Genomic DNA, 114,866 nt, shown 5'->3' with positions numbered 1-114,866 from the left:
ATTTCACGTGTGTTTGCAAACCATATCTCAGTTTCTGGGAAGTCCGTCCACCCAGGACCCCTTCTCTGATATTCACTGAGTTGTTTCTTTTTAAGGACACCTTCCCCCACTGAGACTCCAGGGTTGCAATTACAGATCTGAGCCATGCACACAGGCCTTCACTCCTGCTCCACTGGGCTGGTGGGTGTGGTTAAATTATGATGTTTTATTCTAGGGGAGTAAGAAACATCTGCTTCTTGATGGGAGCCATGTGTTATTACAAGACACTACGTCAGGCATTTTAACACGATATATTCCTCGCAATTACACTCACCACACAGAATACCGATGCAGAATTCCCACTAATGTTCTCATCACACACCAACTCAAGGATCTTCCTCTGCACCTCCGTGGGATTGATCAGTGCAATTATTCTGTAAAGGTCTTTGTCAGTGGATTCAAAATAACCAGAAACAGTAATTATTATTATTTAGGATTCAAGTGTTAATTTTCCAGCTGAGATGCAGCCTCAGCCACACACAGCTACAGGTGTAGATAAAAATGAAAACAAAGTTGTCTGCACACAGCATATCTTCGTATCTCTGGAAGGGGTCCTGGGGACACTGTTTCACGGCTCTACAAGAACAAGCTGCCTATGCAAGTGTTGAAGATGCTGCTGCAGGGGTCTCTGAGGACCCAGGATGACCCTCAGGCTTGGCAAGTACATCCTGTGCTCACCCTAACTGCTCTTCCTCCTCCTCCGTCAGATAAGATCTTCTCTGAAGATAAGCAAGCAAACCCGAAGTGCTGCCTAAGCAGGAGGAGGCTGCTACTGCCTCCAGGGCACAAAGCCCCAGCAAGCTGAGCAGGGCTGGAAAGCAAGTGTGAGCAGCAGCTGGGGTTGAATTGCAGAGCCATGCCCATGAGGGGCCCCGGGGCCCCGGCCCAGACTCTAGGATGCTCTGACTGCCTCCGCTCTCACTCCCCTCCTCCCGCTCCCTCTGCTTCCTTGCCTTGCCTTTCACAGCTGTGAACACATCCCACCTAGAAGTCCACCTGCAAGGCAGACCCAACCTAAGATGCACAGAGCAGCCTAGGAGGCAAAGAATCATCCGGTCCAAAACATCCATGCGGCAGAACCTGTGGGAGGCCCTGCGATAGACTGACCAGGGAAAGAGACGGGAAGCAAAGACAGGAAAAGAAGACAGGAGTCATGAGGGACAGGGACATCCCTGCCAACTCCACCCAAAAAAAAAAAAAAATAGAATTACTTTGATGGAATACACCAACCACTTAACACGGAATGGGAAAACTAGAAAGATTCAAATTATCAGAAGTGACTCAAGAAGAAATAAAAACCCTGAACAGCCTATAGTAAGTGAACAAATTTAACTGTGACTAAAAATCTATCCACAGAGGAAAGCTCAGGCCCAGATGGTGGTTAGGCCTCTCAAGCCTCTAAAGAAAATATAACACCAGTCCTTACACAACTCTTTCAGGAAAAGGATCACGTGACGCTTCTGAGCTCATCCTATGCAGCAAGTGTCACCCTGATACCCAAGTTCCAGTGGCGTGAAACGGTATTGTAAGTTATGGCCAACTGCAAGATAATGCAAGCTTGGTTTAACATCTGAAAAGCAATCAATCTGTAGAGAATATGGGGAAAGAATAATAAAACTCAACATCTGTTTGTGATTTTTAAAAATCTTTCAACAATCAAAGACTGGGAAGAAGGGAGTGTTCTCAGTCTGCAAATGGTGGTGGACCAAACCCACAGCTGCTACGGGAAACGGCAGTGAAAGGCTGAAGGCTTCCCCTTTAGATGATAAAACAAGAAGTCTGTTCCTATCCTCCCGTTCAGCACTGTGCTGGAAGTTCTAGGCCTCTAGAAGGAAAAAAGGGAAAAAAGAAAATGGATCTCAGAGCCACAGATACCGAAAGAAAATTGTTAATAATCAACCCGATCTACTAACAAACAGACAAACAAAAAACCCTAAGAAATTCACAATAGAAAAAGTCTATTGAACAAGATAAACAATGAGATGACAGGACACAGAACCCATTACATTTTGTATAAGCAATCTAAATATCCAATGACGAAAACAAGTCCATTAAAAACAGCCCCAATTCACCAAAGGCCTGGGAGAGCTGGCTCCACCCCTCCATCTGAGAGGAGCGGCCCCAGCATCCGGGACTGACCAACTCAGCTGCCACCCAGGCACACATCCAGGGCTTGGAGTAGGCACACCCCAACACCTACCCCATCTAAGACCTGCTAGAGTGTGTGAAGGGACTGGTCCTGTGGAACCATAGCAGCAGGATCTCCATGACTCGGGGCAACAGCAGGATATTAGAGAGGAATGATGATGAAGGTCCAGTATAGATGGTGTACCAAAGCCAGAGGCCTTGAACCTGACCAACAACTCATCACACAATGAACATTTGCAAGTAAAGCTGTTTGGGCAAGAGGGTGTAGTGCACGATACACAGAAGCTCCCGGAGCCACTGAGATGAACGAAGAGGTGATGGAGAGGTGGGAAAGATGAAGGAGTGAAGTGTTTTTCTTTTTTTATTATTATTGTTTGTTTTTATCTTATTTTTATTTTTAGCTTTCCTTCGGGGGTACACTATAGGAGAGAGGGCAGTATAGAGGGACTGAGAAATGAGTATGATTGGGGTGCATGATGTGAAGTTCCCAAAGAATCAATCAATCAACAAACAAACAAACAAACAAACAAACAAATAAATAAATAAATAAATACAAAAATATCCCCCCAAAGAATAGAGTGCCCTGGCATGTTCGGCAAATGCCTTTAATCTCAGCACTCAGGAATCAGAAGCAAGCAAATCTCTGTGAGATTTGAGGTCAGCTTCATCTGCACCCTGAGTTCCAGTCCACTCAGCTACATGATGAGATCCAGCCTAAAAAATAATTTAAAATTAAAAAGCTTTTTATTAAATGTAACAAAAACATGCAACACTTATTCTCTGAAAATTGTGAAAACAGGGAGCTGGGCCTGTAGCTGCTTCACATGCCAAACATAGATCTAAATAAATGAAGATACAATCTACACCCACAAATGAAAAGACTTAATAGTGTTTATATGTCAATTCTCCCCAGATTGCTACAGTTTCAATGCAATCACTACCAAAATGCCTACATGCTTTTGTGGAAATCAGTAAGCCAAGCTGTTCATTTATGTGGATAGGAAAAGGTCTGGGACAGTCAGAACACTATGAGAAAGAAAGAATTGAGAGAACGCACACTACTGACTCTAAACTCATTAGAAAGCTCTGGTGTCACGAGCATGTGGCATTGCTATAAGAACAGACCTCAGGATCTTAGAACAGAACTCAGAGTGGTGGGTACTGGTCTAGCTGGTGCAGTGTGGTGTTGGAGAGCCACTGCACCAAGGTGTCCTTGGAGAGGACCCTCTCCATCCTGAAGTTTACCCTTGTATCTGCCCTTCACTGTTGGTCTAGGATGCCAGCCCATTCGGTTTTGAATTATGCTACAACGGTCCATCTTGAGACCTACTGTTTATAAACTCTCCCCAGTGAATGAAAACTCAGAAAGACTGAAATGAGAAGGTAAGGTGTATATAAGTCATAAGTGAATTTATTCAGTGAGACTCTGACTCAACCTTGAAAATTGTTCATTATAAAAAAGTTTCAGACCCATACAAAAGAAAAGAAATGACATTCCTACCCGTCCTTCAGCAGCCGCCAGTGCAAACTCACCTGGTTTCAGCTGCCCAACTGTCCTCTGATCTGTCCAAACCTCGCATAGCATCTCACTCCACCTGTAAGAGCTCTGGCAAGCACCTCTTAGTGACAAGGCTTCTTAAATCAAGGTTTAAGCACTGTTAAGCTCCTGCTGGGTTTCTTCATCTACACAGACACCTTCCAAGGGCTGCATGGGTTGCCTATACTCAGCCCAGGAAGCCAGAGGTCTCCAACAGGGCCTCTGCAGACCCACGTGAAAGGAGAAAGCAAGTGGGCTTTGTACCACAGTCAAAAAACTGTACTCGTCCCAGCCGGAAAGCACACGGTATCATACGCGGTGGTGGGTGACCTTTGGCAGCTTACCTGCCAGAAGAAATAGGTTAGGGATAAGCCATGTTAGGACCTGATCGCTTACTTGCCGTGTGTTTCTGGGGTCAGTGACAGAGCTGGAGAAGCTGAAAGCTGCCCACCCACTTCCTTCTAGCCCCACAGGGCTCTTCCTGGAAACCCCGTTCCACACCTGGCAGAGTGAAGTACTAAGTGGAAGTCTGTGGGCTGCAAGTGTGAATCAGAGCCACTCTGAAATTTCTTAATGCCTGACTTATAATAACAATAGGAAATTAAACCCAAGCTGAGTGGAAATAGCCAGAGTGCAACATTTTGATCCATATCCCCCCATCTCTTATAGTACTAACATACACACACACACACACACACATACATAGCGATGATTCTGTCGTGAAATCAAACCCCTCACCGAAGTATGACACTAGAATCCCAGCCATGAAAAAATACAACTTAGAGGGTCCAGAGGAGCGTGGGTGAGTTGTGAAACCTGCCCTGTCCGTTGTGATGACTCAGGAGTTGCAGAAATGACTAGAAAGCAATGTGCTCTGCCCTGTGCTCGCATCAACCCTGCACAGCACACCAGCTGCTCTCATGGTGACAGACCCCCAACTGTTGTGGCATCCCTCCTGACTCCGCCTTCCCCACAGAGCAGAAGGGAGCCATCCCATCTTCCCCAGATTCGCACAGCGTATACTACCGCATCCTTTAAAAACAAAGAAAATCAGAAAATGTGGTGGATTCCTTTTAGCAAAAATTCATGTTTGCAAGATTCCTCTGTTTCCCAAGAGCCACTTCCCTTGACAGTTCAGTGCACAACCCACAGGAGAGTGTCAGGACACAGTGGACCATGGGCGAATGGAAAGGTCTAGAAGGCCTGTGCTGCATCTCGGAGCACAGCTGTCCTGAGGTTAATCCATTGACTGACAACACCTGAGACATAGCCTGCTCGTGTGCATGGACACTTACCCCACGAAGCTCTCGCCTCTCTCTGAAGCCCAAGCCAAAAGTATCTCTTCCTCCAGACTTCCTTCCACTAGCAGGACCCTTCCCTAGGTCCTCCATCTTCTTCCAACTCATTCCTCAAAATGGTCCTTCAGAGGCTAGGACCATGTCTCAGAATGAGATCAAAAGGGAGGAGAAAAAAACAAAGGCAGAAGAGAAGATGGGGAGAGGGGGAACGTTAGTGTCCCCTTGAATCTTTGCAACCCAGTTCCAAACAGAGCGGGAAGATGAGAGGGAATGTCTGCTCCCAACAAGAAAGCATCCTAGACGCTCTGAAGGTCCTGGCCCAGCAGAAAATGTAAACTCCAGCTCAGGATTCGGTTTTCCATGTCAGCATCAGGTCTGAAGGAGTAAAGCGGTGTCTTCAAAACTCCCAACCAAGAAAACCCTTATGAACTGAGTGTCAAGGAGGAAAGTGTGAGAATAGGTGGAAGACAAGCTGCCAGAAAGAACATGCTCTCCTGGAACCACCCAGAAGGCCGCAGAGCACAGCCTGTCCGGAAAGGATGCAAGAACGCTCCCATTTGGCCCATGGCTCTTGCCAGCAGCAAATGCTACCAAGTTTCCACAATAACATCAACCAAAATGCACTCGTAAAGGGCTCCTGGGGATCAGTACTGATGGACACAGACAGGGAACAGACTGGGACCGCAGAAACACCAACTCTTCAGAATGTAAGACGCATGACTTTAAAAACCAAATGTGAATGATTACAGGAAACAGATAAAATCACCAAAACCGGAAATAAAAAGGAGTACAAATGAAGAAGCATATTTTTTAAATATCTAAAAGGAAGTTTTATAAATGAAAATTTTAATTGTTGAATTGAAATCTCAAAATATGGGACAACATGCTGATAGACACAGACTAGTAAACCAGTGTGTGGACCTGGAGAAACCGCACAGAGTGCTTATATTGAAGTCAGGAGAGGAAGAACAGTCCATGAGACTCGGAGGGATGAATTAGAGATTCTGCAGTGTTAACATCTTACTCAGAGCTCCAGAAAGACCACAAGGGAAGGAGAGCTGTCGGTCGGTTCATGCTTGAAGGCTTTCAGGCACAGATGGAATTAATGAACCCACAATATATTCCACTCTGAGAAGATGGAAAAAGAGCCACCCTCGGACACATCACAAATAGAAATGAAGAAGAGGTATTAGAGAAATGGGCCAGCATTTAAGAGCATGGGCTGCTCTTCCAGAGGACCCAGGTTCTATTCCCATCACCTACACGGTGCAGCTCACAACGGTCTGTAACTCTAGTACTAGAAAACCCCAAGTCCTCTTGTAGCATGGCACGCAGGGCGCACAGACATACATGTAGGCAAAACATCCATAAACGTAAAATTAAAATTAAAGTAAAGAAAAATAAATTAAGTGTTGAAAGATTGATGATGAAGAGACTATACCAAAACTTGTGGGATGTCACAGCATGATTCTAAGAAGGACGTTTATTGCACTGTAGTTTCCCTAAACAAAAACAAACTACAATTAAGAACTCAACATTTAATTGGAAATGTAGAAAAGACTAATGATGAAGCCAAGGAAGTTGAAAAACTCCAAGGAAACACATTCTCAAAATATCTTAGAAAGAAGTCAGAGTATATCTTCAGGAGAAATTGACCAGTACATTAAAACTTTCACACAAATATCAAGACCAGGAAGGGCATATAAAACATGGTGTTGTGGTAAATATATGTAAGAAAGTTTGCCATTAGAATGTCAATGGTCCTCTCAGAGGTATTAATTACATTCACAATGTTGTATAATCCTCACCATAGGTTTCCAAAAACTTTGCATTATCCCAAACAAAACCCTGTATCCACTAAGCAATGATTTTTAATCCTTCTTCTCAATCCCTAGTAAACCATGAATTTTCCTGGTCTATGTATTTCCTGCTGGTGGGATTACATTTATCCTTGCTTCTAATTTCATTTCACACAATGTATTTGTCTTAGTTACGGTTTCTATTGCTGTGGAGAGAAACCATGACCACAACTACTCTTAGAAAGGAAAAACATTTAATTGGGGTGGCTTACATTTTCAGAGGTTTAGTCCATTAGCATCATAGTGGGACATGGTGGCATGCAGGCAGACATGGCACTGGAGAAGTAGCTAAGTGCCCTACCTTTCCACTTGCAGGCAACAGGAAGTGGTCCGTCTCACTGGGCGTGGCTTGAACATATATAAGCCCTCAAAGCCCGCCTCCACAGTGACACACTTCCTCCAACAAGACCACATCTACTCCAACAAGGCTACACTTAATAGTGCCACTCCCTTTTGGGGGCATTTTTATTTGAACCATCACAGTATTCAAGGTTTGTTCATGTTGTAGACTGTCCCAGATCTTCATTTCTTTCTGGTGGTCGAATAATATACTAGTATATGCATGAAGAATAGGCCTATATATTCATTGATTGATGAACATTCAGATTACTCCATCTTCCGGCTGCTGTAACATGCTGCACTGCATGCTAGATGGCTGGCTGGAGGGTGAGTGACCTACAGACCACAGGTGACCAGGAAGCTCTGGACAGGAAGCTGACTTGACTGACATCACCTGTGGAAGCTTCAGATCCGGAGCTCCACACACCAACTCCACTGGTATCAACCTCTTCCAGACTGCAAGGGAACCGACCTGCAGATGGAATTGTCCATCCCCCAAAGTCCCCTTTTCCTAAAACCCCCAGGTACCCCATGCCACACAGGCAGTCTCCACTTCCGCAGTGAAACTGTGGCTTCTCTGAGGCCGGTCGGTTGTTCGGATTAAAGGAGCCACGCTGCTTCCGGAGATGCCTGGCTGCTTTCTTTTATTCCCAGGTCACCTCCATCAGTCCTGACCTAACAACGGCTGTATTTAAAGACGGAATATCACAGGTGTTGAAGAGGCAGTGGGAGAATCAGAATCTTTGTGTAAAGCTGGTAGAAACATAAAAGCGTGGGGCTCCTAAACTACAGTCGACAATTCCTCAAAACACTAAGCATGGTGTTTAAAGGCTTATTACATCAAACTTTCAAAACTTACTAAAAAACTTTCAAAACAGAACCAGAAGCAGAAAAGAAGGAAAATTCCCCTGAACTGTTCCAGGAGGTGAATGAAGTTCTGATGCCAAATTAAATCTGGATAAGCAAGAGAGGACTTTAGGAGTTATCTCACTCATAAACATGTGAGAAACCAGGTAAAATAGTATCCAGAATGGAGTGAGGTTATCTCAGGAATGCACAATTTTCTTTAGGTACAAATGGAATCACATATACACGTATATATTCAGGTATGCATATATGCATGTAAGCCCTTCTATCAACTTATGAAGGCTAATATCTGATAGATAATATTCCAAAATAGCCATAAGAATACTTTAGGAGATGAGAAATGGATTCACGCTGATTTGAATAAGAATGGGCCCCACCTGAGCAGATGTTTGAATGCTTGATCCTCAGTTGTTGGAACTTTTTGGTAAAGATTAAGAGATGTGACCTTGTTGGGGAAGGTGTGGCCTTGATGGAGAAGCTGTGGCCTTGTTGGAGAAGCTGTGGCCTTGTTGGAGAAGCTGTGGCCTTGTTGGAGAAGCTGTGGCCTTGTTGGAGAAGCTGTGTCTATGGGATATGAGCTTCAAGGTTTCAAAAGTTCACACCATTCCAGTTAGCTCTTTCTCCCTGCCTTGAGCTTGTAGAGCAGATGAAAGCTCTGAGCTACTGCTCCAGGGCTGTGCCTGTCTGCCTGCTGCCTTGTTCCACCATGGTAGTCAAGGATTAATGCTCTGAAACTGTAAGTGGGCCCCCAGTTAAATGTTTATATATAGCCTTGATCATGCTGTCTCTTCACAGCAATAGAAAAGTAGCTAAGATAGGATTCTAGTTTCTCTCACTTGATAAATAACATTGGCCAAATCCAATTAGCACACATCCTCCATAATAAGGGCAAGTTAACATTCTCCCTTTAACATCTGGAATGAGGTGGGGATTCCACCATGGCTAACCCTGACCACTTCTGCATAGAAAATGAACTGAGATGGCGGGCCACGGGGTGAGACTGGAAAGCAGTAGTAAGTGATTGTTTAAGTGATTGTTTGTAAATGATATGGCTTTTCACAGAAAACGCTGAAGACTCTATGGACACACTAGAAATAACAGATCTTTGTTCTCACAGTCAGTCCTAAGGACAGAACCGAGGCCTTGCTCGGCAAGCATTTTACCACTGAGTCTCACCCATGTAGATCTTAGTGTGGTGATGTTCAGGTCACACATCTTTACTGAAGTTTCATAAACCAGCAATGGTGACAATTTTAGAGTTCCTATTGCTGTGCTGAACACCGTGGCTCAAAGCAACTTTGGGAGGAAAAGGTTTATTTCAGCGTACAGTTCCACATCACAGTCCAGCATCAAAGGAAGTCAGGACAGGAACTCAAGGCAGGAAGCTGGAGACAGGAACTGAAACAGAAGATTTGTGAAGCAGTGTCCAGCACAAGTTGTAATGGAAACCCCAAGATCTTGGAGATGCCTGGAATGTATGTCATCTGCAGGGAAGCTCCAGACACTGAGCAAAACCAGCTCAATAGAGATCCCATGATGCTACAAGCAACAGGGCCAGAGTGACTATCCAAGACCCTTAGAGCCTAGGTGGTGCCACCACATGGTCCAGGTGCCAGACCTGGAGTTGCAGGGTTTAATGTTTGCCATATGGGATTTTGTTATGGTTTGATCTTGTCTTTCCGGTCTGTCCTCCAATTCTTCCTTTAAAAAAATACATTAGGAATAGGTGATGATTAATTTTAGTTGTCAACTAAACTGGATTCAGAATCACCATGGAAACACACCTCTGGGTGTATTTATGAGAGTGTTTTCACAAATGTTTAACTAAGCGTGAGAACCCAGACTGACTGTTGGTGGCACCATTTCATGGGCTGGGGTCCTGGACTGAGTAACATGAGAAGGTAAGCTGAGCACCTGCCTTTACCTCTCTGCCTCTGGACCCTAGAGGCCATGTGAAGAGCTGTCCAGCATTGCCACATCACACCTTTCCTGTCCTGATGAACTTGATTCCCAGTGTGTGACCTGGAATAGAACCTTTCTTGCTTAAGCGGCTTTTGGGTGGGTATTTTGTCATAGCAAAAGGAAAAATAACTAATACTGCCCACTTTCGAGGTAGATCATTCATCCGAAGCTAAACCTCTTTGGAAACTCCACCAAGACACACCCAGAGGTATGTCTATGAGGAGATTCCTAATCTTGTCAAGTTGACAATAAAGATTAATCATCACTGATCCACCCCTTGTCACCCTGACACCCGAGCACATCACTTTTTAACTTCTGACCCTAGGTTCTCCATAAAGTACACAGCCATTCATGCTACAAAAGGCATTTAATTCCATCTTCAAAAGTCCCCAAAATCTTCACAATTTCAAAACTGTCCAAAAGTTCAAGGTATCATCTCAGACTCAAGGCAATCTCTTAAACATGAACCTGTTTAGACTTTTAAAACTTACGTACTCTCTAGCATGCAATGGCACAGAATAAACACTGTTATTCCAAAAGAGAGAAAAGGAGGGAGGGCGAAGAAAGGCTAGCCCAGAGCGAGCCCAAACCCTACAAGGAAAACACGACATTTGCATCTCCATTGCCAGCATCTGGAACTCATAATAGAATCACTTACTGTCCAGTGACCTTTGGGTGGCCCACCTTGCAGCTTTACTTCCGATAGCACAGGCGGCCTCTCTTTCCAGCCAGCTTCATTCCATGCCTGTTGCTTTCCTGGGTGGACGTTTCATGCTCCAGGCATTTCTAACATTATGGGGTCTTCGCTCCAATTTAGGCTTCACTTTCTGCTTCCCACAATGGTCTCCCAAGGCCTCTCTGCGGGGACTCTGACCCTGTCAACATTGCCTGTCACCGGTGGCATTGTCAAACCTGGGTGCAAGTCTCCACGGTCCTCTTACTTTTGCATTTTGAATGCCTGCAATCCAGCACCATGTGGATGATCCTGGCAAGTTCTGTCGCCAGCTCAAGGTGTAGCCTGGCACCTTTCTACTGCCACTGTGATGCCCTCTGTGTACTTGTGACTGAAGCTGGGCAAACACTCCCCTACCCAGTTGTTTTGGAAACAAAACAGTCCTTCAGCAGCACTCCCAGTTCAGGCTCTCTTTGGTCAGATGAATTTGTGTTTGTACAAGTCAGAGCCTTCAGTGGGTGGGCTGATCAGAGCACCTTTCCTGTGGTCTCAGTACAGGGCCCAGGGTTTCCCCTTTAATGACACTAATGTCTTTAACAATTACAGCTGTTTTCTCCTGGCCTACTTTGTCTGCAACTTCCAACTCTCACGTACCTTTCCTTGTCAAACTGCCTATCTCTCATATGCTTTCAATCCTCATTCTGAACCGTAAGTGCAATGAATGGTAACCATTCTACAGCCTTAATGCCGTTCAGCTTCAGATTTTCCTCTGCCAAATGACTTAGTCTATTCCTTTTGAATTTGGCCTCATTCTGACTTTAGGACACAGGCAGAATGCAGCCAGATTTTTCCCCATAAAGTGTATAAATGGTCTCTCACTCAATTCCTAATAGAATCTTTGTCTCCTATGAAACTCTGGAGCAGTCTTTATTACTTTCTTTCCGACTGACATTCTGATCTCTACCTTCTCACCACTAAGCATTCTGGGAGCTTCTAGTCCACAGTCCCAAACTCTTTCAAATTCCTCCCACAAACCAGTTCCAGAGTCCTATAAACCATGCAGTCAGGCGGTCATAGCAACAGCCCCACTCCTTAATATCAACTTCCTGTCCTAGTTCATTTTCTTGTCACTGTAAGAAAATATCTGACAGAAGCAGCTTAAAGATTTATTTGGGCTCAGAATCTAGTGGAGGGATACAGTTCAGCACAGCAGAAAGGCTATGGAGTCCATCAATGACTGTACGCACACTCAAGAGCCTGAGAGCCCAGTGGCTGCTCAGTTCCTGGAGCTGGATGCCTCAGGCGTCCCAATCTAGTGCTGATGGCCTCTAGGATTCCTGGAACACTTCTGCCATTCAGTCCAGATTGAAGGTCAAAAACGCTGGGATCTGATGTCAGTGAAGTGTGGCTGCAGCAGCAGCACAGACACACACACCATCAAGAAGCAAAGTCAGGCAGACAAGAAGGCTACTTCTTTTGCCTCAGACCCTTTATATTTAGGCCATCTACAGGAAAGTGCCACCCACTCTGGGGGAGGGTCTCCTTCATTTAATCTTTCCCAGAAGTGCCCTCTTAGCTGACACCAGATCTCATCAAGTTGGCAATTAAGATTCGTCTCCACATGTTGTGACTAAAATCTAAGGCTATTTATTATTTGGGGGAAGAAACAAATTAAAAGAAATTTAAGAAAGAAGAAAAGTAATCCAGTACAATGGAAAGTGACATTCATTGTCTTACTTGTATTTTTGTAAATTGAGAAATGATCAAGGATCTAAATGGAATCAGGATTTCTTTATTCTATGTAATTAATTTCCTTTATCTATTTCCATACTTTCAAGCAATTCTAGTTTACATTATGAAATAAGAACAATTGCATTATTGGAGTATTTGATTCACAAAACTTATTACTAATTTTAGGGGCTAAAAGCTCAATGGTAGAGTAATCGATTAGCATGTACAGAGCCCTAGTTTCAATTCCAAGTACCACCAAAAAAATTCTTGCAATATCTATTTTACTATGCCAAAATTAACTAAAACCATGCTAAGTGGTTTTCTAAACAGTCCTCAAGTTTTTCTTTTTAAAAATTTAATTGTGGTTATTAAAAAAACATAGAACTTACCATACATATGGTAAATTACCAAACACTATAGTGCATAAACCTGCTTATTGAGGTACTATGGATTTCCAGAACTCTGTATCTACTATACCATGTCTACTTCCCTTCTAGCAACCATTAACTGGTCAACTTTTTCTTTAAAAAATTGATTACTTTAGGCACATCATAGGAGGATTTATGCAGTATGTGCCCTTTTGTGAGTGGTTTATTTCATTTAATACATCTTTAACATTCACCACTTTACAGTATGAGCCAGATCTTCATTATTTGTAAGGCTGAATAGCATCCCATAGACTGTATGTGCCTCCTTTTGTTTGTCATCCACGCAAGCATGGCTTCTTTGGTTGCTTCTGTTTGGCTATTATGGATAATGCTTCTATGAACCTAGACATGAAAAGTGTCTTTTCTAGATAGTGACTCTAATTCTCTTGGATAAATATCCTCCCTGACCCTTTTCTGAGACTGTTGGGGTGCACAGCAATCCCATAGTGATAACATTTTATACACCTGCTAACAGTAGAACAGGCTTTCAATTTATCATATTTTTACCAACTCTGATTTGTTTTTATGGTGGCAATCCTAATGGGTATGAGGTGATATTCCAATAAAGTATTAGTTTGCATTCCTCTAATTGAGGCTAGCAAGTATAGAGAAAAGTTTGGCTTGAGCTACACACACACACACACACACACACACACACACACACACACACACAACCTTTCTTAACAATACACTTAGAAGCCTAAGACTTCTCCTTCATTGAGCTGCATGCACACTCCTCTCCAAGCAAAAGCAATTGGGACAGTCTGTGGTGTCTTGAATGAGAAATGTACCCCATAGGCTCAGATATTTGAACACTTGGTTTCTGATTGTTGGCGTTGTTTGGAGACGTCATGGAACCCTTAGGATGTGGAGCCTTGCTGGAGGATACATGTTACCACAGGCAGGCTTTCAAAGTTGCCCCATTTCCAGCTCATTCTCTGCTTCCCATTTGAAGTCAAAGACATATTCTCTCAGTTTCCTGGTCTGGATACCTGCTGCCATATCTTTCCTCCCATTATGGAGTCTTTGTAACTGCAAGACAAGATAAGCTCTTTCTCCCATAAAATGCTTTGGGTCATTGTATTTTATCATGAAAACAAAAAATAACTAATATGCATTCTGACCCATAGCTCTCTCACTACCTTTAATAACTGCTGTGGAAAAAATCCTCTTGTACACTGTAAAGATTTGTCACTCGAATTGGTTTAATAAAACACCGATTGGCCAGTAGCCAGGCAGGAAGTATAGGTGGGGTGACCAAACTAAGAATGCTGGGAAGGAGTCGATGCAGCCAGACGCAGAGGGAGCAGGAGATGAATGTGCCATGATAATAAAGGTACCGTCACATGGCAGAGCATAAATAAGGAATATTGGTTAACTTAAAATGTAAGAGCTAGTTAGTAATGAGCCTGAGCTATTGGCTGAGTATTTACAATTAATATAAGCCTCAGAGTGGTTATTTGGGAGTAGGTGGTTGGGACAGGAAATGTCCATTTACAAATAACTCTCTTTCCTATTTGATTTTCTATTGCTATGAAGAGACACCATGAGTAAGGCAACTTATAGAAGAAAGAGTTTATTAGGCTCATAGTTTCTGAGGGTTGAGTCCATGGCCATCGTGGGGGAGCATGGCAGCAGGCAGACAAGTATGGCACTGGAGCAGGAGCTGAGAACTTACAGGTTGAGACAACAATCATGAGGCAGAGAGAGATGGAGCTCACTGGGAAATGGTGCTGGCTTTTGAAACCTCAAAGCTTATCTCCAGTGACACACTTCCCCCAACAAGGCCACACCTCCTAATCCTTCCCAAATAGTTCCATCAACTTTGGACCAAGTATTCAAATATATGAGCCTCTGGGGCCATTCTCATTCAAGATCCTACACTCTACTCCCTGGGTCCCATAAGCTTGTGGCCATATCATAGTACAAAATTCAAAGTCTCTATCATCTTTCAGTCTCAAGACTGTCTAAAAGTCCAAAGTTTCTTCTGAGATACAAGGCAATTCTTAGCGGTAACACCCTGTAAAATCAAAAAGCAAATTACATACATTCACCGTTCAAGGCACAGAATATATATTACCATTCCAAAATGGAGAGATTGGGGCATAGTGAGGAAATACTGGACCAAAGAAAGACTGAAACCCAGCAGGGCAGAATCCAAACCCTATAACTCCTATGCCTCATGTCAGAGGACCTAGATGGCTCCATCCTTCCAGCTCTGCTGACTGCAACACTTCTCTTGGGCTGGTTCCACTCCTTATGTGTAGCTCTCCTTGGCAGATATCCCATGGTGATGGCATTTCCAACATCTTGGGGTCTCCAACATAATTCAGGCTTCACTTTCACAGGTTCATTCAATGACCTCTCAGGGTCTCTAAGCAAGGCCTCCTCGGCCACATGCCTGGCCTCAGGAGCTTTCCTTAACTGCAAAGGAAGATTCTACAACCCCCTGCTATGGATGTCTTTCTGTATGCTGTGAATATGTGTGTCTCCCATTGGATAATAAGTACAGCTACATTGGCCTATGGCAGGGCAGGATGGAGTCAGGTGGGAAAATCCAAAAGAGACAGTGAGAGAAGAAGGGCAGAGTGAAAGAGATGCAAGCCTGCTTCCAAAGGAGCTACAAGATGCCAGCAGACCGGTAACGCTACGGCCACGTAGCAACATATAGATTAATAGGAATGGGTTAATTCAAGAGGAAAGAATTAGCTAGCGCCGGGCGGTGGTGGCGCACGCCTTTAATCCCAGCACTCGGGAGGCAGAGCCAGGCGGATCTCTGAGAGTTCGAGGCTGGCCTGGGCTACCAAGTGAGTTCCAGGAAAGGCGCAAAGCTACACAGAGAAACCCTGTCTCGAAAAACCAAAAAAAAAAAAAAAAAAAAAAAAGAATTAGCTAGCAAGTAGCTGAAGCCAGAGGCCATACAGTTTGTAATTAATATAAGCCCTGTGTAATTATTTTATAAGTGGCCATGGGACCATAGGTGGGAGAGATTTGTCCAGACATCAGGACCCGGTGGGACTGGAGAAATTTCTGGCTACAACCGTCTTTCTCCTTCACCCTTCATGACTCTAAAGGCAGAACCACCACACTCCCTCATCTTGAAACTAAGGGTAGTGGCTAATCCAGCCTAGACTGGTTTGGGGTCTGTGTAAGGCAAAGTATATATTCAAAATGAAAATTTTTGGGGAAAATCTTTTACTTACTATCTTATGCCTAGGTGCAACTAGGCATTAATTTGGATGCTGGGGATTTGAATTCAAGTCTTCATGTATGCATACTAAATGCTCTTACCTGTGAGCCATCTCCCTAGCCCTACTAAGCATTAATTTGATTAAAATCAACTGTGTCACAAGAAAGGGGATGCACAGTGTACAGAGACCTCCACAATTTGAGTCTGTCAGTCATAAGAGAAAAACCACCTATACTCTACCTCTAGTAACCAACTCCCCCTTTTAGACTCTATAAAAGAAAGGTCCAAATGGTGGCCCAGTATTCTTGAGCACTCACTCTAGTCTAAGTAGTCCACCGCTCCCTTACAGTGCATTTGCTCTATTCCTTTGTCTTGCCTTTGAATAAAACTTCTTTCTGCTTTCCTATTTGTGTGTGCTTTTGAATAAGATTCCAAGAACCTGGTAACAGTCAGGACAACTTCCTGTGATGTTATTAGTAATTGTGAGCATCTTTCCATTTATTATTATTTTGTTTTGTTTTTGTTTTTGTTTGTTTTTGAGACAGGCTCTATGTGTCTGTCTGGCCTTGAACTTGTAATCCTTCTGCATCCAGTTGGATTAAGGGATGTGCCACCAGACCTGGAAAATAATTAATCTTTTTCTTTCTTCCCCCTGGGATGCTGGGAATCAAAGGCAAGGCCTTTAAACATCCTAGTTAAGACGTCTACAACTCAGCTACATCCCCAGTCCATGTGATTTTTGGTCATTTTTAAAATATACACTACCTTTAAGAAAATGTCTACTCTGCCTCTTTTGTACCCAGTTCTGGAGAGCAAGCCTACCTGATCATTTTTAAATTGGGTTGTTTGATTGCCTTTGAGTTGCAGAAATTCTTTGCATATTCTGGATATTAGCCCCTAATCACATATACACCTTTCAAATATTTTCTCATTTTTTTCAAGCTATATTTTCATTGTTGTGTCCTCTGAGAGCAAACATTTTCAAGCTCAATGTCATTTTGTTTGTCTATTTTTACTTTTGTTGCCTGTGGATCTGTGTCATATCAAGAAATCAGTGCTAACTCCCATGTCATGAAGCTCTTCCTGTTCTAGAAATTTTGTGGTATTAGATCTGTGCTCAACCTAGTTCGAGATGATTCCCCCCTACCTTATAAAGATGCATGCTCACAGCCTTTCTGAAAGGCACAAGTTTGTGCATGAAACAAACTTTAACATAGGCATAAAAACATGCAGACGAAAGTCTGCGAGCCTGAGAACTCTGGCCTCGTTGAAGTGTTGTTCTTGCCCTGGCATACCTCTTATCTTTCCTCTTAACTGCCTCTTAGTTTTGACCTCACTAGCATTGACCCATATCTGTTCATCAGAAAACAGAGTCTGAACGAACCATATCTCAGCCAGGAAAACAGATGAGGTAATGCTCCAGCTTTTGAAAAACATACTAGGTAAAGAAAATCAGGCTGGGATTCAAGAGACATGGGACACAAAGATTAATTCATCACATATATAGTATGTGAGGTCTCAAACTCAGGACAAATGGCTGAGGTGCTGATTAGCATGTCAAAACTGACACTGGCTGCCAGGTCCTTCCAGCATCCCTCAGTCCCTACCTGTTACGAGGTCCTCCTGGCTGGCATTCCCAGCCCCCAGCTGCTCTTCTCTATGTCACTTGGCCATTTTGGCTATACTGGTCCTTTTTCTTGGCCTCTTGCCCTCTTGGCTGCTGCTCCTGGTTCCCCCTCTCTTCTTAGCCCCTCCCTCTCTCCTCATATGGCCTAGTTCAGTTGGGTGGTCATGTTCAGTCTGGATCCTTCCAGATGTCTCTGGCTATGCTTTCCCTCATATCTACAATAAACCTCCTCCACCATACCTAGGAGCAGTCATGTCCTTTTATTTCTTTTTTTCCATTACTAGTATTCATGTCTTTCTCTATAGACCCCAAATACAATTTAAAACACAGTAACTTTAGTGTAACTTATTTGGTGGCAGAATCTGACATAATTTGACATATAGTTTTCATTTCACTTACAAATTCTGTAGCATTTCATGAAGATGCTGTCTCTACTTGCAGATGATACATGCACACATCTATTTCTTAAAATCTGAAAAATTATGGACTCAGAAACCCATCTATCCCTAAGATTTTAGCTTAGAGGGTTGTAGTGTATGATAAACTTTCCTGGCTATGGCCTCACCTTCGGCAAACTAGTTACTTTCTTTCTAATGAGTAACAATTGTTACAATCTGTCGTGATTTGTCTCAAATTTGTACAAAGTAACTGTATAGTGGATTTGGGCTATAAGACAGAAGTCACATTCCCACCCACCCACGCCCCACACACCCCCACACACCTCAAGTCTCATAATCTGGTTACACTATTTCAATTTGTTTCCTTATACATTTCCTGCTGGACTAGTAAAAAGTAACTTGGAGAACCTTTTGCTTCTGCACACTCCAATCCTTACCTGGTGTCTTAGGGATGCTACTGCTATGAGGAAACATTGTGTCTATTTTGCTTAGACTTCCACATCATTGTCTGTCTTAGTTGGGCTTACTATTGTTACGATCAAAAAACAAGCAAGATCGTGAGGAAAAGAGTTTATTTGGCTTGCACTCCCACTTCATAGTTCATCATTGAAGGGAGTCAGGCAGGAACTCAAACAGGGCAGGAGCTTGGAGACAGGAGCTGATGCAGAGGCCATGGAGGGGTGTTGCTTACTGGCTTGCTCAGCCTGCTTTCTTATAGAACCCAGAACCACCAGCCCAGAGGTGGCCCCATTCACAATGAGCTGAGCCCACCCACATTAATCACTAACTACAAAAATGCCCTACAGACTTGCCTACTGCCCAATTATGGAGGCGTTTTCTCAAACTGAGGCTCCCTCCTCTGATGACTCTAGTGTCAAGTTGACACAAAACTAGCCAGTACACTATCATCAAAGGAAGGTCCAGGTAGGAACTCAATCAGGGCAGGAACTGATGCAGAGACAATGGAGGGGTGCTGCTTACTGACTTGCTCCCCATTGCTTGCTCAGCAAGTTTTCTTATACACTCCAGGACTACCTGTCCATGGAGGGACACCACCCACAATGGGCTGGGTCCTTCCACATCGATCACCAATTAGGAAAATTTCTCAATTGAAAAACCCCTCTGAGGTGTTATTGTGTTCCCCAAAATATTGTGCACCCTAATAAACTTATCAGGGTCAGAGACAGAACGGCCACAATATTAAACATAGACGATAGGCAGTGGTAGCATACGCCTTTAATCCTAGCATTCCAGAGGCAGAAATCCATGTGTTCAAGGATACAGCCAAGCATGGTGACTCACGCCTTTAATCCCAGGGAGTGAGGCAGAAAGCAGAAAGATATATAAGGCATGAGGACCAGAAACTAGAAGCATTTGGCCTGGTTAAGCATTTGGCTGGTTAAACTTTTAGGCTTTGAGCAACACAGTTCAGTTGAGATTCATTCTGGATGAGGACACAGAGGCTTCCAGTCTGAGGAAACAAGATCAGCTGAGAAGTTGGCCAGGTGAGGTTAGCTGTGGCTTGTTCTGCATCTGATCTACCAGCATTTATCACAATAACTGGCCTCAGGTTTGATTTTACTAATAAGACCCTTTAAGATTCCTGCTACACCTCTCTTCCCAAATAACTCTAATTTATATCTTCAGTGTAAAATGTCGGTAGAGGACCTATCAATGAACTGCCATCCCTTGAAAACCCATTCAATTAAAGCAAGCAGTTTTGAACAGTATTTTTTAATTCTCTTGGTTTTAGAAAAACAGACTCCCCAGACGCTATTCGCTGCACTTTAGGCAATTCGTTGGAACACAGCCCATAGAAACAAAGGCCTGTGGCCTGTTTGCATAAGATGCAGTAACAAGTGTAGGCATCTTTGGGACAAGCATGCTCACAGCCCGGGACACCCACTCAAGCTTTATGGGAATGCTATTTGATAGGATTCAGAAACTGTGACATAGAGATCCTCCGGGCTCCCACTTGTAGGCCTGATGAGTAATGAGCACACGGCAGCCCAGGAGGAGCGAGCAGGCGAAGTGGACACCCTAAACCAACCGCAGCTCCACTCTGAAAAAAAGCGCCAGCTGCTAGCGGCCACTGCATACGCTCCGCTCTCCAGACTACGGCAGAACCGGGTGAGTCCAGGTCCTCCGCCACTGAGCCAGCAGGAACTCAGTCTCGCTACTCCAGGACTCGCAGTGCACGACCCGAGAAGTGGGCTAGAAGTAGACTGCTGGTCCCGAAGTGTACAGGCAGCACTGCCTAAAGGGACCTGGAGTTTCTCCACCGCAAACCTCGCAGAGCACGACGGGAGTGCGCGGGGGGGGGGGGGGGGAGACAGGTTCGCGTTGCATGCTGGGGCCGGTAGTTCTCTCTCGACATCAGAACTACAGCGTACTATCAAGCACAGCTGTCCCCGCTGAAGGCTAGCAATAAAGTCTCCCGTAGTCGGAACCCGCAGTGTACGACGGGAGTTGGCACAAGACCCGCACTGCATGCCGGAACCGGTAGTCCCGATGCGTCAGGACTTGCAGTGTGTGACAGAAGTCTTGTGACAGCGATCCGCGTGGCATGTCTGCAGTCTCAACACCGCGAACCAGCGCCCGGCGGGTGTGAACCAGCGCCTCCCAGCTTCGCGTGGGCCGACTGTTTACCCGCGGCCCGAGAGCACGCAGTCACGCGGCTGCACGTCGCCGGCCCCGCCCTCGTGACGCAGCACGCCTCCCGGAAGTGAGTGCGCAGCGAGCGGCGGGTGAAGCCGGTGTCGGAGCGGGAACCGCAGTGTCGCCGCCGCCCGCGGTGGGCGCCGCGCCCTGAGCGCCTGTGTTTTCATTTCTCACCTCCGTTGTTCTGACCGTCCTTGTCGCTCGCTGGGCCGCGATGGAAGCGCCGCCCGCGGCCGGCGTTCCCACCGAGGGCGCTCCGGCGGCGGCCGGGGCAGAGGTGCGCTGCCCGGGCCCCACGCCGCTGCGCCTGCTCGAGTGGAAGGTGGCGGCAGGCGCGGCTGTGCGCATCGGCTCGGTGCTGGCAGTGTGCGAGGCCGCTGCTTCCGCGGAGCCCGCAGGGACAGCCCCGGCTCGCACCACCTCTGGGGGCTGCGTGAAATCCGCGCGGGCCGAGCGCAGGCTCAGGTCCGAGCGCGCCGGCGTGGTCCGTGAACTGTGTGCGCAGCCCGGCCAGGTGGTAGACCCTGGGTGAGTATGCGGGGACCCGGTTCCCAGGGCTCTCGGGATGTCGGGGGGTCCCTGGGCTATAGCTGCGTTCGTTCGGGCGTGCAGGGCGGCCCGAAGGTGCTGCGGGGTGAGAGTATAGGAAGAATGGTCGCCGTTTGTGATCTAATCAGACCCGAGATACTTTGAGTTTGAAAAGTTCTCGGTGACCCAAAGTTACCCCTTTGGGAAATGTTTTGCGTCTGTCCCTCTTCTATAATTGGTGGACTCCACCTTTGTGAGTGAAGGCAACTTGGGTGGCTGTGGCCGCAGGACTACTCAGGCAGGTTCCAGGCTCGTTATTGAAATAGAAGCTGTGGGGCGTGTGTGCTTCTTTAAACGCTTATAAAACTTGGTGAAACGCGGTTATAAAACCTGATGGTTCTGCATCATAGCCACGAAAAGGGTAGACAGAACCCAAGCTGCATCGGGCGCTGGGTACTTGGTCCTCAAGTCATGTGTGGATTCTAGCTGTCACACTTGTTTCCTGATTCTACAGGATCTTGAATTGGTTTGATCTGCCACTGTCTGGCTTTATGTCTGATTTTGCCAGTGTTGTGTGTTGAACCTGAGTTAACACGTGGGCATGTGTGTCACATGGCTGTGATTGTTTTGATTGTAAGGAACAGAAACTACTGGGAGAGGTGACTGTTCCTGCCTACAGTGGGTTGGGCTGGGAGCTTCCCTCTGAAAACATTCTTTTGGCTCCTTTTCTGGTGTCCTGTGCTCACCTCTTTGACTGGTACCAATCCTGCCTTTGTTGAGTATTTGCTGCCCACCATTCTCCATAAGGAAAATGCCCATTTTCCATTGGTCTTGTCACAGACAGAGAACCCTGCCTGGCTGTCTTCCTGGTCACTCCCCTTAGTGCATCTTTGCGGATGTTGCCTGGGCTCTTGGCCTGTGGACCTTGCCCTTACTCCTTCTGACTGGATGCTGAAGGGTGGGGTTGCACAGCCACCAGGAAGACATGCTTCTTTGGGGCTGACCCCCTAAGGGAGCTGTCTGCTTGGCTTCTTCTGGAAGGACAGGGCTGTGGGTTTGGTAGACACGGTTCTTACATCAGAGAAGCTGCTTTGTCAGCTTCACCTGGGCCCTCACTGGCAGTTTCTCCTGTGGTGATAACCTGCTTTTCAGTTGATTGGTAGAAAGTGCCCACAATGAATGTCTCATTTCCTTCTCGTCCCCTATGACCGAGGCCCAAACAGGTACCATAATTGTCCTATAACTGGCTAGTATACATACTCAGGCTCAAATCCACCAGTCTGGTGAATCAAACCTACTCAGTTCATTGACCCAAGGAGTCAGCGGAGTGGCTACTATAATGAATTCCCAGCTGGAGTGGCTACTATAATGAATTCCCAGCTGATATTTGCTTCTTCTCTTTGATGTTTGAGATCTTGGTGCTTAGAGCAGTGGCTTGAAGCAGGACTCTGAAACTGATGAGTTATGTCCCTTTTCAGATGAAGCATCTAAGTGTCCTTGAAGTGATTCTTGGAATCCTAGATCACTCGTGGCACCTGTACCACCAGTTCAGTGATGTCAGGTGAATTCCTACTTCTGGGAAAATCACTAGCAATATTACTTTGATTTAAAATGTTTCCTTCCCTATTCCTATATGTGCACTTGTGGACAACATTTTGTCAGCATTCTGGGGAGTATTGCAGTGAGACAGTATTTCTCACAGTATTTTCCCCATAGTGTTCCTGAATGCCTGCATGTACCTGGGTGACCAGTGTGAAAGGACCAGGAAGAAGCAGTTAACAAAGCCTTAGTGTAAAGCTCTCTTTATTCCCTGTGTCAATCCTAATAGTTTCTTTGAACTTTCATTCCCTGTGTTAATCCTAATAGTTTCTTTGAACTTTCATTCCCTGTGTCAATCCTAATAGTTTCTTTGGAATAAATTTCATGGCTGTGGGTTGCCTTTCCCAGTTGAATTCATGGGTGTTAGGCCTGGAGCAGGGGCTGATAGTTGTGCAGTACTTTTGGAGCTACTGCTCTTGGGGACACTAGTTAGGCCTCCCCCCAAATGTCTGTCATACTTTTGTGGATTAAGTCACTTTGTACAAAGACCACTCAGTAGAGAATTGTCTTCCTAAGGCATCAACCTGGCAGAAGCAGCATCCACTGAGAATCTGCAGAGGATGCTGTGGGTAGCAGTCAACAGAGCTCTCCATTTAGAGTCTGTACAGGCTTTTGTAGCACACAGATTTCAGCTGAGTGGGTCTTCATCACACAGTTTACTTGTACAGGTTGAGTGTCCTTAATTCTATAATCCAAAGTCTAAAGTATTCCAAGATCCAAAACTGGGGCATATTTGCTTTTGTGTTTTCCAGTGCTCAGCATGTGAGGCCTATGCAAACATACAAACTCCAAATGGCCCCCAAAACCGCAGCACTTCTGGTCTCTAGCATCTTTGAAGGCAGGATTCGCATATTAGGAAGTCTTTCTAAAGGACATGTGCATTTTCCTGTTTGAGAAAACAGAATAATAGATATTATTTGATACTGATATTTGAACGATACTTGCCATGACTCTTAGACCTTGGTCGGCAAAGCCCTGTCTGGCTCACAGCAGGTACCCTGAGCCAAAGCCCTCTGTTTTTAGAAGGATTTCTGTGTGTGGTTTTGGTGTAGTCTCATCCAGCAGCAGTTCATCACAGCACTGCTTCACCCCAGGGGGGACCCTGAAGGGGAGGGGGGGTCAGGAAGAAGAAGCAGCCATGCCTGATAGCCCTAGCTAGATGCTTGCTTCTTTCTGAGCACATTTCAGAATCACACTTGAGACTACTTTATAATGGGTTTATCAGAGCAGTACTGGAAGTTTGCTCATGACCTCAAGTTCTGGTCTTCCAGCAATACCATCCATTTCTTTCTCAGTGCTGGGATTACAGCTATGCACCACTGAGTCTGACTACATATTCTTAAAGTCACATGGGACAGCCAGCATTTACTGACATTTGCACTTAATCTTTGTAGGGTGATTATTGGATGGTGGCCCTTAGAGCCACCCCCACACACACACACACACACTTAAGCACGTCCACTTCTATAGAGTTAGGATTGGTGGATTCAGAACTGTTTTGAGGATACTCTTGCCCACCTTCAGCTTGCCTGTTGGCAGAGGAAGCATCTGTTCATGAACTTTTCTCCCCTCTACTTGAATCTCCCCACACCAGTGGAACCTGTGGCTCTAGCGATGACCTGCGCTGGTCCTCATTGGTGTCTCTTCTGAGGTCAGGCCACTCTTAAGCCCTTGTAGGCAGCATGAAGAGGTTCTAAGCCTGACATCTTTGTGGTTTTCCTGCCCATTACTGTCCTGATTCTCCCAGGCTTGGCTGACACCACACTTTTGAAGAATGAAGGAAGATTCCCCCACAGTCTGGGTGCTGTGGCACAGCTGCCCCCAGATGTGTGCACTTGGTGACAGCAGACCTCATTGACAAGTTGTTTGACACTAGCTTGTTTTTGTTGAGACGGAGAAGGTGGCTTGTGTACTTAATAAAGACTGACAAAAATGAGACCCCTGTGGTTGTGGTTGTCACTGTTTTTTTGGTCATTAGCAACATCCAGTCATGCCACATCTTGAGTTTGTTCCCAAAGAACTGTGTCTGGTTGAAGGTGAAATAATCACTAGGCTGTCATTTTGAGCTGTGCTAGGACTGTTTCCATAGCACTTCATCCTCTCGGATGAAAGAAGGAGCTCTGCCGAGCAGGGGAAGGGAGGAAGCTGAAGGTGTGCACTGCTTGATCGTCTGCCATGTGTACATGTTATCAGTGACTGACCCCTTAGTATGCTCCCTAGACCTTATCATGGTGCCAGAGCCCAGCAGAAAACAGGGAGAATGATAGATACTCTGTAGCAGTTTATAGGAAGAGTGATACTTTGTATCGGTTTGCCTTTTTGTAATGTTTACATGGGTTACAGTTACTGAGGTTGAAAACACTGGTCATTCACCATCTGTCAGAAACCTCTGAATTGGTTCGTCATAGTGCTCTGACCTTCTGGGGCACTTTTTTGTTTTTGTTTTTTCTAGACAGGGTTTCTCTGTGTAGCCTTGGCTGCCCTAGAACTTGTTCTGTAGACCAGGCTGGCCTGGAACTTACAGAGATCAGCCTGCCTCTGCCTCCTGAGTGCTGGGATTAAAGGCTGCAGGACTTTTTCAAGTTCCCACAGAGGTTTGAGCATGTAATCACTGGAGGAGTGGAATGGAGAGAGGTGATAAGAACCCTGCATCAAGGAGACTTCACTTTGCAGGAGAGTGAGACCATTACAGAAAAACCACAATCAAACAAAATGCAGAGTTGTGGAGCCCAGTCCCAATAGATACATCTACAGCACGACTCCAGTACCTAAGGCTCGGGAATCATTGTGGAAGAGGGTATGGGAGGATTGTAAGGGCAGGAGTTTGCTCTCAGCTTGTACCTCCTAGTAATGTCAGAAGCTACACCCATAAAGTCTTACCAACATGACTGCCTGACTATGGACTGAACATGGACAACATTAACATACTAACATGGCTGGTGAAGTCCTCAACTCTACACAGAGAGGTACAGGCAACTAAAGGATGCTGACAATGGGAGCAGTGATCTTCCCCACTACCAAATGGTCAGCCCTGGAAACATACATACAAGTAACATGCATACTAAGCCATTTATACTTACGTAATTAGGGATATGTATATAACATATATATAAAACAGTTTCTGAAAAAGCAAGGAAGGATACCTGGGAGGGTTTGGAAGGGAAAAACGATATATTACAATCTCAAAAAAATTAAAGAAATAAAATTTAAAAATATGTATCTATAAAACAAAATCAAAAAACTACAAACCAGTAGAGGCAGGGACTGTAGATTGCATTTGGGGACAGTCAGTGCCTGTGGGTTGCTGGGAGACGAGCATTTGCCTAGCCAGCCCTGGCTAAAATCAGGAGTTATTCCAGCTGCCTGGAGAATGAAAAAATATTAGAAAGCCTATGATAAAATAACTCAGGGTTGCTCCTAGGATTGGCTCCCTACTTCAGTGTTGGAAAGTTAGATGAGGAGAGGTACTCAAAATCACAGCAGATCCCAGGTGCCACTGAAGCTGTTGCCTACACAGTCTGCCTTTGGAAATAAGATTTCTTTTACACTTCCATACCCAGAATTTTTATGAATGAATATTCTTTGGCTAGTACTCATGACTCTCCCTGTTGGCGTCTGCTTTATCTAAAAAATTACTCAGAAGACATTCTTGGACATTCTGAAGCTAGGGAAATTGTTCCTTTAACTGAACCTGTTGAATACAGATGATCTGTACTTCAGATGGAGCTGTGTTATTTTGTGTTGTATTCCTGGTTTTGAAGGAACTCTTTGGGCCTTTTTGGTTCCTGAGTTTTGTGTGCAGGCCTTAAAGTAGCTTGACATAATCATTTAATAGAGGCCTCTGAGATAGGTGGGCTTTGAAGTGTATCTACTTAGGAACAGCACATTGGCTCTAGAATTGTATGTGCATTGTGAAATGTATCACTAGCCTTGCATCTTCATTTCATTTTAGAAGAGATTAAACAACAGGGTTCAGATGTTAAGAGCACGGACTGCTCCTCAGAGGATCTGGGTTTCATTTCCAGCACCCACATGGTAGCTCACAACCATCTGTGACTACAGTTCTAGGGAATCTGACACCTGCTGCCAGCACCAGGCACATATGTAGTACACAAATATACATGCAAGGAAAATATCCATACACATTAAGTAAATCTTTTTTTGAAAAACATTAAATGAAATCCTCATATTGATGTGGAGGAATAGATAAGTCAATTCCACATTTTTTAAATTATGCATAAATATTGATGTCATTGCCAAACATAACAAGTGATGCACATCCATTGTCTCAGGAAAAGTGCATGCATGTTAACTGAACTGGTAGGAATGTAAGTCTTGTGCCTGTAGGTTGGTAGGTGCACCCTGCAGCTTTGGAGCTTAACGCGCATCGATGGTTTTGTACAGCTACAAGCATTTCAACCCTTGGCTGATGAAATTCTGAGACAGGTTTGGCTGGAGGTCTGTTTTCCAACAGAGCTAATAGGGTGAGGACAAGTGTATGCAGCTTCCATGCTTTTGAGACTAACAGCTCTGGACCACAGAGGTGGTGTCTTTGTGTCATCCAAAGTCAGTAGCAATCTCTTGAATCTTAGCTGACCCTCAGTAGATTCCGTAGATGGTTTTGGGAAGTGTCCTTCTCCAAATGTCTTAGACTGTTTTTTATAACTGCTGCCAGAGCCCAACCTATCCAGTTGTTCCAGGCTTTGTCCTGACCCTGTGTCTCCTCAGCCCCAGAACAGCTCTGGCTGCAAGTTGGCGGATGAGTGTATATTCCCCATGTGGCACCTCCACCCCACCAAATGGTTATAGAATCGGAAGTGTGTTCTTTCAGCTTTTTTTTTTTAAAGCTTTTTGCCCCCTCCTCCCCCTTTTTGGGCTATTGCGGTATCTTTTGTTTTAAAATTTTGGCTGTTGTGTTTTGATATGATTATCCCCCACCATAAAGGATTGAAGGCTTGGTCACCCAGCTGGTGGTGCTTGGATCATGAAGGTGCTAACCTTCAATGGATTAGCACCATATTGAGTGGGCTGTTAGGAGGAGTGGGACCTATTGGAGGAAGTGGGTCCTTGGGAGTGTGCCTTTGAAGAGTCTCTCTTACCACTGGCCCTTCCTGTCTTTATTGCTCTGCTCTAGAGCCCCCAGAGGTAAGCAGCTCTACAGCACTATGCCCTGTTACCCTGCTGGGGCCAAGTAACTCTGTCCTCGCTCAGTTGATAGGCTCAGGTGCAGCCAGAGCTTCTGACTTAGAGGGAAGTTACAGAAGAGCAAAGCGTTCTCACATGAGTGTCACTCAGAGTTCTAAAGTGTCAGCAGCTGCCGTGTTTGCGTTCTCTTTCTCTCTTCTTGCCCAAGTCACTTTTCTCTGAAGAGTTGGAGGGTGAGTTGCCCTGAGGTAGGACATTCTCCTAAATACTTGCTCTCCGCAAACCCAAGGTCCTCTTATGTAAGCACTGTGTAGTCAGCGTCTGTGCGGTGCTGTCTTGTCCTCTGCGGCCTGCTCTGCTCTCGTCTTGATCATGTCCTCTAGAGTAGACGCAAACTCTGTCGCACTCTGCCAGTTGCATGTGACACGTCAGCTTCTCTGCCTCCTTCTTCTTAGCATTAGTGGTGACTTGTTTATAGACTGTCCTTCGGTTAGACTGTGGTTCTGCGTGTGGCTCGGCTGACGGACAGCACTGATACCCTTCCAGATATTAGTTTGTCTCACCTTGTATGGTTGAATGTTGATCACTGGGTAATGGTGGCATATGATGGGTTCCTGTTATGGAAAGAGACTTTCTCATGAGTTTCAGTGTCATGATAAATGTTTTATTAATCTATAAAAACTGTATATTCTCATCAAACTTTGACCCTAAAATAAGTAGGTGTGGCTACACCTGAGTTTCTTTGAAGCTTGTGTTGGCTGTGTTCTGTCTGGGCCATCAGTGTGCATATCGTACCTGTCCCTGTTCGAACACAGGCAGCAAGAGCGTGGCAGCAGATACCATATGGGTTTTGCCTATGTTTCAGCAGACATTTGTCCAGAACAGTGGCAACTTCCAAAGATGCTCCATTGGTAAGGTGTTCACTTTCCCCTCCTTACACTGTGGCTGTGACATCTTCCAAAGATGCTCCATTGGTAAGGTGTTCACTTTCCCTCCTTACACTGTGGCTGTGGCATCTTCCAAAGATGCTCCATTGGTAAGGTGTTCACTTTCCCTCCTTACACTGTGGCTGTGGTATCAGCATTCTTTTACCATAGGGCAGCTTCCAAATGTGCATTGCATGGACTTTAAATTTAGTAGGTCACTTTGCTGGGTCATAACACTTGTGTTCTGTACCTTGTGTTATTTTACTTCTTCCTGAGGTGCTGCTGGCAAGCCCTGTACGGTCAGCCACATGAGTTTGGAAGGGATGAAGCATTTATTGCCTTAAGTGACAGGTATCAGGAAAGTCTGGCTTTGTGGTACACCCTCAAGATAACAGTTTGCGAAGAACAGGAATTCTTAGACTCACTTGGAATTGGAGAGATCAAATTTGAATTTAGTAACTATTTTAATGTTTTCAGTGAATGTAATTTGTGTATTCTTAACCATTATAGGTAGAAGGAAGGTCACATGTCAAAACTTAACAGATGGGGTTTAGGTTTGGTTTGTTTTTTTTTTTTTTTTTTTTTCACAGTTTTGGAGATCAAATGCAGGTCTCCAAATATATGCCAACCAGGTGCTGTACCAATGAGCTATATCCCCTGCTCACTGAGTTTTTGAAATCCAGGCATGTTATGAGAGATGCAAAGATAGATGAAATCTATGCATGGTCCCAGGTTGTTTGGGTGACGTAAGCTATCGCACATATTAGCTCTCCAGGTGGGTTAGCATGTTGGCTGGCAGCGATTCATTAGGGTGTATGTCTCTAGGACACTGAGAGCACCAGTAAACTGGATGTGCCCAGACAGTGTATACTCTGGTGTGCCGTTGGTCTCATGTCTGTGCCTTGGTTTCCAATCTGATCCCTGAGACATTCTGAGACCTACAGTTATTCTGTGCCCTGTGAAATAATTGAGCAGTGACATGTGTAATATCCAGAGTGTCTGTAAACGTGGCCGTGTGTCCCTGGGCAAAAGCTGCCATATAGAATAAGATGGGCAAAGCCTTTTGAGTCCAGTACAAAGTCTTACATGATTTACTCATACAGTGAGGCTGTTAGTTTCCTAGTGCCCAAAGCATAGGGTCAGACTGAACTCCTCATCCTGTGCTCTCACTCTTCCTTCACAGCCTTCCTATGCATGCTTTGGTTTTTCCCTGCCTCTCTTCTCGCTTGCCAAGGGTCCACAGAAGCACTTCTACTTGCACTAGAATTCACCATCTGTGTTGGTGGGATTGTTCCTTCCAGTGCTTACTGTCTTTACTTAACTCACAGGAATTGGACTGTGAACTTCCCTTCTCGTCAAGTCTTTGAGAGCAAGGTTGTGTAACCCACTGCTTAGATTATGGCCGTGTTTCTTCTGTGTATGAAGCTAGCCTATTCCCAGAGGAATTTTTGCCCATGGCTTTGATGCCCATGCTCCAGGGAAGACCAAACTAGACAGGTCACCCACCAAGGTAGTTGGCTTTGTTACCAGCTCTGTCCTCACAGCAGACTTCCTTTTTAACTTTACTCCTGTCCTTGATGGTGGCTCAGTGTTGCCATGTAGAATACCATATAGTTTCCAGACAGGCACAGGAAGTAGAGAACCAGGCTGACTCCACATGGGTGGGTGGGCAGGGGTACTTAAGGGCTCAAGGGACTTCCCTGTGTCTGAATTAATACTAGTATGGTAAGACTTGTGATCCACTGCTGGTGGGTGGGGAGGGGGTTCCACATCACATGCTTCCTTGTGCAGCCCCTGTGGCCGTGTGGAAGATGCTGACTTGTTACCTGAGCAGAGTTTAGCAGCTGTGCTTATGGAAAATGCTGAACTGGTCCTGAGGTTTGTATAGAAATACAGGGAACCTCAAACAACCACTTGGAGAAAGAATAGAGTTGAGAAAGATAGAATTTTATTAACTGGTTTGGAGACTTACTTTAGAGCTACAATAATCAGGGTTCCATTCAATTTTACTGTTGAGTTGTGAGGATTCTTCATGCTTGATGGATTCTTCATGCTCCTTGTTAGGACTGTGGTTAACTTCTGGGGCCTCCCTGAACAAAAACTCAGAGAGATCCTGCACCTGACACTGGGCTTTGTGTTTAGTTGTAATTTAAGTCAGGTTTGCTATAAGATGTGAGCCTTAAATCAGAGGTCCTTTTGTTTTGCTTTTTCTTGCCTATGGTATCACATAGCACCAGTGGAAAAGGCTCTCCTGTCTCCACTGGACTGTGGTGTAGACCCTTGGGCATGTGCCCCTTTAAGTCAATCCCTCTTCTAAACCTCATGCACAAGGAAAGTCAGGATGCACGCGGAGCCCTTGTCCGGTGAGGCTGATCTGGAACTGTGTGTCTTGGGTCTTGGCCTTCTACCTCCTGTGAAGTACCAGGGGGGTCCTTTTGTTGTTCCTACATGGCCAAGACTTGGCTAACCTTTGTCCTGCTTTCCTGCATCTCTTTCAGAGTGTTGTGAGGGGAGCAGTGGATAGGCTTCCCTGGCCAGGTCCCTGGGAGGTCCAAGTGCTCTCACTTATATTACGATAGACAGGTTGGCCCCTGAGAGCTTCTGCTGGGGACAGGCTAGACCAAGAAGCAGAGTGTAGAACAGAGTAGGTAGGGCCAGTTCTGGTTTCTGGAAGGTGACCCTGCTTCTGGAGACTGTTAATTTCATGCCACTAGGAAATAATTGGAAAGGTCCCAGCAACAAGCATGGGCCTGACAAGCACCCTACTGAACCATATTAGAGAGGCGTGAATCTCTCTCTGCTGGGTTATCTATCAGAGTGCAGCCTCTGCTTTTACAATCTGGAAATTTGTCCATAGTAATCCCTCCCTGAGGCAGTGCTGTGTGTGGACCTAATAAGAAAAATAATTTCTGTTTATTTAAAATAGAAGGTGGGCATGGTGGCATAGCCCAGCACTTGGGAAGCTGAGGCAAGAGGATGGAGAGTTCAAGGTCAGCATGGGCTACATGGTCAAATATTGTTTTTAAAGGAAACCAACAACCAACTAGGGATATTATAGTAATTCTTTCAGGAAAATGTCAGATAAATATGAACCGGTCTAGACTGGGAGTCATCTGTGGGAGGAAACAGAAATTTATTTTTGAATTATACCAACATGTGCTTACAATAATGTAGGTAAAGCTTGATTTTGGTGCATTCCTTGTTAGAAACATGAGAAGATCGTGTGTACATAGTTATTGAGACCATCTGTATGTCGTCTCCTCTCCTGACTAGACCTCTCTCTGCAGCTCTTTCTTTCTCTTAGGCAGTAGATGGTTGTCCTGGCTAGAGTAATCTGAGAGTCAGATGGAGCCAGCCTGAAGACCGGTTCCCATTCACATGCCCTTTCTCCCACCATATGATACATTGTTACTGTTTGCTTCTGTTTCTGCAGAGCGCTTCTGGTGAGATTGGAAGGATGCAGCCATCCTGTCGTCATGAAGGGCCTGTGTGCCGAGTGTGGCCAGGACCTGACCCAGTGAGTACACGTGTGGAGTGAGGCTCAAGAGTTTTAGCTCTCAGGTAGGGGACCCTGGGGGTACAGAGGGCAGAGGTGTGTAAGGCACATACAGGGTCCTGCTGCTTCTGCCCAGAGTTGGGCCCTGGCCCATGGCCAGTTTCCCAAGGAAAGAATCCTTTTTGTTTTCAGCCTTCACTGCCTGACACCCTAGATTATGCAGAGTACCCTTCTCCAGTATTTCTGGAAGGCATATGCTTTCCTCACAGTGGGGACTACAAATCATTTTCTATGTCTGGAGCGCGTGCGCGTGCACGCGCGCGCGCACACACACACACCTCCATTCAGGATGTAGCACAGCTTTGACACTGAGCCTGTTTTTCTAATGCTCTATGTAGCTGACCAGTGGTGCTAAGTGGTCTCTGATCTCTGTTCATTCAGCAGTGTAGGTGGGGGGGGGAGTGGCTGTCACTATTTTTGTTTCCATGTAACTGCAGTTGATTTACATGGAGAATTGACTCTTGCACTGAGCATGTGACTGGCATATCTGACTGCAGGTGTGACCTAGAGCTCAGTTTCTCGTGTTTTTCCTATGTTTAAAGACAGGCAGCATTCACTTTGCTGTCTTCACACAAGTGTGCTAGGATAGAAGTGTTGGTGCATGTCACTCACAGTTAGACGTGCCTTCCATACAGTTAACCAGGTGCTCTTTCCACACTCACAGGTTGCAGAATAAAAATGGAAAGCAGCAGGTACCACTTTCTACAGCAACTGTTTCCATGGTCCACAGTGTGCCGGAGTTGATGGTGAGCTCTGAGGTAAGAAGAGTAGCAGCTGCTGGATTCTTTAGGGGAACTCGGGAGCATGTCTTGGTAGACATCATTTTATAGGCAACCCTCATTTGGAATACTGCTTTCTAAGACTTGGAAGCTGCCAGTTTTCTTTTCTCATTCATTGACAACTGGGTCTGCACAGACACTTTGAAGCCCGCAGCTCTTAGTTTTATGTATTGCTGACCTTCTTGGTACTGCCAGCACAGCAGCAGGGGTGGCTTCAGTTCCCCTTGAGCCAGACTTTCCTAGAATGCTGTGGTAGGCTGCCAACATGGAAGCAGTAGTGATGGATGGCTAGGAACTTGTCTGTGTGCTTTTTATTAATAAAAGTGAATTTTAGTTTTAATCCAAATATACATACTTTGTCATTTTTCTCTTTCCCTTTTTGACTTTAGCAAGCTGAAAAACTAGGAAGGGAAGATCAGCAACGACTACATCGAAACAGAAAACTGGTCCTTATGGTTGATTTGGACCAGACCCTGATTCATACAACTGAGCAGCACTGTCCCCAGATGTCCAACAAAGTGAGTGACACCAGCTTTCCGTGGTAGCTCTCACAGCAGTCTTAGACCCTGTGATTCTATTCCAAAGCACATGATCTCGTTTAAGTGAGTTCCTGTGATCACTAGATAGATGTGGGAAACAGGCCCTCACATATCTGTGTCTGGGCTGGTCCAGGCAGCACTGAAAGTGGCCGCTTACTGTTAGCATTGAGCTTTTGTGTGAGGTTCACACTTGCTGGGGTCAGAGACCTGTAAAGACAGTGAGTGGGGAATATAAGGAATGCTGTTGGGGCCTGGTCTTGGGAAGAGATGTTGTGTGGAGTTCCTCATTTCCGGATGTCTAGAACAAGAGGCTCTCTGGGTCTGTGTTTAAGAGAACCTAGGAGTCACCATGAGGGAGTTGAATTCTCCCAGGTGACATAGGGAGTGGCCAGGTGTGGAATCCCATTCAGGTAAGCCTGAATGGGAAATCAGCCACTTGCTGGCAAGTTGAGGTTCAGGAGTGAAAAGCTTTTAGTGCCTAGTAGAGAAAGATGGCCTAAAGCCTGTAGTCATGCATACTATTAACAAGGAAGGCCTGGCTAGTGTCAGCTTGTCAGGTTTTAAAATATTAGCTGCTGGGCAAGTGACACATAGACTGTTACTTTAGATTTTGGGTACATTACAGCTTTGTATGTGTCCTGCTGTTCCTCCAGGTCTAGGGATGAGAAGACACTAGAAGCTAATCACAGCCTAGGCTATGGGTCACCGGAGAGCTAAATTCCTCTGCTTGAGTGAGCTGCTGTGGATATAATGGTGATATGAATAGTGACCAGTGAAACTAATTTAATGACAAGAGTGTAGGTAGTTTTGTGAGGATTAGCCTAATGTGACTGGAGTTCTGCCTCCACAGCGCAGCTTACACTTAGACTTACATTAGTTGTCTTTGTGTACCATGGGGTGTTACAGGACAATATGCACTGTTCTGTATGCAGTATTTGGTGTGATAGAAGTTCTTACTGAATAGTGTATCATTTCAGTCACCCCGCCTGTCTGGGTAGTGAGCATTTGGAAGAGCACGTAGATGGGGGCCTTTGCTCCTGTGCATCTCAATGTGGGTTGCTGTGGTTGTTTCTTTTATTGTGCCTTTAGAGTTGCACATTTTAAATTAGTTCAGTAAGATAGCTTGAACCAATTCTCAGTTGTAAGGGATCTGGAGAACTACAGTGTCTGTATCTCTGTGTAGGACAGTGGTTCACAACCCCTTTCACAGGGCTCACCTAAGACCATCAGAAAACAATATTTACATTATGATTCATAACAGTAGCAAAATAGCAGTTATGAAGTAGCAACAAAAATACTTTTATGGTTGGGGGTCACCACAGCGTGAGGAACTGTATTAAAGGGTCGCAGCATTAGGAGGGTTTGAGAACACTGTTATAGGAAGATTTAGGCAGGACTAGCCTTCTACTAATATCAGTACTGCCAGGATGCCTCTAGTGTACATCTAAGGCCACCTCTGGCAGGGCCAGGGCCACCACTGAAACATAATTGTAGGCCTTGGGGCTCAGCCTCTGAATTTAGTTCCTGATTTCTGGATACTTGGGGAAGGGCTGTTCATTCTTGCTGTGGACATCCATGCCTGCACCATTACGGTGATTGACATTACAGCTGTTGAACTTTCTACTGTTGAGAAGGGGAAAGCTGATAATAGAACGTTTTACTGTGTCTTTGACAGCTCAGTTTCACCATCCTGGTGTTCTTATATTAGAGCTAGTGAGTATCTGGCCTAAGTAGTTTACCTTTTAATTGTTAAAGAAGTCAGTATTTTTGCTGAGAAAATAATGGTAAATAGAATAAATGGATCATAGCTTAGTTTCCTAAGGAAAATATGCTTATCTGCAAAATAATAATGGGAGTATACACATTTCACATGCCTGCAAGGTGATCCAGAACACTAACTCATCACTCATGTGCCTGAGTGAAGCTGTGTGTCAAGCCATTGGCAATTTTACTCTCTTTAGAAGCTCAGGAACCACCATGGCTGTGTTCAGAACAGGGCTGCAGCTCTGTCCTTTGACAGTAAGAACATGTGAAGCAGTAAAGAAGTAGACAGTAACAAGATAGATGACGCCACAGGTAACAGCACAGGTGGGACTACAGCCTAGCACCGACCCCAAGACATCTGAGTTGTGACATGACTGGGTAGTCACTAACAACCATCATTAGGCCATCCTGGTTGTGATTGTCACAGGTAGTTATCATGGTGGTTGATCCTAAATAGTTACAGGTGGTTATAGTGATTGATAGGTACCAGGTAGTTTATAGTAAGTAGTGTCATGGACATTTATAATTATGAGAGGTAGTTATTGCAGCCTGTCATTACAGTGGCTGGTTGGCATAGTTATGATAGTTAGTGGCATCCGTCATCATGGACCTTCCCATGCCTCACTCGGGCAGTCTGTGGCTCTCATGTGCCCTGTGCAATCCCTCATCTGACTTGGGTGTCTGCAGACCCTTGCAGGGCCCAAGGCTCAGATGCTACCTGGGCAGTTCTCCCTGCATCCCCTTCTCATTCTTTTTTTTTTTTTTTTGGTTTTTCGAGACAGGGTTTCTCTGTGTAGCTTTGCGCCTTTCCTGGAACTTGCTTGGTAGCCCAGGCTGGCCTCGAACTCACAGAGATCCTCCTGGCTCTGCCTCCCGAGTGCTGGGATTAAAGGCGTGCGCCACCACCGCCCGGCCCCTTCTCATCCTTGCCTCCTCTTTCCAGGGCATCTTTCACTTCCAGCTGGGCCGGGGGGAGCCGATGCTGCACACCCGCCTGCGGCCTCACTGCAGGGACTTTTTGGAGAAGATCGCCAAGCTGTATGAGTTGCATGTTTTCACCTTTGGCAGCCGTCTATACGCCCACACGATTGCAGGTCAGTCAGGCACGGTATGAGGTCCGCAGTGAATGTACATGGCACGTTCTTTCCTGTTTCCAGGGTCTTTTCTTCAAAACAAGGAATGGTACAGAAACTCAGGGTTAAGACTGGCAGTTGCAGTGGGAAAGTTGACTGGGACCAAAGGTAGCTGACTAAAGATGGCTTTGGAGCTCTGTTGTCCAAGTGTGTGCCAATGCTGTATTGGCCATCATGAGTTACTTGAGGACTGAGTGACCTTTGCTTGTCTTGGTTGGACGTGAACTGCTGGCAGTCACTTCCATGTGCTCTTAGTGTGCAGTGGCCACCAGGTGGCAGCACTGTCTGGGGAATGAGTTCTAGCTAGAGCCAGACAGGAAGTTAGCACTGAGCCACTGTACATCACAGTCACAGCCTGAGTGATGAGGGAGGACTCATTTCATTCCAGCAGGCTCGTGAGTAGCAGTTGCAGAACTTGTTGAAGTGAGCACTTTAAAATCCAGAGTCCTGGGGCTGGGGAGATGGTTGAATAGGTACAGCTCTTCTTGTGCAAGCGTGAGGACCTGCGTGCAGATCCCCAGCCCCCACTACAAATCAAAATAAACAGCCAGTTTCTGAACCAGTAAGATCAGATACCCTGTTTCAAAACAACAGAAATCAACAAAACAACACAAAAAAGTGATAGAGGAAGAAGCCCGGTGTTGACCTCTGGCCTTCACACATGCATGCATGGGTGAGTGCACACACACACACACACACACACACACACACACACACTTCAAAGGTACAGATTGACCTCTGTCTTTGTTGGTGGAGTCGTAGTTTAGACTCTCCTTTCAGTCTTTAGTTTCTTTGTAGCCTATGTTTTTAAATAGGCTTTGTATTTTAGGTCAACTTTAGGTTCACAACAGAATTACAGAGATTTCCCATACATACTCTCCCTCCACAGACTCTGCCCCCACTACACACCCCCTACCCTTAACACGTCCTGCCTCCCCACTGTCAACAGCTCCAACCAGAATGTGTACTTAGTCATCTGTGAGTCTACACTGATACTCTGTCACAAACACTGAAGCCACATGTTGAAGCTGATTCATATTGTCTTCGATTCAGTGTTTTGAGGGTGTGATTCCTGTGTACCTGGGACATAGGATTTGAAGATTTGTGTAATTGTGTAAGAGGAAGGTAAGCCATCTCAGACCAACAAAGAAGAACCCTGTGCTCTGACTGCATAGTCCAACCTTTAATCAGCAAGGTGATTATTAAGAGGTGGCCTTGGGAGGTTATGAAAGTGACCTCAGGGCATTAGCTTGTCCTTTCCATGCTTCGAAGGCATAGTGAGATGGTACCATCAACAGAACGCCTACCACCTGCCCCTGGACTGGAGCTGCTGATGCCTTGATCTTGGGTTTACAGCCACTAGAACTCTTGATGTGTAGATCTCTGTTGGCTGTCAATTACCCAGTCTGCAGTAGTTGGCTGTAGCAGCCCCAACAGCTAAGGCATCCCTATATAAAAGTAGATCCACACCCAAGCTTGTGGCTTTCCCATTGAAACCTTCCTCTCTAGGTGGTAATTAGTGACTCATGGGCTAATAGCAATAATGGTGCAAGCTTTAGGCAGGTGACTTGGACAGACATTAGCAGAGTTTAATGAAGAAAACATCCCAGTTCAATGAGCACTTTGGGACTTTAATTTTTAAGTTAAAGCTGTCAGAAAAGTTAAAAATTTGAAAACTGTTCATCACTATCATCGTGTCCACATTTATTCCCTCTTCTCTTGCTTGGGGTGTGTGTGTGTGAGAGAGAGAGAGAGAGACAGAGACAGAGACAGAGACAGAGACGTAGTTTGTCTAAGTGTACATACGCATTCATGCCATGTTCTTCTGGAATAAGAGTCTTACATCATTGTGGTGGTTAGTAAGTCTGTGTCACATGACTGCATAGGAACCATTTCTTTTTGAACAATTGCATTCATTTCACTCTTTCTTCATAAGAAAAACGTCCACTGAGCATCCAACATGAACGAACTTCTCTCGGTTTGGATTGGCTCCTGTGGGTGAGCACCTCAGCACCCGTGCCTCCTGTCCGTCCAGTAGCAATGCCAGTATTTCTTATTTGGGGTCTATTAGATCTTACCCTAGTTGCTTAGGACAGTTGCTGGACAAATCCTAGAGCAGCAGTTCTCAACCTGTAGCTCGAAACCCCTTTGGGGGTGGAAGGACCCTTTCACAGGAGTCACATATTAGATATCCTGGATATCAGATATTTTGTTATGAAGTAGCCATGAAACTAATTCATAGTTGGGGGTCACCACAACCTAAGGGACTGTATTGAAAGGTCACAGCATTAGGAAGGTTGAGAACCACTGGCCTAGAGTCACTCCTCGTAGATACTGTGTTTTATTGATCTGACCATATAGACCCAGCAAGGACCAGAATGAAGGAGACTTAAGGACTGTGCCAGTACTGAGCAAGAGGACATTTGCTTAAGCAAAACCACATCCTGGGTTTCATCTGGGTCACCTCCTCATTAGTCCTTTTGATGCTCAGCCAATGTGATATTGCATCAGGTCCGTGTCAGTAAGGCCCCAGTGATGAATGAATGCCAGGCTGCTTTTAGACCAGCAGCAGGAGAGCGTGGGGTTGCTTGCTGCTTTGATAGTGTCTGTACTGACGGTGCCCACCGTTGACGGTGCCACACCGTAGGAGCCAGCTAACAACCCTGGCCCTGTGGGGCTGCCAAAAGCAAATCCTGCTGCTGTGAGTCTTCTGTGCTAGGCAAGCACTTGTGGCTTTAGCAAAGACTTCCAGTATCTAGTTCTTCTGAAGCATGTAGGACAGAATCGGACAGCAATATCCAGTAAAACTGGAGACAGTATCTTTAAGAACATAAGTGTGAAATTTTCCCAGGAACACTGCACGCCAGAGCCTGAGGACAGCTGTGGACAGGTGTGAATCCAGTGGCAGATATTCCTGTGGCTTCTGCGTGCAGCACACTTAGCACAGTGCACATCAAGGCGACTGGACACTAGTGGGAGGTAGTTGGGCCTTAGGAAGTTGGCTGTAGCGAGGGCACTAGGGCAGTGTCCTTAAAGGAGGGAATACTAGGACCATGTTCCTTCTCCTCCTTCTCGTGTGCTTTGTGCAGCACAGTTGCATATTACAGGTTGTTTCAAGTTAATGTTACTGTAGACAGACCGCAAGTGTGGCTTTGTTTTAGAAGTTCTGGCGTGTATATGAGAAGATCAGACTCAAGTACCGGTCACAGTGGAGTGCTGTGTGCACAGTGTCAGCTTTCCCTTTGTCTTCTTACAGGATTTTTGGACCCCGAGAAGAAGCTTTTTTCTCATCGAATATTGTCTCGAGATGAATGTATTGACCCATATTCTAAAACAGGAAACCTTAGGTATGTACTTGGCTGAATTACCATGGGGACAGCTTACTATTCAGTTTCCTCTTTAAAATTTGAATTTTGAGCCAGACAGTGGATGGCACACGCCTTTAATCCCAGCACTCAGGAGGCTGAGGCAGGCAGATCTCTGAGTTGAGGCCAGCCTGGTCTACAGAGCCAGTTGGAGTACAGCCTGGCCTACACAGAGAAACTCTGTCTTGGGGGGAAAAAAAGAGAGAGATCCAATTTTGAGAATCAGTTTCAGAGGGTTGGTACATGATCATCATTGTGGGGAGCATGACAGCAGGCAGGCATGGCATTGGGGTGCTAGCTGAGAGCTCACATCTGGGCCTGGTCTGGGTTTTTGAAACCTCACAGGCCACCCCCAGTGACATAACCTCCTACAACAAGGTCACACCTCCTCATCCTCCCCAAACAGTTCACCAGCTAGGATCTAAACATTCAAATTATATGAGCCTATGGGGTCTTCGCATTCATCCACCACAGGCCTTAAGGTTACCCAGTCCTTTCTGCACCCTCCAATCCTATTCCCTCCTCTGGACCGTACAGTTATACAACTACTCTTAGGTGGTTCTTCATTTCTGTCCGAAGTGGGGTGTTGATCATCTTTCCCTGCATGGGCTGGATGTTGGCTTGCTCTTCATCGCTCACCCATCTGCTTCCATGTCTCCCTTCACCAGCTGATGTGGGAGAATACGCCTTGAATTTCAGGCCTATTTAGAGGCCTGGCTAGAACTCACTATTGCGGAGACAGGAAGCAGTGACTTCAGAGGTGTAGGTTTGGGGCTCATAAGGCAAAGTAGCCTAGAGGAGGTGAAGGGCCTATATAGGAGCAGCAGTGTGACCCCAGCAGCTGCTAGAACTTCACATGCTTTCTGAGTTGAAGATGAGCAGACCAGTGCCACCATCTCCGAGTTATAATTCCTTAGGAATTTGCCTGGTATCCATTCCACTAATATATAAAACCCAAGTTAAATAGCCGAAGTGTCACGTCTTTCCTGTTTCCACGTCTTCTACCTTGTTATCTTTTTGCTTATTTCTTGTCATTTCTAAGCTTTTGTGACGGGGCTAGCTCCTACTCAGTCCTACTTGGAAAGCGTTGTTGTACCTGAAATTTTTCACTTTGCACAAGATAGTTCCCATTTCTACCAAGAAAGGGCTGTGTCTACCATTCTTATGTATCAAGTGGCATTTGTTTCTATAGTGTTTTTCTTTCAAGACCTGGACCATAGCAGTTTTGTATGCCAGGTGAAGGGGGTGTGGCTTGTGCAGGCATCCTCTTCTGGTTTCATTTTTAGATTAAGGGATCCACAGAGCCTTGAAAGCTGTGGTTATTAACTAGAAGAGAAGAATGCGAGGTGTTTAGTTGAAACAAGACCTCACTTTGACTAGCTGATGTAGAGGGGGCAGACTGAAAGCATGGGTTTGTGATTTATCAGCACACAAAGCTGTCTGAAGGGAGGGTGCTAGACTCCAGTGGAATCACCCCGGACAGGCGCATGCTGCCATCTGTGGTGTGGACAGCTGGCCGCTGTCCTCTCTAGCATATTAGGTGAGCAGTTGGCTCTTTTACTCTGGCTGTGTTTGTGAATATGGTCTGACCCATTTGTTTACAAGAACTGAATTTCCAGAGTTGTGTTCTGACCTGTGACTGAAGTATTATCATCGTTAAAAGTTTTCTTAAGGAGAGCCAACAGTGGAGAAAAATATTTTAATATTACTTTCTCTGGACAAAAAAAGTATAAATTGTGAATTAAGTGAAAGTTCCCTGTTATAGCATGCTTCTTTTTAAGGAGTCTGCTGTTTGCTCTTTATATGTAGTCGAATGTCCTAAGCTTTTCTTTTTAGCAGAATACAAGATTATTGCAAGTGGCAAATCAATGTTTGTGTAAACTGCATGTTTTTGCTTGTAGAAATCTCTTTCCCTGTGGAGACTCAATGGTTTGCATTATTGATGACCGAGAAGATGTCTGGAAGTTTGCCCCTAACCTTATAACTGTGAAGAAGTATGTCTACTTCCCAGGCACAGGTGATGTGAATGCACCTCCTGGGGCCCGGGAATCTCAGACAAGAAAAAAAGGTGGGTGATCCCCTTCTCAATGTGAAATTAGCATTTTGATAAATTTTTATATCTTTTTTTGTCTCTATAATGACTTATAAATTCAATATTCACTTTATTCTTGTTTGCTTTCTATTTGTATTTTAATTTCCCCGAGGCAATTCGGTTTATGTAATGAAAAATAGGATATTTAAAAGTCATATTAGGGCTGATGATAGTTCCATGGTATACTGCTTACCTACCTTTCACAAGTCCCTGGATTCAGTCCTTAGTACTGGAAGGGCGGGGGCAGCAGCAGATATCATACTGTTCTAAAGTTTTGCTGGCTGTAAGATTAAAGATGCTGGCTGAGTATCTAACTATGATGATAATACTGCATTTCGTCCCAGGTTTTCTTAAGCACTATGACCAGGGGATTATATATCCTATAGAGGAAGTGAGGTGTGGGATACAGTTGTTGCCTTTGTCAGAACCAACCCCAAGCAGGGACTCCATCTGTTGCCCGCATGGAGACTGCAGGGAACTGTGTCTGTTGGGCACATGTGAGCCAGAGTGTCTGAAGGAAATTTATATTTCTTTTTCCTTCCTCTTTTGTTTTGTTGAGACATAGTCTTTTTATGTAGCCCAGACCCTCTACCTCAACCCGAATACAGGGATTACAGATGTACATCACCAAACTCAATTTAAAGTTTTGGTTTTAAATGTTTGAGGTGAATTTTAGAGGGTTTTTTTTTTTTTGGGGGGGGGGGTTAGAGGCATGCCATTACTCCTGTAGTCACTGAAGTAGAAAAGGAAGGTAGAATGTTGTTTTTGGGGCCTTGTAGATGAGGCATTTGACCTGGAAAGCTATGCCCGCATGGGCTGTAAAAGTCTGTGCTTGGCCACAGGCCTGAGCTAGAGGGCAAACAGTTCAGACTGTCCTGGAGATGGGTGCAGTTTAGTTTTGAAAGTATTTACCATTAAGTAACAGTACCTTTTTTTTTTAGTAAATCATTCTAAAGGAGCTGACATCTTGGAACAAGCTCTGTCAGTGAAGGATCCTGAGGAAGGCAAGCCTACTTCTGGGGTGGAGCAGAGCAATGGCCTTGGCAAGGCCTCCCGGGAACTCAATGGTGGCGAGGCTGTACCAGGAGCTCTCCCCAGTAAAACAGATGAGAAGGATACCTGGTCCCTCCCCCGGGCCTCTCCTAGCAGCAGCCCCCGGGACCAAGAGCTGACGGAAGCTTCAGAGCTCCCAGTGTCTTGTGAATGGGATAGTCGGACCACAGCAGGGGGGCAGCCCCCTCAGGGTGACTCCACCCAGGATTTGGATTTTGACTTGTCCAGTGACAGCGAGAGCAGTGAAAGCAGCAAGTCGGAAGGGCGGAAGTCTTCCTCTGCTTCCGATGGGGAGAGTGAGGAGAAGAGAGGCCACAAGTCTCCAGCCACCCAGGACAGAACCAAAGTTCCACAGCAGGGGGCACCCCCCGACACAAGTGGGGGGAGACCTACAGCAAGCCCCTTGGGAGAGTCCGGCTCTGGCACCCACCTGCATGACAAAGGATCAGACCTGGATACACAGGAGGAGAGTGAACGGGACAGTCTCTGTGGCCTGGGCAATGGCTGTGTGGACCGGAAGGAGGCTGAAACAGAGTCACAAAACAGTGAGCAGTCGGGTGTCACTGCGGGCGAGTCCCTGGACCAGAGTGTGGGGGAGGAGGAGGAAGAGGACACAGATGATGATGACCATTTGATACACCTCGAGGAGATCCTAGTCCGAGTCCACACCGACTATTACACAAAATATGACAGATACCTCAAGAAGGAGCTTGAGGAAGCTCCAGATATACGGAAAATTGTGCCAGAGCTCAAGAGCAAGGTGCTGGCAGATGTGGCTGTGATCTTCAGTGGGCTGCACCCAACAAACTTCCCTGTGGAGAAGACTCGGGAGCACTATCATGCTACGGCCCTGGGAGCCAAGGTCCTCACTCAGCTGGTGCTGAGCCCTGATGCCCCAGACAGGGCCACTCACCTCATTGCAGCTCGAGCTGGTATGTGCCACCATCTCTGATCCCTCGGGTAGGGACATACAACCAGCCGTACTCCCGGGTATGCATAATGGAACACTCTTTATAGTCATGACATTTAAAAACAGGGTGACTGGCTAGGGAGAGACATCAGTTGATAAAGTGTTTGTCCCACAGGTGTAAGGACCTGAGTTGGGATCTCCAGAACCCATGTAAGCCAGGCTCAGTGGCTTATGTCTGTAATCTCTGTGCTCCTATAGTACGATACAGTGACAGAGACAAAAGAATCCCAGAATTCTGCTCGTGAGCAGGATAGCTGGGGTAAGCAGACACCAAAGACCCTGTCCCAAGGTGGAAATAAAAATATCATCCAAGGTTGTCTTCTGACCTCCACATTTGTGTGTGGCACCTGCACACACGCAGACACACATATACAAACACACACACTCAAGCTTGATAATTGACTTTGGGTAAAGTTTTTTCCTGTACACACTTCATCTGTCTTGGGTCCCTAAACAGTCACCTTCCTGTTTTGTGTGACACGGTCATGGGTGCTGCTGTAAGAAAAGCTCAAAGAAAGCCAATAGCAGCTTGGCTTTTCCTTCATAAAGCTCACGTACACTATCTAGGCACTGCTTGTCCCCTTGCTGTTTCTCATCAATAGTCACTGGGTTAGAGTTCCTCACGCTTCACCTCCAGGCTCTGCACGCCTGTCGAGGTGGCTCATTCCCATAGTCTCCCTGAAGGTTTCAGCTTATGTGACTCTGGCTTCTGACCATGATGTCATCTGCTCTGTAGAACAGTTAGCACAGATTAGAGGGAAGCTGACAGGCTCTCTGGCCCCAGCAGCATCTTTTGTCTGAGGAGGGAATGTAGCATCAATCTTCCTTGGGAACAAAAGGGATTGTCCTTCCAAAGCATTGAGAGTACAAGTCAGGTCCCTCCTTGGGTTGTGTCTGGGTGCACCTGCTTATGTAGGGACTGTCTAGTACTTGGTCCATATCTCTATTTTGCCTGGTTCTGAAACTCTTTTTCCATGGACACTTCAGCCGTTGGGACGATGTGAGGTGTGACCTGCATGTTCTCATCCAACCATTTCCTTTGAAGAGAATGACTTCCTTGAAGACACAGCCAGGGACTCAGTTGGCCATCTTACAGCATAGGGTCACTGAGCCATGTACAGACTAGCTGTAATAATCAGGACAGGGCAGGATCAGCGGGAGATAGAATGGGGGGGTCACTCAGTGGGTGATCAGGAGCCCTCCAGGGAGCTCTTGCCATACATAGGAAGGACAAAAGATGGCAGGGAACAGGGACAGGCCAGGTGCCAGGCTGGTTAAGGAAGCCCTAGAATTGCAAAGTGATAGGTTGCCTCAGTGTGGGGAGAATTGACAGGGCCTCCTGATAGATCTCTTGCCATGGGTGGTGCCAGAGCTCAGGTAATAAACAAGCCTGGAGGGCCTCAGGCTGTCGTGGGGATAGCTTGAGGATTAGAAAGTAGTTTAGCTACAGAAATCCTGTTGGCAGAGCTTCTAACCCCCAGTGGTAAGGAGGATGCTTGTCTGTAAACTGCTGTGCAGCTCCATCCTAAGGAATATATAACCCCCACTCTGGTACACCAGGGCAAGCAGTCTGACATGCTGTCTCTGCAGGTACAGAGAAGGTGCGCCAGGCACAGGAGTGTAAGCACCTACATGTGGTCAGCCCTGACTGGCTGTGGAGCTGCCTGGAGCGCTGGGACAAAGTTGAGGAGCAGCTCTTTCCACTCTTAGACGATGATGCCCGGGCACACAGGTAGGCTCGCTCCCATCCATATCATTCCACGCTGCCTTTCTTCCATGAGGTACCCAGCCACAAGCAGGCATCTAGGTGTGGCCCGCATGATCTTCCCAAGCTGGGCCAGGAGTGTCTGCTGACTTAGTTATACTTCAATCCAGCAGTGTTTTCAGGTGGCTGGATACAGTGAGGAGAGCCTTGTTGTTCAAGGGTGTCCATCCAAGATCCGTGACATATTAATGACTTGTCCTGATGCTGTGACACAGTACCCTGACGAACAGTTTAAAGGGGGAAGGAGTCTATTCTCTCATGGTAGGGATCTAGTCACAGGAGCTTGAGGCAGCTAGTCATGCTGTTTCAGCATTTTAGGAAGAATGAGAAATCATGGTGCTCAGCTCGCTTTCTCCTTTCTGGGTGGTGTGGGACCCAAGCCCAGAGAATCCAGAGATGGTTCCCCACATACCTTTAGAGTGAGTCTTCTCTCCTCAATTAACTTAGTGAGAATAATCCTTCACAGGCATGGCCAGAGGCTTCTCCTAGATGGTTGTAGATCTGCATGGTAGTCATTATTAACTGTTATAAATGCCACCCGGCTCCTAAAGCTGCAGTGCTCCTGACAGGGAGTGTCTGTCCACCCTGGCCTTGACCTCTACAGGTGATCTTGTAACTCCTCTGTGAACTCAAAGATCCAGAAAAGCATCAGATGTGGATTTTCTTTTAGTACAATTCAGTGTGGGATTCAGTAGTACATCTACATCCTTTGCATGTATTTCTTCAGGGTTGATATTATACAAATTATATAAAGGAACCAAAGGAAGGGAGGTGGGATGAGGGCCATGGAGCAGGTCTGTAGAATTACTCCAAGAGGGAGATATATGGAAAATGGAACTTCTCATCTTTGGTGTATTTGTGATGAGAAACTTTTGGTTGTTGGGGGCAAGTGGCAGTCGTTTCTGTTGAGAGTAGCTCTGAGCATTGTCAGCTCGAGCAGCTATCAAAGTGTGAAGCACGAAGAGCTGAAGTTGTCCTGCTGAGGTAAAGGCTCCCTCCAAGCAGGTCCTGCTGCACAGCAGGCTTGGTGATGCTGGTGGTGGAGCATCATGTTATTTTTACACATCGTTATGTTCTAGAATTCCAAGTTGCAAATCTTCCATCTTAAGCTGAATTCAGTCAAGAATTGAAGAAGCTTTTCAGTTGGAGCCTAGCCAGTAGTTTGTGGTTGTCCCTGGTACATATTGCCACCTTTCCTGCATCCACATCCTTAACATTGTTGTACATCTCTTTCGTGTTGTGTCCGTGGGCCACGTGTTATTGATAATACCGTTCATGGGCCTTGCTCTCGTCCCACAGAGATAACAGTCCTGCAGCCTTTCCAGACAGACAGAATGTGCTCCCAACAGCCTTGTTCCACCCAACACCCATCCATTCCAAGGCCCACCCTGGCCCCGAGGTTCGGATCTATGACTCCAACACAGGCAAGCTCATCCGGATGGGCACGCAGGGTCCTGCACCAGCTCCCTCCAGCGCCCCACTTATCCATGGGGAGCCTTCCTCCTTCAGGTACGTTGTGGCACTTGGAAGCTTCGTTTACTGAGAAAATAGGCATCTAAAGTGTTAAGTTTTAGCTTTCTGAACCTATTAAGATGGTTGTGTTGGCCCACAGTGTAGACAAGTGGAGTTTGAGGCTCTGTTCAGTCCTGAGTTTGTGTTGGGCTGCCTGCCTGACAGCTGTGATTTCCAGTGCATAGAGCACCTCCCAGCTTACGCTGGGCTCTTTGTTTATTCTGCCGAGTCTCGGGTTACAGAACCAAAAGTAGAGGAATCTTACTTTAGTTCTGCAATATCCTATACAAGTCATGTGTCTCTACAGAGTGCTCAGTGCTGGCAGGGTATTCAAGAGTATCGTGGGGTGCCCAGCAGAGGAGGGTGCTCTGACCTCCCTCACAGATCTGTCCTCAGGCCAATCTGTCCTACAGGCAGGCAGTCTTGGCCCCCTGGACTCTTCTACATACTGAGAGAAGACACTTTGTCAGAAGGGTATGTGAGAACACTGAGTAGATTAAAAGTCACTTGTTGGTTGGGTTGGTGATGCCCCACAAGCGACAGCCCCTTTTACCCCCTACTTTCTCTGTGCAGTCTTAGTCACCCCCATCCCTGTGAACCCCTCAGACTGCCCTTATATACCCGAAGCACATCTTGCTTGTTTAAATAAGGAGCCTAGAGGTTTGGGCAGTAGATACAGTGTTCAGCATGCAGTGGGCATGTAGTCCCCTGCCCATTCCTCTGTGATCCTCTCTGCAGAAGCACTGGGATCCTTCCTGGTACTCGCCCTATGTGGTCAGCAGCCCAGAACTATAATGGTGTTTGTTCTGCTCCGATTGCAATGCTTTACATGTTTTCAGCAGAGCAGTCTTAGGGCTGAGCAAGAACTTAGTCCTGGGTGTCCCAGCCTCCATGACACACAGGCAATAGGAAGTAGGATTGGCACAAACAGAAAAGCCAAGATCCTCATTCAGGACTGGTGTGAAGCGGCTTTCTGCTTCCTCGGTGCACACTGAATGCACCTGCTGCTCTGCAATTCAAGACAAAACTTGTTTTCTTCCAATTAGTCACTCACATGCTGGAGCATGCCCACTTGCTGCTGCTTCTAGTCTTTACCATGACATCACCAAAGTGGGGTCTCTGAGGTCAAGGTTTTATTTTTAACTGTGGTACAGCATAGCAGCTGTGTTGCCAAAGCATGCTGCCCTTTGCCCTGACACCCAGAAGAGTAGACCTGTATGCCCTGGAGAGGTGTGTGTGTGGGATATATCCAGTAGCTGCCCTGGGAAGCCAGTGGATAGCAAGAGCTTTGGGAAGGCAGCCTAGCCTCTCTGGGTGTGGCTCACTATCGGAGTGTACTTCAGCAAACTGCCTTTTTATGGCCTTTCCATCCTTTTTTTCTACGGAGTTCTTCTTTTGAGAGAGGGTGTAAGGGGTAGTTTTGTCCTGTGAAGGTTGTCAAGTAAAAAACTTATGAAGCCCCCCTACGTGCTTACAGGAGATAGGCCATGGTTAGTACCGTGCTGCCACAGCCTCCCTACCTGTGCAGGACCGCATTTTTTGAGTGGTATGGAGTACTAGGTATTTTCCTCCATAGCAGGCACCTATGACTCAGACATTTATTCCCTAGCTATGAAATTAAGTTCAGTGTAGACTGGCTATACAGTGTTTTTCTTGAAATTTTTACGTTCATTTTGAGTCTCCTTTCAAATTTTGTTGTGATTAATACCATTTGGCAAATTCTCCGTACTCTGTGAAGTGTTACCTGGTCCCAGAACACAGGGACGGCAGAAGTGTCGGCACCTCCTGCCATAGCCACAGCAGCCAAGCTTCACTGCTGTGCTGAGCCTAGCAGGTGTGAGGTTGCAGTCACACACATGATCCTAAGTAATTTGTTTGTGTTACAGTATGAGAAGTCTGAGTTTGGTTCAGAGCACTGTATATATTTTACTGTCCTAAGGTGGAACATTTACTCTTTTGCCAAAGTGTCCTTTAAAATGGTGAGGCTATCCTCATTTTTGAGGTCTTGGTTAGAAAATAAAGAGGATGAATGTGCACAGCTGGGGTGGGGGTGTGCTGTACCCCTAGAACCCACATAAATGCTGCACAGTGGTGTGCATCTGCTGTCACACTGCTGGGCAGGTGGAAACAGGCAGATGCCTGAAGTTCAGTGATGAGCCAGCCTGTCTGAATCAGTTAGAGGCCTTGTCTCAGACATGTAAGGTGGAGGGTGGTTGAGCAGACACATGATGTCAGCCTCTGGCCTGCACACATGCAGCTACTTGTACGAACGTGTTCATATATCCATCACATCCAAGGGTAAAAGAGTGCTGTCACCTCAGATGGGCAGCAGTGATACCTCGTTCACCACTCTTGTCTGTCATCTCACGGCTTTCTGCTCCGTGGCACACATGGCAGTGGAGGAGAGCCACAAGCACAAGGCGTGCCAACAGTGTGGAAGGGTGAAGGTTGGAGGCCAAGGTGGGCTGGGGGGTTCTAAAGAATCTTCTAGCAAAGCTGCATAGCAGAGTGTGTGCTGTAACAGAAAAAACAGAATCACATGGGTACAAAACAAGCTCAAAAAAAGTAAAACCACATGGAACTTGTTGGCTGTAGGTCTGCACATCCTTCATGTAGGACACAGATGCACCCAGTTGGAAGTCAGGGCAAGTGTGGTCTTAGGACTGACCTAGATACTGGAGTCCAGGTGGTCAGTGCATGTGTAACTAGGTGGTCTCAAGAGGGGGCTCTGTGGCAGTGGAGAGAGGTTAAGCATTCAGCTTGTAGGAATTGGGGGTGTGTGATGAACATTCGCTCCCACATGTCACTAAGTACAAAGGCTTCGTTCCATTGCTGCCTGTTCAATCGAACGTGAAGTGTGCTTGTGTTTTGGTGAGGATGTTTAAGTGGGCTCAGCACTTGGCTGAGCGCTGGCAATGTTTACTGAGAGTGCGTACCCTTTGACCCAGGTCCTGATTTAGGAGCTGTGGTCTAGAAGTAGAAGCAGTAGCTGAGGGCAGTGGAGTGGAGGACAAGATTTAGAACTAATTTCTTTCTTGCTGAAAATAATCGTAACACTGTCACACGAAACACTGATAGATAGTGTTGGGAGCAGCCCAGTGACCAGCTGGGCTATGGCCTGCATCCACACTGGTGCTGTTCTCTGGGGTGCTATCCTATGAGGCCTGAGCAGCTGTACCCTTCTGAGCGGAAGAGACACAATAGGGAGTTGAAGCCACCACGGCATCCAGGATTTGAGAAACAAAGCTGAGGGAGGCGAGGCCCAGAAGGAGCCTTTTGATTCTGGAGTTGTGAGTCCTTCCAGAGCCTCTCTGCCAACAGTATCTGTGGAGGGAATGTGCCATGGTCAGCCCAGAGAAGCAGATGGGTATGAGAAAGGGTGAAAAGATGGAGAACTCAGGTAGGATGTGGACCTTTCCTGGGGTAGTGGAGGCTGGGCACAGGAACCTCAGTCCCTATGAAGCTGGGGCACACCCACTCCAGAGCTCTGTGAACCCACCCTCTGGAGGTGGAGGATACTTTACTTGGGTATAGTAGGTTAATCCTTGATCCTAAGGATTGGCTCTCTGGAGGTCAGAGGTTGGGGTTGGGTTTTGAAGTTCCAGGTCTCAATCTTTCTAGGGACTAGCCCTGTTCTGAAGCCATAGCACACCTCCATGGACACTCCAAGGTTTTGACTTTTGTGTCAGGAACCGGGAACATGCTAAGATGTCCCCTTGGAGCAGAGTCTCAGTGGTCAAGGGGTGCACATTTCTGTTGCTGTCTGTTCTGCAGTGTTATTATAAGCTGATAAGGGGCAGGAAGGAGCTGTGATTGAAGGCTATTTCTGAAATTCAGTTTCTAAATTGCAGTTGGACAGCAGTGCTTCCAGAATTTAAAGCAGCCGCAAAGTCAGTATGTGCTGGTGTGCACCTGCGCAACACCTGTGCAGTCTGCTTTCCACGCTGCGGAAACCAACTCAGCTTCTCATTTATTTTTCCTTAAATAAAAAGCAAAGGCACCTTGTCTTAAGGTGAGTACAGTGTTAGGTACAATATTGTTGTTTTAATTATTTGGCTTTGTTTGAAGTGTGTGTCAGTAGACCAGGGATATCCAAGACGAGTGAAAAGTAATTAAGTGTTGTCTGAAAAATAATTTGAGTATGGTAGGCTGAGCCTCAATAAAGCTTTTAATATGGCAACAGAGAAAGCAGGTTCTGAAAGGTGAATCTGCCTCGTGCAGCTGCAGGAACTGGTCTCTAGCAGTGCATACTGGGAGGTGACTTTTGCTGGTGTTTTCTTCTTTTGCACCTGGAAGTGTCTCGTGCACCCAGGTTCCACCCTATCCTGTACATTAGAGGATAGTAATGAGTCATCAACTGTATTGGTTGTAGACACTTTATTGGAAAGTGGCTTTGTATAGTCACGCTGACACGTCATCTCAGCCTAGTTCACTTGGGAGGCTGCCAGGTAACCTGTCAAGGACCCATACTCCTGCTGGCCGCACTTGAAAGCTCAGGAAACTTGGAAGCGCCACCACCGCCGCAAGGTCAGCAGGTGTCAGAACTACTTATTCCTGACCCTGATTTCAAAAACCGATGAACTGACCGGTTTACATCAGGAAACATGGAGTCCCTGTCCCTTCCTTCTCACTGCTTACATGTCTGCACACGGAGAGCTGCATGTGTGAGGAGCAGGAGCATCCAAATGCAGAAGAATGCTTTCCTGGTGGCTGGCTGTGTCCACTAAGGAATGTAGCTGAGGGGTTTGATCCCACTCCAATCAGACCCACTCTGCCATGACCCCTTCTTTGTTGAGTAAGGAAACCTAGCATGTTTTTTCCTAACAACACCTTGTAGAATACTACCTTTTGATTTAAATTAGAGACGTCCTTCCCATCCTTGTGGACTTTGCTTCCGTTCTGCTGAGCCACTGAACAAGTAAGTGTGCTCTGGTTCAGCTCTCCATGCTGATGGTTGGCACCTGGTGACTTTCTTTTTAATAGTCATACCCACCACAGTTCCAGACATCCACAGCAGCCTTTGCAGCCGGTCTACATCTTTGGCTGTAGAGCATCCTCGGACCCATCCCAGCATAGTGGAATGGACCACTGTTCCAGCCATCTTACATCCTGCATAGCTCCTGCTTTGTCCGTCACAGGGCTCCTGTGGCAGCTAGCCTCATTCTAGGCCTGGAACTCTGTGCAGTCCCATTGTGACAGAGCACTTAGCAACAGCACCAAGTGCTATCCTTGATGACCATTGTCACCCAGGCTGTGAAGTTGTAAGTTTTGTTTGGTACTTGGTGGCTAAGAGTACAGTGGAGTCTCCCAGACTTGTCACGGAGTGAACAAGGGACATCTGCAGGCACTCCTTAATGACACTCAGGCGTAGTAAATGTATAGTTTGAGACAGGCTGTGTCCAGTTGCTAGGTGATGTCCATCTGATCCCACTCTAACTTGGTGTCTGAAGCAGGGTGAGGTACAGATCCCCACTGGCTGTGTGTGGAGGCGGACCCCTTGGCCTTACTGAACTTGCTAAGATGACAGGGTCCCATCTGGAAGCGAGAGCCCAGGGAGAGGCCAAACATGGCTCTCTGAGGGGCACTGGGCTATGAGCATTCATTGACTATGCTTAGTCTCGGTGGAACGACTGTGTGCCCAATCTCTAACTGAATTGTCTGGTTATTACTACTGTTAACGGAAGTCTTTGTGTGCTCTTCACTTAAAGGAGCATTTTCTCAGTCCACTGCAGTCTGTCTGTCCACCTCTCCGTGGGCCTTTGCTAGAGGGATAGGTTTTTAACTTGGTGAAGTTGTGCTTACCAGCTCTTCTTCTTATGAATTATGTCTCGTCGTTTATTGCTGATAGCCCAACCCTGTATTTCTCTGGTGTTCTATTCTCACTATTTGCATATACTGAAATATGATCTGTTTTCAGTCAGGGTTGGGTTTTTTAGGAGGATGGTGGGGGGGTGTACACACACGAATGTACGTGGAGGCCAGAGGTCAGTGTCCCATAGCATCCTCATTTGCTCTTAACCTCATAGTTTAAGACAAGAGTCTGTCACTAAACATTAGCTCACCAATTTAGTAAGCAGACTGGCCAATGAATTCCAGACATCTGTCTGTCTGCCTCTCCGGCTCTGGAATTAAAGGAGTATGTGTGGCTGTGCCAGGCTTTTACAGGGGTTCTCAGGATCCCAATTCAGGTATTCGTGTTTGCGTGACAAACACTTTACTGAGTCTTCTTCCCAGCCTGAGTCACTTTTTATAGAAATTGTGAGAGGTCTTTTTCAATGGTGGGATTGATTGGTTAGCATTTTGAGATAGTCTCACTTTAGCCCAGTGTGACTGGGAACGTGGCTATCTTCCTGCTGAAGCATCTCCACTGGAATTACAGGTGTATGTCTCCACACCTCACTAAGCTGGGAGATTTTCTTGCTTCAGTCTTTCTTGTTGAAAATGTCATTTTCTCCCTTGACCTTCATTTGCAGTTCTCAGAGACACTCGAATCCATACATTTCTGTGGATCTGTTTCCTAGTTCTTTCTGTTCCGTTGACCCGTGGATGCACCTTTCTTTCAGTCTTGGGTGGAGCACTATCTCGTTGATAAGCTATTGAGAGCTGTGGGGTTTGGTGCATCCTCCTTGTCACATTGGGGAGGGTCCCTCCTTCCTCCCCTCTTCCTCTTATACAAACTTTCCTTACTTGTGGCTGTGAATGTTTTGAATGATTGTGTATATTAACTAATATGAACATGTAGTTTTCTTCTTGACCTGCTTCTACATGGGTAGTTAACCTTTGCCCTTTCTTTATTAATTTATGCACTTAGTTCTTAGAGGGAAGGTATGTGGGCTTGTGGGACGTGCCATAAAGCAAGTATGGAAGTCACAAGACAACTTACAGAAGTAGTTCTCTTTTTTCACCATGTAGGTCCTGAGGATCAATCTCAAAACTCAGGTCAGCAAGTTTGGCAGCAAATACCTTCACCCAGAGCATCTCCCTGGCCCATTGATTGGTTATAAAACAAAAAAAAAAAAATCCTTGAACTCTTGGAATGAAGCTGTGTTTATGGGTTTGTATATGTTGGCAGGCACACCAGCCATGAGTCTATGACATCTTTCCGATTCTATGCATTTTCACATACCAGTGTGACTTCTTAGTGTTCTCTCCCTTCCCTTCCTTTGCTGGGCCTGTAGAGAGCTGTCTCTATGTTTCAGTGATACTGACTGACCCTGGGGTGCCCCTTGTTGCCCTGATGCCAGGAATCTTGTCTTTTTGCATGTCAGTCTTGCTGGAGACCTCTTTCTAAAAACCAGTTATTTGCAGTTGTGAGGTAGAGAGGCAAGAGGATCAGAAGTTCAAAATCATCCTAAGGCCAGCCTAGACAACATGATAGATACTGTGTCTCAAAAACAAAAGACACAGCAGTTATTTCACTTATTGACTTGTGGTGGTTTCCTTCTTCTCTTCAGCTCCATGGTTTCTATTCTTATCATCTTTCTCCTGCTTGCTTGCTTGCTTGTCATTTGTTCCATAAGTTGGATGCAGTCCAGGAGACTCCTTCGGAGAAGGGTCCTCTGTAGCGCCCTCCCCTGCTCTGTCCTGTATGTCCTCCAGACTCCTCTCCACAAGAGAGATTCATGGTGGGCTCTCTGTTCCCTTTGCCTGCAGTAGTCTTGACTTAGCTCCATTCCTGATAGTTCTGTTCTAGTCTAAGGATCCAGGCTAATAGTTCTATTTCAATCCCTTGGAAACATCTGGTCCCTCCTGGTCTCTGAAACTGATAGGCAAGCTCTACTGTTGGCTTTCTTTTTCTCTATAGGAACACGTAACTTCCAGGACACTTTTTTTTTGGGGGGGGGGGCAGAGCTTTAATTGTCTGCTATGTGGGCTGGTGTAGATTTTGAGACTCTGTAAAGGATTCACTCAGCCTCTTAGATCAGAAGGTTTATGTCTTATGCTGGACCAGGGACATTTCAGCCATTGCTGTTTGGGTTCATCTCTGCCTCTCTTGGGAGTCTAAACCTTTGGTTCCCTCTCACCTGAGTTGTCAAAGCTGACTCATCTTTTCCTCTCCGGTTGTGTTTTCTCTCCGTCCCGCCAAGGTGATTTCTGTGAGTTTGCTGACTTCTCCTTTTCAGTTTGCTGTCAAACCTAGCCTGTGTGTGTGTTTCCTTGTGCTTTTCATCTCTTAGACTTCCCTGCTTTTCATCTTCTAGTCTTTGCCAAGGATTTCTTCTTTTTTTTTTTCCATCTCTTTCAGATATATTTGTAATTGATGGTTTAAAGTCTTTATTGTGGATGCTTTAAAAATCTTTGAAAGATGAAAGGTCTCCTTGGAGTTGACAACCCTCTGTTAACTGTCCTTTCCATCAGTTGGAGGTCTTCATGGTTCCTGCACAAAACGTCATTCAGATCAAAACCTGGTTACTTTCCCATCATGATAGACCTGGGTCTGGTTCATCCTCTGTCTTACCTGACAAATGGTATTGAAGTGAGGGAGGGGTGGCAGTATTCCTAGAAAATGATACCAGTCTCCTCTCTCCTGTCCTCTTCTGGTGCCCAGCATGGAATGGCCTGCTGTAGAGAGGGGTGTTGAACTCCAGGCTTCCTGCCTTCTTCTGTCTTCCTTAAGGCAGCACAAGCAGGGCAACACTGGGTCTTTGCTCTCTTTAGCTAGAATAGAAAAGTTATTGTCCAAAGATCGATTTATCAGCTCATTTTAGTAGAACATCACATTATCATCTATTAGCACACATTTTCTATTAAATGAAGTTACTTCAGATTGAGAAGGAGTATAATGGGAGTGCTCTTCATTTCTGTGACTCTGTCATGTTTTCTCTTTTGGGGGCAGTTCTGGAGTAACTAGCCTTGCCCTGGGGCATTCCTGGAAGAGCAGGAGCTCACAGGTACTCCCGAGAGGTCCTTGAAAGCTTTGGTATGGGTCTGAATGTGATCTCTTACAGGTCAGAGAAGTTCTGCATTTTTTCATGCTCCTGGAACCTATCACCCTTTCAGAGCTCTCCTGGCGCCAGCAGACCCAGGATGGCTGTGAGCTGGGCATGGCCTTGGCAGTGTTGACCTTTGAAGATGAGCACTCAGCTTTGGTAGATAGGTCTTTCTTTTTCTTACACTTCAAACTTGGTTGAAACATTAGACAACCTTAAAGAGAAGCATAGTACACTTAATTTTAGTAAAGGAAAACTTACATGAGTTTTTCCTGTTTCTCTTTGGAGCTGTGGGTGTTGGGAGCACAGTGGTGGCTGTAAATGTCATCAGTCAGTGTCCGGGGCCCCTGGGTAGAAAGCATGGCCAGGGAAGGAGAGGCTCTCTTCAGGTGCTTGTTCCTCAGCATTGGGCAGCAGCAACTTTGGGCAGCAGCAACTTGTGGCAGCAGGTGGCGCCCTGGTGTTAACAGTTCCCCAGCAAGCCTCCAGCGTCTGGGCCCTTGGATCTCCAAGTGTTTATCCAGTTTACAAGAGAACAGCTCCCTGTAGGCCTAGGAGATTCAGAATTCCTTAGATGTTGGCACCAGTTGGCATTGAACTTCTGTGCAGGTCTAGATGCCAGTATCCCTGGCCCTTGAAACAGCAGCTGGCATGAGCTGTCCAAGCCTGGGTGGCTTAGACTCTCAGGGCTAAGCAACATTGTAGAAGTCTTCCTGCACAAGGTCCATGGGTTCTAGTCTGCCATTGGGCATCCTCGCTTCTCCTCTTGTTCTTGTTCCGGCTGTTCTGAGCTCTTCAGCTACCAACCCTGGCCCTTTGACAGCTGTGTGCCGACTGTTCAGCTGTCACTGCCCCTCGCTGCCTCTCTCCGACTGTGCTCTGCTGTCGCTGCTTCCTTCATCTCACCACTTAGCCCGCTCCACCAAGAGTAAGGAAGAAAGATGTAGGAGAAGCCAGTGCTGCAGAACCAGGAGAGGACCACAGCAGGGCATTGCCCATCTAGCTCACCAAGTGAGCCAATCAGCCTGTCCCATAGAGAGAGCTGGAGGACAGGGTTTGCATGGTACTCACAGCATTGCCCTTGGGGCCAGTCAAAGGCAAGTCTCTGGTAGGCCCCCAGGGGAAGTGGTGTCCCTTTAGTCTAGGCGGAAATTGTTTTAGAGTCATGTAAAGCTTGCCAAGGCTTGCGTATGATAGCAAAAACTCTGGTACAGAGGGCTGAAAACAGGTGCTTACCTGAGGTTGCCATGTAGCTTTCCTGCAGTGTCCATGGAGGTTCAAGACTGACGAGTGCTGCATAAAGGTAACTCAGCTGTCTGTTCCATGCAACCAGGACAGCAAGGGAGAGTGTGCTTGCCTCATCCCCAAATTCAGGAGTGGTTACTGTAGCACATACATCAATACTAATAGTGGTGTTTTGTTGTTTTAAGAGTCACCTCATCTGTCTCATAAAGGCAGTATTGGGCCGTGGCCACACACACGCTGATCATACTTTCTGTTGAGCTGTTTGACTGTGATCAAACTGAATTTTGCCAGGGATATGAACATGGAGTCTTGACTTTTGGAAAAGCAGAGATTACACTTTTTAAATTTCTAGGTAGAAAATCTTTTGCCCTCATTAGATATTTGGTTAGCCTAATACAATTACTTTTTAATTTGTGAACTTTGAGTTAATGCCCTGTTATTCTTTTTATTACATTTTAATCTTTATGTTTGTGTGCATATTTACATGCATGTATTTGTGTGGGAATGTATATGCCATGGCATCCTTGTAGAGGTCAGAGGACTTGTAAGAATCGGTTCTCTCTGTCCACCTTGTGGTCCCAGGGGTCCAATTCAAGTGGTCAGGCTTGGCTGCAAGGACCTCTACCACCTGTGCCATCTTGCCGGGTCCCACATTTTTCTTCATGTAGTAAGGTCTTGTCACCTTATCTACATGTCCGTGAGGGCCAGCCTGGGACCCAGTGGACAGGGATACTCTTCTTCTCGTCTCACTCCCTTACCTGGGGAAGGACCTGTTAGAGAGATGACTGTCTTACTCTCTAGCACAGGCTGGCCTCAGACTCACAGCAGTTTTCCTGCTTCAGCCTTTCAAGCCCTAGAATGTGCATGTGAGCCACTGTGCCTGGCATGCTCTAAATTTTGGCACAAACTTAAACATGCATAGAATATATTCAGTGAGGTTTGGCACACCTAGATGCACATTGCACACAGACACTGTTTGCACAGAGCTGCAGTTTTTGCCAGTGAGAATACCAGTTTATGTTGGCTTGTTGGGGTCACAGGTAGGAAGTGTCTTTGAGGCTTGGACTTGGTCCTTGCAGCTGATTGGTTACTGTAGTACTTACTGAGCCTGTGCACAAGGAATCTAATGTTTCTTCCCTGTCCTTTGTAAGCAGATTTATTCTACTCCGTTGATAGCCATCTCTTAATTCACTATCCTGTTTGGGTACTGTTCTGTGCTCTGAATAGAATGTAAATGTCACTTTGGTTTCTTTTGTCTTGTGATTCTGTGACTTTATTCGAGGGTAAATGACATTTTCTGGTGATTTCTAGCAAGCCATTGGTCTTTAAGTTTTGTGCTCAAGTCAAGTCAGGTGATACCCTGTGAACAGGGTGTGAAAGAGGTGAGTGTGAGCTGAACAACAGAGATAGCAAATGGACACGGTGGACAGAGCTCCTTATCTTTTCCTCCAAGTGTTCTCCACGCGTGTCACCCAGTCCAGGATTCAGGTGTCTGCTGCAGAGCTGGGAAGGTGCTATGGAACTGCTTTCCTCACGCGGGACTGTAAAATTCCTTTCAGAGCTGTTCAGCCACATCAGCAGCAGATGTTTGGTGAAGAGTTGCCAGAAGCTCAAGATGGAGAGCAGCCTGGCCCTGCTAGAAGAAAGCGACAACCCAGTATGTCAGAGACAATGCCGCTGTACACTCTCTGTAAGGAGGACTTAGAGAGTATGGACAAAGAGGTGAGAATGTGGTGCAGGTCCCAGGTCCTGGAGGCTGGTGTGACCAGCACATCACCGATTCAGTGGGGTCTCATGCAGAATAGATACAGGTGCTGTGAGCCAGCGCCTGTTTTCCCCTTTAAGGGATTTGTAACCATATGAAAGGATGTACTCGTGTGTTTGGCAACAAGAACACTTGAGCCCCGACTCCCAGAGCTTCATGATCGTGTCTGCAGACATTCTACATTGTCATAACGTGGGTGCTTCTGCATTTTGTGGTACAGGAGACACAAGTGCTTTTCAGGATACCCTGCTAAGGGAACAGTCCAGACAGAAAGTCGATGAGATTCAGGATGAGAAAATGTGAATTAGTTTGCATTCAATAGAACATAGATTTTAAATACATGAATTCAGACACATTAACACCAGTTTCTTCTGTCATTTCTACACCACTAAATAGTTTTAGGTACACTAGTGGTTAGCTTTTTCCGATGCTCTGTTTGGGGAATTGAATACCTGGACTACAGATGTTTTGATTACACCCTAAACACAGGGTGCATATCATTTAGAACTAACGCAAAACTGGCTCCTGGGTCAGTAGTCTGTATTCTAGACACATGTTCTTACACAGCCCTGGCTCAGCCCTGGATAGCCCTGTGTCCCTTGGCCATACATCTTCCTCTGGGCTCCCAGGAGCCTTTGCTCCTGGGCTTTGGTCGTGTGGTCTAGAGTGTCACTGCCCTGCAGACTGCTTTCAGAGGACCACTGGAAGACGTGAGCCTCGGGTCCAGTGACCAAGCTGTCTAGTCTACCCTTTCCCTGCAGCCACGGTTGGGCACAGTCCACCTGGCATGCTGTGCTGTGGGGACAGGAATGTCCTGTTTCCGTTGATCGTGCAGCAGAGAGTGCTAAGGAAGAAAGCATGGCTTTCACTTATTTTTAGCAAAAGCAAGAAAATGCAAACATTATTTTCAGGGTGGAATCCCATCAGTAACTCAGATTTTCTCTCGGTCGATACCTTGCTTTCTGAGCTCTTTACTATTTCTGTGTTTTTTTGAACATTAACTGTTTCATTTCATGAAAAGGTTTCTCTTGGCCACTGCTTCCTTGTCCTCAAGGTCAGCTGACTGTTATCTAGAACAGTGCCCACAAGCGTAGTTGGCTCTCCATCCTGTGTGGCTGTCATGTGCTGTTTCCCTTCTGACTTCCTGGTCTGTCACAGAGGGCTTCCCTTGTCCAGTTTGACACAACTTGGCCACACTAGGCTTTTTTTTTTTACATTTTTTTTTCACACTAGGCTTTTATTCATCTGATGTCAAAAGACCTCAAATTATCATATGAAACAGCAACTTTGACTTACTCCAAAATCTTGCTCTTTCAACCATAAAAGCCAGCCTTAACCCCCAGCCTCCATTCCTCAGAAGCATGCTCCTAAGGAGGAGGGGCTGGCCCTCTGCCTTCACGTGCATGGGCGCTTGCTCAGGTGAGGGGAGAAAACTAGAGGCTTCACAGCCCTCGGTACCTGCACGACTTTGTCAGTCCTGGGTCCTGGGCCAGAGGAGTAGACCTCCCCGTCCTCCGACAGAGATGGCAGCCAGGTTTCCCTACACTTAGGCATAAGGAAAATATTCCTGCCTTCTGAGTGCCATGGGCCCCAGATCACCATGAACTCTTTTTCCAGTCTCGAGGGGGAGGAAGAGGGCAGGTAGTCTCACAAGATGTAAGCACCAGGCTATTCTCACATGCCTCTGGCCACTAGGATCTGCCTGAACAGTCCACATCCATTTAGTGTTGATATGCCACATAGGTGCTTAGGTTTAACTCTCCTCTATGTCGGGGGTCTGTCCTTTGAACAGTCAGTGGTCGATCTAGGACCACCCTGATCCAGGTGACCTCATCTTAACCTAGCACATCTACAAAGACCCTGTCCCCAGTGAAACCATAGACACAAGGACCAGAGCAGAACTTACAGGGCAGGGGGCAGTGTTTTGGAACTTGGGGCTCTCTCTGACAGAAACACACACTCACATCCTTCCCTGTGGCTATCTGGGGTGCTTCCTTGGGTGAGTTGGAGCAGGGTTTTTTTACCTGAGAAATTTAACCTAGTTTATAAAATAGGTATACAGATCAAACATTTACTTGTGGTACATCATGAAAAATTTTATTTTAAAATAATTCTTTGATATACATAGAATCTTGTCATTTACTAAAGATGAAAGCAAACTTGTATACTAATAAGCTGAATAGGCTTATTTGAAGAGTGTTCACAAATACTCCATGTGTGTGGAGGCCAGAGGATAACCTTGGACATTGTCCCTAAGATACTGTCCACCTTGATTTTACGGCAAGGTCTCTCACCAACTAGGCTAGGCTGACTGGCCAGCAAGCCCAGTGGGTTTACCATATGCCTGGCTTTTTTGTTAAGTTGGAGGGAATTTCATTCAGATCTTCAGGTCCTTCCTTGTACTTGCATAGCAAACACTTTCCCAACCGAACGGTAGCCCCACCACTGCAAAATATGGAGCATCTTCAACATTTTTCAAATTAGTGATATTTTTGATTTTTCAGTCATCAATTCTGAGAATACTATTTACCAAACACACACACAAAGGAAAAAAAAAAACATCATGTAAAATAGAAGTAATATGCTTAGGGCCATTTCAAAAATTTTTGGGAAATTACATGCTAATCCCAAACCAAAGTTCTTCTGATGACTTTTTTTTTTTAAATGAAATTCAAGTGAACAACTCAAACATCACGTTTAAAAATCAACACTCTAATACAATATAATTGAAAGATACACTAGTTTCATATTTATGTTTCCTCATGATAGAAGACTATTCTTGGTTTTCTGTAAACAGTTCTTTGTGTAAGAGCAGAAAAGTTTGTATGTACAGCAACAAGAGTGCAGTTCCGTCTCAAGTCTGAGCTGGGAGATTTCAGGAGGCATTCACCAGTATTGTGTGTAGTGGCAGGGTACAAAATGTACGTCATATATATAACTCTGCTAGTAAGTGTTAACTGACAACTGGGCACAACCCAGAATCACCCGGAAGTGAAATGACGTGGTTCAGGTTGGCCTGTGGGCGTGTCTGCAGAGGGACCCTGAATGTGGGCAGCACCATTTTATGGACTGGCCCTTGAACTGTGGGAGTGAAGAGAGTTGGCTGAGGGTGGCGCAGGCAAGCAGGCAGCGCGGTGCACTTGTTTCTGCGCCTTTTACTGGATGTCACGTGGCTGGCTACTTCACCTTCTGCCACCGTGACTTCCTCAGTCATGGACTGACCTGAATTGTAAGCCAAACAAACCCTCTCGCTCCCTTACGTTGCTTTGGTCAGGGTGTTTTTATCATAGCAACAGAAAGAAAATAGAACAGAAATTGTTACTAGAGAAGTGGGTTTGTTGGCTGCCATGAACTTGACCATGGGCCTTGGACTCTTTTATTGGAGGATTGTGGAGGATTTCGGAACTTTGGGCCAGAAAAGCTTTTGAGTGCTTAGAGCTTAATGGGCCTTTCTGGTAGGAGTTGGAAGATAAGATTGCTAAGAATAATGCAGACAGTGCAGAAATGTTTCAGAGGGGAACCAGAATTTTTGTCCTTAACTCAGGTGAGGCTATTTGTGGATATTTTTGCTAAGAATGTATGTGCCTGGGGCTGAGAAATGGCTGTGATTGTCCAAGAGCTCAGCACCACTGAGGTGAAACCTTCCATGCCTCACTGGGACAATAGGAACGTGTTTCCTCAAAGTCAGCACACAGAAGCTGCCAAGGCGGCCAGGCTACATCTTGAGCTTCCAGCAGAACTTGGCAATATCTGAGCATCGTCCACATGGTGCTGGTTTTGAAAGCATGAAAGATGCAAGATTGAGAGAGCCATAGAGAGTGCTGAAGCTTGGTGCCTTGTGGTGGGGTCACAGTACCTGTGAAGGGAGAGAGACTCAGAAATAAGCAGACTTCCCCTTCTTCCCACCACATTTGTCCCCTGAGCTGGTGAGTGAGGGCCCACCCTTGTCGCCCCCTCATTTCTGACTTGCTTCACAGAGCTTTGGATGGCTTGCTGCCCTGAGCCCAAATGCCTGCTGGAGCTCTGTGGGCAGGGAAAGCCAGTGCTCCAGCACAGTGCTGGTGGTGCCATTCTCTGCCCAGAACCACAGAGTAGTTCCTCATTGCCTAGAAAGCAAATGGGAGTTTGGGGTGGGCCATGAAAGGTACAGCAGAAACATGCAGAGTTCATAAAAAGCTGCAACATTGTCTTCGCTGCTTTGTAATCCTGTGTATATTTCTAGACACGTGGAGAAGCCAAAGATTGTTGACAATATAGGGAGTCCTGCAGGCTGGCTTTCTATGTAGGAACAAGTGGGTTTGGAGGATGTGGGCTGCTCCACCACTAATAACATGGGTAGGTAACTAGGTTAACTAAACTGTCCAGGCCTTAACACTAGTAAACTGCTCTAATAGTTACTTGTTCTGTACAGTACAGAGAATGATCTTTGATAGCCATACTTCTGGTTTTGAATGGGTGAATTAATTACATACACAGCAGTAAAAGAAGAAAAATAAATATCTCGGAGCAAACAGAGAGCATTGATAGATAACCGTCTAGCAGAGGTGACTGGAGTAATCCAGTTGAGAGAGCAAACAAAAGGTAACCTCACTAAGCAGGGGCTTACAGAAATCACTGGGGAGGCCCCAGAGGCAGCCGGGCAGAGGTCCTGGTCCCCAGTCATCAAACCAGGCAGTTCCCATCATCCATCAGCAATGAGCAGGTCAGCTGAAGCAGTCAGCTAGAGTCCTCGATTGGGCTTCTCTATGGGAGAGCTTCCCATGGCTGAACTTCCAGTTTCCCAGGCCCGCTGTAGGCACTTTTATACCATAGGATAAATGGTGATAACATCTGTTAGAAATGGGTCGCCTCTAGCTGTTCTCAAGGACATGGTGTTTTAACTCTTGAACTGTTCTCTTCCCTCCGTGTTACAGAGTTGAAGTGGGCTAGCTCTTCTGTAGCTAGGAAATCTTGGAGGACACTTGGAGACAAACATGCTTAGGTCTGAGCCAGCTTCTCAGTGAACTTAGATAGCACGTCTAATGTGCATTACATTATTCAAAACAATTATGACAAAGGGACTTCTCAGTTCTTTGACAACAACATGAATTTGACAGCTTGGGTGCTTATTTTGCACAGGCTTATTTTGCAGAGACAACCTCAGTCTGTCCAGCCCATGGTCAGAATTTACACTCTGGCCCTAATTTATTCATTGTCAGGAGGAGAAGTGAGAACAGTCTGGGCACAACTCTGTGGCCTCAGCCTCCTTAGCCCATGCTGGAGAGAAGAAACCCATCTCAACAGTGAAACACATCCTGTTCCTCATTTGAGCAGAACCAGCCATGGCCATTCTCTCTGACCTGGTGGACAGGATCCCCACCCTTGGGATTAGGAGCTGGCAGTTTCCACCCTGTAGCGTAGGCAGATGCAGCCCAGGATTATAGTTTGAAGGTTGTTTTGTTTTATCACTTACTGGGGCCGGAAGGGGTGGGGGGGTGGGGTGGGGTTGCACATGGCACAGCATGCATGTCGAAGATCAGAGGAGAGCTTGCAGGAGTTGGTTCTCTCTACTATGTGGGCCCAGAGGGTGGAGCTCAGGTCCTCAGGCTTGACAGCAAATGCCTTTACCAGCTGAGCCATATTGCTGGTCTCAGAGGTTTTGTTTCTGCTGAACATGTATATACTTGTTTAGGATGCATACAAGCTTAATGGTTGTATGCTTGGTTCATGCTTATATGAATTAAAGGTGGTTGAAGAAAATGGAAATTCTGAGGCATGTTCGTATTACCTGGTTAGTTCAAAGTCTGTTTGGTGTGAGCTAAGTTAAGGTAGTGACTGCTGGGACCTACAGAGACCCCACCCCAGAGCCTGCAAGCTGGTCTTCTCTGTACAGTTTCCATCTAGGTGCCCTGTACCCGGGAAGCCTGGCAGTGGAGGGCACAACAAGATCTGTTCATCACCACTTTCTCCCTTTGGTGTCTCACAGCTGTGCCCAGTTTGGGGCTGAGGCCGCTGCACATAATTGCTTTTCTCACTCCTACTGGGTGCCATGTTCACAGGCAGGTTGCCTAAGACATGTTCTTTGCTGGAGGTAAATTGTCTCTGGCAGTTATTCCTTTCTGGGAGACACAGGTACCTTTCCACTGCCCTGCAAGTGTTAGGACAAGTTGAGTTTGCTTCTGGAGCTGGGAAAGCCCATGGGGACAGGGCATGGATTCAGGCCCACATGCTTGTATGTAGTCAGCATTGCTAATAGTGCCTTCAAAATCCTTTGTGCAAATTAAACTGCTCTACTGTGCGGTCATTTTTTAAAAGTCATGTTCTCTGGTTCTCTCAGGGCACTGTATGGGATCCCATCATTAGTACATGAGGGTGGGAGCAGGTAAGAAGTTCTGCTTGGAAACTCAAGTATGTACTGGGAGGTGTGAGGTCATACCATACCCCATGCCAGGAGCACTGAGCCAGAGGAAAGGCAGAGTTGGTAGGACGGACAGACAATTGTCTTCCAGTGCAGTCCATCCTGCTTTGTCCAAGCCACAGCAAGGATTTGTGTCATGAAGCAATGGCATTTGACGTCTTTTCTATTTTGATGGACCTGAGGACTGCCGGTCTGAAAGGAGGGATCCCCAGTCTGTACAGACAGTCCTTAAGTGATGAACATGTCTGTGCAGAGCTGAGCAGAGCTGTGCAGGAGTCCTACCCAGGCTTGAAGGTAGGAGAGGGGACTGGCTTCAGAGTGAGGGCAAGCATACCAAGGCTTTTGTGTGCCCTTTCAGCATCTGCTGGCGCCAGTGAAATGACAGAGCTCTCATCAAAACTGGCCCCTGTGGTTCGAGAACCCATGACTTACCACCAAAAGCAGCTCTAGTCCCAAAGTACTACCTACCGCTACCCACTGCAGAGTGGGGACTGAGGGTAATCTCTAAGGAAGACCTGGGGAAGGAATCCCCTCCTATGTAGATTATGAGGCCATACCAGCCAGTCTCCGGCTCATCCGAAAACACAGGCGTGGGCCAGTGCCATTAGAACTGACTGAGGATAGAAGTGATCATCTCAGCATCTACCTCAACAGTAGGTAGCATTTCAGAGCCTCTTAGATTCACTTTGGAGCCTGTCCACAGAGAGCAACACAAATTTCCTCTGCCAAGTCAGTGTGATACAGTGAAAAGCAGGACTGTAACAGTGAAGTGATCAGACGGAAACTTTGATGCAGCCTAATGTGGCCAGTGGAAGGTAAGCCATCCTAAAGTTACTGAAGAATTAGAAACTACACAGAAGAACCAGTTTCAGAAATGACATGTACAGGAAGTGTGGCAGAGCCACTAAACCATAGTGGAACCACAGTGGGCAGGGGTAATGTCCTGAGAACTGTCACAGACCCTTCAACACAGAATCTCAGGAGTGTTTTACCTTGAAGAGCACTCAGGAATGGTGGGGGGGACCCTGGGAGTGCCAATGATGGCAATGATGGTCTGAATCTGAAGGAGGACGGGCTGGAGCAGGAATGTTCCTGAAGAAATGATGGCCGAGAGTGTCTGAACTGAGGAGGAGGTAGATAGCAGCCTCCTGGTGCAAATTGGCTTGGCCAGGTGTGGAGGTGGATGGGTTAAATCCATACTGTGTCAGTGTCAAGTCCAGACTTTCCTGGTGCTTTCGTTTGGGTCGGAGAGACCATGGGAAGGTGTGTCTGTGTGGGGGTGGGCCTCTGTCAGGTGGTCACCAGCTAGGTTTGTGCAGTCCTCTGCTTAACCTGCTGTGAAGGCTCTGTGGAGAGTAGAACTAGGAATTGGCCCAAGTGCTCTTAGATACCAGGAAAAGTTGGTAGTTCTTTGCCCAGTTTTAAATGCTTGTTTTCACAGTGGCTGAACTTTGGTGTATTATTCCAGACTTCTTATTGCCGCTTGGTGATTGTGTCCTGTGACTGGAGGAGAGGTGCTCCATGTCTTCTGTCTGGTGGCCCTATCTATTGTATACTGCCTTGGGCGGAATGTGTTTGGTCAGCCATGAAAACCAGGAAACTCTCTGGCTTGTGCAAGTTGTAGGCTTCCCAGAGCAATGTTTTTTTGTTTTGTTTTGTTTTGTTGTTTTTTCGAGACAGGGTTTCTCTGTGTAGCTTTGCGTCTTACCTGGAACTCACTTGGTAGCCCAGGCTGGCCTCGAACTCACAGAGATCCGCCTTTTTTTTTTTTTTTTTTTTTTTTTTGGACCAGAGCAATGTTTTAAGAAAAAAAATCAGTGCTAGAGAATTCTGTGTTTCCCATGTCTTTCATCTTTCCATTTTAGGAAGCAAGTTACTATTGTGGACATTCTGTTTATCCTCAGCTGATTAATAAATACTACCTTTAAAAAAGAACCCAAGAGCGCTAGCACCTGAACAGATGGTTTCGTATTGTGATGAGGAAGCAGGGACAGTGGACCATCACATCTCCTGCTTGCCTGTCTGTCTTAGAAAGCTGTTGCTGAGGAAGGTCAGGCCTTGAAAGAAGCGGGGCAGGTGCCTCACCGGCTGTGGAGAGAGCGGAGATCCCTCCCGTTGCTCGGGGTCCTCCTTGGCTGAGTGGCCACCTTCAGTCCCACCTCGCTGTCTTTGAAGACGGTCGCCTCCTGCTTCAGGAACCTCTGAGGGCATGATGAGTACTTGCTAGGTGGGAGCTGAGTGGGGGTGCTTTCCTTACACAGTGGAAGAATTATCTCCTGATTCCGTGTTTGGCACCATAACCTAAAAACTACCCTTGTTAGAGTGGGTTTGTTTTTCCACTGAATTCAGCACTTGTCTCTCTGCTCCCATTCTCTTTATAACAGTAATTAATCACTCTTACCGTTTAGCCTAAGATCAACTGTGTAACAGTAATTCATGCTGAATCGCTATCTGTCCGCGAAACTGAAAAGACAGCCTGGACTGTGACCATGCACTGCATGCTCATACATCTGAGGATTAGTTTCACAGAGCACAGCAGACATGGAAAGGTATTTGGGAATACTCTGTTATTGAACAGCAGTCATTTCTACCTCGTGTCAGCTTGTGACTGGATCTTAGACGATGGTCCCAGTTAACCAGTCCTTAAGAACACATCCTTCTTGTAATCTATTTAGTCAGTAGAGGTCATTGAGCCATTTGGTAACAATGTATCCTACACAGAATGTTCTTTGATGGTGATCAAAAACTTCCTGCTGGGCGGTGGTGGCTCACGCCTTTAATCCCAGCACTCAAGAGGCAGAGCCAGGCGAATCTCTGTGAGTTCGAGGCCATCCTGGTCTACAAAGTGAGTTCCAGGAGAGGCGCAAAGCTACACAGAGAAACCCTGTCTCGAAAAACAAAACAAAACAAAACAAAACAAAACAAAAAAAAACAACTTCCTGAACAGGTATTAAGTACTTGATTTTGATTTTTTTTTTTTTTTTTTTTTTTAGTAAAGTGTTTGGAAGAATGGTCCTGTCTCTCTGGCCCTTTGTTTTTTCCTCAAAGTGTTGGTCACTGGAGTTTCACTGAGATAAGGTTCATTGCATGTGAAAATCTATGTTTGAGAAGAGTTTGTGGTTGTCTTTTGTGTTCATCTCCCTGGTGTAAAGAACTTTCTGGGGGGTTGTGGAGTCATTTGCATAAGTCGTTTGCAGAGCATATGTGCTGCCTACAGCCAGCGTCTGTGTGAGTTTTAAATCCTCTTGAGCCGTTTCAGAACGCCTCAGTTTGTTTTCCAAGTTCAGGGTTTTCACATGTCATTAAAGTTTCTCTTTGGCCTTCCAAGTGTTTTCTGTTCATAAAAATAGCTTCTCAGTTGACATCATCCCCTAAAATACATTTCACCTTGTAGATGTAACCAACCTTCTTATTAAATAAGAAACACAGAACCAATGCAAAGAAGAAAGCCAAGAGGTCAGAGCTATTAGCAAGCCATAGGAAAGCAGGGCAGTGGTGTCATACGCTTATAATCCCAGCACTTGGTAGACAGAGCTAGGTAAGTCTCTGTGTGTTCAGGGATACAGCCAGTATTGGATACACATGCCTTTAATCTCATTACCAATCATAGAAAACCTGGAGGTCTATACAGACAGGCCGTGATGAGGCGGTCATGTGGTTGGGTTTACAACCAATGAGAAGGCAGAACAGGAACTCTATATAAAGACTTTAACACAGGGGTAGCTCTGGTTCGGAGAGGTAGGACCACCGCAGGAGGAAGGGTAAGGTTTTAGCTCTTAGCTCTGACCTCTTGGCTTTCTTCTTTGCATTGGTTCTGCACCAGATTGGGCGCCATTTGTAGCTAGAGTTTTCCTGCCTGGCCCACAGTCAGGACAAATCTCTCTCACCTGCCAGTCCCTCGGCGCTCAGACCCAACCAAGTAAACACAGAGACTTATATTGGTTACAAACTGTATGGCCGTGGCAGGCTTCTTGCTAACAGTTCTTACAGCTTAAATTAATCCATTTCTATAAATCTATACCTTGCCTCGTGGCTTACTGGCATCTTCACATGCTGTTTGTCATTGTGGCGGCTGGCAGTGTCTCTGACTCAGCCTTCCACTTCCCAGCTTTATTCTCCTCCTTTATACTTCCTGCCTTGCCACTGGCCAATCAGTGATTTATTTACTGACCAATCAGCAACACACTTGACATACAGACCATCCCACAGCACTCCCCCCCCTTTTTTTTTTCAAAAGGGAAGGTTTTAACCTTAACAAAGTAAAATTACATATAATTTGGGAATTTGGGCGTAGCTTCTATTACTACTTCCTGCTGGAGGGGGGCGCTGTATCTTATGGGGACACAAAGAAAATTTTAGAATTATGGAATAGTCCATGAGGGTGTATCGTCTGAGCCAGTTGCCTTCAAACCATTCTGGATGTTGGATCATCTGGGCCATGGTGTCATCGGAGACCTTTCAGGAGGTCTTGGCTAGTCAAACCTGATGTATCTTAATCTGGAACAAATCCATAGCCTCTGGCTTTCTGTGGGAACAAAAGCAGAGACTCTTTTCCAAAGCAACATATCCTTATATCCAAATTTTGAAGTGAAGGTACCTTTAAAATATACATTTTGGCATAACTCAACAGCTTTTACAATCAAATGTTTTTCTGCAGTTAAAAATCCCAAAGACAACACAATCCAGATTCTCTGTTTAATACTCATCTTCACATGGCTTATTTTTTATATTAATTTTACTGTCTCTTCAAAGACTTTATTTTTTAAAACTATGTATTTGTTTATATAACTGTATGTATGACCTTTTTTGTCTCTTTCAAGCCTACGTATATTTTACACACATTGTAAACTATTACATCTGAATCTGTCTTATTGTGAATCTATTGCTTTAAACTGCAGCAGCTGTGGCTGCTGGCTCCGCCCACCTCAGCTTCCCAACATGGCCAGTGGTACACTTTCCACCAGCTCTGGGAGCTATCATGGGTCTATGCTTTTATCCAAGCAGTGTGTAGCCCAGAAACCTCTGTTTTTGTTTTGTACTAGCAAAGGCTAAATCCACCACGCAGCTTAATGTTCCACTTGCAGAGGCCTCATTCCTGCCATACTGCAGGTCGAGTGCGCACGCTAGGAACCCACAAGTAGCTCAAACCAGCAGCTGCCACTCATTTGAGAGAGACAATTAGGAAGCTGTTTTTAGCTCCATTTTAGAATCTTTTCTCAGGTTTTAGGTGGAAACTCTTGCCAACACGTTGGGCGCCACCACCTCTGTATTAGTTTTCTGTGCTGCATACTGAGGGCCACAGATGCAGAAGCTAAAGCAACCTATGTCTCCTGCCATGTTCCCAGGGTCAGGAATCCCCTGCTGGGCCTCAGAGCATCCTCCCAGCTCCTAGTGGATGCAGGTTGATTCCCTGCTGATGTAGGACTGAGGTCATGGGCTACCACTCTTGCCTTGGCATGACCACTAGACCACTGGACCCCAGTAGGAGTCCCTTCCCATGGCCAGAACAGCCTTGTGTGGGAATATCCACCATTGGAATGGCCGTTTTCTCTGTTGCATCTGCCCTTGGAGTGAGTTACAGGTCCCTCCTGTCGTGCTTGGCTGCTTGGCTCCCAGCTGACTTTCAGAGGCCCACCACTAGAGTCCCAGAAGCGTTCTGTGTGGAAAACACAAGGCCTTGTCCAACAACAGAAAACTAACCTAGCTACAGACAAGGAAGAATGACATATAATTGAGTTTAAAAGTACTGTGAGATGGCGGCTATTTATGAAGCTGAATCATGGTCATTGGAATAGGTCAGGAACTGTGACTGATGGATAGTGACTTTCACATAAGGAGGAGACCAGGACAGTCTCAGGAAGCAACAGGGTGACCCAGGCCATGAAGTCAGCTTGTGGCAGCAGTGTCCTGTAGGCCCTGAAATTCTGTGTGGAGTCCTCTCTGTCCTTTGTAACATGATCAAGAAATTTCCAGAAAAAAGTGACTTAATGCATCTATAAATTGAGTTTTTCTGTCAGAAAGTTCTACTAATCAGAAGGTTGGTTCTTTGGGACAAGGAAGTAAATACATTCATTTGGGTTCCTCGTCAGTTGGTACAAGTGTAAGGTTGAGGAACTTGTTCCTGAAGCTCCTGTTCTCTGATCAGGTCTGTGAATAGCGGCACTGTAAGGTACGCTGCTCCTGTCTGAACTGGGGGGGCCGTTCGCTGGCAAGTTGTGCACAGTCCCCCTCTGGGTCTGTCCCATGCTAGGAAGAGGCTGTCTGTCAGTCTCTTGCATGGCATTTCCATGACCGAGGAGAAAGACGGGCTTCTGCCTGGCTGCTGGATTCTGTCCCTTGTATTCAGATGTCACTGTTCACCTCTTGCCACACTTACTGGCTCTAAACCTGCGATGAGACAAATTCTCAAAGAGCTTGTCTCCCGAGATTGGCTGGGGACACAGGAGTGTTTGATATGCCGTGTGGCCTTTTGTGAAGATTTAGTACTTAAGTCAGTATATGTTGAATTTTTTTTCCATGTCACATACTAGCTTTTAAGTTTTTCCTTAACATTTAAAACAACTTTCCTATTTTGTCTTTTCAGTTAAGTTCATTGAAAGGTATCATTGAGATAGTTCTCGTTAAGATAACGAGTTTTCAAAAGGCAGTTGGCACATTTGTAGACGAAAGCCTCTGGAACACTTACGGCATTCCCAAGAGAAGTCTGAGTGGAACAAGGCTGGACTTGGGTCCGCCCACGTTTTTGTTTGACTTTTAAGATGTTTCTGTAAGTCTTTGGCCAGCCAGCAGAGTTAATGCATGTTGAAGTCAGTGTCTGCCACACAAGAGTGCTGGTACGGTATATGAAATGCTTTTCTGATCGGGATAGAGATGCAGTCAGCCACACAGAGACTCTGGTGGCCATAATCTCACCCCGCTGCCCCTTGGCCTGGCAAAGCTGTGCTGTGGGTAGAACCTACCCCATTATATTGCTCAGACTCAGTAAACCACTTGACTGGTGAGCAGCTGAATGCAGACCCACTCTCCCCGCTTTGCTCATCCCTGCAGTGCAGGAGAAGAGCTCAGAGCCAAAGCCAGGTGCCTTCTCCGCACAGCATTGGCCCCTGCTCTCTGGTACTCGGGTACAAGGTAGTTAGTTCACTGTAGTGTTGGCCCCGAGTGAGGTTCCCCTAACAGCAGCCTGTCACCTGTCTCCTACTTGCTGTGTGTCCCCCCATTCTCTGCCCCGCCACCTCACTTCCCTCTGCCCACCCTCAGATCTCAGGAGCAGGAATCCCAGGCAGGCAGGCAGGCAGGCCGGCCTGTTCCTCCTCGCCATCACACTGTTGTAGCATCGTCCTCATGTAAGATTCCTAGCTTGAGGTAGGTGGGAAAGAGAAAAGCCAGCTAAACAGCTGCCTTGCAGCACAGCTGCACTCTAGACTCCGGTGTCCAGGAGCCACTTCCTCCTGGGAAGTACGTGCTCAGGCTCTGGGTCTCACTGATCTAGAAGATGGTGAGGAAATGGCCAGCTCACAGAAAATCCATCAGTACTGTATGTGAGAACTTAAGCCCGTAAATGAAAGCACCATCCCTTCCTCGGGGCTCGTGTGCAGGCTCCATGGGAATTTCTGCTCTCTCACTGTCATTTAAGCTTAGTTTCAGATCCCAGTATTCAAGTAGAAAGCAGAAGTAAACATCCGGCCCCCTGCAGGATGGTGCTGAGTATGCCCTTATGTGAGGATGGTGTAAAACTATTGTGGTCCTTTCTGGGTGAGTGCGGATCATGTGACTCTTACAGAAAGCTAACTTGCAAGACCACTGACTCTCCACCTTTCATCAGGTCGATGACATCCTTGGAGAAGGCAGCGACGACAGTGACAGTGAGAAGAAGAAGCCGGAAGACCCAGACACTGAACAGGAGCGAGCACCGAAGCCCAGGAAGCCCAGGGCCCTAGGGGTCCGCAGAGAGCAGCCTCCAGGGTTGTCCTCGTCTGGAGAGAGGAGCACCACCGGCGGCGTGCGTGGGCCCAGGTGACGGTGGGCAGGGACCACAGGAGGGACCAGAGTGGGGAGTCCCAGGCCCGCACACGGCCGTCTTTTTCACAGCAGTGGGAAGGGAGCAAAGAACCCTACTTGGCCTGTTTTGGTGACTGTGACTCTTCCAACCATTCGTAGGAGCTGGTTCTGATTACATGTGGTTCTGCTCTCTACTGAGCGGTCTGACTGTCACACCTTAGGTCATTCCGTGCGATGGTAAAGGGTGGCAGCTGTGGGGTGGAGGACTGGCCTGAGGTGCGCCCTTGACCTTGCTCCAGGAGCCGATCATGGAGCCTGTGCAGCGTCTGCCTGTGCCAGTGGGTCTTACCAGTGGGTGTGCAGTGGCTCTGGTGGCACGTTAGAGACCCGTCCTGGGGAAGCTACCTTGCCCTCCCTTCTCCTGTACGGAAGTACAGACACGGGTGAGGTGCTGCCGTGGGGACTCTTCCTAAATATCAGAGGTCACCGTGACGCTGAGTTCCCCGCTCGGTAGTGGGTGTCCTGTCACTAGTGGGCGGTCAGGTGGTAGAGCAGGACTCCTGCAGCTCCATCTGCTGCTGTCAGGATGGAAGTGACGGGCAGCGTGCCCATCGTTCCCCCTCCTCTTCGGGACTGGGCAATGCTTTTTCAGTAGACAGACTTCCTGTCTCTACTGTGTGCTCTTGTGGCTTGTCATTTGTTGTCTTGATGTCCCATTGCACAGTTGCTAACCAGCTTTTGTGCAGTTACAGAGCCGGGTTTCCTGGCCTCAGTGTCTTCAGTAACACATGTTTCTATCAGATACTTTAGGCCTTGACTTTCTAACATCCATCTTAGCAAAGATTCACCTATTGTAGTAAAACAAATAAGGGACCTAATAGTTCTGTCACAGTTCATTAAATAACATTCCCCACTAGTTTGAAATTAGTCTCTGGATATATGGTGGGCTTTCTGTTTTTATCTGTTGATCCCTGTGTACTGTTATTAAATAGTGATATAGGGCATTATATCCTCAACAAGCTGACTTGCCTTTAAAATTTTGTTTTACCAAATTGATAGGAATTTATTTAAAATCCCAAAAGCACAAAAAGGCATAGAATAAAAAATAACTAATTCAAGTGTTCCGCCCCCCAGCCCTGCCCTGCCCTGCCCTCCCCTGCCCAGCCCTGCCCTCCCGTCCCCTCCCTTGCCCTGCCCTGCCCTCCCCACCTCGCCTAGCCTAGCCTTGCCCTGCCCTGCCCAGCCCTGCCCTCCCCTCCCCTGCCCTGCCCTGCCCTCCCCTGCCTAGCCCAGCCCTGCCCTCCCCTCCCCTGCCCTGCCCTGCCCACCCTTCTGCAGTCTTTGTTGCATTGTCCCTGTTAAAGAGAAAGCCCCTGCTTTCCACGCTTTAACTCTTTCCTTGCCTCTGCCCTGCCTGTGTGATCCTTTCAGGTTTAGATTATAGAATGATGCAGCAGTTTTTGTGACTTCAATCATTTCACTAAGTCTAGAAGGCCACATGGTTGTATTTTCTTTCATAATCATCTTTGGTCTTTTCTTGATTTGATAATTATCTCATCTTTTATTTCTTAGTGTTTGGACCTGGCTGCCTGTGCAGAGGGTAGCTGAGTACAAAGTTACACAACATCTTGGTCCTCTCATATTTCACAATGGTGGGCAAGATGCAGAGCTCAGGAATAGTGTGTAAGGGCAAGTGTTTAGAACAAACAACAAAAATAACATGGCTCAGTGTCGGTGTCTACATACAGCCTTATGGCATTCCTGTGGCCTCAGTGTCATGGCAGTCTTATTTCATCCATGTAGCCTTAATGGCATAGCGCTATGGCTATAAAATAACATCCATTGGAAATGTTCGTTATCATTTTAGGGGGACAGAGGAACTTAAAGTACATAAGACAAAGCCCCACTGCACTCAGCACTCAGCCTTTGGATGTGAGTCCACTGAGCCCCATGAGTACAGCTGCTTCCTAGCAAAGGAAACCCTGCTGTCCTGTGTCCCTGTCCAGGAATTCCATCACAGTTGAGTCCTTTGACTTCCTTGCCCTATCCCTCCCTTCTCTCTAGGGTTTGGAGTCTTGTCTTATCCTTGCTATTGTTCCTTGTATGGTCAGCGCTCACAGCTCAGAGTGAGCTGTGGACTGCACCACGTCACAGCTGTGCTCTTTTTCTTAAAACCTTGGACAGCTCATCGGAGAAAAAACACTGAGCTCAGCAGTCTGGCCGAGCCTTGGTTTACAAAGAAATGCAAACCAGATACATCATCCTAAGGGTCTCCTTTAGAACTCAGTTTCTGGTGCCCTCTTCCACCCACTGTATGATATGGGAGAGTTGCTCAGCCTCCTGGCATCCACCTCAGAAACCTGAATGAGAGTAGCAACAGCAGGGGTCTCTTCTCATCTAGCCGGGCCCTTTGACTATTCTTTAGTGAAATGCAACGGTTAGAAAGAATGTGTGCTTTTTGAGGTCCTATACATCAGCAGCAAATGGAGATGGTGTCGCTCTAGTGGGATGGCCCTTATCCCATAGCTAGAGTGGCTCAGGACAGATGGGCTCACAGCTTAACAGGAATCGGGGTTCATTGTGCCGTTAGGAAGGGTACTTTCCAGGTGCATTGAAGTGCTGCAGAATCACGTGAAATTAGAACGATCTGTAACTTCTCTATAGGGTCGTGACAAACCTGTCTTTCCACATGAGTTTCCACATGTTTTGGTAGATGTGTCTTCAGCTCTGGGAAGACACTAGGGTCTACAGGGAAGCTTGGAACTGGTCTTGGGGAGTGAGTCATGGAGTGGGGCTGTTAGGATTAGATCCCGTGCCCCCTTGAGAGCCTGAATGAAAGACGGGCTTCATGGTGCTGTCTTGCCCTCTGTTGCAGTGTCAGTCAGAGAGACAGACCGTGGAAGTGCTCCCATGGGCCTGCTGGGTGTCACGCTCCCTGTCTGTCCTCCCTGCACTTGCCACCTCTGGGTAAAGAGATCGCATCCTGGCTGTGTCTTTGCGCTGTATTATGTGCACAAGTAAACTTCAGGAAGATGCTAAAGTCTCAGCAAGGGTGGGGGGCCGCCTCTGCTCTTAGGCTGCAGGAGGCCACTGGAGATGTCCAGTGGGGTGGGCAAGGTTCTGGTCCCTGCTTTGTTCCTTGCTCATCCCCGTTATATCTGTTCTGCACCCCCTTTTTAGCATTACTCAGTGAGAAAGCAAACTGGCCTCCAGCACAGAAGCTGTGCCATGGTCAGGATGAGTCCTCTAAGCAAAAACCACCTGACTTAGCCAGAAGAGTTTGGGTGTAGCTGACCTGGGTGCAGAATGGTGGAGCATTCAAGATGATGTAGCCTGGTATATGCCCACACAGATTTCTAGGTACCAGGCCTGTCTGTTCTCTAGCTCCTCAAGTAAGAAGTCATGTCTGTAGTTGTTGTTTAGTTTTGACTAATTGTTTTGGAACTTAAGAACAGAAGAACAAAGAGCCCGCAGGCTGAAGGAGGAGAGCCTTGTTAGCAAACACACACACAGTTCTCACCCCAAAGACCCACGTCATCCACAGCAGTTCTTGAAGGGAGAGCTGCAGGTTCCATGGCCTTTCAGATCATGTATGAGGTGTCTCTGATAGCTGTCAGAGCCGACAGAGCCAGCACGCCTCTGTTGGAGACTGGATAGGAAGGTGACATTCTGGGTGGGCCCAGCTTCATCAACTTTGTGCTCTTAGACTTGGAGGTCTCACATCTCTGCCAAGTTTCTTAGTAATTCTATTCCTGTGTGTGATGAAGCATTGCAACTGAGGTGCAGGCTTGGCTTGTCACGTGGTGCTCTGCTTGGCAGCACATCTTGTCAGGTTCACACGGCCAAGCTGTTCAGTCTTAGCACCACTTGAACTTGAAAATGACTAACAGAAGGAAGGAGGCTGTATTTTGTACTTACCCACCAAGAAGTGATTCATTCTCCTATCATAGCAGCACACAGCATTCTCTGTACACATTCCTTAGATGAGAGATCCAGCCAAGCTTGGAAAGTGTCTGCCACCCAGGTAGAGTACACAGGTGTAGCATGACCTCTTAGGCTTGGTCCTTCATGGCTACCTTCCCTTCCAGCAAGAGCTTTTTGCAGGGAGGGGGTATGGATCACGGCCAACAGCCATCAGCTTTGAGATACAGCATGACCTTAGTCTGTTCCTAGAGTGAGTTGAAAAGTGGAAGCAGCAGTATTGAAATGGCAAAGCCCACAGCAGTTTTGCTGATACTGTAACTCTTGGGTGACAGGCTGCCTGATGAGGTGTATCTGTCCTTCCCTGACTGCGATGGCACTAGCACCTGTTCTTTATTGATCTCAATGTTGCTTCTACCCCATTGCTGCTCCACACATACTGGCGTGGAGGACCCTCTAAGACGCCAGTCTGAGAATATCCTGGATGGACACAAAGCCCCAGTGCAGGCTCTGCTGCGTATTTAGCACTGGCCTAGGTATGGGGACATAGAGGGAACAAGGAAAATAGCACTGCTTTATGAAGGAACAGTGTCTTGATACAACTTCCCTATCCTGGCCCCAGGTTCTTTCTGTTCTGTTGGATCTTCTCATGCAGAGTGTGTGGTTACAGGGATGGCCAGGGCAGCTCTGCCCAAGCCTGCCCCATCCCCTTTCCTGGAGACTTACATTAGTCACAGCTCTCACATCTAGGGACCTCACTAAGTAGAGCTGCAGACATGCTCACACAGAAATTAGGTTTGGCATGATAATTAACTTTAAGAGAGAGAAAGAAAAAAATATATATTCTGGGAGGAAAAAAATGGCTAAAAACTTCTGAAATTTGATGACATTGATATTTATGACCCAAAAGTTCAACACACTCCATGTAAGATAAGAAATCACACCAGACACGGTACAGTAAAACTGTGAACGTGAAAGAGGAGGAGAAAACTTCAAAAGGCAGCAAGAGAAGCCTGATGTGTTTCCAAAAGCTCTCCAGTGAAGTGGACCTGCTTTCAGGTGGGAACAGGACAGACAGGAGGTCATCCAGGTGCTCCCAGAGCACTCGCCTGCCGAGACTCCTGTACCAGCACAACTGCCTCACAGGTGGAGTAGACTCCTTCCAAGGAGCCCTGGCACTTTCAACAGAATGCGTACTACTGGAACAGCATTGTGAACCCCACAAGCAGTAGGGCGTGTTCGGTCACCATGGAATGAGTGCTCTGTGTATCTCCTCCTTCTGATTGACTTACACCATGATGCCCAGAGTGGACTGCTGGGCCTGTGACATACTGAAGCAGCGTTGTAGAGGAGGGAGGCAGGAAGAGGCAGTTAGGAGCTCACAGCTGTAGCCTCACATCTGATGCCAACTTACCTGTGCCAGCCCTTGAAGTAGCGGCTGTGGTCCAGAAGGAAGCTCAAGGTCTGTGGGCAGCTGGTAGTCTATGGAAAAAGTCTAGCCTGAATCAGTCTATCTGAGGCTAGCAGGGAGAAGAGCAAGAACAGCTCAGAAATGCTCCTAGCTGAAACTTAGATCACCTGGGTCTGTGTGTGAGCTTGCAGTTTTCAAAAACTGTCAGGATAAGTGTTGTGAAAACACATGAGCTGTGTGACCACATTGTATGTCCCAGCTGCATTTTCTGTACTACTGCCTGTTCAGATCTGGACACTAGACTGGACCTCCCAAAGTGTGTGTATGTGTGTAAGCAGAGGCACAACATTTGTTCTCTGTGTAGTTTTATCTGTGTGCAAAGCCACACAAACACAAATCTTTTGAGAAGTATTTCTCCATGCTTGTGCACCTTACCCGTCCATATCCAGTGAAGACAGTGGAATAAAGAAAGCAGGGTTGTCCCATAGAATGCTGGCTTTTCCCTTCCTTTCTGCCGAACAAACCACACAGTTGTAATCAATTGAGCTGATGGCTCCTACTAGATCGGGTGCTGATGTAAAACAGCACTGTGATTATTAAAATAGTTCTGCATCTTTAAATAATAAACCCTGGGCAGTGTTCCACGCATGCTGTGACAACAGTGAGTTCAGAAAGCTGAAATATTGGGGAGGAAATTTACATCTATTATTCATATTTATATTCTTCTACCACATTGAATTAGATATGCTTTTTTAAGCTTTCAGATTTTCCAAAATTAAATCTGCTAATATTTCTCTATGGAGTTGTGCAGCTGGTTCTAAGAACAAAATATAAATACTGCATGTTACACTAAGAGGCACTGAAACGAATCAGTTGTGGTACTCATCACTATGGCCTACAGCTATCTGTTTCTAATTTTCAAGGTAATTTTTAATTACCTAGATTTATTCATGGTGTATTTTAAACTGTATTGCTGTTAGACATTGTTTTAGCAAGAGTGGACCCTGTGCATCGTTTTCTGTAAAGCTCTGCCAGGGTCTCTTACAGGCTGAGGCCATAAAGGGCTGGACTAGTCTGGTTGTCTGCAGTAGGACTTGTCTCTTCTCATGTGGACCTACTAGCCATCTGTCCCCTCCTGCCACGGACCTGCTCTCTTGTCTTTCTCTTTTCCTGTGGTCTTCCTGCCCCATCGGTCTGCTCTCCTGTGGTCTTACCGTCTCTACAGAGGACATGTGCTCTGCTTCATGTTCCCTTGGAGTTGGCACAAGTTCATGTCCATGACACATGCCTGTGCGTTTCAGTAAGAGTCACTTATTCCGAAGGTGATGAGCACGTGCAGTCCCTCTGCTCTGTCACACCGTGGGTCAGACACTGCCCTGTTTAAGGACCTGTGAGACTCAGCTCCTTGAGATTCAAACAGATAAAACAGCACCCACCAGTGGGTTTCCTGTGACCACTGAAGGAAACAGCGCCCAACTAGAGATGCAGTGGTAACTGCTGTCTGTAGTTTGGTGGGGCCAGCAGGATGGGTAGCCTAGCTTAGGCAGCCCCTATGTGCAGCTCAGAGGCTGTGTGGGAAGATTCTGTCAGTCTAAGTATCCTGGAAATATGAAACCTGTTGTAAAATTCAGCCCTGATGGTGTTTATTCTCTCTCTCTCTCTCTCTCTCTCTCTCTCTTTAAAATATAGTTCGTCATTTGGCTTTCTATCCCAAATGGTATTCTACCTTTATTTTTCCTTTTACTTATGTTCTACACATAACTTTAAGTGCTAGTTTAAATTTTTAAAAAATTAAAATGCCAGGGGTTGGGGATTTAGCTCAGTGGTAGAGCGCTTGCCTAGCAAGCACAAGGCCCTGGGTTTGGCCCTCAGCTCGGGGGGGTGGGGGGGGGATTAAAATGCCAAATTGACCTTCAAAGGATTGCTTGAAGACCAGAAAAAGATGGTATTGATACTTTGCGTATTGTTTTCAAACAGTCAAAGCTAGGTGTGGCAATACATGTCCGTAATTCCAGGAAGACAAAGACAAGAGGATTAGGAGCCCAAAAACAGCCTTGGCTACTTGAGACCCTCTCTCAAGATCCCTCCCCACAAAAAAGTTAAGTTTGTATAAAAATGTGCTTGAGGGAATTAATTCTCCGTAGCGAAGCCAGCCATTGTGTGGCTGAGCTCTGCATCACACCCCAGAGGAAGTGAGAATTTCCAGAATCTCAACCAAGTTTCCCTGCTTTCTGGAGGGTGTCTGGGGAGTAGCGGCCTGGCAATAGAGAAAATAGGGAGGCCTAATAGTGCCAACATTTGAACTCACGTGGGAGTCAGTTCCCATCCCAGCACACTTTGTGACTGAAATTTACAGCCCCAGGAGTCATGAAATGTGTATTGCTATTTGAGAGTGGAAGTCACCAGGTGACATCAGCCTGTGACAGCAGCCAGTTGTATCAGATAGAAGCTCTTCCTCCTCCTCCAGTATTGACCACCTGCAGCTGTTCCCTCTCCCCAGCCAGCAGGTACCCAGGACAGGCACATGTGGCTGTGCCATCCCCCCCTGTGTCTTCAGACCCTGGGCTGCAGCTGGAAATAAAGTCAGGTGCCTCTCATATTTGTAACCTTCAGATCATTGTCACTGTCTTTGTTGGGGGTTTTGTAGGATTCTTACTTGGTTGGTAGGGTTTGGGTTTTGTTGGGTGTTGTGACAGAGGCTTATTATGTAGCCCCAGTTGGGCCTGGAATTCACAGAGATCTACCTGTCTCTGTCTTCCAAGTGCTGGACCCATGCCTAGCTTGTGGCCTCATGCCTAGCTTCTTTGATGTTTTTATCTTTAGTTTTTGCTAGTAAAATGTTCGATCTTTTCCTGTAATGATGGTTTCTGGTTAAGCAGAATGGATGTTTGGTTATTGGTAGGAAGTGGTGTCTCCAGAACAGGCTATGGCAGCTTATGAGCAAGTGCATTGAGTGTCAGCACTAGGAAAGGCTTCTGGAGTCACTTTTCAGTCTTAGATGCAAAACTCCTGATAGTTAAAACATCAGCTTCTTACTGTAGACTCCTTCCAAGTCACCCATGGTTTTCTGAATGCACCTGCTAGCAAGACACTACTGGGTCTGTCAGGCTAAGAGTTGCCACATTGGGGTCCATTCTTGTTCTTCTGGGTGCTCTGCAGGCCACCTCTAGAATGCTTGTCTACCATGAGGTATGTTCACTGCTTGGCTTTAGAAGGATGTTGTGAGGACCAGTTCTTGTGCCTTTTGCTATCTTTCTCTGACTTTTTTCCACCTGTTCTTTCCGGGTCCTACTTCTCCCCTCAGTTCCTCAGGAACCTCTCGCACCCAGCTGCAAACCTGTGCCCACTCTGGGCATCATTGTTAGTCCAGAGCAGGCAGCTGAGCCACTCAGCTGTCAGTTTTACACCAATGATGTAATCAAATGGAAGGGTCTTCAACAGTGGACACACATGTTTCCATATGCTCCAGAATGCAGCCAGCTTTCCCAGAGCAGAGCTACATGGGTTCCATGTCTGCCCAGAATGTCCTCCTGCCCAACCACTGGGCACTCATTTGTGCTACACCATAACAAATGAGCCCATTTGGAGCCCAGTCCTCAAGGTGGGGAAGCTGGCTGTCCTGTGGTATTCATCCATTGGCCACTCAGCCACAATTTGGGTGCTTGGGCTCACTCTGCTTGAAGATGCTGTTGGAGAAAGAAGCATAAGTGGGAGGGGTTTTTGAGGGTGGGTGAGACTTACTTAAAGCCCTTTGAGCATGGCTAGCAAGCACTAGTTAAAAATGCATCTCAGTATCTGGTGCAAGTTGTCCCAACTTCTGCCAGCTCTGAACCTCAGTACCCTAGTATCTGTCTACCTCCTTCTCTGTTGGCACAAGTTTGAGTGACCCCCTCCTTGGCTTGTTTTCATGTTCAAGAGCATGCACACATGCATAGGAGATGCATCAGCCTGTGCATGCACATCTGGAGGGCAGCACTGGGTGTCTTCCTCTGCCACTGCATCTTATTTTTAGATACGGTCTCTCACCTAATATGGAGCTTGCTGTTTCAGCTAGGCTAGCCAGCAAGCATGTCCCCAGGATCCACTCTTGTGCACCCCCATCCCACCCCTAGCTGGGATTACAGATGTGCACATCATGTCCAGCTTTTACATGAGTGCCAGGGATCCAAACTCCGATCTTCCTTCCTGGACTTTACCCACTGAGCCGTCTCCTCTCCCCCTTCGGCCTCCTTGGCTTTCTGGCAGTCGTATTCATCCTGGACCAACATTCTCATCTTTGGATGCTTTTGTTCCTGACATGTGATGTCCTGCAGGTGGGACAAAGCAGATGTGTGTTTCAGTGTTAGCGAACTGTTGAACCTATTTCCTAAAGAGCCTGAGTTCATGCGGCTTCCAGAACTCAAGGCACTGAGTTCCTGCACCCAGCTGTGGGAGGGCAGTCCAGCTGGGGAGTGAGGTGTTCTGTACCCTCGGTACCCTGACTCACATTTCTCAGCACTCTGTGTTTTCTGTCTGCTTGAGTTTTGGTGGTTTTGTTCACTGGAGGAGGATTTCTCTTGTAGGTTATTTGTTGTCCTGCCGCTTTTAGAGCATTTCATACATCACATCACATACATGGCCAAGTGTGCGCCATCTGTCTTGCAATTCCAGTGTTTGCAACTTGGTGATCTGTTTGCCTAAACAAATACTCGCTTTCCTGCAGCCAAGTACACTTTTGGGAAGGTTTCTTCTTTTGCTTCAAAATTCAAAAGGTTTCTTTAAATAATGGGTCTTTATATTCCCTCAGGCAGTTCTTAAATTTTCTTTCCCACAAATGGTACTATAGCAGTGAGCTGTGCAACTGCAAAAGAAAGAAACCTCAACCCATACCTTACACCCAACACAGAAATTAACTCAGAATAGATCCAGACCTAAATAGAACTAAAGCTTTCAGGAGAAGGTCTTTGTAACCATGTGGTACACCGGGAGTTTCCAGCAGCAGTATAGAACGGACTGGCTGCAAGTCAAAGGTAACTGTTGTTCGAAAAGAAACGTAGGAAAATAAGAAGACAGCTACAGATGGAGTGATGCACGGGTGCACACCTAAAGAGATGCCCCCAGACCTGAGCAGTGAGAGACTCTACACACCCTAATAATAGCAGAAATGAAAGATGTGGCCATAGTCACTGGGAGTTCAGTAGAGCCACAGTGAGATTTGTTATACACTGGTTCGAATGGTCAAGACCAGAAACAAAGCTGTGGCATTCCCGTAAGAGTGAAAAGGGTCTTTTTGTCAGCAGAACATGGTTAGGCCACAGTAGAGAGTGGTTTGGTGGGTTTTTATAGGAGCTTCAGGCGGCTTTCTTTTCCCTGCCTATGAAAAGTTTGAGGTATAGCCTGGCAGTCATCCATGCCTGTGTCTGTGCATTGAAACCACCTGAGAGCATGCTGTGTGCACCTGAAGGCGTGAGGCTGGGAGTGCTGCACTGTGTTCTGGAGCTGTGCCCCATGTACAAAAACACGGGCATCTTCAGCACGGAGTTCCCTTGTTTCCAAAGGCCCTGCCCCATCCCTGCCAGTGTCCTGCCCACATGACCAGCTTCTCTACCACTCACTCAGCATCTACTCCATGTACATGGGCTTTCAGTAGCATGGGGCCAGACTACTCAATGTTTGTCATGATTTCTACCAAGACTCCTGCCTGGCCCGGACCCCTTTACACTATCTTCCTGGAGACATCTACTTTTACCTCTTCTATAGTTCCTCTTCATTTTAATTGTCTTTTACAAACACTCATTTCTGCAAAATAATGTGTTTCTATATGTGTAGCTCTGCAAAATGCAAGTTTTTTCTGGAGAAAAAGGACCCAGGCCAAGGGTCTGGATTCTGCCTTTTATATCGATTTTAAGATCAACCCTTCACTTTTTATATTTAAAAAAAAAAAATCTGTTTTTCATAGAAGAGTTCTGCTTGACATTTCAAAAATGATATATGGCTTTTGAATTTAGGCTGATAACATACATAGCTGATAACATACATAGCTTTTGATGCAAAAAACTCACAGCGCAGGGGCCCCAGCATGTAGGGCTGAGGACCTTGGAGGATCCAAGACTCTCATGGAGGTTTACAGTGCACTGGACTGTTGTGGTTGTTAGTGTTGTATTCGCTGTAACACTGATGCTGTGAGCCACCTGGAATGGGCACGCCTTCACTTGGATACAGCCAAGGAGTATCTTGTCTAAAGCTTCATTCCCATAACCTTGTTACATTGTACCTGCCTCACATGAAAACCATGAAGCTTTCCTAATGTTAGCATCAGTAATTTGAAGTCATTATGCTGCAGTCTAGTGTGTGTTAGTTCCCACTGTGCATGCTGTAGAGTGCGTGGGTGTGTGCGTGCATGAGTGCATGCATGTGTGTTAGCCAAAGAAACTTCTGTTCTGTGGCCATGATTACAATGTGTTTCTCTTTTAGTTGTCCCAGGATTGGAGCTGTTAGACCAGTTAGGGTTCAAGGTCATATAGAGAGAAACTTGAGAGATTAGGGTCGTTAGAGCCTGCGGGCTAAGGAAAGGAGCAGGCTGACCAGTGGTCTGCAGATTCCTGAGCAACAGGATTTGGTGATTAGAAGCATGCAGTAGTGTTTGCTGTTTGTACAAAGTGCTGGTGATTGCTTTAGTTCATGTAGGAGAGTGACTGCCTGAGGAAATGGATTTTCAGACAAGTCCTGAGTGCTGCACGGAGTTACCTGCAAGACTGCAAGACTGCGGTTTTTTTTGTTTGTTTGTTTTTTTTTTTTTCAGAACTTAGCCTTGAGTGGTTGTTGTAAAAGAATCCCCTTCTGAGTTGTCATTCAGTTGTTCCTCTGTGGATCTTGTCTTTTCTTTATGCCAGTGTCTGGAACTTTGAATAGCAAAAGAAAGGAGTATATGCATGTCATAAACTCCCCACCCCACCACCCCACTACCCCACCACCCCACCACCCACCCACACACACACACCCACCCACACACACACACACACACACACAACTGACAGCTAAGGTGGTTCACGAGTGACTGAGTCTTTGTAGAATGTGTCGTGGTACCCATAGTAGCACCTCTTGCCACTGTGTGGTGTTCATTCCTGTTGTCCACGCTCAGAAGTGACATGCTCTTTCCACTTAGAATCTGGAAGCCATCCCTGCATGCCTTATTGGGTTAGAACCAGCTCTGGTGAGGTTGAGAGTTCATGGGTGTGTTTGAGTACCTGTATGTCACCCACCTCTTACGCTCCTGTTACAGATCCGTCACCTACACCTACAGAGTTCATCCTTGGCATGTACCTCAGGATTGGGATGTTCTCCACCAGTCCACACAGCCCTCTGCCACTCCCTTCCTCTCCAAAGGCAGCCAAGTGTGCAGTGTGCCCGAATAGCACGCCTTCCTGAGACAGTGACCATAGGGTTGTTTCTTGCACCAGGGTGACCTAGGGGCTGCATGCCTGCCCACTGCCAGTTCTCACAGTGTCTTGCCTGTCTTCTCTCTCCAGAGGCCACAAGAGAAAACTGAACGAAGAGGACGCTGCCAGCGAGTCCAGCGGGGAGTCCAGCAACGATGAGGAGGAGGGCAGCAGTTCAGAAGCGGACGAGATGGCCGCCGCTCTGGAGGCGGAGCTGAATGACCTCATGTGACGCGGGCCTGCCACCAGACCAGCCCCGGGGGCGGCGCCTTTTTCTCTTGCAGAGCTCCACATACAGAAACACATTATTTTGCAGAAATAAGTGTTTGTAAGAAGTTTTACTATAGGAAAGTCTACTTTTTTAAGCGACAAAGTGTTATGAGGAGTTGGTGTGCTATGCCAAAGAGCTCAGCAGGGCCTCTCGTGGCGAGAGTGGACATGTGATGTCTGGTCATGTAGTGAGGGGCCTTGGGGGCTTCCCTTTGAAAACAACAGCATATTTAGTGTGAGGACTGGGGACCCAGGAAGACTTAGAGCAATGTAGTGAAAACCTGGCGTCTTGGGCTTTTTTCACAGCTGATGCGATCAGAACTGTGAAGGATTTTAAGTGAAACGGCAGTGTACATACACGTGTACAGGACACCAAGACTCACAGGCAGGCCTGGGAGCCCCGGCCACCCTTCCGGCCCTCGGCGGATCTGCAGATGACCTGGTTCCTGATGCAGGTCCCGTCTGCAGCCTGGGCTGCCTGGGCCACAGCCTGCCACTATGGGCAGTGTGACGAGAGGTGGCCTACGCTGCCCTAAGAGAGCTGATGTAAAGTTTTTGTATATTTCATACTCCACCCACCAGATTCTTCTTCCATTTAATAAAGTCCTTTTTGTAAGTTCTCTCTGGTGCGTGACAGCAGCGCGAGCGGCCCTCTTGGGATTCCCTCAGCCAGGCTCCAGCTCCGCAGCCAGGCGCTGTGCGGGCCGGGGTGACCACGCCTGAGTCTGTTCCTTGTCAGAGCTTGTAGAACAACAGACAGCACACTAATGGAGAAGTGACCTCCTGGGACTAGACGATAGAGCTTGCTGTCACCCACCCGTTGCTGCCCCCCAGCTCTTCCTTTTCAGAAGATTTTATCAAACCATGAAGAATGCAGAGTCATAATTTCCAGCATGAGATGGACACGTGGGGAGTCGGGCAGCTCTGTTCTAGTGCTGGGGCCCGCAGCTAGAGAGAGGGTTCGTCATGAGACGCAGCTACTGTACTTTCCTGCATTGTTGCCAGAGCCAGTCAGTCTGCCACACAGGTGTCCTCGGGAGAAGCTGGGGGGGGGGGGGGGACAGGGAGGGGTCACAGAGTGGCCTCTGTCTTCAAAGGTGTCTGAACAAAAGAACCAATCACTCTCTTCTCCTTGTTCTGCTAAGCAGAGGGTAGTGCGGGAAGAAGTCTAGGTGCGTGTTGGGTCCGTGAGGTCACTGCCAGTGCTCCGGACCTGTCGTTCAGACGCTTAGTCCCGCCTCTCACCTGCCCTTTTCTCACCTTCCGCGAGAACGAAGTGAGCAAATAGCGAAGGTGAACAAGACGAGACTCCGTTAACATGGGGTTGACAGTCCCAGCAAGAACGCGCTCACCACACAGGCACGACAACTGGAACGGACGGTGAGGTTCACAGTCTCAGCTGTGCAGGATGCTGGCTAGCTGAGAGCTCGCCAACGTACGTTAGGAGGTGTGAGTTCCAGACTGCAGCCCGAGCGTGGAGTCTTAGAGAATGGAGTGGTGAGAGGCCGAGCCAGTTCTCTGCCTAAGGCAAAGACCTCAGGGGTGGTGAGAACCGGAGCGTTCTTCCCTCTCCTCTTACTCCAGGCACGTTGTTTGCCTGTCCAGAGCCTGTGCCTCCTGTTACACAGACCCCTGTGCACTGATTGGCTGGCCGTGTGTACGCAAATAAGTATGAAATGAAGACCAGTCCAGGGAGCTTTCCCACCTGGTGGGGTCGGAAGCGGTACTTGATGGTTAAAGAGCACAAGGACAGTCCGTTTCAGGTTGCCCTAGTTTCTAACTTGAGGCCATCCAGAAGGCGGGTCTTTGCTTGATGTTGTCAAACAGCCTGTTCGTGGCTAGAACTGGGGCCTGAGGTTTTGTTGGTTTCCCAGCAGGATTTTTCATGTGAGCTGGAGCCTCTTCTATCCCTATGCCAGGACCGAGGGGCAGCCAGGATGAGTTTTGTTCATAAAGACACCAATGCCTTCTGTCCCTCTCCTGGTTAACCACTACATTGGCAGTGAAGTTCCAGAGCAAGTCTGCATCGTCTGTGCTCAGCTGCACCTCAGGAGCACACTCCACACTCCACACTCCACACTCCACACTCCACACTCCACACTCCCGTGGGCTCAGCTTCATGTAGCGACTGGATTTTTCAGAGAAGTTATAGATGGAGCTCCAGGTACTGCTGTATCAAGGTGTGTAGATGCTCGGGTGTCATCAGGAACTGGAGCTCCCTCTGTGGTTTACCTCTCCATTCTGCTGGGCTTTCCCCATTGCTTGGCTAAGGGGGTCATACCCTGAATGATGAGGACAAGGAGTGAGGTCATGGAAAGACTGCTGTGGACCCAGAAGTGAATGTTGAGCAGGCAAACACCCGAAAGCCAAGCCTCACAAGTGTCACCGAGTGCATTCATTTGCTCCAACGGCAGTAAACAAAAGCTCTGTCTGCCAGTCAGCGCCTCCTGTGAAACGGTAAAGGGGGAAGCCTTGCTGCCAGAGCTGCACTGGGATGGAAGTGAGAACATCATAACGTCGTCTTGGAGTATGCCAGACGGCTCTCTGCCTGGCTTTCTGAGCAGTGATGACCACCATCGGTGTCTTCTCACAGTATCGTTCTGTCTGGTGCTGTGCTGATCTGAGCTGCCATTCCACTCCTCTCCCCAGACCATGTTCCTGGCTGTCAATCACCGATGTTTATATTGCTATTAATTGCATGCATTTCATCCCATTCCCTGTATGGCCCAGATAAACAAAAGCCTTTCTAACATGGCCCCAACCTCTCCTTCCCCAGGAAGGAAAGCTGCTGTAGGGGTGGTGAGTCCTTAGCTGCAGCTGAGGAGCATGGACTTGCTGCAGATGCTGGCCAGGGCAGTGCCCCTCCCAGGCCACCACCAGCTCTCTACACCTGTACCCAGGGCTTTGCTGTCCTGTTGGAGATGGTGCTTAGCCCCAGAGCACCACACACACAGATGCCTAAGATGGACTTTCTTCCCCCACCTCAGTTCTGGCTGCCTTCGCACACCAATGCCAGGGCTGGAGCAAGCAGAAAAGTGGGTGTTGAAGACCCTACCACAAGGTTTTCCATACTGACTCCCACCCGTCAGAACTAGCCGTGTCCTCAGGTAGGCCCTTGACTGTCCACTGAAGACCCTTCTCGAGCTAGCTGCACACCTGAGGGAAAAGGACAAGGAAGGCCGGCACCAAACCCAGGTCCTCCAGACAGATCGTATCTCAGCCGTCAAGAAAACACGTTTAACAGTTGTACATCTATTTGAAATAAGGTCTTAGTGAAGCTTAATGCCTTGACTTTGCTTCTCAGAGGTTTGTTTTTTTTTTTTTTTTGTTTTGTTTTTTAAATAGAGACAGGGTCTCTGTGTAGCTTTGGCTGTCCTGGAATTCACTGTGTAGACCAGGCTGGCCTCTAACACTCAGAGATCCACCTGCCTCAGCCCCCACCCCCAAGTGCTGGAATTAAAGATGCGCACCACTGTGCCAGACTGACATCCTTTTTATGATTCAGAGCTTGGCAAGAGGAGTTGGGTGAGGTTGTGTACTCAGGAAGTTGAGTCAGGAGGGCTACTGTGAATTTAGGATCAGCCTGGGCTACATGAGACCCTGTCTCAACAAACAAACCAAGAGAACTCATCAAAACCCAAAAGAAATCTTCATATAACTAGGCAATAAACTGACTTACCTTCCAGTATTTGACAATCTGTAACAACTGGAATTGAATGGTTTTCCCTTGTTTTCTTTTTTCCCAAACTCTCCTACTGTATAATACAGATTCAGCTTCGGCTCATGATCAGGGTACAAGTGTTGGAGTTGCAACCGTGTGCTGCCATGCTCAGCTGACTTTCTGATCTTTTTTGAGAAGCAGAATGTTGGCACTTTGAGTGTATTTCATATCCAGAGGTTTTTATCATAAATTTTCCAGGTGGCCATAAAGCATGACCTCTGAGCACATTTGCTTTATGTTGCAAACGCAGATCTAGCCACAAGGCCTCCCTCCCCAACCTTCGTGGCTTCTGAGGCCTTCATGGCTACATAGCCTATTCTTGTCTCTCTGGGTGAAACACTGTTCATTTAGGCATCCCCTGCCAAAGGACGTTTTGGTGGTAAGTGTGCACAGTGATTAATAGAGCTGTGGGTAAGTACTCGAGTGTGGGGTGGTTGGATGCCACTGTAAGAGTATTTAGGTTTGTAAGGATAGGACAAAGCTGTTGCTGCACTGTGACCTGTCAGCTTGGCCTGGGCGACCTGCCGCAGCACGCTGACACCATTTCTACTGTGCCTTTTCCCGTGTTTTGTGCACAGTCATTTATCACTGGTTAGCTGGTTTTCAAGGGCCCTTATTTGGTGCTGGGAAATACCTGATTTTCATATGGATGTGGTATCTGTGTCCCAGGAGTGGCTTGGAGATCTTCCCAGCCCAGTCGTCAGTCTCTTGCACTTTCACATGTCTTCATGGTGACCTTTCCACTTTAATATCCAGCTGACCAGGCACATGGGCAGAAGCCAGGTGTCAGTTTGTGCTGAGTTAAGGAGACCTTCCCCACGGGTATGAAATGCATCACACTGCAAATGATATGAACTTGTCTTCTTGTAGTTTGGTTATGTTTGCTTGTTTGTATTTCTGTACTGGCACTCAAACCCAGGGCTTTGTGTGTGCTAGGCAAGTGCTCTGCCCCTGACCTACTCCCCCAACAGTACCTCCTCAACCATTTGTGTAGGTGGAGTTAAAAATTCTCATCAATCACACGGTTACACTTTAAAACTCAGTGCATTTCAAAATCACAACGGGAGGGTTTGAAGCATAATTTCCTCCAGTAGACTCGCAGGTCTCAGAGTGGTTTTCTTAAAAACAGAACAGAATAAATTGCTCACCTTTAGGGGATGCTATTGTAATGGTTTAATCTTCATTGTCAGTTTGGCTGTCTCAATAACCCCTCCAAAAAAGAAAGTTATTATTTTAAATGTTGAAACATCTATGGATAAAATGTCTGAGTTTTCATTAAAATACATGGCTCAGGAGTGGTGTTTTAAGATCTGCCATTCTGAAAGATGGGTCATGAGCCAGCCCAGCTTCTACCTATTTTTGTGTTTGAAATGATCTGTAGTAAGAACATAATAGTCGTGAATTCTTAAATACATAAAATTATGCAAGATCTTTTGTAATTAAAATGACTTAATTGCTCTGTGGAAAGCCAGGTCTTCCTTTAAAGTCATTGGACGGCACTGAGTAAGTACTGGAAGCACACAGTGCCCCTTCCAGGTGGACTTCTGGAAAGATCAAGATCCACAGACAAGCTTCTGAGCCGTTGTCAATGCTCAGCACAGATGAGAGTCGGCTCAGCAGTTGCCCGGGCTGTAGGGTTCACAGTTGTTTGCATACTGAGAAGACTCTCTGGTGGGCCTTTTAATCCACAACTTCCTGGTTCTTGGGACAGGAATTCCGCTTCATCTGAGAGGATGGTCTGGTCTTTGTTCTGAGCCCTTGTGGACTAGACGATGACTATGATCTTCTCAAAGTCAGTGATTACTGGTCAGGCTCCACTGTAGCACAAGCGCCATTACTACAAAAGTTCATGTGCCAGATCGTCTAGAACATTTTTAGAATTGTTTTTATAATTTTATTTCAGGATTTCTTTGGATATACTGTCTTTGTGCTGATTTTTGTTTGAGAACGAGCCTGCATACATGAATCCTTTTAGCATAAATTGCCTTTGGTTTTGCTTCCGTTGGGGTTTTCCTGGGCCTTCTGGGAGAAGCGCGGTTCCCACTGTCTGTCACTTCTCACATTTTCATCTCCCTGGCATCTGCATCTGCCCCCGAAGCCTGGGAGGACGTCCTGGGAATGCCATGCGTGCTCCTGGCAGGCAGCTCAGCTCTGGGGCTCAACCAGGAGCTTCCCTCCCCAGCCTGAGCCCTCCGCCCTTGTCTTCATGACATGCATACAGCTTCATGCTTCTCTGCGTCCTGCATAGAAGGCGCAACTCTTCTGAAATGTCCTTCAGGTTAGTGACTTTGTTATAATCTGTTTTTCTTTCTGCATAGTTTTCAAAGGCCTCCACTTAGATTTTTTTTTTTTTAACCTCAGGAAGAGAGGTGTACTCAGCTTCGAAATGGAGTGCCTTGGGGCCCGGAGAAGTGACTTAGTCATAGAGAACTTGCCTGACGTGCAAAAGGCCCTATATTTGATCCCCAGCACGTGCGTGCGCACACACACACACCCCACATGAGTAATGAAGAGTCACAGCCTTAGCTGTAGTCTCTGAGGCAGCTCCTTGTGTAGCCCTAAGCACTCTGTCAGCCTCTCGGCTCTGACAGGATGGCCTGTTCCCATCTCAGGGCTTTTACATGCGCCTTGGGCTTCCCTCCTTGGGCATGACAACTCCCACCAGACAGTATCCACCAAGTGTTGGGAAATACTCCTTTACACTGTGTAAAGATGTGTCCCTGTGATTGGTTTAGTAAAGAGCTGAATGGCCAATAGCTAGGCAAGAAGCGGTTAGGCGGGACTTCTGGGGACAGAAAGGACTCAGGAAAAGAGGCAGGGTCAACAGCCAGACCAGAGAAAGCAGCGTGAGCAGTACCAAGAGATGAGGTAAAAAGCCTCACGACAGAACATAGATGAAAAGAAATGTGTTGTTATTAGAGCTAGTAGGCCAAGCCTAGGCTAAAGCCAAGCTTTCAGAATTAATAATAAGTCTCTGTGTCATTATTTGGGAGCTGGTGGTACAGAGAAAGACTTATCACAACTGCACACGCACGTGCGTGCGCATACACACACGCACACCCCGCCCCAACAGAGCTCCCCTTACCCTCTCTCCCCTCATTTACTCTTTGTTAATGTGTGGTTGGTTTGGGCTCTGTGCCCCCATCCCCGTTTCTTGCCTGACAGCTCCATGCCATGCTCCATGGCAGCGGGGAAGCAATTTGACTAGTGTAGCTTCTCCTCCCAGCACAGACCTGGTTTCTGGTACCTGTTCAGTACAAGTTTGTTGTCTGGTATGGTTCAGGTACCCCACAGCTTTACTTCCCATGTCACGCTGGGGCCCTGAGTTACTTCTCTGCCTCCAGTCACAAACCAAGGTTACACTTGGTAGATGCAATTGTCCATCCAGTGTGAGAACCAGAGGAGCAAGAGCCTGAGGTAAGTGGGTCTCTCAGACCTTGCCACGGGGTGACATTGGTACCCCAGCTTCATTCCTTTGTGTTGTAGTAAGAGTGAGCATGTGAAGTATGAGTGCTCTTCAAACTATGAATGGAACTGGGTAGTTGCTGAAGGAAAAGTCACCCAGATTGTATATATGAAACTGCCTTCCCAAGTAACACTTTTGTATAGGAAAAAATCCGAGTAACTTAAAATGCTCTTGGCTGTAAGTTAGCAAGGTTGCAGGATAGAATATCAGTTCATGAAAGCAGGTTGTAGCAGGCACACATCTGTAATCCCAGCACTCAGGAGGCTGAGGCTGAAGGGCATATTTGAGGCCAGTCTGGACTGTGTCATGAATCCAAGAGCAGCCTGGGTGACAAAGCAAGACCCACTAAGAACAATGTCTTCAACAAATGGTCCTGGGAAAGTTGGATTGCACATGGAAAACAGTGAAGACCCCTCACTCCCTCACAATGGAACAAAGGCCTAAATGTAGACCTGAAACAGCAAAACCATTGGAGAGGACATAGATGTAAACCTTCGTGTACTGGATTAAAGATTTCTCAAGTGTGTACTGGATCAATCAAAGATTTCTCAAGTGTGTACTGGATCAATCAAAGATTTCTCACGTATGGTAAATAGAGCACAAGCAGCTAAAGGCATGGGTAGGTGGGACCTCACCAAAACTACAAGATTTTGTACAAAATATACTATCAAGAAATTAAAATGCAGTCTACAGAAGAGGAAAATGCCAATTATGCCTCTGATAAGACTTTAGTTTACATAAACTACAATAAAAAAGCAATCCAATGTAAAAACAGTGGAAGGACTTAGACATTTCTCAAAAAATACATGTATACAAATAGCTAATGGACAGATTAAACAAGGCTCAATACCATGAATCCAAGAAGGTTTCAGGGCTGGAGAGATGGCTCAGTGATTAGAGCTGCTTGCTACAAAGTCCTGAGAACAGGTTTGACTCCCACTTAATAAGCCAGGCATCCCACAGACACCTGCATCGAAGGGGTCTGACACCATTCCTGGGCTCTATATGCACACAAGTGCATGCACACACACACATACACACACACACAGAGTAAGCTAAAATCACACTCCCAAGAGTTGACAAATGGGGTGCATGAAATCTAAAAGCTGTTCAGCCAATGACAGCCGCAGAAAGAAAAGTGCCCCCAGAATGGGAGAAAATCTTTGCCACCTTTGACAGGACTAGTATCTATCTACAGTAGATGAGGAACTCAAATACCAATGAAGCAGCCCAGGAAACGAGCAGATAAAGTGAATAGACGGCTCTCAAAAGATGGAGTACAGACGGCCAATAAATATCTGGAAAAATGTGGAGTACCTTAAGCGTCTGGATTAATGCAAGTGAAAACCACACTGAGATCCCATGTCACCCTAATCAGAATGGCTAATGATAAGAGAATGAATATGGGCTGGGACTGTGTCTCAGTGGTTGTTTGCCCAAGGAAAAACAAATCTGAAAAGCATGTGGAGAAAAGGGAACAAGAATCCATTGCTGGTGAGAATGTAAAGGGGTGTGGCATCTATGGAAATCACCGTGGAGGTCCCTCAAAACCCTTACGTAGAACTATCCTAGGCTTCAGCTGTCCCAGTCCTGGCTGTATACCCGAAGGAATCTAAGCACACCCAAAGAGATATTGACACACATCCATGCTCAATACAGCACTAATTACAATACCAGAGCAGTGAAGTCAACCTCGCTATCCATCAACAGATGCACAGGCCCAGCATGCAGGACGGCCCTAGATTCTACAGCTCCCAGTCAAAAACAAAAAAGAAGAAGAAGAAAAGAAAAAGAAAATGTGAATATACCCAATAGTGTGTCATTTCGCCCTGAGGAAGAATAAAATGTTTAAATGAAAATGGAAACAGATGGAACTACAAACCATCATATTAAGTGAACTAGACCAGTCTCACAAGTGTCTCCTCCTTGTTTTCCTCATATACATATAACATTACAGTGGATGAGGACCAGTTGCGGTGCAGAGAATGGGACAGGGGAGAGAAACGGGTGGATGTGATCAGTGTTAAATGATGTACCTGAGTGATGATGAAACTGTGACTGTACAATGAACATGTACTAATAAAAATAAAAATGGACAGTCACTCATGCTTCAGAGAAATGGAATAGGCCATTTTAGTTCATTTTAATTAGAGCATTAAGTAGTTACATGTGGCTGGTGACTTGATTCTAGAGACTTTAAAATTTTCTCAATGATGATATTTAAGTAAAATTCTTTTCAAAGTACAATTCTTTTTCTTTCTTCCAGTTTCCAACTCCTAGTAACCATCTGCTTCTGTCTCTATTGTTTTGACTTTTCCAGAAAGTCATATAAGTGAAATTATATATGGTGCACTTGAGATTCATTTTTTAAAATGATGGCAGAGAGCAGAGGGTGTGTCATCTCAGCTTGTGTGTCCCAGGCGTGGGTGGCTCTCCCACATCCTGAGCTTCTGCAATAATGTGATCCAGGCACTGGCAGCATTTTAGCTCCAAGATGGTTTTGTTGTTACTAGTTTCTAAAAATTCATAGTTTATGTTTTGCCATGGAGAAAATCAGGAAAGCTGGCAGTGGGCACTTGAAGCCCGGAGGCTCTGGATGTCTGCAGCCGGCCAGCATGGCTGGGAAGCTCACAGGAGCCGCAGAGCCTCAGAGAAGAAAGATCTGCAGTCACAAAGGGGCTCCCGGAGCAGTGGTACCAAAGTGGACTACCTGGGCAAAGGCAAACACCCTCAGGGTTACCCTAGCGTCTGCCAAGAACTCTTCACGGCTGCTTTCTTTAAAAGGCTCAGTTCTCCAGAGAATGTCAGATGTTTTACAAGTCAGAGTACGGGAAAGTGATAACTCCCAACCTAAGCCCAAGGCGGGAAGGTGTGGGAACGCCGCCTCAATCTCTATTCGAGCAGTTCCCGAAAGACACCTTGATCTTCCACAGCTGCTGTCTCCATGGCAGTTGCCTTGTCACTTCTGTGCAGCCACAGACTGCTGAGGCTTTTCCACTGCCTGTCCAATCAAAAAGGCTGCCTCAATCCACTCTGCATTTCCCAGAACAATAGCACTCATGCACGTGGAGCTCACTGAAGGTCAGCACAGAAGCCTCAGACCTCCACAGAGGGCATGCACTATCCATGCTGGGACCCTGGGTAACGCCCCTGGGCCCTGGGCTGCTGGCTGTCTCAAGAGCCCAGATGTACCCTAAGCACTAGTGTTTGTTCTGGGGCAGGAAAGTTGCCCGTGCAGCCTGAGAACCTCCATCTCTGAGCCAAGTGGAAGACAAAGATGTACCTCCTCCCTCAGCGCAGCATAGGTAACGGAGTGCTCCTCCGCCCTGTTCCTTATGGCTACCAAACTAGTTTATTTTCCATCCCCAGTAATGAAGTCTTTGCCTCCCTCTTCCTGGACACCAGAAGTCCTGAAAGCTTCTGAGTCAAGGGTCTCCCTAGGTACTCAAGTGGAACTGGGTACTGAATGACTCAGGCTGGGCATACAGAGAGCAGCATCATGCTGGAGATGCCCATGTGTCTTCTTCTGCTTCTCCAATGAGTTTTCAGCTTTTCTTGTGGGGAAAAAAAAATCATGCTACCTTCTCACCAGCATGAGGGAATATGCAATACCAGAAACAGCAGAGCAGCCTCCTTGGACCCATCTCCCAGGCCTGGCCTGCATGCCTGGTCTCCTATACATGTGGAGGTCTGCAGCTTTTCTACAGTACAGAGCTGACATGCATAAGAAGTCTACCTTCCCTGGACCTCTCACTGGCTCTTCCACTTCACTTCCAACCACTCCCCGAGAACAGTGAAATATATTGGCATTTAATAATTGCACCAATAAGCCAATATCCACCAATATGTTTTTGAAAGCATAAACAGGTTGTTAGGAACCTGACAGGCCAGGCAAGTGTGGCGTGATGCTCCAGAAGGTGAGTGTGACCTTCTGCAGTCAGCATGCTTCCAGGGATGCAAGCAACATCAAGACTGGAGGTTTCCTCCTTCCTCGGCTCAGAGCCCTGAGACAAAGTCACTCTGAGCATGTACACTTAGCTTCAGTGCACACGTGCTATGGAGCCAGGCAGAGCCACCCTTGATGGTCAGCACTTCAGCGTTTTCCAGAGCATTCCAGTCACCACTAATTGGTAACTACTGGGGGAAGTGCGGGGGTGCTGCTACCCCAATGTTGAATGAAGCACAGCTCTGTGTCCCTGTCCAGCAGCCATCCCCACAAGCCTGGCCAATGGAGGAGACATATACAACTGAAGTAGATAGGAAACTCCAAGGAGGCCAGAGGGGAGCTGTGGATATACTGCTGGAAGTCTGCTTACAGAGTCAGGTCAGTAACGGTCCCCATTACTGCCACACCTAGCAAGACACAGCCACCATCACAGCAACGTGGTCTACTTTGCAGCAGACTGCAGAGAAATTAGGATCTTCAGACCAGCATTGTTGTACAGGCTGGACAAGAGTTACCACATTCTCCAGCCAGGAGTGCCACCTGACCCTGCAACTGTAGTACTTAGGGCAAAGCTGAGAGGCTCGGTCTACCTTGGGCTCCACAGATATTTTCTGTCAGCTGTCACAGTCTGTCATTCGTGAACAGTGAGTTACAAGACATCACTTCTCAACCTGTGCATGAGTGGATCACCAGGAGGTGAGGTGTCTTTCCATTAGGACCCAGGTGGTTGGGGCTCACACAGAGCATTCTGAAGGAACAGGGTGAGGATTTTGTCTTTGGTCTTCATCACCTGAGCCATGAAGCTAGCGACACAAAATCAGGGGGGCTCCTCCTTTGCTCCTAGAGCCGTTAGGCAGAAGGCATGCAACCATCTGTACCTGTCTTAGGACCCTTGGACACAGTTCCCAGGACAGGATTCAGGGAATCTGGTTTCATACCCAAGTCTCCCTTAGGGATGTCGAGGCTCTGGCTGTCCTGGCTCCAGGCTCAGCTAGACTCGTCTGAGGCTCCATGGGACCTGGGGCATTCTACAGGAACATAAGTGGCTGCAAGTTGTTGGTCTGTGACTGCAAAAGAAGGCGAGTCTCCATCTCAGAGGAGCTGCAGGCCCTGTAGTCTCTACTGGATGCAAAGCTTGGCTACAGAAGGACACGTGACACCCAGGGAGACCCAGGACACAAAAGACAACAAGTCAAGGCCTGGTTCCAGCCCCAAACCACAGCATCCTTGGTGTGTGTGGGTCACCAACATCCAGTCTGCAGCTCCTTCCTATACCCTGGCTCACTGCAGTTGACTTCAAATACAAACACAGTCCCCATGCTTTTATATTATTTTTTAATTTTTTATATCTTGCTTGGAAAATGTCCATGGGGCAATGTTCTTGGAGTCAACACACAATATGCGTATGCCTTGTTACATTTCCCATCTTAGGCTGAGCTCTTGGGGAGTCCAGGTGATTAAAACGTGACATGGAATTGTGTTCGGAGCAGGTATTCACAGAACCTTAGCACCCTGACTCTGAGCCCATGGTACCAGCAGGGTCACAGTGTCCTCAGGTGCCCCCTCAGGGAGGGTATAGGCAGGTGTCACCTCTCTTCCATGTTGGCAGATTTTGCTTTCACATTGCTCCTAGCTTCTGACCTCAGACCTTCTGGTTGAGCTTTAGCTCTGTGGCCAATGCTGATAGGATATAGGTGGACCAGTGTCCCTCCCCAGGACACACAGCCTGGAGCTGGCTGGCTCCACGTTCTCTGCATAAGACAGTGATTTTCCTTTAACCCCTGGACTGGAATGCTATGTGTGGAAATGCACATCTTCCTAGGACCAGCGAGCCACAGTGTGAGATGACAAGGCGCACCCCATCAGCTTGTCCCTGGGAGACTTGAGAGAATTCTGGTCACTTTCCCAATTCCCTGGAGATGATGGCGTGTTCCAGAAAAGTCAGTCCAGATTTGTTACTAGGGAACGAGAAGACAGTGTGACACAGCTTCCTGCTACCTGGAGCTCAAGGTCAGGGCTGGCCAAGGACTAGGACTGGCCTCATGTCACCTTAGGAAAGGGCCTTGGGGAAACCTCCTTCACTCCCCCTCTGGAGTGTGGCCCCATGTGCACACTCAGCCTGAAACCATCTACAGATGCCCCTGTCCCAAGGTGTCTGGGTATCCATGAGGCACAACAGAGAGCTCTGAGCAGTCCTTGCTTCCAGAGGCTGCTGGGGGTGGAGACACAGTGGTACAGTTGCTCACGGAACAGTGGGCATTTGCGTTCTTTATTGAGTTTATTTTATGGTGTCTATGAGTGTTTTGCCTGTGTGTATGTATGTGCACAACATATATGCCTGGTGCATGAGGAGGTCAGAAAAAGGCACTGGATCTCTGGGACTGGAGTCAAAGATGGTTGTGAGCCTCCTTATGGTGGGAATGGAACCTTGGTCCTCTGCACGAATAACACGTGCTCTTAACTGCTGAGCCGTCTCTCCAGGCAGTCTTAGACCTCGGACAGCTTTCCTTGTGCTGCTGGGCCTGTGGGAGCTCAGGCCAATCACTGGCCCCCACCTCTCCCCTTGCCACAGGTGGTCTCATATCTCGAGAGGTGACATCTTATGAGTCATTTACCTAGGGCTGGGCCAGGTACATAGAGCTGGGTGGGGATGAAGTCCTTGGGAACCACATGACTAGGAGAGAGAAGGCATCACTATCTAGGAAAGGAAATGGAAAACTGGCAGCAAATAGCAGCCCCCAGAGACCTCAGGTGGGGACCAGCTGCCTCCTAGCAGCTGCACCCTGCTCACCTGGACATCCAGAATTCCAAGAGAACACCTAATGCCAGGTGGGTCCTATCCAAGGACTTGCTAGACTGAGCATCACCTCTGCCTATGAAACTGTCTCCAATGACTATCCATACAGATCTGAAAGGCTCCTGGGCCCAAGTCTCTCGGCCTTTGTGGAATTCTCACATTGCTTCAGTCCAGGGGGTTCTGGGAAAGTTGTGAGGTAGAAGAGAGACCCTTCTCAATATGTGTTGGACTATGGCCTCCTCCCCAGATTGTGCTGTGGGCCTCAGCTGAATGTCCCCTGAGCCACTGCAGAAGTACCTTCAAGAGCGCCCAATCCACTCTTCACCAAAGCATCGCCTCTTCTCCATCTCTTCCAGCCTCCCAGATGAGCATCCTTGATCTGCACATCCTCAGCGGCCAGTGTCTCACCCTGGTAGAGTCACCGCCCCCACTGTTTGGACCCTCCCCACACTGTGAGGACCCCACACAGGGTCCTTGGAGTCTCACTGGGGCTTTGACTGGGCATAGTACCACATCACCAAGAGGCAGTGGCCTCCCTTGGCCAGTGTTCCTCAATGAGTGTCAACACAGATATTTTGCAGGGCTCCGTGGTCATGTGAACCAGATGTCACTGACCTCCCAACCATGTCTTCTGAGTAGCCAGTCTGTGGACCCTGAGCCCCACCTGGTAAAATCTCAAAGGAAATGTTGACAAATAGTGACTGAGAAGATGAGGTTGGGAGCAGGAGGGTGAGTGAATCCTTCTGCTTGGGGGACTCCATCATCTCCACCATCCATTTAGGTTTCCTCTGAGAATGTCTGGTGTCTAGTCACCTGTTCGGCACCCTGGACTATGAGGCTGGCTGCACCCTGACAAGAGGCCCAGTAGCAAAGGCATAATGTCTCCCTGGGCCTTACTGCTCTCCTCATGCATCTGAGCAATGGGGGGGGGGGGGTCGGTGCATCCCACAGGGGGTGATGTTATAAAGTGATTAACCTCCTGCCTCCCTTCTTTGTGTAGCTGAAGTTTTCTCCAGTCTTGCCTGGCCCACAGTCAGGACAAATCTCTCTCACCTGCCAGTCCCGCAGCCGCTCAGACCCAACCAAGTAAACACACAGAGACTTATATTGCTTACAGACTATATGGCCGCAGCGGGCTTCTTGTTATCTAGGTCTTCTATCTTAAATTAACCCATTTCTATAAATCTATACTTTGCCACGTGGCCTTCCAGTACCTTACATCTCCCTTGTCATGGCGGTGGCTGGCAGTGTCTCTCTGCCTCAGCCTTCCACTTCCCAAAATTCTCTTCTCTGCTTGTCCTGCCTATACTTCCTGCCTGGCTACTGGCCAATCAGTGTTTTATTTATTAACCAATCAGAGCAACACATTTAACCTACAGAGCATCCCACAGCATCTTTGTGCACAGCAGGGGCCCTCAGAAGGATGTGGGACTCTGCAGCAGTTACAAGCTGGCACCAGAAACAAGTTCCCTCATCCTTGAGCCCATCCATGCTAGCTGTCACTGTTCATGGTGTGAGGAGAGGTGTGTGGACCAGAGCACTTGGGGGCCAAGTGCTGAGTGCTCAGGTAGGGGAAGCAGGTCTGTTAAGAGCTCCCCTCACCAGGAAGGGTCACCTGAACTCTGGGGGAGCTACAACCCCAGACATACCCAAGCTCCAGATCCGGCACAGCGGGGGACCAGTGAAGCTCAGTGGGAGCATTCACAGAATAAAATCAAACTAAAACCCTGTGTAGCAGTTTGACATCACAAAGGCTAAGTGAGGAGGGTATAGCGTAATGGCTGTTCTCAGCTTCAGGACTCCTCGGGCCTCATGAAATCACAACCTAAGTATAAGAAACTGGTTTCTGTAGCATCTGTGACTTGTGAGCAAGTGTTCAGAAGGGATCCGTTCAATTAGTGGTGGCATCAGAAGCTACAGATTGTACCATGTGTCAGCTTTGCTCACAGAACACCGTGTGGTGGCATTTGTTCCCTTCCGTGGGCTGCACGAAGAGCTCAATCCGTGGCCCCACCCTGCTGGCTAGCCCTAACGTCCCCAGTGGAGATACGATTGTGTGTCTTTTTACACGTGCTCTCCTGGAATCTCAAACCTGTTGGAACAAATGATAACACAGAAGAAATCAACACGAAGGAGTGTGAGCCCACTGTGCGTGCAGGTCGCCTGCAAAGCTGTTGATAGTTTTCAAGTGTATCATACGGCTCTGAGGGTGTCAGTTCTAATATGAAGCCGTACACAGTTCCCAGATGTCAGACCCATGAGGTAACCTTTCCCAGCTGTGAACAGGCAGACAGAGGGCTCGAGCCCAAGGTTTTGCCTCCTTTCTACTCACTGACCTTGGTGGTGGTGACAGCAGCCTCCATCATCTGGGACTGGCTGGCAGCAACCTAACTTCTCTCCCAGAATCCCCTGCGTTCTGAGCCGTCACTTCACATGGTCAAGAGCTGCTGGGGGCCAGGTGAGATGGCACGGATGCTAAAGACACTGTCTTCTTGAGGACCTGAGTTTAATTCCTGGAACCCACGTGGTGGAAGGAGAGAACAGACCGCCTCAAGTTGTTCTCTGACCGCCACATATGTGCTGCGGCATGTGTGGGTGTGAGCATGCACGTACAGGTGTGCGCACACACACACACACACACACACACACACACTTAATAAATGTAAAATAATAATAATTGTCTTTATTATTTTCATTATTATTATTTTGTTTTTCGAGATAGGGTTTCTCTATGTAGCCCTAGCCAACCTGGAACTCACTCTGTAAACCAGGCTGGCCCTCGAACTCAGATTCACCTGCCTCTACATCAAGTTTGACGGTCTCTAAACTTGGGAAGCAAAGGTAACTCCCATTCCTGTGTAGTGGATCCCCAGCCAGAGTCAGCATTGGAGCAGGATGCAGCAAACATGGGCTGTGAGAAAACACCAAGGTCATTCTCCTGCTGTAGCCCCAGGACCTCTCAGCTCTGAAAGTGCTAGGAAGACTTCGGGGCTCGGTAGTGGCTGTGTCTTCAGCTGAAGCAGACAATAGACATGACCCCAACGGCCCAACCTCCGGAGAGCTCAGCTCTTCCGAGTCCAGCAGGCTTCTGGAAGCAAGCGTTTGAAATGATAGCAGTTGTTCTCCACTCTTCCCTCCCTGCGCGTCTCACTGGCTCTGTCTTCCTGAACAGCCGGGTCTCCTCACTGGAGTAGCTGCTCCACTCAGCACCCATCTTCCTGCCTGCTTTCCTGTTGAGGCATGGTGGCCTCTCTGGACCCGCACACAGCAGGTGCTAGTAGCTGATCCTTGAATGCTCAATCATCCGGGACAGAAGTAGTGTTCCCGAATGCAAGAGAGAATGATGGGTACAGCCCTGGGGCTGCAAGGGGCCTCGGTGATTATCCCGCTCAGGCTCAACCCAGTGCAGCTTTCTGTAGCATACTGGACTTCCACCTAGGCTGCTGCTTGCAGAAACAGTTTCCCTGAAAATAAAAGAAATAGTGACAGCAATGATGAAGGTGGTGATTCTTGGAAGGTTGATGGTACTAAATTTGGCACTTCTGACACACCAAAAAAGAAAATAATCTCTCTCTCTCTCTCTCTCTCTCTCTCTCTCTCTCTCTCTCTCTCTCTCTCTCTCTCTCTCTCTCTCTCTCTCACACACACACACACACACACACACACACACACACACACACACACCACAGATAACCCCTTCCTTGACACACAGAGGAAGCCAATCTGCCTCCGCAGGTGTGCCTCTACAGCACACCCAGAAACACTTGGGAGCCTTCCTGTAAACAGAGTAACCAAGCTAATCCATTAGCACTCAGGATGTCACAACATGCCTTAATGAATGAGGAAGGAAGCATCCCACGCATTCCCTCAGCCTGAGTCCTAGTAGAACTAGGGAGCCTCTCTATGGGGAGTGAGATGGATGCCTGCCTGGAAGTCTGGATACCACTTGGTGAGGACCAGCCCTTCGGCATGCCTGTTCTTCGGTGTCACAGGGTGAATGTGGGGGTCTTCCCGTACATCTGCATGCAGATTGCTCCAGCCTGCTCCTGCCACCCAGGCACTGTGCCGGGCTGCTGGCCTGATAATGGCCTCCGAGTTGCTTGTTACTTGGTGGCCGTGCAGAGAGGCCGCTGCCAGATGAAACCATGTTCTTTTCTCATGGGTGAGATCAGCAGACATGGGAGTCAGCAGTAGGTTTGTAGATGGAATAAGCATCCCCCTAATGGCTTCTTTCCCAGGACCAAACCTTCCTATATCCAAACCTCTGTCACCAGCCTGTGTCTGGTCTTGTTATGACTGTGCCCTTTTATATCTGCTTCACAGGATAGCGGCAGGCTTGTAGGCACTCCACCTACTCCACTCTGCTGTGTCTTGTCCTCCACAGAGTGACCAGTGACCTGAAGACCCTCAACAGAAGCATGCCTCAGGTCCAAACTGAATGGACTCCTCTCTTGGGATCCACAGAACCGTGAATCTTGGTCGCATTGTTCTCTCATGGTTTTGTGGGGAGGGGTGCTGGGATAGAAGCCATAACCTCTCCTGGGTGGCAGGTGAGCACCCTGCTGCTAAGCTGTGTGCCCAGATGCCCAGCCCCAATACTGCTACCAGGAGCAGTTTCTACTTTGCTCCTCGGGGGCAGCTTGTTTGGTGAAAAGATGTCTGATGGCCTCATTTTTGTGTGAGGAATACTGCTAGCCCCTGGGGTACGAGGCAGGGGTGCCACTGAACATCCACATGCACAGAACACCCCCAACAATGAATAGCACATGTCAATGACCACAGCTAAAAAGCCCGGCTCAGTTCCAGCCTGGAAATGGTACCCCTAAGACAGACAATGGAAAAACACACACAACCTTCTTCCTCCCAAATCTCTGAGGGTCTGTACTTGTGCAGTATGGATATTCATGTGAGTCTGTGCTGGCAGGGATGGGCTGAGTAGGAGAGGCTGTAGAAACAGACAGGAAGTGTCCTCAATTTTAAGGCTGTCTGTAACTGTGAACAACCTCTCCTGTTGTGCTTGGGAATGTATGATCTGTGACTTGATCTATACTTGTTCATCTTAAAAAATCCATTGTCACCCACTGGTTGACTTACTCTACAAAACCATAGAACTCCCTCTACAGGAAGGCAGTGTGCTATGCTCTGAAACCCCCCCACCTTCCACCCTGACATCATGCACTGGGGGTAGATGGCTTGTCCTGTGGTGTGGATGACCTGTCCTGAGATGCTTTCAGGTCAGATGTCAGTGAAAAACACAGCTGTCACTCAAAGGGAGCAAGACAGCTTATCTCAAGCCAGGTAAGAGTAGCTATGGCCAGGAACCTGGATTCAGATTGCATCAAATAACACATTCCAACCTGGAAGTGGTTATGTGTATTTTCATAATACAAAAACCATAAATCAGTGTATTTTCCAAATACATTTGTGGGAACATCAGGTAGGTGGTTACAGACAAGCTGGGGAAACTCTGCTGTAGGTCTCAGATGCCAGCTAAAGACATTTAGCATTTGGGTTAGTGGGAGCTAGGAGTCTGCTAAGTTAACACATTCCAAAAGTTTTACCTGATAGTTGAAAGGATACAGGCCAGACACTGAGATGTGCAACAAATGGTTGTTAAAGGGACTAGAGATAGCCCAAGGTGATTCCAGCTCTCCACAATCATAAAGTTATACTCAATCAGCCCCATGGAATCATTTGTACAGGTGCGTGCGTGCGTGCATGTGTGTGTGTGTGTGTGTGTGTGTGTGTGTGTGTGTGTTCTGGGAACTTCAGCTCACACAGGAATGCTCACATCTGAAATGCTAGGTAGCTTTCAGCAGAACAGGAGTATAATGAGACTTTCTTTAGACCACCAGCCTCAAAAAATGAAATGGAGACTTTTTATTAATTATGAAAGCTGGGCCTTAACTTAGGCTTGTTCCCAACTAGCTCTTAAAACTTAAATTAACCTCCCATTTATATTAATCTACGCTCTGCCATTTGACTTCCTCTGCATCTGGCTGTTGCATTCCCTGCCTCAGATTTTTTCCCCAGAGTTCCTATCTCTGCCTGGAAGTCCTGCCTATCCTCTCCTGCCTAGGTATTGGCCATTCAGCTCTTTATTAAAGCAATCAGAAGGTGCCTTAGGCAGATGGGGTAAAACAGAGACACATCTTCACACTGTTTAGAAAAAGATTATCCCAACATCTCCCCCTTTTAGTTTGATAAAATGCTCTTTCTCTAAGATTAATAAACTATATAAAATAAGAACAATTATCAGATAAGAATTATATTCACAATATCCAGTCCATTTGTATTTGGCAACTTTGATGAAAGTAATCTCTTATCTATCCTATCTTAGTGAGTCCAAAGTTTTGGACCTAAATCACTTTCTATCGTAACTTCTATTATCAACCTAGAAATATCTTTTTAGACCTTAAAACATTTTCTTAGATAAACAATTTAAGCTGTTATGTCGCTCAACCTTTATAAATTTTATATGTCTTTTGTGAGTTTCTTTTCTGAATTTGGTAACAAGGAAAACCTGTAAAACTATAACTATCTAGTCTTCAATTCCATCAGAGACCTGAGAAGGATAAAATATTACCTGAGTAAATAGGAAGTACAAAACAAGCAATTTCCAAAACTATAAAAATGACAAGACCAATGGCTGGCTGGATAGTCACCCAAGGTTCTTCTGCAACATTGGGGCATCCATCTTTGGCCTACAGGTCTAGAATATCTGGCAGACTTTCCTATGGAGCAGAAAATTTGTAGGACTGTCCCACCTTGTCTTGGCAAAGTTCAGGAGTCAATTTCTTTTGTGTCCTGCTTGTCCAATTTGGACAGCATACTATCAGCAGTAGAGATAAAGGAAGTTTCTCGCCCAGTGGCTAGCTTTGCCACATTTGAAGCAAACTCCATATGGAGGTTCTTCAATGCTCATCATCTTCTTTGAAGTAGATTGGTGCTGACAGGAGCAGATGTGTCTCACTGTTATGAAAAGCACTATGTTATTAAAACATCTTAAATGCCATATTCTGTAGATCTCTGAAATGTTTGCAGACCACTTATCTATCTAAAAATATGTGTTTAACCTTGAAAACATACTTAACGTGATTACAAGTTTGATTGTTATAGATAACTGACTACTAACCTGTATTTCATAATTATCATAAGCAGTTTGTAATAGTAGCTTTCAAAGACTAGAACTTTACATTTTTTAAATTAGCTATTTGAGCAGATAAAAGACAGCTGTCACCTTATAAGTTCATTTGGACTACATAGCCAAACTGTCATGAGGACTCTGTAGCCAACAAGATTTATCATGTCTCTCCCAGTCTCATGGCTGTTCCCATGTAGAGGGATCAGCATATATTTCACCTGTCTAGTAGTTTTTCTTGGTTTCTTCCTTCATGTCAGTAGCCAAGATTTTCAGGAAGTATCCCATGATCAAATCAGGTCTTTATTAATTTTGAAGAAATTCATAGCTTTGTATTCCCTGTGGAAACAAAGGCATAACCTCTCCCCCAATGCAACACATTTCCTGACTTCCATTCTTAAGTTAAGACATCCTTAAAATATATAGGCTGGTTTAATCCATCAGTTTTTCCCACAATCCAATGTCTCTCAGCAGCTGCTTTCTTTTTTTTTTGCTCATTAGCATTTAAAAATTTTAAAGTTAATAAAGCACTATATGGGGTCTGAACACCCTGTATTTTGGTATTTCCCATCCTTATGTGGCTCATTCTTTTTATATTACTTTAATCTCTCTTTAAAGACTTCATTTTATTATTTTCAAACTATTTTTTTTTCTATGACTGTCTATACCCATTTTCTTTTCTTTCTTCAGCACCTAAACACATTTTCTAGCACACTATACCTGTTCAGAGATTTTTCTAGGTCTGCACTTGGCTTTTTGAATGTCTGCAGTGTAAGCCAAGCCTTAAGGGGGCCAGGATACCTGCCGCGACTGACCCAACAGGACCAGGAGGTCGCATGAGCATCTGCAAAGTTGCCAAAAAGACTGCAGTGTTTGTACACCATGACTCTGAGGAAATGTACATCCACAGGCTCCTTCTGCCGTTCTGCTTAGCACATGGCACTGGCAGCTGGCTCTATCCCCCTTGGGTTGGTTCAGCAGGCTACCCCACTGGTTCTGGGCTGCAGCTGTTGCTTGTCTTTCCATGAGAGCCTAGCCTCACACCTCCAGGTACTTGCCTGCCTGAGAGACCGTGGTTGCTAGGAAGCTGCATCCAGCTCAGCGTCCAGAAATTTTCTCAGCTTTCTCATGCCCTGTGTTTGGATATATGTGCCATGCATTGGGCACCAGTAATAGTCTGATTTTCTTTGGACCGCCAGCTCCTGAATAATGACTCAGAGACTTTTTATTAATTACGATGAAAGTTTGGCCTTAGCATAGGACTTGTTCCTAACTAGCTCTTAAAACTTAAAGTAGCCCGTTTATATTGATCTACTTTCTGCCACATGGTTCATTACCTTTCTTCAGTACCACACATCCTACTTCCTCCATGTCTGGCTGGCTAATCTCCTGCCTCGGATTCTTTCCCAGAGTTCCTATCTCTGCCCAGACATCCTGCCTATCCTCTCCTGCCTAGCTATTGGCTGTTCAGCTCTTTATTAAACCAATCAGAAGGTGCCTTAGGCAGGTGAGGTAAAACAGAGACACCTCTTCACACAGTTTACAAAAAGATTATCCCACCACAGGAGTCCTTATACATCTTGCAGCAGTCTTGTTATATCATTGATAGAGTTAATGTTGCATTTGTAAGATCACACCAGCTACAGTTATCAGTAATATTGTTTGCTTGCAATAGTTTTTATAGTATTAATCAAATGACAACACATCATATCAATTCACAATAATAGTAATAGTACAATAGTATCAGTAGTAATAATAATTGGCCTTACTTTTATCTCAAACAAAGAATAAAAGCTATCTGTTCTAGTTTGTTTTCTGATGCTGTGATGAACACGATGGTAAAAAGCCACTTGGGAGGTATGCTGGACAGTTTTTATGTCAACTTGATACAAGCTAGATTCATTAAAGAGGAGGGAACCTCAGTTGAGAAAATGTCTCCATAGGATCAGGCTATAAGCATTTTCTTAAAGTGATTGATGGTGGAGCACCCAGTCCATTGTGAGTGGTGCCATCCCTGGGCTGGTGGTCCTGGGTTCTATAAGAAAGCAGGCTGAGCAAGCCAGGAGAAATAAGTCAGTAAGGCACCCCTCCATCGCCTCTGCATCAGCTCCTGCCTCCAGGTTCCTGCCCTGTTTGAGTTCCTGTCCTGACTTCCCTCAGTGATGGACTGTGATGTGGAAGTGTAATTAGAATAAACCCTTTCCTCCCCAAGCTGCCTTTGGTCATGGTGTTTCACAGCATCATCACAGCATTAGTAACCCTAGCTAAACCAGGAATGAAGGGTCTATTTCAGTATACACGTCCAGGTCATAGCCTATCATCGAGGGAAGTCAGGGCAGGTGCCATGTAAAAGCCTTGTAGGAATGATTTTTACTGGCTCTTCTCCAGGCTCATGTTCAGCTAAACTTCTTGGTCAACACATGCAGACATGGCATTACCCACAGTGGGCTGGGCCCTTCCTCCCACATCAGTCAACAATCAAGACAGTTCCTCACAGACATGGCCACAGACTAGTCTGCTCTGAGTCATCTCCTAGTGTTGACTGCTGAAGCTAACCAGGACACAGTACGTTCTTTGCATTGTGTGGAGGCCAGTGAGATTCTCTTGCATGTAATGGGCCTCTCACAGTAGGACACGGCTCAGGTTGAATCCTGAGACCTATTGTCATTGTGGACACTGGACATTTGCTTGGCTGGACCTCAGAAGCTGTGCCAAATGCACAGACGACTCCAAACGTCTCTTTAGTCTTGCCTCCTCACCCCAAGTCCTTGCTCAGTCTGTGGCAGCCTATGACGGATCTCCATGGTATAATGTGGTAGGCTTGTCTCTCATTCTCACTGGCTCTAGACTCATTGAGACTGATGCACACAGCGACCTGTAAATCCTCAGCCCAGCATGACATGGCTTGTCCTTCTCCACACATTTGAAGCCACATGCCAAAACAGTCCTAGAGCTCAACTGGGCTCCTGATGCCTTGGATCCCTACTTTGGCCTCTACCTCCAAGGGAGAAAGGGTGGGAGGGGGAGACAAGACCATATATCCTGCTTTTTGTACAGGTGAGTAACTAATGGAGTTGGGATACATGCTATGTCCATCCTTCAACCGTTCACTACCTGAATGTTGGCTTTGGTACTTCCAGGAGACACTGCTTCCAAAGAAGTGATGTGTAGGAAGAATGGAATGGACTGGAGAAGATGAGGGTAGGGGGAGAGGGAGGAGAAGAGTTCCAGGCTGGGGAGGAAGGAGCTAGACTGAAGACAGTTTAGAAGAATATGAGGCCAGGTGGAGTCCATGGGTCCATCACAGCTGAAGGCTCCTTGGGAGCCATGCTACTCAGTCACTGATGACAGCCCTCTCTGGCTTTGGTGTGGAATGTTGAGAGAGCAAATAGCAGATATGCCAGTGGAGAAGACTGGGCCATGGGGGCATAGTTTCATGGCATCCCAGAGGTCAACCCTGGGTGTTTCTCTTTAAGAACCATCCACCTTGACACTTGAGACAGAGACTTTCTCACAAATTAAGGCTCACAAATTAAGCCAGTTTGGATGGCTAACAAGCCCACATATCTGACTGTCTTTGCCTTTCCAGGGCTGGATTTATGTGGGCCACCATTCTTGCACTTTCTACACGCGTTCTACAGAGTGAACTCAGGTCCTCCTGCTTGTGAGGCAAGTGCCCTGTCAGCTGAGCAGTCTTCCTAGCTCTTTAGACTTGTTTCAAGTCTCTTCTACATTAGGAAGTGATATGCATGAAGGTTAAACATCGCAACTCTACATCCCAGGATCTCCTGGACAAGCCCCATGATGACCAGGACTGGCACCATTTATTGGGCAGTGTTTCCACAGCACTTGGACAACTCTTGGCCAAGGGCAGACTGGAAGGGCAGGAGAATTGCTCCTTAGTAAGAAACAAAAGTACCCAATGGAGAAAAAGACACGGGTATTCACACACAACCTTCAGAGAAGCTGGAGGCTATGGTAAGAATAGCATATGGAACTGGAAAATCTGATGTCTCCGTATATCAGATGAGACGATCTCCAGTGTGGTGGCCAGAGCCAGGGCATTGTGGGGAAAGGAGATCCAGAGGAGACTAGGGAAGCAGGCTAGATGCTCTGTTGGATGGATATGAACCGGTCTGAACATGTTCCTTCTCCCTGCATTTCTGAAACGGAGCCAAAGATGGACAGCACAGGTAGTGATTTTTACGTAAGTGCTTAGAGAGCCCCTCCCCCACCAGGCCAGCCACATTGAGAATAGGTGGCCATGGAGGGTAGAAGAGGTCTAGGATGGGATCCCATCACGAAAGATAGACAGTCCATGGGAGGGGCTCCATGGGAATGGCGACGACAAGACAGCTCCCACAGTGCAGGACAGATTCGCATTAGATCTCGGAAGAAACAGGAGGGCCCTGTAAATTCCAGCAAGCGAAGACTCTGAGAGGCTCAGCTTTTGGAATCAGCGCAGGGTTGACGGGAACTGGCCTGCACATCTGGAGTGCTTAGGCCTGCCTGCTTTTGATGTGCAGGGTTGAAAATTCCCAGCGTTAAGGCGGTAAGTGTTGTGGGAGCAGCTCGCTCTGTAAGCCCTGCTGTCCCCTCATTCCCGCCCCTCCCTCATTTTCCTCCTCCCACCGCAGGCCACGCCCACTTCTCATCCCTACCGGCTTTGCACACGGCAAGCATCCGCAGGGCAGCTGATTCTTCTCATTACTGCAAGTGACATTCCTCCCCCCCCCCCCCCCCCCCGCTGAGTTCTTACAGTGCGGATGGACCTGACCTGGGGTGTCGAGAGAGTGAAGACAGACACACAAAAAGAAAAACTGGGATCACGTGATGTGGGCTCCCTGATGGAGAAACCGCAGGACCCCAGAAGCTAAGCGTGTTTATTATATACAATTGAACAGAGAGGTGGAGCTATTGCACACAGCTGAACAAGGAAGCTGGTGATTACAGATAAACAAGGGGGCGGGGCTTAGGGTGCACAGCTGGATCAAGGAGACAGCTAATCTGAACAGGAGCGGTCTCTGTAGGGGAGCAGTCTTCAGGCAGTAAACAGGGAGGGGCGATCTATAATAACGTTTTCTGCACATACTGTCAACATCCCCACATGGATCAGAGGAAAACTTTGTCATTCCTGTGAGCCTCAGTCTATAGAGAAGACTGCCATTTGCCCATGGGTCTGAGGTTATGGGACCCTTGACACGGCTGTGCCCATGTTGACAGCATGCATTCAATCAGGACTTCACTCACTCGGGGCTTAAACTCTCCTAGGAGGGATGGTGCTGTATGGTGATCTCTGCTTCCTGTCATTATTGTGTAATGAAGTAACTAGGGGTTCTGAGCAGCTAAAAGGATCAACCGAGGAGGGCAAACTGATGTAATTATGTTCTGGGCTTTTCGGGTCACATGGCCTGGATTTGCTGCTGTCATGTATGGAGCCTCATGTGACTGCCACCTGCCATTCATGAAGTTTGCCGCCCGTTTGTTTGATTTCTTGTTTCCTTCCAGCAGCCAGCACCCAGCAAATGGTGGCCCGGGGCTTCTCTGTCCTGGCTGGAACTGTGGCCCTTGGTCTTACTGAAAACACCCTGCAGGGAAAGGTTTCTACCTGATGCCGCACGCTCTAGATGCCTTAGACAAAGGAGGTGTCCACTCTGGGGACCACAGAGGCTGATGACTGGGAGAAGCCCGAAGTAGAGGCCACACCTGAGCTGAGATGCTCAGGAGCAGCAGCAGGAAGGGACAAGAAGGGTCCATGGCAATGTTTGCCAGTGAAAACATTCAGTATTTGAAGCATGCTTAGGAAATTGAATATGAAAAATATACACTGGATGTAATATAAATCATGCATGTACATTGAGCTGTGATTTTCTACTTTAGCAACAGAAAGACATAAATACAAAATCCACATGCCTGGTGTGGCTGTTCAGTGACCCCCAGAGTGTGGCTACAAGAAAGTTTAGAGAGGTAATTAGGAATTGATGAGTTTTGTTCTTGATATATTTAATTTGAAGTTTTATGAATGTTCATTTTTAATAATAGCTGCTATCTGACTGGCAAAGCTTCCAATACTCTGACAACTCCCAGCCGCCCTCCCTACCAGCTCGTGCATCTCTTTGAGCTAGCAGCCAATAACAACAGCCCTCTGCCCGCTGACCTGGGCCATTCTGGGGAGCCTCACTGAGGTCCCTTTATGGCCCTTTAAGAGCTTGCCCTTCCTCTCTCAGAAATAAAATGAACCTGCAGTCAGAGAGCCCTGAGGGATCCTCTGCTCAAGCTCTTCAGACCTTAATTACCCGGGATCACCTGGAGACCCTGCTCTGTGGGCAATGGGCTGAGACTCAGCCTGTGTTCCTAACACTACCCACAGGACCACAAGGCAGGCAGCAAAATCAGCCAAATACCTGCAACCGAGGAGAAAGAATCAGAGTCACAGGAAGGTTTCATACTTCCCCAAACCTCCACAGTTCATAGGCAGTGGTGGCTTGTTCCTCACAAAGTCTTGTCTTCTTGTGTCAATCTACCTTACAACTCGCTTCCTATTGAATGTGATGAACATTCTCCAGCATTTTCCTGACAAACACACTCAAATATACATGTTAAACCACAAAGAATCACTATAGGGACAAAATGCCCGAGAATATTTGGATAATTACATGATGGTAAATATGAAAAAAAACAGCTAAAGAGGGTGATCCTTCATGCCTCATATTTCACAGGCATGGGCTCTCCGGATCTCTGTGCATAGTGCGAATCTGCCATCACTTGTAGATCAAGCTTGTCCTGTGTTTGAGGACACTTCTGAGGTAACTGCCACCAATCCCAAGGACCATCACCCTCTGGCACTCATTGTTTGGACATACTGTCACCTTAGGCCAATAAACTGGCAAATGTCTTTGCTTCAGAGCTGGGAAGACAGCATCCTTCACAGATGACTGGCACCAGAATACAGCAAGG

At 46.8% G+C, this 114,866-nt stretch overlaps 1 protein-coding gene across 1 annotated transcript; it reads left to right on the top strand.

Moving 5' to 3' along the window:
* The first annotated feature begins 20,836 nt into the window (after positions 1-20,836).
* Ctdp1 (CTD phosphatase subunit 1) lies at positions 20,837-87,458 on the top strand. The gene is made up of 13 exons (XM_059246822.1): positions 20,837-21,285; positions 32,389-32,472; positions 33,176-33,269; positions 33,680-33,808; positions 36,537-36,687; positions 39,983-40,073; positions 41,993-42,159; positions 43,125-44,168; positions 45,797-45,938; positions 47,271-47,480; positions 59,218-59,380; positions 73,643-73,833; positions 86,659-87,458. Exons 1-13 carry the CDS (start codon positions 20,972-20,974, stop codon positions 86,798-86,800), a joined length of 2,922 nt encoding a protein of 973 aa, XP_059102805.1. The 5' UTR covers positions 20,837-20,971; the 3' UTR covers positions 86,801-87,458.
* Positions 87,459-114,866: the final 27,408 nt, after the last annotated feature.

The sequence above is a fragment of the Peromyscus eremicus genome, chromosome 19 (assembly GCF_949786415.1).
Source record: "Peromyscus eremicus chromosome 19, PerEre_H2_v1, whole genome shotgun sequence".
NCBI classification, from domain to species: Eukaryota; Metazoa; Chordata; class Mammalia; order Rodentia; family Cricetidae; genus Peromyscus; species Peromyscus eremicus.
The sequence above is the reverse complement of the archived record's forward strand: the minus strand, read 5'-3'. Positions and strand labels throughout refer to the sequence as shown.

Bases quoted from the DNA above. Each gene is read 5' to 3' on its own strand.
- Ctdp1 (XM_059246822.1), top strand. From the start codon at position 20,972: ATGGAAGCGCCGCCCGCGGCCGGCGTTCCCACCGAGGGCGCTCCGGCG. The intron at 40,074-41,992 runs GTATGTACTTGG...TTTTGCTTGTAG, and splicing joins TCTAAAACAGGAAACCTTAG to AAATCTCTTTCCCTGTGGAG. The intron at 59,381-73,642 runs GTGAGAATGTGG...ACCTTTCATCAG, and splicing joins TAGAGAGTATGGACAAAGAG to GTCGATGACATCCTTGGAGA.